The sequence below is a fragment of the Cupressus sempervirens genome, chromosome 1 (genome assembly GCF_028749045.1).
Source record: "Cupressus sempervirens isolate cs-2001-9-10 chromosome 1, ASM2874904v1, whole genome shotgun sequence".
Taxonomy (NCBI): domain Eukaryota; kingdom Viridiplantae; phylum Streptophyta; class Pinopsida; order Cupressales; family Cupressaceae; genus Cupressus; species Cupressus sempervirens.
In genome coordinates, this window is record NC_143118.1 from 159,763,170 (window position 1) to 159,907,348 (window position 144,179).

The 144,179-nt window shown below is 33.1% G+C and overlaps 1 pseudogene; it reads left to right on the top strand.

Annotated features, from left to right (window-relative positions):
* The first annotated feature begins 233 nt into the window (after window positions 1–233).
* On the top strand, window positions 234–93,165 carry LOC149576640 (putative inactive cysteine synthase 2 pseudogene; annotated as a pseudogene).
* The last annotated feature ends 51,014 nt before the right edge of the window (window positions 93,166–144,179 follow it).

The following is a 144,179-nucleotide window of genomic DNA, read 5'->3' on the forward strand; positions in this document are numbered from 1 at the left end:
GCAGCCATTGAGCAACTACCATCATTTAACTAGCAATGGGCACATACCCAATGATCATACTTACTATACCATAAATTTTTTTCTACAAAGAAGGTGATCTTAGTATTACTTTTAAGTTAGCATATTGTATGCTTGCTAGATATTGTGTTCCAGATGGAAAAACTTACGATGTGCTAGTGAAGAGGCTAAATAGGGAGGGGATGTCTCACCAAGCAATCTAGCTTATGAAAGAAATGGAAGCAAAGGGCTTCCTTCCCAGCTCCTTTAATAGTGCGAGAATCAGAAGTGTCAAGGACCATCGTACTCTTAAATTAGATCCTCAAGAAACCAGGGATTCTTTTGCCATTTCTGGTTTGGTATAGATAACTGTCCAATTCAAAGAGTATTTTTTTTTGATTGGTCACTAGAGCAATTAAATGAGATAGACTTCTGTTATATAGCCTCCTTTTGTTTCATTGAATTTCTTTTGCACAATGCATATTTGGACTGGTATCATGTTTCACAGTTTTAGTGACGATGATGATGGAGGCCATCCGAAGGAAATTCTCAAAGAAGTTGATGTTTGGAACTTGGATGTCAATCAAAGAAAAAAAAAAGTTCATTGAGAAGGTCTTCAAAGTGATTGAAGAAGACAATGATCAGTTCTTGACAAAATTGAGAGCTCACATAAGATAGAGTAGGGATGAAGATTCCAACAGTAGAAGTTCGGTTTGAAAATCTAATAGTAAATGCTGAGTGCCTCATTGGTGGGAGAGCACTTCCCACACTTGTTAACTCGGCCAAGAACTTCTTGGAGACCATGTTGGGCATGATTGGATTAGCATCGACTAAAAAGACAAAATTAACTATTTTGAAGGATGATAGCGGGATCATAAAGCCATTCAGAATTACCTTGTTATTAGGCTAGCCTGGATTTGGAAGGTCTACTCTACATTTAGCTTTGGTAGGAAGATTAAAAAAGGAGCTAAAGGCAAGTGGTTCCATCACTTACAATGGCCATTCACTGGACGGGTTTTTCCCTTCGAAGACATCTACTTACATAAGTCAAAATGATCTGCATGTAGGGGTGATGACTGTTAGAGAGACATAGAATTTCTTTGGAAAGTGTTAGGGTTTTGGTAGCAAATATTAAATGTTATACGAGCTAGATAAAAGAGAGAAAGAAGCTAGAATTGTACCAGATGCTGAAGTAGATATTTTCATGAAAGCAACATCTGTGGAAGATGTCAAGAGTAGCCTTCAAATAGATTATGCTCTGACAATTCTTGGTTTGGATATACGTGTAGATACAATATTAGGAGATGAAATGATTAGGGGATCGATAAGGATTGATTATTCAATCTTCTTATCAAAGTATGTAAGGTTAAGTTTCAGGTCATAAAGGTTAATTTTATTGAGGTTAATTAACCTCTCCAAAATTACATATTTTGGAGGTTGTTATTAACCATGAAGAGGTAGTTATTAACCTCTATGTCTATATGAGGGCTCTTTTGGGCTTTGTAAAGGAGACTTTTTGGACTTAAGAAAAAGGAATCACTATGCTAAAATTTTGATTAGAAGATGATATTTGGAAAGTATGCACAAATTTTTTCTTTGTAATCAAAAATTCCTCTTAGGTTCTTGGTGCAAGAAAATAAAGAAATGTGCAATTTGAGTTTCCCCCTTTAGAAATGTTGATCCTCTTTGCAGTAAGCATTCTCACGGTATTGTGCAGATGTTTATGAATCTTTGCATCAACATCTTGGTAGTAATAGTTCTTACGCATAGATCTTGATTGCTGTTATTAGCGATTTTATGTTAATTCATGAAAGCTATGAAGTCATGTGGTGCATTCGTCATCATGAAATTTCTCATCTTTTAAAGTTTGACTTGTTATTTATTTGAAAAACTTCAAAATTATATCATATGAGGGAGCTGCCCCTCTAAATGTAGAGGGAGGCCGCATACCAAGAGCCTATCCAACTGTTGTGAACGGTTTGCCACATACACTCCATTGGGCCAATTTTACAGTGAAAAATTTGTTTACCAATAGATTTTTGGTGACTCTAATAGGGAGACTAAATTAGAAAAGATTGACAGTCACCTGTAATGAAGCACGATGGTGCTACCACATGAGAACATTTTTCCAGTTCTCCAACCAAACCTTGGCTTCCAAAACACCCAGGAGGATATTGTTTAAGACTTGAACACTCTAGCCTAGAGGTGTAAATGAAGTGCACAACAATATCATCAAGTAAATCAAGTTCTTGAAGAAGAAGAAGAGTTTGGGGAAATCTTGCGAAGAGCTCCTATTGGTCACAACGTTGTAATCATTGAAAGAATAGTAGTTATCCGAAGAAGAAATAGGCAAAACCTTGATCAATCCAAAACCAAGTGAACAATTATCAATAACATGGTTGATAAAAGGTACCTTCCCTGGAATGAAGGTTGGTGACTCTATTTTAAAGATTGATTATTGATGACTCTATTTGAAGGCAACAATTTAGAATCATGGTTTGGTATAAGGGAAAAGTTGAAAGTGATAGTGATAGCAATAGTGAAGATGAATACTTTTCATATCCCAAGAAACACATTTCTGATGAGCCTCTGCAAGTTGAATTCTTGAAGAATTTCTATGGCGGCAGGAGGCTAGACCCTAAAATGGTTCATCCCCACTTACTTCAAGTTTTTCAAAAGATCGAAGAAGAGGATGGAAAAGATTATGGTTTTATTTTTCATGATCAAGAATCCTTCTTGGAAAAAGACTTAGCATATAAAGATAAAGAAGTCTTTGCTGAAAAATGTGCTTCATCTAAATTAGCAATGAGAAATACTAAAAATGTCTCTCATGCACATGTATCTTAGCAAAATCAGATTTTTATTGATCCTAAGCACGCAAGCTTCTTGAAGAGTTTCTATGGTGGATGAAAACTAGATCAAGGAGGGATTCATCCATTTTTGCTCCAGACTTTGCAAAAGATAGATGAAGAAGACAGTAAAGATAATCAATTTTTCTCTCATAGACCAAAATCATTTTCAGAAGGAAGTTCCACATGTGAGCACAAGGAAGAACTTGATAAGAAAAGTAATTCATGTCAATCGAAGATGGATAGTGGTGGTAAAAAAGGTGTCCCAATGCTTGCACCTATTACTCTTCAAAATCATACTTCCATTTATCTCAATCAGGTTGAATTTTTAAAAAGCTTCTATGACAATGCACGCCTAAATCCTAACAAAGTACATCCTTCTTTACTTCAAACGTTGCGAGAACTTGAGAAAGAAGACCCATGCAATAATTATTTTCTTGATAAAAGAACATCACTAGATCCAAATGTCTCATCTAAATCTTCATGCATGAAAGAAGACAAAGATTCTATGACTAATCAAGAAGATGGTTGAGATATGGTGCCTATAGAAGAAGAAGGGTCTAGTAATGTATCAAGGCATCATTGTGAAAATTGTCAAACCCAGGAAAAAGTATTCAATCATCTTGATCCTAATGGAAAAGAGAAAGAAATATCAAAGTCTCAAGAAACTATGCAACATATGATTGAAGACGAGTAAAATGTGGGTCTAGGTGAATTTCACACTACTTTCATTCCTACTTGGTGCCTCAATGCTTTAGATGACGACTTCCTATGTGGAGAAGATCTTCCCAATCATCCTTCCATGATCGTTGAAGATGATGAATCTATTGACAATACCAATACTTCAGATGTTATAACACAATCTGAAACTACTACCATTAACGGAGATAAGAGCACCAATGAACTTCTACAAATATATGCTTTCCCTGAGGAAATGGAAACGTTTACTTTTGATGAAATCAATGAACTTGTGATTAAAAGATTGGTTGATGAAAAAGATAAAAATAAGCTTCTAGGAGAAGAAGATGAACCAGATAGCCTTAATTCTTTATCATGCATGCCAACTTTCACATTCCATAAAAGATGTCTTGGACAAGAAATGATGATTCAAAAGGGAATAGTTATCATTGAATGTATTGAAGATGAGAGCTATATGGATATGATGACAAGTTCCTCTAATCCAATGGAATTGCAATTAAAAACCTATGGATCATTCAAAGATCAAAGAAATCCTCTTTTTGAGCCTTTTCATCAAATAGGAAATCCTATGCCAAAGAACTTCTATGAGAAGAATAAGTTAGTAGTGGATCACGTGGAGGAAATTGATGAAGGAATTTCTTATGATATATTTACTCCAAGCTTGTGCTTGAAATCATTAGATGGTAATTTCCTCTATGAAGAAAATGTTTACTTTAATCCTTTATTCTTAGCGGAAGGCATTTTTACTGATGATTCTCAAGTTGGTATTCAAAGACAAGGTTCAATGGTTATAACTCCTCAGGTTACTTCTCTCCACAAATTGTATGAAGGCAATCCAATATGAAGTTTTGTATCTTCTCGTCTTAAACATCAAAAGACCCTTCAGATGGGAAATTTTAATATTAATGGGATGAAAAATGAAGTTACGGCCCACATTGTTGAAGATGGTATCCATGTAACTCAGAAGTGCCTAAAAATTAAAGATGATCTTTTGGAAGATAAAGAATAAGAAATGGATCATGAGAAGATTCAATATAACATGGATGTGCATCCTAGCTGGAATAATTTTATAGAAGATTCAACCATGATCATGCCCATGGAAAATCAAGAGTCTCTAGTGTCAGAAACGAGTTCAAGACTTCATGATAATTAATCACTAGAAATTCAACTAGAGGGCTTGCCAAGTAGAGGGGAAGATCAAATATGCATTTAGAAACTTGAGAATCTTATATTTCAACTCTTTGAAAATGAAGTTATCAATTCCATGCCACAAGAAGCAGAGTTGATTTTGAAGTTTGAGATTTTTGGTGAAGTCTAGTTATTTGGATATGTTCTTTCATCCAGAGATGTGAGGCATGCTAGGAATCTCAAAGTTAGAATTCAAGGAGCACACTTATATTTGAACCCATGGAAGCTTAAGAATTTTCACATGTTGGTATGCCATGGTATTTATTTTTCCCATCCAGTGAATGCATTTGCATGATTATACCTTAAGTCATTGGAGGTAGGGAAACCTGCCTTGTATATAGCCTAATTAGGAGTTTTTGTTGTGTGTAGTTTTTCTTTTTAGTTGTCCCTTTTTTTGGTGTTAGTTCCCTCTTTTGAAAAGTGGTCCCTTAGGTGACTCTATATCCCCATGAATAAGGCACTATTCTAGTTATTCTAGATTCAAGCTTCATCCTTGTCAGTCCTTGTCTCCAGTTAGAGCCAGCTGTTACTCGGATGTCAAAATTGTCTCAATTTTTGATCTTGTTAATCCTATAGTTATTTTTGAAATATGCCTCATTTTAATGGTTGAAATGGTTATTTCATCTCTGAGTTTTTTTGAGAAGTTTTGCCCTTTAATATATCCGGTGCGCTCCCAACTCTGCCGAGCATTTTGAATTTTTAAAATCCAGCTTCTGAGCCCAAAATTATCGTAGGTTAATGGAGAGACCCAAAAATATGTATTTTCAATTTTATCATTAACCATTAACCTCTCAAAAGGTTAATGATAAATTTCAAATTACATGTTTTGGAGGAGGTTAATTAACCTCTCCAAAATTACGTATTCTCTCTGTCACTAGTAACCTCTCAAAAAGTTAATGATAAGTTTCAAATTATGTATTTTGGAAGAGGTTAATTAACCTCTCCAAAATTATGTATTCTCTCTCTCACCATTAACCTCTTAAAGAGAGGTTAATGTTTGAGTCCCAAATACGCATTTTTGAGATGGTTATTAACCTCTTGAATTTCTTGATGAAGGATTGGATATATGAATAGCTTGAAATCAATGATCATAAGAATTCATGTTTCTAGTAACACATTTGCTAAGATGTGGAGAGAGTTACAAGTGATTTGAAACAACAAGAATACCAACGCCCATGGATTGTATGACAGAGTTCCTCTTGACATTGCGTGGGATTCCAAGTTCATAGTGTGATTGTAGAAGAATTGTGTGGAATTACGAATAAGGCATGTGAACTGATTGAAAAAGTTCTCTAAGGAAGGAAATTAAGCACATGGAGAAAGTAATTCAAAGGGAAATCGATTCTACAGTTGTCTATAATCAAGTTCCAACCATGGTACATGATTTAACTCAATTAGTGAAACAGGTTTTTGAAAGGAAAGAGGACACTCGACTTTAGCCAACAATAATGTTTGATTGAAAGAGCTCATGAGTGTCAATGAACAAATTTTGAGCCGTTGCCTTCTCTTCATCACAAACTACTTTTACCAGTGTTGGAAATGACAATGAAGCCTCAACATCTTTTTCTACTAGCATTGTTATCTATGGTGGTCTTTCTAAATTCTCCTTTGATTTAGTGATCACTTATATTGATGACATTCTATCGGCTATTACTAATTAGAGCCTACGTTCTAAAATAGTGGACAGTGGTATGAAATTAAGAGATATGATGGAGACCTAAGAAAGTGTTAGATTTCATTTTCAATAAACCTCAAGCTCGAGAGCTTGAGAAATTGATCAAACAAAGGGATTGTCCACATAGGATTTTTGAAGGCTCTGTTGGGATAGGGAAAACTTCTCTTATTCGAGCTATGATAGCAAGACTATTTAAGAAAGATGATGGGTTTTGTTTGTAGCCGACTACTTAGTGTCCCTTTATATTGATTGTACATGAACTATTTGTCAAAATGTCTCATTGAGAAGTGATTCTTAGACTGATATAGTGATATGAAAAGAAAGATGATTGATTAGATTGTATACAGAGTATTTTAATTCATAAAGATGGCAGTTTTAGAAATGAGAAGCCCAAATAACAGAAAGTGGGGAATGCCAAGTTCAAGTATTTCTACAAGAATCAAGTCTAATGGAGATGTGACATGTGGAGGATGATGAAGCTGCATTGAAAATGGTAGCCATTGAGTAACTTCCATCATTTAACTAGCAATGGACACATACTTGATGATCATACTTACCATACTATATAATTTTTTTCTACAAAGAAGACGATCTCAGTTCTGCTTTTAAGTTAGCATATTGTATGCTTGCCAGGGATTGTGTTCTAGATAGAAAAACTTATGATGTGCTGGTGAAGAGGCTAAAAAGGGAGGGGATGTCTCACCAAGCAATGCAACTTATGAAAGAAATAGAAGCAAAGGGCTTCCTTCCTAGCTCCTTTAACAGTGCTAGAATTGAAAGTGTCAAGGACCATCGCACTCTTAAATTAGATCCTCAAGAAACTGGCGATTCTTCTACCATTTTTGGGTTGGTATAGATAACTATCCAATTCAAAGAGTTTTTTTTTTGATTAGTCACTAGAGCACTTAAATGAGATACAATTTTTTTGTATAGCCTCCTTTTGTTTCATTGATTTTCTTCTGCATAGTGCATATCTAGACTAGTATCACGTTTCAGAGTTTTAGTGATGATGATGATGAAGGCCATCTGAAGGAAATCCTCAAAGAAGTTGATGTTTGAAACTTGGATGCCAATCAAAGAAAAACAAAAGTTCATTGAGAAGGTCTTCAAAGTGATTGAAGGAGACAACGATCAGTTCTTGACAAAATTGAGAGCTCACATAAGGTAGAGTAGGGATGAAGATTCCAATAGTAGAAGTTTGGTTTGAAAATCTAACAGTAAATGCTGAGTGCCTCATTGGTGGGAGAGCACTTCCCACACTTGTTAACTTGGCCAAGAACTTCTTGGAGACCATGTTGGACACGATTGGATTAACATCGACTAAAAAGATAAAATTAACTATTTTGAAGGATGACAGCGAGATCATAAAGCCATCCAGACTTACCTTGTTATTAGGTTAGCCTAGATCTAGAAGGTCTACTCTACTTTTAGCTTTGGCAGGAAGATTCAACAAGGAGCTAAAGGCAAGTGGTTCCATCACTTACAATGGCTTGACTAGATGAGTTTTTCCCTTAGAAGATATTTTCTTACATAAGTCAAAATGATCTACATGTAGGGGTGATGACTGTTAGAGAGACATTGAATTTCTCTACAAAGTGTCAGGGTGTTGGTAGCAAATATGAAATGTTATACGAGCTGGATAAAAGAGAGAAAGAAGCTAGAATTGTACTAGATGCTGAAGTAGATCTTTTCATGAAAGAAACATCCGTGGAAGATGTCAATAGTAGCCTTCAAATAGATTATACTTTGAAGATTCTTGGTTTGGATATATGTGCAGATATAATATCAAGAGATGAAATGATTAGGGGATCGATAAGGATTGATTATTCAATCTTCTTATCAAAGTATGTAAGGTTAAGTTTCAAGTCATAAAGGTTAATTTTATTGAGGTTAACTAACCTCTCCAAAATTACATATTTTGGAGGTGGTTATTAACCACAAAGATGTATTTGTTAACCTCTATGTCTATATAAGGTCTCTTTTGGGCTTTGTAAAGGGGACTTTTTGGACTTTAGAAAAAGGGAGTGCTATGCTAAAATTTTGATTAGAAGATGATATTTGGAAAGTATGTACAATTTTTTTCTTTGTAATCAAAAATTCCTCTTAGGTTCTTGGTGCAAGAAAATAAAGGAATTTTCAATTTGAGTTCCCCCCTTTCGAATCTAAATTGTTAGAAATGTTGATTCTCTTTGCAGTGAGCATTCTCACGGTATTGTGCAAATGTTTATGAATCTTTGGGTCAACATCTTGCTAGGAATAGTTCTTAAGCATAGAGCTTGATTGCTATTATTAGCAATTTTATGTTAATTCATGAAAGCTATGAAGTCAAGTGGTGCATTCATCATCATGAGCTTTCTCATCTTTTAAAGTTTGATTTCATATTTATTCAAAAAACTTCAAAATTATATCATATGATGGAGTTGCCCCTCTAAACATAGAGGAAGGCTGCATACCAAGGGCCTATCCAACTGTTGTGAATGGTTTGCCACATACACTCCATTGGGCCAATTTTACAGTGACAAATCTATTTACCAATAGTGTTCATTCTTTCTTTCAATATTTTGCTTTATATTTTACTCAATATATAAGTATCATAATCTTTTCATTGCATTTATCACTATCACTCCATAGAACATATTAAATACTTCATATTTGCTATTGTGGTTCATATGATATAACTAAATTTTTCCCTTTTTTAATGTGATTGCACTTGTTAATGAATCCCTTATTTTAACTTTTGCATTTACGTCACCATATGTCTTGGTTTATATAGATACTATGTTTGTGTTTTGTTTCCAAGTCACACATCAATCTTTTCTATTAACATACATAATGTAGCTTTAGAACATGGTACCTTTTATTTACAGTTGTTGTAGTCTTTGACTTCAATAAAAAATTCATGCATTTTCCATATGATATTTAATTGCATCTATAGCTAGATATAAACACTTCTGCATATGTGACTTTCATTTTCTTTAGTCATGTAGAAGTTATCAATTTGCTTCCTATTATTACTGTTGTCATAGAGAGACACTTTAAATTCATCTATGATCGCAATATCCACATCCATATGATTTATCTTCTATCACTGTATCTCATTGCTACCCTATGTTTAATCATCATGTCGTCATACTTTGACATTTGATGATTCTCAATATGGATATCACATTTGATGCATTTTCTTTACATCCTTAACTTTGACATCAACTACAACATCTCATCACAACATTCTTTACAAAGTATTTTTGTATTAGTGCATTAACTTGTGGGTACTATCCCCACCAAGGTTTTCCCTTGGTGAGGGTTTCTTTAGTTAACAATCATGGTGTTATGAGTTCTAATGTGTTGAGTACTTTACATTTTAGTTTATTTACTTAAGCATGCATATGGTTAAGTGACATAATACATAATTGGATTAAAAGTGATCAAAAGCATGGGATATTGGGATATTTGATAGTGATGGAAAGGAATTTTGATGCAATACTTAAAGAGCTATAAAATGAAACTCGAGGGTGCACAAGACTATATCAAGAAGTTTAAAAACCATATTGAAGTTTCAAGGGTCAAAAGAAAAGAGTTAGTTGAAAGGGTCAAGGATCATTAAGCCAGACAATGAATTAGATGTTATTGCAAAAATCAAGAAGGAAAATCAAGCACTTAAACAAGGAATTGAAGTTAATTCACTTCAGTTGGTTAAGGTAAAAGATGAGAATAAATCTAGAAAGGACAAACTTGAGGTAGATCTGAAAGGTAAGGCTAGTGAATGCAAAGATCTAAGTAATAAACTTGCTAAGGTAAAATGTGGACTTGATGATTCAAAGCTTAAGTACAAGGGACTTGAGAAGTACACCAATATTGTGAAGGGTTAACTTTTTTGAATCTAAGTTACATCTTGACAAGTTATATTCAAGTATTGACAAATTTGATGAGCAACTAATGCAATAGAAGCCTAGGGGAGATATGACATGGATTGGATATATACAAAGAGAATGTTATAAGGAATCTAAAAGCACAATTGAAGAAGAATCTATGCAAGATCCAAATCAATTAACATATCAAAGGAACTTTAGGAGTAAAGAAAATCATTAAAAGGAAGATGTTATGCTTGTTACAGGTATGGGCACATGAAGAAGGATTGTAATAACACATATATTGAACCTTTTGCTAGATATTGTTTCAATTGTTGGCTTAATGGACATAAAATTGAATGCAACAAATCTAATCAACAATATAATGGAAGATAAAATGAGAGATCCAACATGACAACAAGAAGACCTTTGGGAATGAACAATGGTTTTACATACTACATATGTAATAAATTTGGACATATAACCAGAAATTATAGATTGCAAGTTAATCTAAATGGATCAAGGTATGGAAATTCAATTGTTACAAATTATAATTGCAATAATTTGGGTCATACAACTAGGTGTGACTGATTTAATGGATCTGTGAACAACATGAGAACACCAAATGTTAGAAGAAATAACTATGTTGGAAGAAGGAATAATAATGTTGGTATAACACAGTATGACAGTATTGATAAAACCTTTGAGAAAGAAGGAAATGTTGCTAACAACATGACATAGATAGAAAAATGTCCAAAAAATGTAAAGAATAAAGGGAAAGTAGTGCCAGGCATTGAATCCTCATCTTCAACCAAAATAGCTTTTATAGCTATAGGGGGAGCACTTCACCAGTAAATTACCAAACAAAAAATTTGAAAAATAAAGGCATGTAGAGTTATGATGAGGTATGCAAGGTACTCATAACTTTATATTTAAGTTCAAAAATATTAATATTAATGAAAGAAAAGGTTTCTAAGGGTTTAAATGTTGAATTGGAGTTTATTATCACCATTCAAGCTAGCAAAGATCATAGTGAGCTAGAGATAAGGATTTCAAAAGAATTTGTGAAGAATTTGTATCATCTTAAAATGGAAGCACTTTCATATTAAGAGTGTTTAGCCCTTTGAGTAAGTGGTCTAGGGTCATGTCCAACACCTTGAATGGGTCTTTAACTTGGATCTGACTTTTTCCCCTATTCTGCCCCTTTTCCACTTTCTTTTTGCGGTTTTTTGGCATTCTAGATTGAAATCCTGAGATTCTTGACTTTTGGGTCAAGGGTGACCTGTTAGGTCAAGGTTGACCTCAACCCTAATCTAGGTCAGTGTTGACCTCATCCTTGACCCAAGGCTCACATTTCAAGGTTCCATGATTTTTGGATGTTGGGTTTTAGAAAGAATTGTTTTCCCACTTCCAGGTCAGCTATTTCAGTCTCGAAAATGGTAAAATCTTAAATTACATTTAATCAAGGTCCATTTCTAGCGGTTAAGGTTAATTGAGATTTAATGCTCCCATGTTAGCCTTCTCTAGGAGTTTGTGCCCTTGATCTCTATACAAGGAAGCCTTCCTCTCTCATTTTATCTAACCATGATCATGTGCATCCATCTATTATGAAGTTTACACTCACAAGTTCTATGAAGTGAAGATATGCTATTTATCAAGTTCAAGCAAGCATCCATCTTCAAGCATTCAATTCATCAAGGAGATCCATTGGTAGCCATTGAAGGATTCAAGCTCTATGGAACCATCTTGTTGAAGATTCATCCATTTCCATTCAAGCCTTTTCCTAATCCAAGATCCATTCAAGATTGGTGTTGAAGATCTAAGACAATTGATTCGAGACATCTTACATTCATTTGGAGCATATCCATACTATGGATTCAAGGATTCAAATCCTCTACAAGGATTTCAACATAAGCAAGGTAAATAGTTCCATTTACTTTGTTTATTTATTTCAATTCAATTTCAAATTTAATTCCAAGTTGGGGTTTGACTAAGGCAAACCCCCCATCCAACAAGAAAAACCATTTCCCTTGTAGGTATAGGTGTGGAACTACAAATTAAAGTGCGAATTTAGATACTCTTTTTGTCAAACTTATGGGATTCACAAACATAAATTTTGTTTGAGAAATGCAGGTCAAGGTCAAGATTTTGAGGCACAGTTGTGCCTTGAGGTACAATTGTGCCCCGCTAACTGGGTCAAGGTTGACCTACCCTCATAAAAGAAAAAGATTTCTGGGTTTTGTAGAACTTGTAGTTTTGGTCTAATTTTGCAAAAATTGAGAGTTTTTGAGATTGTTTGATAGGAGTTTCCACTGAATTCTTTTTAGAGGTAAGTACCTTTTATTTCTTCATTTCAATATTATTCATCTAGATTTACTTTCCATATCATAAGAATCTATATGTATGTGTAAAATATGGGCTTAGGGTCTCTTTCATGTGCATTTTTCTAAATCCTATTCATCAATCATATTTTATCTTATACATTTTGGTGAATTTGACAAGCTTACCCTCTTTTCTTTTGTGGAATTAGATGCCCTATTGTATTTTTTTGTGTTAGATTTACTTTTATATTATTTTGTTGGTGTTAGACTTGTCTTTTATGTTAAATCTTGCATGCTAATTAGATTTCTTGCATTTATATTTCAAAAATACAAAAAAAATTACAAAATTTCTTTAAAAATACAAAAACATTTACATTTCTCTATGAAATTAGATGTCCTTACTGTGTTTGTGGTGTTTTATTTTCTTATAAATTTTATTTGAATGCATTTGGATATATCTAGATCTATTTTGTACAAATTTCTTTACTTTTTTTTTTATCATGTGCCACAAGTTATTTTCAAGTGTTTTCACATGCCTTATCAATAGGGATGATAATCCTCCTATTTGGGATAAACCTTGGGATTTGGATGTTGATTACTCTCTTCTTCATGAAGTCATTGTGAATGAATCTACTTTTTGGGATGAACCCTTGGATAAAGACATTGATTTATGCCCTCCTCACGAAGAAGCTTTGATGTAGGAGGGTGATTTATTAATGGATGACATATTCATGCATGATGATAACCCTTTTTCTAACACACACTCCCCTTACATAGACAATTTCGTGAACAAAGACAATATTATAGATGCTTTACCTCTATTTGAGATTCCTTCTAGTGATGAGGCATTAGCAGAGAATGATATGACTTCCCTTAATGCTCTCTCTCTCTCTCTCTCTCTCTCTTTCTCTCTGAGTGATGACCTTATAGAGAATCAAGATTCTACTTCATCTTCTCCTAGAATGTCTTCTTTTCTTCTTTCTTATGAATTTGTTTGTAGTGTTGAGACAACTAACATGGTTTATATAGAACCTTTGTTGATTCTCAAAGGTTGTCCTCACATTACTATAAAAGGTAAACCTATGGAATCTTTAGAGTCTTTCAGTGACCAAGATTCTATAACTTGCACATATCATACAAGGAGTAACCTTCAACCTAATCTAGTGGTTTCTACTTCTTTGCCACCTTCTCAATCCATTCTTCCTCCCCCACCCTGTCTTCCTAGCAAGGAGTATGATTTGATAATCCAATTGCAAAATACTCCTACTAGGATTTCTTTATGGGAGCTTCTTCAAACTTCACCTAAGCCTTGCAAAAATCTCTAGCAACTCTTTCCACTCCACCTCCCAATCAAGAGAACATCAATAAATTCTTACAATGCATGAATACTACCTCGAGTGTTCCTGACATTGTATTTACTCAAAAGGATTTGCCTTCTAAAGAAATCCAAAATCAATATGATGCTCATATGGTGGCTATTATTATCAATAAAAATATCATTCACAGGACCTTGATTGATAATGGATCTAAGCTTAATGTTTGTAGTATGAACATGTTCAAAGCAATTCAAGTTGATCTTTCAACTATTCAACCTGATAATGTTCCTATTCATGGCTTTGATAACATTTCTAAGAGTACTTTGGGAATCATTACCTTACCTATCAAAGTAGGTATGGTTATCCTGAATACACCAATTCATGTTATGCCTGGACCTCTCAATTATAATCTTCTTTTGGGTAGACCTTGGTTACATGAGATGCATGCTATCGCTTCCACCCTTCACCATAAAGTCAAGTTTAAAAATAACAACATGATGTATACACTTCATGTGGATGATGCACCAAATCCTTCTCTGAATATTCAAACTCACACTACTCCTATTTCTAATAGTAATCCTTCTTCTTCTAATGCTCTTCTTGATGATGATTGGGGAACCTTCCTACTTTTATTGTAGAGTATAAGGTTTTTGATCTTGAATTTATGAAGCCACAAAGAGAGTTTGAACAATAGGTTTTTACTTCCAAAGCTCTTTGTAACAAATTTGTCACTACTTCTATCCATAATGAAACTATCAAACCTACTAATGATAACATAATGACTAATGGAGTTCCATTGACTCCTTTTGATATGGCTTCTCATTATGGTCCTGGTTGTCATTTGCTAGTTAAACAAGGATTCACTGGTCAAGCATGTGGTAAGCATAAATAGGGAATTCAAATGCCCTTACAGAATGGGGGACATGAGCATTCTTATGGGTTTGGATTTAATCCTCAAGAACAAATCAATGTTAACAACATCTCAAATAAAACTTCAAAACATGATAAACCTATGAAGGATTTTGACCAAGAAGCTCTTTTGCCTAAACTCTTTCATTCTAAGATGATTACTAGACCTAAATGTAAAAAGAAATGTAGTCCATACTTGAAGACTCTTTTTTTTAATATCATAGATTTCATGATCATGCTACTAATAAATATCAAGCTTTGCATTATACATTTAGGAAGCTCATTGATGGTAACTTTATTTATATATCATGTGACAATGAGTTGTATTTTAATCCTGTTTTCTCTAAATAACATTTATTTTCCTATTATAGAGCTCCGCATTATGAAAATAATGTTAGCCTAATCCTTTGGGGATTGTTGTCTTGTATATTGTTGCAAGTGATGTAATAGGTCCCCTTCCATCTTTGTTCCTATGATTGGGGAGCAAGGATGTCATCTCATTCTTTTCTATCTTTCTAAGATTCACTTTTCCTTGGTTAAGCAGTATCTATCTATTATATGATATCCAATCATACATGAAAATTATGGTTTGCATTGAGGATCTCTGTCCTTGATCATAACCTATTTTGTTTTTTGACATTTGGTTTCCATGGTTTATGTATCTCTTACCTTGGAAACTAAATTGTGTGCTATCCCTCACAAGGGTTACTTTTTCTCTTCTTGCATGATATCTCTTTGCATTTGTCCCTTCCATGGTCTTATAGGAGCTATGAAATTCTTGGCTTGGACCGGATGTTGTCTGTGGATAGTTTCTTGATGTTGAACAAGGCTTTATCCTTGTTCTTTTCTTTCTTTAACATGTCAAACTAGTATGTATTTTTTCCATCTTAAGGAGAGGGGAATCTATAAACCCTCCCTTATTTTATATTATGTATTTTTTTTCAAACCTTTTGTTTTGCCACATGCTAAATCTCGGAAGGTAACACACATAAGTTGCTAAATCCTGAAGAGAGACACATTTTTAATTTTCAATATGCTAAATCCTCTTAAGTTAACACTCATAAGTTGCTAAATCCTAAAGAGACATGCATTTTTAATTTTCAAATATGTTAAAGCCTTGGAAGGTAACACACATAAGTTGCTAAATCTTGAAGAGCCATGCATTTTACAAATGTATTCTATGGTGATATGAAAATATGGATCCATGGGTACTTTATAAAAATTGTTAGAAGACACACTATATATATGCACAAAGTTTCTAGAAGGCACACAACTTCATGGGGTGACTATCAAGTTCTTTCTTGGTGGCCATCCTATGCTTTTTGTGGTTCACAGTGAGATACACACATCTTATTGGGTGAGCTAACCACTCCTCTCTCCCTCTTTTTTTTTTTTTCTAGTGATGTCTCTCTTATTGTAATCTTGGAGTTGACAAAGACTTGAGTCCCTAGGGGCTTAAGGATCTCTTTATACCTTTGATTTTAATAATATTATCTTTTCATTATGATCTACTTTACCAAGAGTTTGCATCGAGTCCATACTCTTGCTAAAGTGGGGGCTAAATGTATCATCTTAAAATGAAAGTACTTTCATATTAAGAGTGTTTAACCCTCAGAGCAAGTGGTTTGGGGTCATGTCAAACACCTTGAATGAGTCTTTGACTTGGATTTTGATTTTCTCCTATTCTACCCCCTTTTCCACTTTCTTTTTGCACTTTTCTGGCATTCTAGACTAAAATCTTGAGATTTTTGACTTTTGGGTCAAGGATGACCTCAGGATCAAGGATGACCTTTTAGGTCAAGGTAGACCTCAAACTTGACCTATGTCAAGGATGACCTTGACCTTGACCTAGGTCAGGGTTGACCTCATCCTTAACCTAAGGTTCAAATTTCAAGGTTCCATGATTTATGGATGTTAAGTTTTAGAAAGAGTTATTTTCTTGCTTCCAAGTCAGCTATTTTGGTTTCCAAAATGGTAAACTCTTAAATTGAATTTAATCTAGGTCCATTTCTAGGGGTTAAGGTCAATTGGGATTTAATGCTCCCATGTCAGCCTTCTCTAGGAGTTTGTGCCCTAGATCTTCACATTAGGAAACCTTCCTCTCTCATTTTATCTAACCATGATTTTGCGCATCCATCTATTATGAGTTTTATGCTCAAAAGTTATATGAAGTGAAGATATACTATTTATCAAGTTCAAGAAAGCATCCATCTTCAAGAATTCAGTTCATCACGGAGATCCATTAGCAACCATTGAAGGATTCAAGATCTACAAAGCCCTCTTGTTGAAGATTCATACATTTCCATTCAAGCCTCTTCCTAATCCAAGATCCATTCAAGATTGGTGTTGAAGATCTATGAAAATTGATTTGAGACATCTTATATTCATTTCTATATTCATTTGGAGCATATATGTACTTGTGGATTCAAGGATTCGAATCCTCTGCAAGGATTTCCACATAAGAAAGGTAAATAGTTTCATTTACTTTGTTTATTTATTTCAATTAAAATTTAAGGTTAATTGCAAACTGGTGTTTGACTAAGGAAAACCCCCCATCCAACAAACAAAACCATTTTTCTTGTAGGTATAGGTGTGGAACAATGGATTAAAGTGCAGATTTGGATACACTTTTTCATCGAACTTGTGGGATCCGCAAACAAAAATCTCATTGGAGTAGTGTAGGCCAAGGTCAACTTTTTGGGGCACATTTGTGCCCTACTAACTGGGTCAAGGTTGACCTACCCTCAAAAATGAAAAATACTTCTAGGTTTTGTAGAACTCACAGTTTCAGTTTATAAATGCGAAAATTGATAGTTTTTTAGATTGTTTGACAGTGTTTTCAACCCATTCTTTTTCAGAGCTAAGTACCTTATATTTCTTCATTTTAATATTAGTCATCTAGATTTACTTTCCATATCATAAGAATCTATATGTATGTGTAAAATTTGGTCTTAGGGTCTTTTTCATGTGGATTTTTCTAAACCCTATTCATCAACCATATTTTACCCTACACAAATTTGAAGGTTGTTTGAAGAAGCCTTAAATTTGATCAATTAAAATGTATATACACATTGTGATCATTTGGTTTGAAGCTTTTTCAATTAATTATTGGATTCACAAACCCTTGGAGGTGTATTGCATGTAGGGGAAATTAGAGGATACATACATTGCAAGTTTGAGATAATAGGAAATGAGGATATTAGGGAAGATCATAGCAAGATTTATAGAGATGATAAAACCCTAAAACTTGAGTTTGTACATTCTGAAAACCTAAACATATTGCAATTCATGGATTATGAAGAATTTAATGTACCATAGTGGAATATGATTGTCTTGAAAAGGATATAGGATAAGTTATTTTGGATAGGTGATTAATTAATTATGATAAACAAATAGTTAATTCACCTTGTTACAGAACTAGGCAATGTTGACATAGTTCTAGTGGCAATTAAGATGGTTGAGAAAGAGGTAGAGACAAAGAGAGTCACCAAATGGGATAAAAGAAAAATGACTTTTTTTGATACGAGACAAGATGATTTGAGGATAATTGTCAAAAATATAGGTATAAGATGCACTATAGCACAAGGCACAATTCATTATCAGTTGATGCAATTCAAACTACTGACAAAATGGTTGTAGACAGGGAACACTTTGATATTTGTGAGATTCTAAGGCTGGAACTACTTGAGAACTTAAAGAAGAATTAAACATGATAAGAATCATCCATTTAGGTTTGACTATCTGATATTGCACATATTCTTTCATATTATGCACAAGTTTCCTAATATAAAGCCACATGCATGGACTAGTGAGAAACCTACCATGACATTGATCATTGAGCATTATAAAATGTACTATAGAGGAGATGGACAAATGTACCAAGTTGCGGTGCCAAAAAGATGACACCTTTTTTTTTTTTTTTTTAAATTTCTAATAGTGTGCAACATGCTATGGCCTTGGATTAGGCTTGTGGAGCCCAAGCCATAGAGCGTTCACACTATTGAAAATTACATAAAACAAAAACTACCCCCCCTCTCTTCCCCCTTCCCTTCCCTCCCTCCCTCTCCCTCCCTCCCTTACTCCCTACCCCTCTCCCTCTCTCTCTCTCTCTCTCTCTCTCTCTCTCCACCCCCCCCCTCTCTCTCTCTCTCCACCCCCCCCCCCATCTCTCTCTCTCCCTACCCCAACCTCTCTCTTTTTTTTTTCATCCTATCCTATACTCTTTCCCTCATCCACTACTTCTCTCTCTCTCTCTCTCTCTCTCTCTCTCTCTCTCTCTCTCTCTCTCTCTCTCTCTCTCTCTCTCTCTCTCTCTCTCTCTCTCTCTCTCTCTCTCTCTCTCTGTGATGCAGGAGCATTGAGATTGGATTTTGGTGGAGTTATTCTTTTCATGGTTAGGAATGTGTTGGAGAAATATTGGGGAACCTTTCCTCATGAGTGCATAGAGATTGGAGTTATCGTGTTGAAGTTAGAGTTGTTTTACCTCATGGCTGGAGCTATATATTTTGGTTTCCCTAGGCTACTTGCAGGGGGTGTAACTAATTATAATTAATGAAAAAGATGATTATTCTTTGAGAAATTTAAGAGGGCCTAGATTAATACCTTTTTTTAAAGGCATAATTCCTTATTCATTATGAGTTGGGAGATATGACCATTCTCCTAGGGTATCAATTTCTTTTAGTTTACGCATCTAATTTTTGCACGTGACTTTTATGATGCATGTGAAGTTATACTTAAGGGATCAGCCTTTGCACACCTAGGGTCCTAAAGAGGACTTAAAATACTATCTTGAGTTAAGATTGTAGGTCTTAATTTAATCGAGGTTGTGTGGTATTGCAATTTTCCTCGGGTATCAATTTTTGACTAGTTTTCACATGAAACATGTGGAGTTTTCATCTTGTGTAGTTTCGTATGATGAAATGAGATCTTGTTAAGTTAGGAAGATGTTATTGGGTCATGTGTAGACCTAAATATAAATTTTCATTTATTTTTGTTCATATTTATTATATTTTTGGTTTACTCTTCCAAGGCAGACCTATAATGTAAATAAATGCTTGACTAGCCGACTTGTGGCTTAGTTGGCTATTTAAGGAGGACTTTAGTAGTGTCTTAAGAAATTAGAAGGAAATTCAGTTTAGTGTGGGAGTTGGAGAGAAAAAATTTGAGTTGGAATCTAGAATGGGAATTTGGAGAAGAGCTAGTGGCTGTGGTTTAGAAACAAGGAGATTACTTGGTGGCTTCCGAGCACAAGTTGAGATCTTGGACATTTCTACTAGATTGCTATTATGTTACAAATTTGGGCTAACTAGGAATTGAGTTGGATCTGGAGGGATCTTGAATAACTATTGTAATTGCTATTGTATTTGGCTAGAATCGAGAAGGTCTTATAGTCGAACATATTGATTGTAATTAGTTGTTTTATGAAAAAAGAGTTGTGAATTGGTATCAAATGTCGTGTTATTGTTTATTTTTTGATGTGTGGTTATTTGCTAGGGATAAGACATCTCCATTGGGGATTCTCCTACCTTGCACTATCACTTTGCATCCTATCTTGTACTCTTTCCCCCATCCCCCCCACCCCTCCCTCTCTCCCCCTATCCCTAACCCACCCTCTCCCATCCCCTACTCTATGCCCCTCTCTCTTTCTATGCATCTTATCCCATGTACTCTTTCAACCCCCATCCCCTATTCCCTATCAATCTCTTCCTCTCTATCTCCTATCCCCTACTATCTCTCTCTCTCTCTCTCTCACACACACACACACACACACACCTCACACACACACACACCTTCTCCCTCCCTCCCTCCCTCTTTCTCCCTCTCTCTCTCCCTCTCTCCCCCACTCCTCTCTCTCTATCCCACCCTCTCCCATCCCCTACTATATGTCCCTCTCTTTCTTTCTACGTATCATATCCCATGTACTCTTTGAACCCCCATCTCTCTCTCTCTCTCTCTCTCTCCCCCATCCTCTACTCTGTGTCCCTCTCTCACTTTCTATGCATCCTATCCCATGCACTCTTTGAACCCCCATCCCCTACTCCCTATAAATCTCTCCCTCTCTATCTCCTATCCCCTACTCCCTCTCTCTCTCTCTCACACACATACACACCCACCCTCTGCCTCTCCCTCCCTCCCTCTCTCTCTCTCTCTCTCTCTCTCTCTCTCCCTCTCTCTCTATACCACCCTCTCCCATCCCCTGCTCTATGTCCCTCTTTTTTTTTCTATGTATCCTATCCCATGTACTCTTTGAACTCCCATCCCCCTCTCTCTCTGACTCTCTCTACCCCATTCTCTCTCCCCCCCCCCCCCCCCCACCACCTCCCTCCCTCCCTCCCTCCCTTCCTATCCCTCTCCCACCCTCTCCCATCCCCTACTCTATGTTCCTCTCTCTCTCTCTCTCTCTCTCTCTCTCTCTCTCTCTCTTTCTATGCATCCTATTCCATGTATTCTTTGAACCCCTACTCCCTATCAATATCCACGTCTTTTATTCCCTACTCTCTCTCTCTTCTCTCCTCTCTCTCTCTCTCTCCATTGCTTACTCTACATCCCTCTCTTTCTTTCTATGCATTCTATCCCATGTACTCTTTGAACTCCCATCCCCTATTCCTTCTCTCTTCTATCCTATACCCTTTCCCTCATCCCCCCCTCTCTCTCAATTTCTTTAATCCTATCTTGTACTCTTTTCCCCCTCTCTCTCCTACTCTCTTTAGCTCTATTTTCATTTCTCTCACTCTCCTTCCTTTATCCCTCCCTTTCTCCCCAACCCATCCTCTCTTCCTTTGCATCCTATCCCATACTATTTTCCCCCATCCCCTACTCTCTCTCTCTCTCTCTCCCCCCCCCCCTCTCTCTAGATCTATCTCTATTTATATCTCTCCTCCCTTTCCCCCTTTCCATTTCTCTCTCTCTCTCTCTCTCTCTCTCTCTCTCCATCCTATACCATGCTCTTTCCCCATTCACTTTTCTCTATCTATCCTTCTCTCTCCATCCTCTCTCTCTCTCTCCATCCTATACCATGCTCTTTCCCCATTCACTTTTCTCTATCTATCCTTCTCTCTCCATCCTCTCTCTCTCTCTCTCTCTCTCTCTCTCTCTCTCTCTCTCTCTCTCTCTCTCTCTCTCTCTCTCCCTATTTCTCCCCTACTCTCTCCCTATCCTCTCTCTCTCTCTCTCTCTCTCTCTCTCTCTCTCTCTACAACATATCCCCTACTCTCTTCCCATCATCTACTCACTCTCTCTCACTCTCTATCCTTTCTCCCTCTCTCCCTCTCTCATTCCCTCTCTCATTCCTTCTCTCCCTATCCATCCTCTTTATTGAAATATAAGGTTTACAAAGTGCATGCACTCTATTTAAGCCTTGAATTTAAAAATTCTTTAAATAGTGTTCACACACTATAGTACGTATGCACTATTGTACACATGTGCTATTACACACATTAGATACCACCAAGCCTAAGACTTGGATTTTCCTTGGGGATCCAACCCAAAGGTTTGAAGGCTCTAAATTGCTCTGAGACATGTTTCCAACAAGCATACAAAAAATTCTTGATTTTTCTTCTATGCTCTCCTTCAAGTTTCCTTGTGGTTGAGTATCAATAAAATTAGGTTACATGATATTTTAGATCTTTGTGTTAGCTATATAACCATATAATTTATTTAGAATTCATATTATTTCAAGCCTTTCAACTGTAATTTCTTTTGAATGTATGTCCATTTTCTCACAAAAACCAACATGTACTAACTGGGGTCTAGATTTTAGCTCATTCATCAAATTTTGCATCAAGTGAGGTTTTTAGAAACTAGACTCCATTCTACACACTTTGAAAAAAAGAAGTTTTGATTTTGGATTTTTCAATGATTTCTTGGGGGAGCACACAAATATTTCACATTTTTGAGATATGTCCACTTACAAAATTCATTAAAAAAAATTCACATTATCAAATTACTTGAAAAATCTAGGATAAACTACATGGTGTTAGGTAACTTTTGACCAGAGTGATTAAAGAATTTGAAAAAAGTTAAAATTTAGGGGGCCCAGACTTTGTACTATGTTATGTTTTTTCTATAAAAACAATACCACTTTTTGTGGCTCCTTTTTTTGATAGCATAAAACTAAACCATTTTGAAAAAAAGAGTAGTTTAGAAATTAGATTCGAAGGGTTACTACTTTTGTTTTTGTCATATATTAAAATTTTGAGTGTAACTATCTTCAAATTCTTATAAAAGTTTTAAAATTGTTGATTTTAGAAGGAAAAAAGTGGTTAATTATACCCCCCTTTTGGCACCACAAATTTGTGCACTTACCCAAATATCATTTCAAACTTATTTGGAATGTTCAAGGGATTTTAGAGAGAGATGAAGTAAATATATATAATCTATAGGTATGTTGTTGAAAAGTATGCAAAAAACTATTTGTTTTATGGTAGAGGCCACAACTATCACTTGAATGGAGGTTTTTGAGCCTAGGGAAATATTTATTCATCCACTTGGCTATGAGTTAGAATAAAGAGTCTTAGAAAAATATGCAGAAGTGATTCTTGCATCAACTAGAGAAAAGGAAGCTAAAAGATGGAGCACTTGCAAAGTGTAATTCAATCAAGTTAGAGAAGATTTATGTAGAGAGACAAGAAAGAGAAGTGAAAAAAATTGTGAAAAGATATCAGAAAAGGAGGGAATAAGTAAAGAGGAATGGGACAAGATAAAGAAGAGAAATAAAGTTCCATATCAAGCTCAATTGGAGAAAACAAAATAAAAAAAGGTCAAGGACACAATTACAAAGACTATTGAGGTGCTAGATACACCTATCATTTAGATGATAGAAGTTGAGGTCACACCTCAACCTTGCCAAGCCACAAGGAGATCTACAAGGAATCATCCTACAATGGAGTTAGAGAAACTAGTTATATATACAAGCAACTACTATGTCTAAAAGGTAGAAGGAAAAGGCCCAAGGCCCAATCCATAAGAAGTCAAAGGCAACAAAGAAGAAATAGGTAGTTAAAGGTAAGAAGTTAGATACATATAAAAATGAACCTAAGGTTGCAATAAATCCTAAGTTTAAAAAGGTTGATGTTGAATAAGAGAGAAATAAGTGGAAGCTTGATATCAAGAAGATCACATCCAACAAAGAAAAGGAAGGAAATTTCAGTCAATCATAGAAATACTTCATAATTTATGGTGAAGAAGATCAAATAATTATTTGAAAATTCTTTTGTTAATAACTTATTGCAATATCAATAAGAATATGTTAGAGATTAAAGGATGTATTGAGAAGTTAAAAGTAAGGAAGAAACAAGCATTTTAGCAAGACAAGAAGATAAGAGAGGATATGCTATGTGAGCTACACATAATTATTGATTTTGAGGAAATGAGAAAAATATTAGACAAGACAAGACCTAAGATGAGAACAAAGATGAGATTGGTCAAGATTATGGAAGGACAATATGAAGAAATTGCAAATAAAATTGAGAAATCACCAATTGAAGTCCTATGTAAACCTAGTTCAAGTGTAGACAATGTCATCGAGCCTACAAAAAGATTAATTACTATCAACATAAGTGAGAAATTATATAAGCATATAAAGGCAAATGAGGATGTTAATTAGTTTTATAGCACTGTGAAATAACTATACTTCTATGTAACATGTATCCTAGGTACTCTTGATGTATCCCCTGAAGATAAGGAACATGATCAAGATACAATTATGAATAACATGATGAACACTAAAGACATTCAAGATATAATGAGAAAGGCTTTATATCAAGAAAAATAAATTAATGAAGATGAGGATATAGATGAGCATGAAAAGGATAAGGAACAAAGGCAAAAGAATGATATTGTTACTGAGTTAAAGATTAGATCTATGAAATTAAGGCAAACCTTCAATTATCATAGAAGATGTTGGTACACAAAGTATAAATCAATCAGTTTCCTATTAGAACATATGGAAATTTCCTTTAAAAAATCACAAACATATATGAGGTATACTTGTTTCAACTCTAATTACACCCACTTCATCACTACATTCATTTTTGAAAAGTTATCTTAGTTAGGTTATTTGAAGCTTGGTAAAGGAATATATGATTGAGAATGCACTAATGAGTGTATCAATGATAGCATTTTTTGAAGAAAAAAGATAAATCTAATAAGCATGCTAGAATATTGGAGTAAGAACCTAATAGGATGCATATTACATTGCCATCTCATAAGACACTTGGAGATAACAATATTGTAGATAAATTGACAAGTGGGATAGAGGATTTTGATGCACATTATACAACACTTGTAGAATCTTCCAAGGCAAGGGTAGAAAGAGATTTTGAAGCAATATAATTTCATAAGTTCTATACAAAATTTGATAATAATGTCCAAGTAACAGATGATTGCACCAAGGATATAAGAGGATGTTATTGGAAGTTTATTGGGAAGATGAGATACTAAGTGTTGTAATGTGGAGCCCAATCAGACTTATAGGTTTATTCAGCATGGTTTCCCCCCATATTATTTCTACAAGATGGGGTCAAGGGGCAACACCCTAGGTATGTTTTCTATCATATTATAGGGTAGGGTCAAGGAACAACACCCCTGTGGGGGTTTTAGGGGCAGCAATCCTGAAGATAAAAATGACCTTACTATTGCAAAGGGTGTCAACTATTATTTTTCTATTGAACAACTTATTCTAGCCCTAATTTTGTAAGTGTAAAAAGCTTATATAAAATGGATTAGGGTTAGGGATTTCATAATGTATGATGAGATTGTAGCTTCTTGCAACAATATTGAGATGTAAGGGATTGCAAATCATAATCACTGAATTATAATAATATTGGACTTGACGTTGGTGGACGTAGCCCAAGGATTGGGTGAACCAAATTAAATCCCTTTTTCTTGTGTTTTCTTATGTGCGCTTTACTATGCTCTAATATTGGTTATATTTTCATGTAACTATTATTTCCATCTATGGTTGATCCTAACACTAATAGGGGCTGAATATGGATCACTAAAAATTTTAATCTTCAAAATAACTTAGCTATATTCACCTCTAAATAAATCAAATATTATGAATAACATAAATTTAAACTTTGAAATGTTGAAATAAATCTAACTTTTCATCACATACATAAGCTTAAAGATAAACACATAACACAAAGAGTTTGGTTTCCCAAAAAGCCTCCAAGGTGAAGGTAAAACTAGGGTGGGGATTACACCCATAAATCTTCACTATTGTACTAACAAATTTTTCCTATTAGGGCTATAAATGTGATCACTTATAAAAATCTACCCTTTGAGGGGTCTACTCTATTAAGATCTTTACAATACTGTTAGGTCTACCTTGATTAAAGGATTTGAAACTTATAATAAAGTAAAAACTCTATTAAGGGATTTACTTAGGCCTATTAGAACCAATCTTTGAAGAGATTTACCTTGATTCACTTACAAAAATGTATTAGTACTTGATTCTTTAGTCTACACTAACAATGTTGATTGCGGATCTTCTCTTTCCAATCTCTAATATGATCTCCTATTTGATATAACCTTAATCTTCTCTTCACTACTTCACTCAATCGCTATACCCTGTTACTTCACATATTCTCTTATAGCTATAAAAAAACAATTCTTTTGCATTAACATTCACAAAACTTTGCATCCTTCTTTGCACATACATAATAGATTTTGAATCTTCCCTTGAATAGTGACTTATATAGTCTTCTAGAATAAGATCGATGATCTATATGTTTCCCATTTTTCCTCTTAATCTGATTGGTTTAATTTCCTTCATAGGGATCAATGATCCATGTTAAACCATGTAACAAACTTTATAAATAAATCTACAACAATTAAATGTCATTTGAATATGTCAGCTTAGTACAATTTATCTCAAAGTTTGTGCCATTCCATACATTCTTGTTCAACTGTGTTCCTCGTCACATGTTGTCTTTGATGCTTGGTCATAACTATTCTTCTTGACACTCAACCTCAACTAGCTCGAATCCTTCTATAGGACTTAACATTAATTCTTTCTGGCTTACTTGCCATTCATTGAACTTCAACTTGCATAGGGATACTCAGTGACCGTAGACTTGCTTGGCTCCTACAGAGCTCAACATCTACAAGATCATTTACAAGTCTAACAAATACGTGACATGTCCTATATAGAGTGAATCAGTTATAGTGATGACCAACCAACTCTATCTTCTACATGACTAAGTTTTTGATACTAATAGACAACAAAACTAAATAGATCAACATATGTGTGTAAAAAGGTGAATATGTTTACATAAAATGCAAAAGTTTAGTCAAGTATGTTGAATATGTCACCAAATGTATTAAAGAAGATGAATAAAACATAAATAAGCTAGTTGATGATTTTGAAAAGAAAAAGTCAATGTGGTAGACATAGGCAAAGAAGTGAGAAAATATTTTGATGCCATCAAGATTTTGCAAAAGAAAGGGACAAAATGTTGGGTAGGTTTGCACTATTGCGAAGTCTTTTGACCCCCAAAGATTGAAATGACACAGAAGGAACTAGAGCTATCAGAATCTTTTGAGAAAACTTATGAGATATTTAGGTCACCTAATTTTAATAGGAAGAAATTGCAGCATATGCTATCTCTGGCATCATACAAGTAATAGAAAACATGAAGAAAATTTGAGAACCAAAGTTTGAGACCACGAGGAGAAACTTTTTAAATGTCATGGGGTTTGTTTATATATGTTAGAAGAGATAAAATTTTGACTTATATATAGTTCACTCAACTTTTCCATTGATGTCAAAGGGGGAAGTCATATTAGTAAAAAATGTGCATGTATGCAGAAGAATAAGTATTGTACAAACTAAGGGGGAGCATAATATTATTTTGTATAATCGGGAATAAATATGGAATTTTGTGTTATGATAAAGTTTTTGGATAAGTCATAAAGTTTTGACAATTTTGATGTTTAATCAATTTTCCACAAGTGTTTCCATCAATGCAAAAGGGGGATATTGTTGTCAAGTTGGCAAGTATGAATACATAGCTATTGTCATTTAAAGAAACATTACATGAAGATAAGGTTGCATGGAATTATAGTTCAATTTGGGTTTTGGTTTATGAGAAAATTTCCTATGTATAAACCAAGAGTACAAAAAGTAGAAATACAATTCTAGTCACTGAGATTCAATAAAGTAATATATATAGCCACAATTTTGGATTAAAGTAATATAGAGTCTGCAGATGATAAAAGTATGTTTGTTGCTATTAAAGTTATAGTTGGCATATGTTTGTGATATAAAATGTGAAGTTGTATTATTATCATAGAGTAAAAATTATATGGAAAAGAATGAGTAATTTTTCCAAATAATTGAATTGCCCTATCAATTCAATTACTTGGTGGAAATGTAGGGAGGGCATCTTAGACGTTAAATCTCAGTTAGCATGTTTTGATAACATTTTTTCAATAAGTATTTACACATTTCATCATGAATATGTATGGAAGGCATTTTGTTCAAGTGAAGTATATCAATTTATGTTTATGTTATGCAAACTTTATTTATAATGGTATATTGATGTATTTATGGTTAAATGAGATCATATGTTGCATGAGCACAATCAGATGCAAGAAACACAAAAGGACTAATCAGACATTGAAGATACTGATACAATCAATTTTGGTATAGTATATATAACCCTTGTATAGATTATAATTCATTGTATGAGTAGTGAGATCAATTTTAATATATCTCCTAATAGGGTTGAGATCTAGAATAAGGTCTAGTCTTCTTGTTGAGGTTGATGAAAGCTCAACCCCATAGCTCCCAAGAATCACATGCATGCAAACACCTATTATAGAAAGAGAGAAGCAAAAGCTATGGAGGCTGAAATTCCTAGATCCACAAATGAGACATTCTTGATGAGCAATAAATAGAAATTGCTATAAGAAAAAGTGAATGAATGAAATAATTACAAAAAGAGATTGTGCTTATAAAGGAGATCAAAACCCTAATAGGTAAAACCTAGGTTGTATTATAATAATTAATAAAAGAATTAATTATTAGATGCCTAAAGTTTAGCTTAAGTGAACTATAGATAATAAGTGACTTAATAATTAAATCAATATGATTTAATTAATAAGAAAATACTTTATTACTCTAACAACTCCCCTTAAAATAAACTTAGGGAGTATCTAAAAACTTGGAAACTACTACTAAAAGTAAATTTGGGTCCTGGCAACAAAGTCTAATGAGATAACCAAGCACCAAATCTTTGAAAAGAGGAGAAATAAAGAAAATCACATGGGAAAAACCCTACTCCAAAAAGAGATGGAAATAAAGTTGAAAGGAACTAGTGAAGGACTGAAGAAGCCTCCAAACTAGCTAACATACTAGAAGATAGGAACAAAAGATGATCATGAAGAACACAACTGAAGCATGTAGAAGCTACAAAGCTCTCTCAAAAGCAATTGTTGATCTAAAGAACCTCCACTAAACTAGAACTTGACCAGGTAGAGAAGACTATAATCCACATGAAATCATGAGGAACACAAAGAAAGACAACTAAACTCGAAGATACAAATGACATGAAACACCAAATCTTAAAGAGTTGATTAATTAAACATGGAAGGTTGCATCCAAAGTAGGAATGAAAAGAAGAGTGTCTATATGGTAAGTGATTCATCACCAAAATTCATAGGTACCTTGTCATTACATCCACCTAGTATATAGGAACAAATAATTAATACATAGTTCACTCCATCAAACCAAGGAAGTATGAGAAATAATAGAAGAATGCCACCCCCTACCCCCCCTAATGCATAAAAGGGTGAGGTGACAGACAATTGGTAAAGTGGGCCAAAAGAACTACATTTCAAGGAACCATGATAAAGATGCACAAAAGAATACATATGTGCATACCAAGGTAATCATGAAACTAATGTCATGAAAGGGACACTCATTGAATAAAGAAAGATGAAAAACAAAAGAAAAACATCAACCCCCATGACACTTTAATTAGAGTAGTGAATGAACAATAAGGCACAAGATATGGTGAAACCCAATAATACAATAATTTGCATGAGTGTGATCAAATGACACTGCTCAAATTAGAAGGAAAAATAAGGCAAAACAACTAAAATAAAAATACAGATGCAATATGGAACTTTCTCTCAATGTGTTTGCAAGAATGCATACAAATGATGTCTAAATAGACCAAAAGACACATAAGGCTGATATTACAAATAATACAACCCATGAAAAATTATTTGAAGAAATGAAATTGATCCCTGGACCCAAAACAACCAAGATATCCACCAGAATGCAAAAATTCAAAAGACTAAATACAATGTGCCTCAAGTAGAATTTGGATAAACAACTATCATCATTGGAAAGAGATCCAAAAGAACTTTCAAATGATATAAAGAATTCCAAAATTGGAGATTAGATGCTCAAGATATGTCTCCTAGAGTGTAAAATAGAACCCCTAACTTTGATAGAAAAAACAACCATAAAAAAACACCAAAACTGAAAATAACTTCACAATTGGAATAGGCTCAAAACCATCTTTCCAATGATATGTCATTTGCAAAAAGTGGAGTACAAATGAGCAAGTAATGACTAAACAACTATAGGTAGGTCAAAAAAGAGAAGGAAGGGCGAACAAATCACTGCCTTAGAATCCAAGCCAAAAATCATTAATTTCCTCACCAAAGTGCCTCAATTTGCATGCCAAATATCCCAAATTTTGTACCAAAAAATCTTGATTTGTGTGCCAAAAAATCTCAAGGTGTGTGCAAAAAATCTTGATTTGCATACCAAAAAATCTTGACTTGTATGCTAAAAAATCTCAATTTCAATGGAAAAATTTACAAAATCATCGCCTTGGGAAATGTGCCCAATATGAGAGCAATTTTTTTCCTCAAATTCAAACTGTGTCCAAATTAGATAAATTTTATATGAAAATAAGAGTTTTTGGGTGCTCTGAGCTCAATGATGAGGTCTGTTTGGGCTCAAAGTGCACCAAAAAATGGTGACCCCCCTAGATTCGATATAAAAAAAACTCTAAAAAATGAAACCCTCTAAAAGAACAAATAGAGATTTGAAAGCCAAGCCAAAATTATGATAAATAGAATAGGGGCATAAAGATCTGGAGCTATGATACCATGTTGGTTCAACCCCATGGCTCCCAAGAATCACCTGCATGTAAACACCTATCACAGTAAAGAGAGAAGAAAAAGCTATGGAGGCTGGCAATTCCTAGATCTACAAATGAGACATTCTTGATGAGTAAAAAGAGGAATTGCTATAATCAAAAGTGAATGAATGAAATAATTATAAAGAGAGATCATCCTCATAAAGGAGATCAAAACCCTAACAGGTAAAACCTAGGTTGCATTATAATAATTAATTATTAGATGCCTGAAGTTTAGCTTAAGTAAACTAGAGATAATAAGTGACTTAATAATTAAATCAATATGATTTAATTAATAAGGAAATACTTTATTGCTCTAACACTTCTAAAAATAACTCATATACTAAACATATGTAATAGACACCTAACATGTTCAACACTCATTATAAAGTATTTTCATGTTAGTGCATTATCTTGAGGGTACCATCCCCACAAAGGTTTTCATTTGGCCAGGCTTTCCCTCATTAAAAATCATGGTGTTATGAGTTTTAATGTGTTGAGTGATTTATATTTTAGTTTATTTACTCAAACATGCATATAGTTAAGTGAAAACATCAAAATTTTTACCTCCTCTTTTGTTTCTTTGGAATCATCAATTGCCACAAATTTGACTTAACTCATCTTATTACCAATTAACTAAATATGATATTGTCTCAAATAAATTATCTTACCATACCAAGGGATTGTGTACCAAAATTTCTCAATTATCCTTAAATGCCATGCTCATATTTTCCCTCATGTGTAGGAATTGTTTCATAATTGGAATCAACTAATCTGCTAGAAGATGGATTGTGATCACCCAAAGGATCCATATGATTATTATCTGTATCAATCTTGTGCTTAATATCAAGAGTATACATGATTATCTTGCTTCTGTAATTCTCTTGTAAATCTTCTTGCAAACATGATGAAGCCTCATGTGAGTTGATCTTCAATGCTTTTTTCCCTCATGAACTAAGTGTGCATATTTATCGAATCCTCCACATATATTTTTGCATACCTTCATTGAATTGTGTTTTCTCTTATGTTGATGTTTTGAACTTTACAAATTTTCCTCTCTTTCTAGTATAAAAGTAGGTCGAAGTGGTTTATCAATCCTTTTGTTTGTTGTCCTAATAACAATATTAGATGTTTCTATAGTAGGATTATCTTGGCCAAATTCACTTATTTCATTGTCTAAATTCATTGGTTGTGGTTGTAGCCTTAAAGGATTACCAATCATAATTAGAAGTGATTAATTGCAACTTCATGGAAATATGCATAATTCACTACTATTGTTAAAATTTTTTTATAAGAAGGTCATTCAGTTCCATTTGTGGGTTGACATCTCTTCTTTCACTCATATTAGCTTATATGGGTTAATTTTAACACCTTTCTGCCCTGACCTACTTCTATTATGTTTGTGTGGTTCAGATCCTCTATATTGCATAAAACTACTTTATACTAACATGCATTGGATTTGGAGAAAAACAAAAACCATAATTTTAGAAATTTAATGTATATAATAGATGTGCAATTGAAAAATATAAGATGCAACTAAAAGTATTTGAAACACAAAAATTTTTTTTGGCATGTAATTAAAACCCTCAAAGGTTGGTAAGGTCAATGTACTTTGATACCACTAAAATAACTTGATCTAGGATGTTGTCTCAAATCTAATCTATATTTTCAATTTGCCATTTTTGCTTCATTTCACTTCAAAATTAAATGATAACTAAAAGTTTAACGGAAATAATACATTTTCAAGGAAGTAAGCAACTTCAAACAAAAATATGTTGATAATGATTGTCATATGAAACAGACATGAATGTTACATAAATTATATTATTATTACAATGCTAAAACATGCATAAGCTTTCCTCCAAAACCTATTTAAAGTAATGAAAATATACTCAATAATGAACCCAATATGAGTCTACCTCTCAAGTAGTACTGTGTTTCCATCCAACCTATGAGTATCCAAGGTTTTGCATCCCCAGATATGGTTGTTATTTCTCAAACCAACAATAGTGGAGAAATTATCAAGTAACACATCAATATTTCATAATATACTAAGATTCAAATTCCCCAATCAAACCTTTTATTTAAAACTCAGAGTCGAAAGCTATAAATATCCTTATTCTAGTTCTTTTATTTAGGAACTTAGACAAATAATAATATTTGTCCCACTTTTAATAATTCACACCATGGCCTAGGAAACACTTAGTCATACACTTAGCCCCTTTTTAATAATTGCTAATGAATAATTAAATTCATATTAGCAATAACTATAAATGTTTTGTCCTTTTATTTAATTAAACATGCAATCACCTTTATTAACTTAATTTTTATCCCACAAGGAGAATAGATAATAAGCTAGCACTAGCCTATATTTTTTTATTGACATGTTCAATAAAAAAGGAACATGTTACACTCTAGGGCCCAAAATTGGAAACTTAGACAAATATTTAGATAAGAATAGAGATTTTAAGGTGTAAAAAAAAGCTATTTATTATAGTAATATTGAACTAAATCAGACATATGGGACAAAATAGAGAATTTTTTTTTCTTCAACTATGTTCTTAGGATGTGACATAAAAGGTGTGTGTGGTTGTTCATTTTTTTCTTGAATCAATTCTTATTGATTTTTAAACAGTGCTACACACACACATATGGTTTAAAAAATTTATGTAGTTTTGTTTGAAAGTTGAATCATTTCCTTGATTAGCATCTCGTTCCCTCAATGGTTGTGAAGTACAATTGATTTCTACCATGTTCTTCATATGATAGTAAATGACCTAGCATAAGTATTAGAGGTACCACCTTTGAAAGTCACCTATAACTATTTTACCAAAAGACTACATCTAAAACCTTAAATTTTAGAAACTTTACTTTCAATGGATTGTAAAGGCATAAAATAATTTTTATTAAATACAATTTCTAAAATTTGATGTCTTTTGTACTTTTTTTGTTCTTTAAAGTGGAGGTGAGATGTGTAACATTTGTAAATAAATGCATGCCATAACCTTTATTAGAGTTTTAGCAGGTCTTCATCATGAATTCAATCTTGGAATCTAGTGCTCCTTATTATTTTAGGTCAAACTTTGATGTGAAGGTTCACATGGTGCATGCAAATATGGTTATACATATAAGGAGGCTAAAGAGTATTTTGCTACATTTTATCATAGAAATTGAACAATCCTTGTTTATAGGGCCAGGGTTGAGGATGGAACATGATTAATAACTTCAATCTCTCAAGTGTCGTAAAGAGATTAGATTTTATCATCATTGATCATGAAGTTTGGTGGTTGCCATTGATGCAAAGGAATTATGTAGAGTTAGATCCAATCAAAAAACCTTGATACTTATCCCAAACTAGAACTTAAAAAGGTTTTCAAATTCAATTCACTTTGGTGACAAAAAGTCATGCTTAGGCATTCAAATTCACAAAAAAACCTTGGAGACTAGTGGATAGCCTTGTTGGACATATTTTGACTCATCATAAAAAAAACTCAAATATGAAAACTTGACCATTTGAAACTATTGATAAAAAATTTTATTTCCAAAAGGTTTTTAGGGTCTGATTTGGCCACTACTACATAATGAGAACTAATAATTGCATCAAACAAACTCACCAACAAAATGGAAAGGAAGGTGAAAATTTTGAACCTCAAATCCACTAGTCTCCAATACCAAAAATTCTTAAATTTATCATAAAATTCAAATTCACAATCACATTAATAAGAAATCCCAAAAGTACATGGTAGTTGTAGGACTAGAGCCTCAAACCATTTCTTCCAAACACCATATCTCACTCTGGAGTAGGGGTGAAATGGAATTTACCACCTTAGCACATTTAAAAGGGTGAAGATAAAGATCCACCCTTTGATTATATTTGATTGATACAAAAGGAAGTATCAATGCATAAACCCAATACAAAAGGATAAATAACTCTGGTTTATTTCCTTCTCCACCTTAAGAGGGTTTAAGCAAGAAGATAAATAATGTAATGCTAAAATAGAAAGTATTAAAAATGGAAAAGGGGAAGATGATATATTTTATGAAATATAGACATGAAAAAATGTTGTCAGAAGAGCTCAAGAACTCTTGTAATCTAGAATTTAGGTCAAAAATTATATGACAAATGAAACCCAAAAAATGTTTGGTGATTATTCAAGGCCAAAGTGGATGATCAGGGGTGATCCAGTCAACCTTGCATGTTAAGGGTGGCCTAGTCAACCTTGCAAGAATGAGTGTGATGCTATCTATGATTTCATAGTTCTGTAGAAAGTTGAATAGGGTATACATATCAGCAACATGTTTGCCAATCCGAGATCTAAAACCTAAAAAATAAACGGATTTTTGTTTTTTTTTTTGTGGGGGGGGGGAGGGGTCTACTTTGGTCAAACTCTAGTTTAGGAATAAACCTTGAGTTGAAATAAAGATAGAATGTTAGCAAGTAGTAGTTATAGATCTAACATGACATAGTGTAAATATATGAATATGCTCTTGAATTTGGAATGTAATCAAGTATGTAGATGCAATATCCTTGAATCAAATTCAAGAACCCTAGGAAAAGGAATCAAAGTGAAACCAAAACCTTCATAAATGAGTGTCCTTTAAATTTACTTTATGAATATAAATGAATGTAGAAGATGGAATAAAGGGTCTTGAATGTATAAAGGAATATCTCGAATGTTGAAAATGCAATAGAAGGTTTAGCACAGTCTCCTTCAATGACTTGAATGCATGAATCTTTGATACTAAATGAAGAGATAATTTATATATTTTTATTTCTTGAAGAGTGCTTGAATGCTTGAGAACTTGAACACTTAAGAGCTTGAGTGTGATTTCTTGAACTTGTGAATGCCCTTGATCATAGAATTATTGGATGAGAAATAGAGCAAATGAGGGGGTTATAAAGGGCTTAGAATTGACTAATTCTTGCAATCCAACCTACCTAGGACTTATCTCCCTAAAACTAACTCAAAATTGGCACTAAAGAAAGGGACCCAAAATATGGCCCAAGAAGGGATGCATTGAATCCCTAATTGGCTTCATAGGGATGCATTATGTCATTTAAAATTAAGGTATAGAACCTCCAAGATCCCCTTAGGTCCCAAAATAGGTCCTAGATCCCATAAACTAGGGACAAAATTTGAGATATAGTTGTTATAATGCAGATAGGATATTTTGAGTGATTGGATGAAGGAAAGTGTTAGGATAAAACCATAGATAGAAATAAAAATTGCATACAAATATAAATAATATTAGAAAATAATAGATCGCATAGAAGAGAAAACAAGACATCAAGATTTAATGTGGTTCACCCAAACTCTAGGCAACTTCCACCAAACAACAAGTCTAATATTACTACAATCCAGTGACAACAACTTGATTACAATCTGTAATCCCTTACAACTCAATACCACTGCAAGAAGCAATTTTTGCATCACATACACTATGAATACCCCTAACCCTAAGCTCTTTTACACAAGTATTTTTACCACTTTATGGTTATAATTAATAATTACATGTTAGCCCAAAATCCTTATAACATAGGGCCCAATCATTTTTGTTGGGGTGATGCCCTAAGCCCCACAGAATTATGAAGTATGTATAGTACTTCCCTGATCAGTCACCACAAACTAATAATCTCCCACTTGGGGATTGATTACACTCCACACTAGAGAATAATCTCCCACTTGGAGACTAATCCTATAGCAATACTTCTATCACATGGGGCTCCCATTGGATCAAACCACCCTAGATTCTGTTGTTCTTTTATTCTTGTTCAATCTATCTTTTCTAGCTTTAATTTCCCATCATCCAAAACTTACCGAATGAAATGGTACCGTAACTATATGTGTTTTGTCTTTGAATGCAGAGTAGAATTATTTGCAAGATGAATGGCACTCTGACTATCTATAACAAATAATTATCCCTCTAAGGTTGTCCCAATTCTTCCAAGAAGAACTGAAGCCATATCATCTCCTTGGCTACCTCTATAGTAGCAACATACTCTACCTCTGTAGTGGATAAAGCATTCACCTTCTGTAACCTAGAAACCTAGCTCACTCCTACCCCACCAACAATAAATACATAACTTATAGTACTCTGCCTAGTATCAATATTTCCTACCAAGTTTGAGTCAACATGTCCCTATAAATTAGTAGTAGAGCCCCTAAAGAATTATGAAGTATGTACAATACTTCCCTGATTAGTCACCACAAACTAATAGAAAGGGAGGACTGAGATGAATAGATCCTACATTAATATTTACACCATAAAAATAGGAAGTTTAAAGAGGCTCTTTTAGGTCTTACCCTCATTTCACCTAGGAGAAAGGGGAGAAAGGAGGAGTGATGCAAATGAATGATGAACATTCCTTAAATGGTGCTAAATTATCATTAAAATGAGGTTTTTCTAATTTAAGATGGTATATTTATCCCCCACTTTCATGAAGTGTGGGTCAACCCACACTCATGGTGAAGTAGAGAAAAGAAGAGAGGAATCAGATGAATCAAAATGAGATAGAACATTACTAAGTAAAAGGGAATAAGCCACTAAGACCAAGGGTACTAACTCTATATACATGAATTGGGGTGCAAATAAATTTAAAAAAAAAAAGCTAAAAGGAAAAAACACAACAAGGGGTTAGTACCAAAATCAAACCCAAATTAACTAGTGAAAGAAACCTTAGCTGAAGAAATGTTTGACCCACTAATGTCATATTTGGAAAGCTATTACAACAACATAAATGATGAAATTGTTGGAGATATAAGAGGAGTAACTAAGAGGTGAGGGGTGAATTAGTTACCAAAAAAATAAATTCTAGATCCCTTAGATGTCAATGTAAATCAAAACCAAACTCTGCTAAAACTGAAAATATTGTTGTAACCTGGTAAGCATTGAATCACTTGGCATTTATTGTAACTTGGTAAGCACTAAAATATTACTTCTTTAGATGTTTAATGTAATCAACCATAATTAACTTAATTGCAACACATAAAGAAAATAACATGAACACATATGACACCAGGATTTAACATGGAAAACCAATTTGGGAAAAACCACCAATTGAAACTAGTTACTATTTTTCACTCTTGTGAAGTGAGCCCTATTAGGAGCCAACCCAATCAAAGGTTAAAAAACACACTGTTAGGTGTGACCCTGTTAAAGGATTTAATAACCCTATTAGGAGTGGCCTTGTTAGAGGTCTTTAGACACTTTAATCTAGAAATGTCACCTTGTTAGAGGATTTGGAAAATAACTGTTAAGCTAACTTTGTTAAGAGAATTGATACAAAACTACAATTATTAGAGAGTAACAATGGTATGACCTGATTTATAATTTCATATCTCTATTCTAACTTGAATACTTGATCCTCCTTGATTAGATAAAACTTTATAGCTCAATCAACTCAGGATACTCTGCTATCCTTCCAATTCGCTTCCTTGGTTTATCTTTTAAATCCCATGCTTCTCTATTTCAATCCCACAACTTGACCTTATGCTTATATCTTTTTCCTAGTCAATCAGCTTGAATACAATCACAAATATTTAAAATTCATCCCTTAAGTCATCTAGACTTAACAAATAAATTCATGAAACTAAATTTGTTGATTCAAGAAAATCCTTCGTTAGTTGACCCAACTCGATCAATACTAACTCAAAAAATACTTTATTTAGAGTTCCTTTGTTAACTGCATGAACTTGATTAATACTATATCTTGAATTGAATTCCTTTGGTAACCAAGTGAGATCGGTTAGCATTGATTCCATTCCTACTTCTCTTTGGTGTCTGCATGAACTTGATAGACTTTTTCTTCTTGCAAACTTCCTTTGGTGCCTAAGTGAAGCTTGAAACATACTATCTTTGAACTTGGTTTATGCTAGAATTATTGGTAGACATTGATTGGTAAAGACTTGATATTTTGTGTAAAATCAAAGACAATATACAATTGAACAATTTTTTTCAACAATCTCCTTCTTTGGAAATTTTTGGAAATACATGTCATAATACAATGAAATTTTTAGAGAAAAATAAAAGTAAGGATAATATCCTTAGTTTCATTCTAATTCTCATCCATGAGAACTCCCTCTATTAGTGTGAACTCCCTCTAACATCAATCTCCAATTATTGTGACTATAATATCAAACTCAAGTTCATTCTCCCTCTTTGACATCTCTAACATATACAAAAATACCTTTGATATATGATAGAAAAATCTTCTTCTATAAGACATAAAATTTCTTTGATGTATGACATAACTCTCCCTCTTTGACATCTCATGCCAAAGATAGCATTCAATGAAATTCTACATACTTGATATATTGATTCATATGTAATTTGCCCTTTATAATATTGCATCAAATTGACTAATCTTCAACATGATTAGTTGATGCACCACTAAAATTTGATTAGTGAGCTTCAGATAGGGGAATGACCCCTAGCTTACCTCTTAGATACAAAAATGCATCCTTAGGTAATGGCTTGGTGAATATGTCGACAATCTATTCTTTTGTATTCACATATTCCAAACTTACTTCCTTATCTTGCACCAATTCTCCTAAGAAATAACACTTAATTGCAATGTTCTTAGTTTTGATATGCATCATAGGAATCTTGGAAATGTTAATTGCATTGGTATTATCACATAAGACAAAAACTAGATCCTTAATATCTTCCTTCATACTTGTCAACAATTGTTTGAACCAAACAATATTTGAACAATTGATTGTTGCAACAACATATTTTACTTCTGCTGTTGATTGAGAGATACAGTTTTGCTTCTTGCTTATCCAAGATACTAGCCTCTTTTCAAGAAGGAATACTCCACCACTAGTGCTCTTCCTAGCATCAATGCTTCCTTCCCAAAAGTTTATCAATGAATGCTTTCAATTCAAAGTTGCCTCCTATCTTATACCATAAACCATAGTCTTTAGTACCCTTTAGATACCTCATGATACTTTTTATTGCCATTATATGATTTCCTTTTGGATTAGTAGAGAATCTTGCCACCATTCCAACTGCTAATGCTATATAGGTCTTGTATGCACCACATACTGGAGTTTTCCAATCATTGATCTATATGTAGCCCAATATACTTCTTTTGAATCATCATCTTTGAAAAGCTTATGTCCAGTAGACATAGCTGTTCCAATTAGTCTAAAATCATCCATTCCAAACTTCTTCAGTATCTCCTTGATGTATTTTGATTGAGTAATATAGATACCATCCTTATTCTATTGAATCTACAAGCCAACAAAGAATTTGATCTCTCCAAACATTGACATCTCAAATTCCTTACTCATTTCCTTAGAAAAAGATTTACACAAATAATCATTTCTAGTAAATAATGTATCCTCCATAAAGATTTTTTCCAACAAAATCTTCTTATCTAGTCCTTCTTTGATATATAGACTATTATTATCATTAGTTCTTTGAAAGCCAATCTTTATGAGATACTTGTGTAATCTCTCATACTAGGCTCTAGGGCATTGTTTGAGACCATACAAAGCCTTGTGAATTCTACAAACCATGTCCCTTTTCCTATGATCAATGAAACCTTTGGATTTCTCAATTTAGACTTCCTCTTCTAAGATTCCATTTAGGAATGTTGATTTTACATCTGTCTGATACACATTGAATCCTTTGTATGCTACATATGCAAGGAGTGTTCTAAAACCTTCAAGTCTAGCAATAAGAGAAAACATTTCTCCATAGTCAATAACTTTCTCTTGAGCATAGCCCTTGCAAACTAGCCTTGTCTTATTTCTTAAAAAATCTCCATTCTTATTCAACTTATATCTGAATACCCATTTTGTGCCAATTACATTCTTATCCCTGGGTCTAGGAACAAGAGTCCAAGCATTATTCCTTTCAATCTAATCAATTTCTTCATTCATATTTTCAATCTAACTTTCCTTCTCTAATGCATCTTTTATAGATCAAGGTTCAAATTCAGTAAGCAAACATGTACCTGTTAACTTGTTCCTTGTCATTGTACTAAATGACTAATCTCCAATGATTTTCTTGGTTGCATGATGCCTTCTGACATATCTAACAAGTCTGGGCTCCTTTTTTTTGAAATCACTAGGTTCATCATGATCTTCTATTTCATGCTCAATTCCCATTTTCTATGACTTGGTTCCATCAGACTGTGACTCTGTTTCCTTTTGCTAAAACTTGGGTCCTTTTCATGAGTTAGGTTGCAGTTGCTACAACTCGGGTTGAACTTTAGATTTTGGGGACTTGAGTAGTGAAGGCTATTGATTGCTACTTGCTTGAACATAGGAATAGTATCTAGCTCATACTAAACAAAGTTTTTATAGTCTTCAAGCTCTTTACTGCTTTGTTCTTCACTTGTTTTTGAAAAATCATCAATCTTCACATGTGCACTTTCTATAACTTTATGAGTAGATAGTTTCAGACATTTATATGCTTTTTTCTTATTAGAATATCCTAGAAGTATTCTTTCATTAGTTTTGATGTTAGATTTTCCTTTTCTAGACTCATTTAGAATATAACATTTACTGCCAAATACTTTGAAGTAACACACATTAGGTTTATAGCCATACCATATTTCAAAAGGTGTTTGATTTGAATCCTTAATCAACTAAACTCAATTTGTATGAACTATAGTGCTGATTGCTTCCTTCCAATGTTTGATAGCAATATTATTTTCTATCATAAGGGTTCTTGCACAATCCATGATTGACCTATTCCTTCTTACAACAATGTCATTTTGCTGAGGTGTGCTACGTGGAAACACTTGTCTTTTGATTTCTCTCTCATTGCATAATTCATTGAATTCATTAGAATTGAATTCTCCTCCTTTGTTTGATCTTAAACATTTTAGTTTCTTTCCTATTTCTTTCTCCACTCTATCCAAATACCATTTTAACTTTTGAAAATATTCTAATTTATCCTTCAAATACATAATAGTCATCATTCTTAAATAATCATCAACAAATAAAATAAAGTACTTATCTCTTATGTAGATTTATGTGCCAATAGGTCCACAAAGGTCTATATGGACCAACTCTAGCACTACTTCAGAATGATAGTTCTTACTTTTAAAACTTGTCTTGCCCATCTTACCAATTTGATAATTCTAGTACATGCCCATGTCAGGTTTTTTTATTACTGGACTGCCTCTAACCCTTTTGTTCTTGCTTATGTTTATAAGGTTTCCAAAATTCACATGACATAACCTCTTATGCCATAACCAACTTTCTTCTACTTAAGAAATGAAACATGAACTTCCATTAATATCTAGGTGGAATAGATTACCTTTTGTTTTCTTACCAGTCCCAACCATATTTACTTTTCCATCCAACATATTGGTCTTTCCATTCATGAATTCTACCTTGAATCCAATGTTATTCAATTGAACCACACTAAGTAGATTATGCTTTAGTCCTTGAACCCAATAAGAATTATCACATCTGAGATTATTAGTTAGTGAAATACAACCTTTACCTTTCACATAACATGGTTCATCATTGCCAAATCTAACACTTCCACCATCATAGTGTACTAAGTTCTCAAATTTATATTTTTCACTAGTCATATGGTGAGATAAACCACTATCAATAATCCATGTATCATTCTTACTAATATGTGAGATAAGTTCCATTTTATCATTCTCATCATTTGATTTATCTTTAATAACAATGTAGACCATTTTATCTTCTTCTTTACTACTTTCGGAATCTTTAGCAATGTGACAAGATTTATTACCTTTTCCCTTGTAGTATTTTTAGCTTTTGAAGTCCTTCTTGCCCTTGTACTTTTCATTCTTCTTTTATTCTTTTCCTTCTATGTTTGGACACCTTGTAGCAATGTGACCAACCTCTTCACAAGAAAAGTAGATCAAAGGAATTTTATCTTTGTACTTCCCTTTTCCCTTGGGAAAACTTCTTGCAAGTAATGCTTTAATGTCTTCAAGATCTTCATCAAAACTATCTCCATACTCTCTATCAAATTGCCTTTTAGATTTTGCAACTTTCTTCTTAAGTGATATCTTGGCTTGAAATGTAGACTCAATTTTGCTAGAGTTAGGAACATATTTATCATAGTTATCTAACTCAAATATTATCAACCCTCCCACTAGTGCATCCAATGATATATCATTCTTAGGATCACATATCATTTCTTGAATTTCTAAAAATTTAATTGCATATATGGGAAGAAGTGTTTTGAGAGCCTTGTTTACCACTATTTCATCATCTATCTTTCCCCTTGAAGCTCTTATTGGACACAGACTAGCTTTTATTCTTTTGCTATATTTTGCAATATTCTCATCTTCTTTCATCATCATTTGATCAAATTGACCTCTGATAATTTCAATGTTGCCTCTTCTTACATTATTACCTCCTCCAAAGATGGATTTTATCTTGATCCTTATCTCATACACATACCACAGTCTTTGACTTCATCAAATTTAACATAGTTGAGATTTGAAGCAATATCAATCATCATAATGTTTTGATTCTTCTTTTATATAATTTCTTCAACAACATGGTTATAGTAGGTGCCACATACTTGATGTCTAGGTACTTTAGGCCCAAGTCTCCAATGGTTTCCAAATGCAATCTCATGAGTTCTTGCCATGCTTGAAGATATCTTTGTTCAACTTAGGGATCTCCCTTTTATAAGACATCATGATCTTTAGCTTAGGTCCTTGAAACCTTCTCTAGAAGCACCAAAATATTTGATACCAATTTTTGGAAATATAAGAGGAGTAACTAAGAGGTGAGGGGTGAATCAATTACCACAAAAATAAATTTCAGATCCCTTAGATGGAAATGAAAATCAAAACCAAACTCTACTGAAATTGAAAATATCGTTGTGAAAATCAAAACCAAACTCTACTGAAACTGAAAATACTGTTGTAACTCGATAAGCATTGAATTAATCGACAAATACTAAGAATTGTTGTAACTTGGTAAGCACTAAAATATTACCTTTTAGATGTTTAATGTGATTAACCATAATTAACTTAGTTACAAAATAAAAAGAAAATAACATGAAAACATATGACACCAAAATTTAACGTGGAAACTCAATTTGGGAAAAACTACCAATTGTATTTAGTTACTATTTTTCACTCTTCTAAAGTGAGCCTTGTTAGGAGCTAATCCTATTTAAGGTTATAAAACACACTGTTAGATGTAACCCTATTAAATGATTTAATCACCCTATTAGGAGTTTCCTTGTTAGAGGTCTTTAGACACTTCAATCTAGAAATGTAACCTTGTTAGAGGATTTAGAAAATAGATGTTAAGATAACTCTATTAATATATTTGATACACTGCTATGATTATTAGAGAGTAACAATGATATGAATTGATTGTTGATACAACTATACTACTGATTTTAGATCTTTATTTTGGCTTGAATACTTGATCCTCCTTGATCAGATAAAAATTTGCAGCTCAGTCAACTTAGGATACTCTGCTATCCTTCCAATTTTATTCCTTGGTTTATCTTTTCAATCTCATGCTTCTCTATTTCAATCCCACAACTTGACCTTATAATTATATCTTTTTCCTACTCAAGTTAGCTTAAATACACTTACAAATATTCAAAATTCATCCCTTAAGTTGGCTAGACTTAACAAATAAATTCATCAAACTAAATATGTTGATTCAAGAAAATCCTTCATTAGACAACCCAACTTGGTCAATACTAACTTAGAAAAGACTTTCTTCAGAATTCCTTTGTTAACTAAGTGAACTCATTTAACATTACATCCGAAACTAAATTCCTTTGGTAATTGAGTGAGCTTAGTTAACAATGGTTCCTTGCCAACTTCTCTTTGGTGCTAGAGTGAACTCGGTAGACACTATCTTCCTACAAACTTCCTTTGGTTCCTAAGTGAAGCTTGACACATACTATCTCTAAAATTGGTTTACTCTAGAATTCTCAATAGACACTAACTGGTAAAAATCTGACATTTTGTGTAACATCAAAGACAATATACAATTGAACAATTATTTTCAATAGACATGAGGAATGCATGAAAAACATCCTTAATAACATTTATTTTGGATCCATCTCTACTAGAATGAAATAAAGAGAGAGAGAAAAGATATTACTCCATAGATTAGAGTGCCTACCCTTGTGTGAATTGCCAAAAGAGAGCTTACAAAAGATAGTGTTGAATGGTATAACAGGGCAGTAAACTGTTAGTTAACCCATCAAGGTTCCATCCATAGATCAATGTGCTTTTTATCACCATTACATGGTCATGTAAAAATGCATTTCCCATGTATGGGACTTATCATGTGCTTGAGTGTGTTACTAATAATGGGACTTAGAAAGTTCTTATGTGTTCCCCATATATAAGATTTAACACTTGTTTCTGGATGCATTGCCCATAAACAAAATTTCCAAAGTTTATCTGGGTTACTCATTATGATATTTAACATATATTTGTGTGTGTACAAAGGAGAGATGAAGTAACAATACATATATTTGAGATTAAATTAGAAAACATACCAAGAATCTAGGGATAAAGTACTCTCATCCATGCTCAAAATCTATATTTTCTACCCCATAAAAGAAAAACCTATGTACAAGGAGGGTGTATATATTCCCCCTCATTTTCTTGTATAGATACTAGACATGAGAAGAAAGATAAAGAGGATACACACTTCACACAATAAGGAGACATCCTTAAAGAAGAAATTTAGAATAATTTCATAGAGAAGATCCTTAAGTCTTACAATCTAAGAATATAGACAATCATGAAAATGATATATCACTTATAGGAAGAGGATCCTCAAAAGGGAGAAATCTTAATAACAAGACTTCCACCTAAGAGGATTTCTTTTTTAAGATAACATCTCTGAGAAGAGGGGGAAAAGAACAAGAATGCAACTATTCAACCCCATGTTTATACATGGAATATGGATCCTTAGATGAAAGATAACAATCTCCAAGAAAGGGAAAATTTACACAATATACATATATTTACATGATAAAGAAGAGGTAATGAATTTGGACATGCACTTCATGCAAAAGAGAGATTTCATAGCCAACATACAGTTCTTCTTAAAGGAAAGAACAATATCACATAATAAACAAGTTCCACTTAAGCTCAAAGAGATAAAGAATATAAAAAGATTCTTGCCCCCAAGTGTGAGACAAGAAGAATGAAATATATGGTTAATTACATAAAAAAAGAATGAAAGATATAAGGATGAATCATAAGAAAAAATTGATAGCCATGCACAAAATGAAAACACCCAATATCCAACAAGAATTAATATAAAGTCATGCTACACCATAGAGGAGATAAAAGAAAGAAACATCATAGGATAATAAATTCTAAACAACATAAGATGCTAGAGAATAATAGCACATATGAAGTAAACAAAAGATGATCATTAATGTTACAAATATAAGAGTAACTATGAGGGGAGGGGTGAATTAGTTGTAACTAAAATAAATCCCAGATCCCTTAGATGTTAGTACAAAAAAAGTTTGTGAAAACTTAACTCTGCTGATGCTCAAAAAACACACAGGAAAAAGTTGTAACTCAGTAAACTCTAAAATATCTCAGTAAATGCACAACATGAAAATCTTTAAGATATTATTTGTGATGAATATTACTTTAATTTAGTTGCAAACACATAAAATAAATAACATGAACACACTTGATACCAAGATTTAACATGGAAACCCAATTTGGGAAAAACCACCAATTGCAACTAATTACTGATTTCCACTCTTCTAAAGTGAGCCTTATTAGGAGCTAACCTTGTTAAAGGTTACAAAACACACTGTTAGGTGTGAGCCTATTAGAGGATTTAATCACCCTATTAGGAGTGGCCTTGTAGACATCTTTAGACAATTCAATAGAAATGCCACCTTATTAGAAGATTTACAAATAGTTGTTAAGCCAACTCTATTAAGAGATTTAGATCACTGCTACAATGTTTAGAGAGTAAAAATGAGATGACTTGATTCCTGATGCAACTAAATTGTTGATTAGAGATCTCAATTCTAGCTTGTATACTTGATCTTTCTTGATCGAATGTATCTTTGCATCTCAACAAGGATATTCTACTTATCCTTCTAATTTGCTTCCTCTTTGCATCATCAAATCTTCAATTCTTTTTTCTCTCACTCAATCTTCAAGTTGACCTTACATTTATATCTTTCATATATTTAAATCATCTTGAATAAAACTTAAAATAATCTTCTTAGTTAGCTAGAACCAACAAACAATTCAATTGAACTCAATATGCCAAAATAAGAAAATCCTTTGTTAGCTGACCCTACTCGGTATACACTAACTCTGAAATGATTTTTCCTATGTTAACCAAGTGAACTTTGTTAAAACTAAATATTCAAAAAATTCCTCTGGTAACTGAGTGAGTTCAATTAAGATTGGTTCCATCCAACATTTCATTCATTAATTGAGTGAGCTTGGTTAACACTCAACTTTCACAAACTTTCCTTGATGCCCGAGTGAACTTGGTAGAAATAGTCTTTTGAACTAGGCAAGCTCTAGAATGCTCAATAGACATAGGAAACTATCTTCAATTCTTGAGTGAGCTCAACATATACTAACTAGAATTGATATGGAATTTTGTATAACATCAAAGACAATACACAATTAATCAATTGTATTCAACAATCTCCCTCTTTGGTATTGATAGCAACACAACATGACATAGTGTAATGAAATTTTAGAGAAAGAATAAAGTAAGAAACATATCCTTAGTTTCATTTAGATTCTCATCCATGAGAACTTCCTGCATCAGTGTGAACTCCTTGTGCCTTCAATTTCTCCCTCTGTCAAAAAACTTCTATCTTCAACATCTTCTTCTGATAGCAAACTCTGTCTTTGATATCAGACCAAGTTCATTCTCCCTTATTGACATCTCTTTCTCTTTTTATTTATAAAATTTCTATGAGGTATGACAACAAACCTTTTCCTCTTTGAAATCTCATGCCAAATATAATATTTAGTGAATATCAATGTACCTTATGTACTGATTCATTTGCAATATGCCCTCTATCAATACTACACCAAGTAATTGATCTTCAACATGCTCTAGTTGATGCATCACTAAAATTTATTTAGTGAGCTTCAGATAGGGGAATGACTCCTAGCTTACCTCTTAGATATAGAAATGCATCCTTAGGTAATGGCTTGGTGAATATGTCTATAATTTGTTCTTTAGTATTTACATATTCCAATCTGACTTCATTAGCTTGTACCAATTCTCTCAAAAAATGATATTTTATAACAACGTGTTTTGTTTTAGTATGCATCACTAGATTCTTTGATATATTAATTGCACTGGTGTTATCACAGTATATAGCCACTAGATCCTTGATCTCTATGTTCATACATGCCAATAGTTGTTTGAACCAAACAATATTAGAACAATTGTCTTCTACTGCCACATATTTTGCCTTTGCTATGGATTGAGAAATACAATTTTGTTTCTTGCCCTTCCAAGACACTAGTCTTTTATTAAGAAATAATGCTCCACCATTGGTTCTCTTTTTGTTATTAATACTTCTTGCCCAATCAACATCTATGAGTAATTTTAAGTCCAAATTGCCTCCTATTTTGTAGCATAAACCATAGTCTTTAGTACCTTTCAAATATCTCATGATTCTTTTGATTTCCATCATGTGATTTTCTTTGGGATTTTTAAAAAATTTTGCCACCATACCAACTGCTTATGCAATATCAGGCTTTGTATGCACTACATACTGTAATTTTCCAATCATTGATCTATATTTGGTCTGATCTACCTCTTTGGAATCATAATCATTGGAAAGCTTATGTCTAGAAGACATAGGGGTTCCAACTGGTCTTGAGTCTTCCATTCAAAATTTCTTTAGTATATCCTTGATATATTTAGATTGAGTAATGTAGATACCATCTTTCTTCTACTAGATCTACAATCTAACAGATAATTTTATTTCTCCAAACATAGACATCTCAAATTCTTTACTAATTTATTCTAAAAATTCCTTGCACAAGTCATCATTTTTTGTGAATAAAGTGTCATCCACAAATATTTCTACCAATACAAAAGTCTTATCTAGTCCTTCTTTGATGTATAGACTACTGTTATCATTTGTTCTTTGAAAACTAATCTGTATCAAGTAGTTATGAAGTCTTTCATACCAAGATCTAAGAGCTTTCTTGAGACCATATAATGCTTTGTGTAATTTGCAGACCATATCTCTTTTGGTAGGATCTACAAAACCATCAAGTTGTTCTATGTAGGCTTCCTCATCAAGAATTCCATTCAAGAATGCATATTTTACATTCATTTGATAAAATTTAAATGCTTTGTGTGCTGCATATGATAGTAAAGTTCTAACACCTTCTAATCTTGCAACAAGAGAAAAAGTTTCACCATAATCAATACTTTCTTCTTGAAAATAAAATTTTCATACTAACCTTGCTTTGTTTGTGGAAACTTCTCCATCTTCATTTAGCTTATTTCTAAATACCAACTTTGTGCCAATTACATTTTTATCCTTAGGTCTAGGAACAAGAGTCCAAGTTTTGTTCTTCTCTATCTGTTCTATTTCTTCATTCATTAGTTCAATCCAACTTTCATTATCTAAAGCATCTTTAATATTTCTAGGTTCAAATTCAACAAGTAAACATGTACCTTTCAATTTTATTTTTGTCATTGTTCCATTTGATTTGTCTCCAATGATCTAGTCAGGTACATGACACCTTCTGAAATATCTTGGTAGCATAGGTACTTTAGATTTGGAGTTTGTTTCACTGATTTCTTCATGATCTTTTTTAATAGGCTTGGGTCCCACTATTTGTGACTCAGGTCCATTAGACTCAGTTTTCTCTAGCAATAGCTTGGTAGCTCCTGACTGTGACTTGAGTCTTTTAGACTATGACTCAAGTTGCACTGATTGCAACTCAATATTTTCTAGAGATTTTGGGGACTTAGAAGTTGAGGCCTCCTTTATTCTAGATAGATTTGGCAGGGTATCAGCTTCGTAGTAAAGAAATCTTTTGTAATCCTTAGGTTCTTTGTTGCTTTCTTCTTCACTCTTTTCTATAAACTCATAAATTCTCACATGTGCACTTTGTATGATTTTATGAGTAGATAAATTCAAACATTTGTATGCTTTACTTTTGTAGGAGTATCCTAGGAATATGCCTTCATCACCTTTGACATCAAATTTACCTTTCCTAGATTCTTTCAAAATATAACATTTGCTGCCAAATACTTTCAAGTAACTTACATTAGGTTTGTAGCCATACCATAGTTTATAAGGAGTATTATTTGAGTCTTTCTTCAACTATACTATGTTCAAGATATGCACTATAGTACTAATTGCTTCCTTCCATTATTTGATTGCAAGATTCTTTTCTATCATCAATGTTCTTGCACAATCCATGATGGATTTGTTCCTTCTTTCAGCTATACCATTATTCTAAGGAGTACCAAGGGTTGATACCTATCTCTTAATTCCTTTTTCAATGAAGAATTTATTGAATTCATTGGAAATGAATTCACCACCTCTATTTTATTTCAAACCTTTCAACTTCTTTCCAGTTTCTTTTTCTACTCTTGCTAGATACCATTTGAATTTTTCAAAAGCTTCATATTTTTCTTTTAGATACATTACACTTATCATTCTAGAATAGTCATCAACTAAAAGAATGAAAAAATTATCTCCACTATAACTTTCTAGTCCAATAGGTCCACGTAAGTCCATATGAACAAGCTCTAAGACTTCTTTAGAATGATAGTTCTTACTTTTGAAACTAGTCTTTCCCATCTTACCATTTGACAATTTTTGCATAGACCCATATTAGGTTTCCTCAAGCTAGGAATACCTCTTACTCTTTTGTTTTTTCTTATCTTAACTTGGTTATCAAAGTCCACATGACATAATCTTTTGTGCCATAACCATCTTTCTTCTACTCGAGCAATAAAACATGAACTTTCACTTAGATTTAGATCGAATAGATTACCTTTTGTTTGTTTGCTAGATCCAACTAAATTTCCTTTTCCATCTAGCAGTTTGGCCTTCCCATTCATAAATTCTACCTTGAATCCAATGTTATTCAATTGTTCCACACTCAATAGATTGTGCTTCAGTCCTTCAACTCAATAAGTATTGTCACATCTAAATTTATTGGTTAATGAGATACATCCTTTTCCCTTTATGCAACAAGGTTCATTATTTCCAAGTCTCACACTACCACCATCATAATGTTCCATGTGCTCAAAATTTGTTTTTTCTCTAGTCATATGATACAAGTAGCCACTATAGATAATCCATGTATCATTTTTGCTAACATGAGAGATAAGTGCTATTTTATCTCCTTCATCACCAGATTCATTTTTTACAACAATATATACCATTTCATCTTACTGTTATCAGAATCTTAAGCCATAAAAAAACATTTCTTACCTTTTTCCTTGTAGTCCTTGTAGTTTTTGAATTCTTTCTTTCCTTTGTACTTATTGCTTTTCTTTTCATCCTTGTCTTCTCTGTTTGGGCACCTTGCAGCAATGTGACCAACTTCTTCACAAGAGAAATAGATTAGAGGTATCTTACCTTTGTACTTTCCTCTACCTTTAGAATATTTCCTTGCAAGTAGGGCTTCAATGACTTCTAGATCACTTTTTAAAATATCTTCTTCTTCATCACTTTCAGATTGCCTTTGATTTGTTACCCCTTTTCTTGAGTGAAAGCTTGGCTTCAAATGCAGACTCAATACCTTTGGAACTAGGGACATAGTTATCATAGTTATCCAACTTAAAAGTCATCAATCTTCCAACTAGAGCATCCAAAGTTATTTTTCTATTTGGATCACATCTCATCTCTTAAATAATAGAAACTCTAATTTCATAGATAGGAAGAAGGGTTCTGAGTACCTTGCGTACAACTATTTTGTCATCAATGTCTCCTTCAAATGCTTTGATTGCACTCACACTTGCTTTGATTCTGTCAACATATTTTGCAATATTTTTATCTCATCTCCTCCATAGATGTCTTTTAGTTTGATCCACATATCATAAGTTGTAGTACAATTTTTGACTTCATCAAATTCAACATAATTAAGAGCAAAAGCAATGTTAATCATCATGATGTTATGATTTTTCTTTTCAACAATATCTTCAACTAATAATGTTCTAGAAGGAGTCTTGTATTCATTATCAATATACTTACAACTTGAATCACTGATAGTTTCCAAATGTAACCTTAGAAGTTGTCATGCCCGTAATTCTATGAGGTAAAAACAAAATTTTAATAAATAAATAAATAAATAAATAAATAAATAAATAAATAAATAAATATATATATATATATATATATATATATATATATATATATATATATATATATATATATATATATATATATATATATATATATATATATATATATATATATATATATAGAGTGATGGTAAGAGCACAATCAAACCAAGAAGTTAGTGGTAGTAAATTGTCCACTCAAAACTAGATTTCAAGTTCTACTCAGGGGTGGATGCTTGGTTACTAAGACTAATAGCAAGACTATGCGGGGTGTAAGGGTTGAGAACTCATAATATTTTGCACCCTATCTGATACACCCATATTATGTAAGGGAGGTCCAAAGATTGTGTCATTGTAGTAGCGGAAGTTCCAAGATTGAAACGAGAAGATGTTGGATCAATTATCTTTAAGTTTTCTAACTATGTTAAGTCGTTATATCATTTTATTTTATTTTGATTTAAAATTTATTTATTTTATTATTGTTATTATTATTTTTATTATTACTAATTTAGAACACCTATACTTCCATCCATTATACAATTTCCTTCCTATTGTTAACATTATTAATGTTTAATACTAAACTAAAGTCTACCATGCTTGTGGTAATGTCCGATTAACTATTAAATAAAATACTTTCATCATATCCTAACCATCTTAAACAAATAGTCTAACCTTTTAAATGTATCTATTACTTTCTTAAGATATCTATGATCCACATATATTGGAAATAAACAATGTTTAAGTAACACATCTATAGGCATACCTCTTAAATTTATCTAGTACACTATAATCCTTTTACAAATCCAAAGTATGCCATTACTATAACTTTCTTTCCAATGTATATGTTCATCAAAATGAAATTCAATTTACAATCCCTTGCTTATAACCTTTTAACAAAGATGGTACATCCCTAAACATTACCCAACCCATAATCATGTAACCCAAAATAACTAAAAAGCTAAGTATACAATTTCCTATAATCTAATAAAATAACACTTCATTAGTTTAACATAACCTTCTCCCCTTCTTGTGGTTAGTTATCTAAGATATCCTTTATCTTATTTTAATAGTTCTTATATTATCATTAATCCTATCCTATTTCTACTTCCTAGGACATAGCTTGGAAGACTCTTAAATTTACCTAAGTTTTTTTAATTACTTGATTTCCTTGCTGCACGTGCCATGTCTTCTTTTTTGAGGCATGAGTTGGGGGAGTACTTAATTATTCTTATTTCCTAAGCCTAGGACTAGGTGTCTATGAAGGAGAAAAGCATGCTTTTGAATAAAGGGAGTATGTAGAAGTCTTTGTTTGTTTTTTTAAACATTAAACCCTCCACCTACCTTCTTGCATGGTCACCCCATCTTTTCTCTTATTGCCCACAATTTGCTATGACATCATGGGATTTGGAGTGAAAGGGGGTCAATTTAATAGGCTGACATGCTAACAACACCCTAGGAGAAGGAGCCTTTATTAGTCCCTGCCTTATTTATAAGGCAGGGTTTTAATGTTTTCTTTTGCCCCCCCTGCCATTTCATTTTAGACTTTAGGTACCAAAAGACTAAAGTCATAAATCCAAGTATTTTTTAATTCATTTTTCCTACAAAATTTTTTTAATTGTGATTGGCTAGTTGCTAATTTCCTGGGGAGAAAATAGATTTTTGGAGATTGGAAATAGGTAAAAAAAGGCTGCCAAAACATTAAAAGCAATGCAGCGCTAGTACTCATATAAATGCAATTAATATCTTGTCAGAATATTTATAAAATTTTCTACATACTTTTGCCACATGTTGTTTGGTTCACACTCAACCTTTCAACTATCTTGTCTGCTGACCAAAGCTTTGTTTATCTTTATTTATTTTTCTGTTGTCTTCACGTGTTACGTTGGCTTGGATTGGACGGGAATATACTTCTGAGTTGTGTTTTTTGTATTGTGCCTCTTCAAAATTGATGATGTTCATTGTATATGTAAAATCCAAAATAGTTTAAAAGAAGGCACTGCAAGCTATTTGTAGCGAATGCACATGTTAGCTTATTTCCACTCTTTTAATGAACAACACTTACATAATGGTTTTTCTGTATTCAGTGTAATACAAATTAATAAAAGATGAACTTTCTTTAGTCATATTTTGCTTACCTTTACTGTTCTTTACCGACTGTAATAGGAAATGAATCTTCTCTGTCCCGGGTTGGATTTGATGATTTCGATTTTAAAAATATATAAATAATTTTTTGAGTTAAACAATATTTGTATTATTATTATTATTATTATTTCATATTATGCAGCTTTTCTAACTGTCAAGATACTCGGAGGTGAAGCTGCTGGGACTCAAACCCAGACTTGTGGGTATCAGAACACGATTTCCAAATTATTGACTTTTAATAGTTGGTGTCTTCAAAAGTGTTATATATTTTATTAGTTTTAAAATTAAATACCATTAAAACTAAACTGTTGAGAAACCAAGAATTATTAATAAAAAATTTACATTCCATTATACATGTTTGGCCTCTACCTATTTCATTTTCAATGCCAATTAATTTGAAAAATTCTAAATAATTTGATATAGCTAAATAAAAAAATATAATATTTTATATATAAATTAGTGTATTGAGGTTTAATAAATATCAAATGTATTTGATAAAATAAGTGCATTTGATGTTTGTTTATTATTATTATTATTAGTTGTATATGACCTTGTTGTCTTATGCAAAGAGATTTGAATTATTATTTTCTTTTGAATACAATAAACAAAGTTGTGGAGGCTTCATACAACTAATCAAGTTTTAATTATATTAGTATTATTAAAATTTTTCACTCTAAGGACAATTGTGTACCTTTAGTTGGCTTTATTGTGGTCACCAAAAAATAAAATTATTATTAGAATTAACTTTGGGAAGGTTGCATCAAACCCGTCACTAATAACTACAACCCCCACTATAACTCCAAAAGGCAGGGACTCCTGCTCGCAAAGAGCTCTTGTTTCACATAAAATTATGAATAGTTTAATTTGACTTTTAACAAATCATGTTTTCCCTTATGAATTGATAGGATGGGGTGGGTGAGGATGTGACTCCTCCCCATCCAAAATTTTGAAAGTTTTTTTTTTTTATAAATGCAAATTGTTTTTGGAGCTTGACAATACATAAATGCTCCTAGCTATTTTCTAAGAGAGATGCGAGTCAACATATATATGTTTATATTCAACTTGAGCTCCTATCATTTTTATGATTGGATATATGTTTATTTTAATATAAATAAGAGATTATGTCATCCTATTATTAATATTTAATTGTCTGTTCTGTGAGAGGATAATTTTTATTCGTTTCCCATACTTTTTCCAGAGAATAGAATTGCATCTATAGGCTTTTTGTGTTATTTTATTGTCTAAGTCATTTTTATGCAACCTTAGGATGATTTAGATTCAATTGACATTAATGTAACATTTTATTATTCATTAGGCTCTCTATTCTAATTTAGCAAGCTCACCATACCTTTTTTTTTTTTGCAATTTCAACAAACATTTATATAGATCTTATATAGATTCCAAGTTAACTTTTCCCATGATCCTCAATGTCATCTATATTGTATAGTTTATTCCATTTACATATCCATCAACTAACTATTACAACCGAATGAACATAAAATTGAACATTAATGTATTTAAACTAATCTTATAACAACTGAGCAAATAAGAATATCAAGGTGATAATATTCTGTTCAGTCTTAAAGAAATACCATGATAAAAAATTCATTTATTCAACACATACCATATTTAAGCAGTGATAAAACAACAACCAATATCAACATAATATCAAACACTCACAAGGTGGTGGAGACCATCTCTCAAAATACACAATGAAGAAACTCACAACAAGATATCTCAAAATCCTTCTAATTGGCAACTGCATGAGACCACTAGCAATACATCAAAATACAATAAATGTTCATTACAAGGCAGAGTTCACTTCTCCATTTCAACACCAACCAAAAAGGATTTCTCATCTATGCAATAATGAACTTCATGATCATCAAGCTCCCAATTCTTCAAATGATAATCTGCAAAAAAGAAAGACAAAATTGGAACCATGGAGGCTCACCTGCCAACCTAGGCCTCAAGGAGGCCACCCACCGAGCTTGAGGAAACAAGGCATAAATGGTTGCATTCTTCACATTCCCATGCTATGCATATACATAACAATAAGACAAGATTTAGCACAAGGCATCACAACACCTCCCATTCAAAGTTATGCACAAAGATTCAACAAATGAATCTAGAATAGGGTGAAGGTGGGCTCTCACCATTAGGAGGATTTAGATAGCTTCCATTCAAAAAATACACATCTTTTCAATATCAAAATGCCCTTTTGGGGCAACCAACATCTTCCCTTCTACATACCTCCTTATACCTCCCAAGATGCAAGTGAGCAAGATAATTCACATTCCATAGAACATATACAACCATCTCCACACAAGGGAGGATTCCTCAACTACATGTGTGAGCCCAACTAACCCCTTCACCCAAGCATCTCTTCCCTCCCAAGGGTGAGTGATGTCTCACACCCAATTCACAAAGCACATAACATGAAACAAGCAAGGTCAAAGAAAGATTCACACCACACTACTCACATGCAACACACCACAAAGACCTTTCACTCACAAATACACCACAATACACCAAAATTTCATCATGAAATGAAGAACACCATTTCTAATCTACATGAAAAATGAAGAACTTCATGGATCATGGTACCAACCTTCCTCCAAGCAAGGCAAGGAATAGTTGTAGTAGAGCTCCCTCCTCTTTCTTCAAACCCTATTAGTCTCTAAAGGTAGAGAGTGGCCAAGTGAGTTTCCCATTTATCCATACCTCTATATATATCCTTCTCATTTTCGGATTCAAGGAAGAATGTCATTTTCATGGGGTCTTCTAGGTCCACTAGACACCATAGAGGTCATTAATAGCTCCCTAACCTATAGTACTAACATGGGTAGGGTTAATTTTAATCACAACTTACCCTAAAGTTACTGTATGACCCTCCCAAAGCTAGGTAATTCAAATTTCAAATTCCCCAAGGTGATAACCTTGTCCTTTTACTAACCAAGGTAATAATCAAATTCCTCAATTGAGGCATTTATCATGGAATAAGGTGGTCACATGATCAATTGAAAAATAACATGTCATTTCACATAAGAAGCACAAGTGTCAAGTGACACACACAGAATACACTAAAATGTCACACATGATACGTTCAAAATCTACACATGAAAAACATACCACACACACATCTCACATTTATGAAATAAGCACATCACAACGAGGTTTACAAATCTTACAAAGATTCACCTTGGCAGAGTCATTTAACATGTGTCTATACCTTGTTTCCTCGTTAAATTTTCCATGGTTCCTCTTCTTGCACACTCAACTTAAACATCAGTAGCTCAATAAAATAATATAAAAAAAATACAGATAAATGAAAAATAATCTAATATCACATAATTTTCATAACATATACAATTAACTTCCATCTAATAATCCTCATAAAATATTCAAAACATTGAAATATCAAATATGTGTATCAACAATAATCTTTCTTAATATAACTCATTGTCATTCTGAATATTATCACAACTCTTTCTAACATAACAGTGAAACTCTAAGTCATCTTTAGTAAATCATGTAAACATATAAAATGAATCTTAACATATATGTCCTAAGTGAAAATCGCTAATGTGCAGACTAGTTAACTACTACCTTTCGATCAAGTTAGGTATAGTGACGTTCTGAGAAATATCCCTTTATCACATTATGAAGGGTTTGTGTAATTTTCTAGGGTTAACTCCTTAGACAGATAGAATGTTTCAATAATTATGCCATACTAATTTAGAACCAATTTCCAAACATATCCATATGTCTTATTGCCATCATAACCTATGCTCATAGTTGTTCTTAGTAGAATGAATGTTATTTTATCTTTCCTAATTGCCGAGTAGATCATCCCTTGTATCTTGTGGCCAAGTTCTTAGCTTGAACATTTTGAATCTCATTTTCATGTGGTATTATCTTATTGACCTATTGTTATTGGCTAGGGTATCCACATTATGATAATCCAAAATCTAAATCAATCTACAAAATAATCTCATAAATTATTATTAATAGAAAAAATGTCAATCATGACTTAATTTATCTCCTAATCACATTCATTCCTTAAGATTTATAATAGGTTATGAGTGTGGGCCTTACAGAAGTCCTTTCCATGCTGTGAAGTTTTCTCAATTCAACTTGGGAATCTCTCTTCTATAAGACATACTGATCTTTAGCTTTGGTCCTTAAAACCTTCTTTGCAAGAACCAAAAGCTCTGATACTAATTGTTGGAAATATAAGAGTAACTAAGAGGGGAAGGGTGAATTAGTTACCACTAAAATAAATCCCAAATCCTTTAGATGTCAGTACAAAACAACTCTATGAAAACTTAACTCAGCTAATGCTCGACAAACACACTAGAAAATTTTGTAACTTGGTAAACTCTGAAATGGCTCAATAAATGCATAGCATGAAAATATTTAAGATATTATCTGTGATTAATATTACTTAAATTATTTTTAAACACATAAAAGGAATAGAATGAACACACTTAACACCATGATTTAACATGGAAATCCAATTTGGAAAAAACCACCAATTGCAACTAGTTACTGATTTTCACTCTTCTAAAGTGAGCCTTGTTAGGAGTCAACCCTATTAATGGTTATGAAACACACTGTTAAGTGTGACCCTGTTAGAGGATTTAATCACCCTGCAAGGAGTGGCCTTGTTAGAGGTCTCTAGACAATTCAATAAAAATGCCACCTTGTTAGAGGATTTACAAATAGTTGTTAAGCCAATTCTGTTAAGAGATTTAGATACTACCATAATGGTTAGAGAGTAACAATGAGATGACCTAATTCCTGATGCAACTGAATTGCTAATTACAAATCTTGATTCTAGCTTGTATACTTGATTCTTCTTGATTGAATGTATCTTTGCATCTCAACAAGGATATTTTTCTTATCCTTCTAACTCACTTCCTCTTTGCATCATCAAATCTTCAATTCTTTTTTCTCTTATTTAATCTTCAACTTGACCTTACATTTATATCTTTCATATTGTCAAGTTGGCTTGAATACAACTTACAATAATCTTCTCAGTCAGCTAGAACCAATAGATAATTAAATTAAACTCAATATGACAAAATAAGAAAATCCTTCATTATCCAAACTTGCTCAGTAGAAATTAACTTAGAAACAATTTTTACTGTGTCAACCAAGTGAACTTGGTTAACACTACATATTCACAAAGTTCCTTTGGTAATTGAGTGAGCTCAATTAACATTGGTTCCATCCAATATTTCCTTCATTAACTGAGCGAGCTCGATTAACACTTAACTTTTACAAACTTTCCTTTGACACATGAGTGAACTAGGTAGACATAGTCTTGTGAACTAGGAAAGCTCTAGAATGCTTGAAAGACACATGAAACTATCTTCAATGCCCGAGTGAGCTCAACATACACTAATTGGAAATGATAGAAAATTTTGTGTGACATCAAAGACAATACACAACTAATCATTTGTATTCAACACATTAAATCATAAGCATTAAAATCCAAAATATGAAATGGTATTTGTTAGGAAAAAACCACTCTCATGCATGTAACAAAGAAATATATACATATAGTTAAGAATGTTTTGTAAAAAAACACACATCTATAGGGGTATTAAATAAAGAGATGAAAGGAGACCACATTATATCACCCACTTGTCATGAAAAGAACAACAAAGAGATAAAATATCCTTTAGAGAAAAAGAAAGAAAATCAATATAATCCCTAAATGATAGATTATTTATAATAAGGATGCACTAACAAGCATAAGACTGAGATCATAAAACAATAAATGCATGTAAGAGAGAACATAAAATTATAAGATAATGCAAATTTATAAAGGATATTAGATGCAATTGAAAAGAGAAGGACACATCATATCTTCCTAAGGTTTCAATTTATACTAGACATGCAATTTCGAGAAAACATAAGATTGGAAGAAAAGATCTCATCATATAAAAGGAAAACAAGTTGTAAAAGGGAGATAATGGATCCTATGATATAGATAAAAAGAGGAAATAAGACCCTTTCCTCCCAAGTGAAGAGAAAAGGGAAATGACTATTGTGTTACTCATGTAGAAGGACACTAAGTCCTCAAAGAAAAAATCAACAATGTCACAAACCTAGGGGAACATAATATAGATGTAGATGTATAAAGTAAAATGATCATGGAAGAGATATCATGCAACATTTAAATTCATATGAAATATAAAATAAGAGATGCATTGATAAACCTTATAAAAGGAAGATATCTAAGATGTAATTAAATGGAAATGTAAGGAGAAGGATCAATATGTGTATGTTCATAATCATTCAAAAATTCAAGAATGTATAATGTTGGTGTGAAATATGAAGTTTCCCAATATTGAAAAGTTGAGAAGCCACCTATAGAGTCAATATGAGTAGGATCCTTATGAACTAAGTTTCAATTGGTTAAAATAGGGCCATAATTATTATCATGTTCAATAATACCTAAAATTATTTGAGATATATCTTGAAAGGAAAAAGAAGAAGACTTAAGGTTGTGATCTTCTATTTCTAAGGCACTCTTAGGAAAAGGACAAATAAAACATATCAAGGCCTCATCTATAGAGGTAATATCAATGGAATGCATAGAAAGAGGTTGATCAATAGGAGCAATAATATGCTATCATAAGAAAGAGAGTAATCCATATCCTTATCTAAGGGTTCATACCAAATTGTATAATCATCCAAATAAGGAAGAAATATCTCATTAAAGGAGGAAAAATCATGAAAAAAAGAATTTTCATAAGGTAGAGAGTAGTCAATATTACTATCCAAGGGCTCATCCCAAATAGTAGCATTATCAAGGTTAAGAACATCATGAATCACTAAAGGTTGATCAACACCATCATTTTTCAAAAGACTACCCTTTGAAGGGGAATAAAAATCAATGCATGAAATTGAAAATATTGAACATCATTAATGAAAGTTGAAAACAAAGATAACAAGCCCATTGAAATGAAATACAATTACTATGAAAGAAACTAGATGTAATTTTTGTATATTAAAAATGCAAATATATGAAATGCAATCAATATGAGAAGAATGAAAAAAGAAATTTAAATAACACCAGTGCAAAAAAGTAGATCTAGATACACCAAAATTAAACCTAACTACAAAATCAAACAAAGTGCATAGGAAGTCAAGCTTGCCAAAATGTGTAATGAATGTTGAACACATAATACAAAGAATCTAACTGCAATAATAAAATTCTATAGGAATTCAAGTGCACCAGAATGTGTAACAAAGGTGAAAATATAATGAAATACAATAATCTAACTCAAATATCAAATAATAGATGTAAATGGGTTGGGTTGACCAAGATGTGTAGGTAAATACTCAATGCAATGAATCTAGCTCCAATAAGAAAAGTGCATAGAAAGTGAAGTTAACCAAAAATGTGTAGGGGTGAAATAGAATCAATCATCTTAACATGTTTGAGAGAGGGAAGACCAAGACCAACCCCTTTGATTAGATTTGATTGAAAAAGAAGGAAATATCAATACGCAAACCCAATACAAAAGAACAAATAACTCAGGTTTATTTCCCTCTCACCTCCACCTTAAGAGAGCTTAAGCAAGAAGATGGATAATGTAATGCTAAAATATTAAGTATGAAAAATAAAATAGTGGAAGATGATATGCCTACTGAAATACAAGCCTTAAAATGGGTTGTTGGACAAGCTCAAAAATTGCTATAATATGGAATTTAGGCCAAAAACTATGTGATAGATGAAACCCAAAAATTGTTTAGTGATCTGGGGCCAAATTGGATGACCAGGGGTGACCTAGTTGACCCTGTGTGTTAAGGGTGACCTAGTTGACCTTGCAAGAATGAATGTGACACTATTTTTCATTTTTCAATTCCATAAAAATTAAAAAAAAGGTATCCAAATCTGCAACCTATTTACTAATTTGAGATCTAAAACCTACAAAATAAAGGGATTTTTGTTTGTTGTTTGGGGGGGGGGGGGGGGGGGGGGGGCGTTCCTTGATCAAACCCCAGTTTAGGAATTAACCTTGATTAAAATAAAGATAGAATGCTAGGAAGTAGTCATGATAGATCTAACATGAAGAAATGAAAATCTATGAATTTGCTCTTGAATTTGGAATACAATAAATTATGTAGATGCAATAGCCTTTAATCAATTGCAAAAAATCTTGGGAAGGAAATCAAAGTGAAACCAAAACCTTTATGAATGGCTGTGCCTAAAATTTGCCTTATGAATGTAGATGAATGTAGAAGATATAGAAAAGGATCTTGAATGTATGAAGGGAGATCTTGAATGTTGAAAATTCAAGAGAAGATCTAGTATTCAATGGCTTAATGAATTCATCATTGATCTTTAATTAAGATATTTCTTGAATTTCTTGAATGCTTGAAGAGTGCTTGATTACTTGAGAACTTGAACACTTGAAAGCTTGAGCATGAGTGCTTGAAAATGTGAATGTCCTTGATCATAGAATGCTTGGATGAGGAATTTATAAAATGGAGGGGTTGATGAAGGACTTAGAATTGAATAACTCCAATAGGCTAATCAGAGTAAGAATTATCACCCCAAAAATACCTTGAACTCAGGACCTAAGAAATGGAACCAAAAATAAGGCACGAGTAGAAATTTATTGTGTCTCTATTTGTCCTGGTAGGGTTGTATTGCATCCTAGAATGGATGTACTATATCCATTTCAAATAGGATGTAGAACCCCTAAGATTCCCTTGAGTTTCCAAAATAGGCTTTGATCCCAAAAATTAGGCACAAAATTCAAGATATAGGTGTTACGATGTAGAGAAGATATTTTGAGTTATTGGACGAAGGAAAGGGAGGACCTAGGTGTTGGAAGTTTATTGGGAAAGCAAGATACTAGGGGGGGGGCGTATAAATCAGGATCTATAAAATTTTAACCTTTTAAACAATTATCAAAATGATATCTTTTGCTACTAACCATTATCTCAACAATATCACAAATTACACAAACATATACTACAATGCTGTATCAGATCTAATATACTAATCACAACCATAAAAATGAAAGTAAATGATCAACACATAAAAAAATAATTTGGTAATCCAGAAACTCTCCAAGGTGAAGGTAAAACTCGGGTGGGGATGACACCCGCAAGTATTCACTATTGTAGTAACAAAGTTTGCATGTTAGGGATATATTTTGATCACTTTTGATGATCTACCCTATGAGGGGTCTACCATGTTAAGAGCTTACAAGACATATTTAGTCTACCTTTATTAAAGGATTTAGAACTTAAAAAAAGTATGAACTCTATTATAAGATTCACATAGGCCTGTTAGGACCACTCTCTTAAGAGATTTACCCTAATTCACTTTGTTAAAATGTATTAGTTCCTAATCCTTTGATTATGACTTCCACTACTTGATCCTCTCTGATATGATATAACATTGTTCTAAACTTCACTACTTTTCTTGGTCTTCCATCTTTAAACTTTTCTTCAGGCATCCAATCCTTGCAAACACACATATACACTCACCATATTGATAATAGAGTTTAGATTCTCCTTATATAACCAACTAGAGAAGGTTCTAGATCAAGATAAATGATCTTGATTTCTCACTTTCTCCACTTAAAAATTCCATTTTTTTTATTGGTTAGACATCTTGCATAGGGATTAATGATCCATGCCAAAATGCATAATCATCTCCTTAAATTACTAGTCAAATCATTAAAACATACAATAAGTCAACCAAAAATGGTTACCTCAATATTTGTGCAATTCCAAAAAAAATGTCAAAATTGTTTCACTCAACACACGAAGCCTTTGATGCTTGGTCATGACTGATCTTCATATTTTTCCTTGGATTCTAAACACTCAACACTCACTGTATAACTCAACATGAACTGACTCTATGTTTCTCAGTGCAAACTGACTTCTATCTTACTTAGCATATTTAGGAGCACTCAGTGACCATAGACTTTCTTAGCCTTAACTAAAACATGAACACATCTAAATACATTGCTTGAAATTCAATAGATGGTTTAGTCATAGTGATGACCAACCAATTTTTCCAAATAGATGACTAAGTGTTTGACACTAACATACAATAAACTATAGGGATCAACAATCTCCCCTTTTGGCATTAGTGGGACAAAAACTTTGTCATGATTCAATATTATTTACTAAACTAAAAATATTACTCCCCCTTAGATTATGACTTGATCTTCATAAAAACTTCAATATGTACAAAATATATACATGACTTTAACATACTCTAACTTTAAAAATGAGTATCTACCTAAAAAATGTTAAAAATACCATACCTATATATTTCTTTAATCATATCATAATAATGAAACATTCCCCTTTTATGTTTTCATTAAAGTTTTAATTAAAATTTCCATTTACATGACATATTTCCCACTTTTTTTTTCACTTATGGCTACTAGGGAATAGTGATCAAACCATACTTATCTAAAAATGGTTTGTGAAGATGTAATTGTTGATCTCTCTAGTTTTTTTGTCTATTAGTGTCAAACACTTAGTCATATATAAGGAAGAGTTGTCTGATCATCACTATGACCAAGTTACTATATATAGGTTGAGTCATGTATTTGTAAAGACTTTTGAATAATATTGTATATGCTAAGCTCTATAGGAGTCGAGCAAGTCTTTATTCACTAAGTATTCCTATGCAAGCTGTGTTTAGTAAATGCCAAGAAAATAGAGCATATGGATGTCGAGTCATACAAAAGATGCCAAACTAGTTGAGGCCAAGTGTTAGCATGAAGAACAGTTATGATTGAGCACCATAGAAAGTATGTGCCAAGTAACACAATTTAAACAAGAATGTCTAAAATGACACAAAATTTGAGGTAAACCATTTTGAGCTGACATGTAAATAACATTTAATGATCATAGAGTTTGTTAAAGAGGTTTTTATGCATTTTGACCTGGATCATCAATCCCTATGAAGAAGGAACAACCAATCAAATGAAGAGATTAAAAAGGAAACATCTAGATCATTAATCTAATTCTAGAAGACTCTACAGAATCTTTATAAGGTGTTAGAATTCTTTAGAATAACTGGGGGGGGGGGGGGTGAATTAGTTATCCAAGGTCTAAATGCCCTAATAATACTTTTTCTCAAATTATAGTGAGCACATAAACTTTTCATCCATCCAAGCTTAAATCAATCATCTTAGCAAGTTACAACAAATCAACATGAAGGGATAAAACATGCAAGATCAACACATGACACAATGATTTTCGTGGAAACCTAATTTGGGAAAAACCACCAGTAACATGCTACTTAATTCTCACTCTTCTAAAGTGATGCCCTGTTAAAGGCTTACAACACACTGTTAAATGTGACCTTGTTAGAGGATTTCACCATACTATTAGGAATGGGCTTGGTCAAAGGACTTTAGAACATTCTCTTGGAATGTCACCTTGTTAAAGGATTTACAACATGGCTATTAAACCAACCTAAGTCCATAGGATTTAAACTAACTGTTAAAATTGCTAAAGAGTAACAATAATAGCTTTTTGATCTGATACAACTTACAACATATCTTGCAGATTTAGATCACACTTCAGTTCAATCCTTTGCTTGGCTTTTAATCACTTCAGCTCTGACAGCTTGTAATCTCAAGCTTCATCTCCTTGAGTCTTCTTACTCATCATACCAATGCAACCATATCTGTGGTCATCTATTGAAGTAGAGTAACTATGCTCTCTTACTCCTTAGCACCTCTTTCAACACTTTATGCTTTCATGCTTGATCTCCTCCTCTCTCTACTTTGTAGCTTTATGACTCCTTAAATAGAAATCTGGATTGCCTTACCTACTTGATTCTCCTTCTCCAACTTTAGGGTTTCAAATAGATTAGGTAGGATACAATGTATCCACCCCACATCTTGCTCTTATCTAGAGACTTCGTCTAAAGTCCATTTGTATTCTCCAAAAATGTTTTACATGGTGTTCTATGCCACCAGCTCATTACTCTTATCTTTTATTTGATTCACAAAATTCTACATAACAACTTTGTCAGATCAGATCTGGCAAATCTTCGATCTTTGAAATAATGCAGTAACTCGACATTATTGGTTTACTGATGCTCGACACCTTTTGTATTACTCGACACTTGAATCCTACTCAGCATCTAATCTTCACTCGGCACTTTCTATGTTACTCAGCACTTGAATCCTACTCGACATTTGATCTTTACTCGATGCTTTCTTGACTCGACACTTGTTTCTTGACTCGACACTTATTTCTTTACTCAGCACACATTTAAGTTGAACTTGCTCGGCTTCAACTAGAAATCTGTTCGTCACTAACTAGCTTGCTTGACTCTCTCTCTAATAAACTTAGTTAGGCTTTACAAATGACTTAGCTAAAACCTTACATCTTTGATGTGTTTTAGTCTTCCCAATCTCTGTGTCTTAGAGTATGTCATCAATACACTATTTCATCAATGGCTTAGCTGATCTTTGTACTTCATTGCAACATCATAGCTTCAACCTTTCTCTAGGTGTTCTAGTTACATCTTATTGATTGCCTCCTTCTTGTCAATCAACCAATTGATAGTATTTGGATCACTAAAGCAATTGTCATTCCTACAAGTAGCAAGTTTGACATCAATAACAAAACAATGATTGAGAACATTCTTTACCAGTTCCATTACTTTTTATGTATGATCTCTTCAATCATTTCCAGCAATCTCCCTCATGATCTTTTCAATCATTTCCAACAATCTCCCTCTTTGGCATTGATGGCAAACCAAACTGATCAATTCATCAACTTAGTTACCACCAAAATTATATAGGTTTTCTGCTTCTTTCTTGACTGCTGCATTCTTGCTACTGATCTCATATATCTCCCTCTTTCATATATATCTCCTTCTTGCTTTGTATTGATCAATTTTTGCATATATCTCCCTCTTTGACATAAATTCCAAAGATGTAGCATCTTTATCATGCAAAATATAAGCTTTGGCTTGATGTCTTCTCCCTTTGTCACCATGCTTTTGACTGATTTGGAGTTTTTGCTCTTGCTGTCATCCTCTGCATCATTCTTCTGATATTTCAATGATTTTTTCTTGTTGATGCAGGACAACTTCCTTGTTGCTTTACATTGCTTGAGTTAGGGGCATTACCCCCAACTTGCCTCTAAGATATTCATAAGCATTCTTGGGCAATGGTTTGGTGAAGATATCTGTAGTTTGTTCCTTTGTATGAATGTACTCCAATTTCACTTGTTTGTCTTCTACCAATTCTTTGACATAGTGATACTTGATTGCAATATGCTTGGTTTTTGCATGCATTACTGGATTCTTGGATATGTTTATAGCACTTGTATTATCACAATACAATATCATAGGTTTGGTTACCTCTTCTTTCATTCCTTTCAATAGATGTGTGAGCGACACAACATTTTTGCAATTGACTGCTGCTACCACATATTCTGATTCTATAGTGGACTGGGATGTGCATGTTTGTTTCTTGCTAGTCCAAGTAACTAGCCTTTTACCTAAAAATAATGCACCTCCACTTGTGCTTTTCCTATCATCAATGTTGCCTCCACAATCTGCATCTGTATATGCATTAAGCTCAAATTTATTATTCTTTTTGTAATATAAACCAAAGTTATCAGTTCCTTTAAGATACGTCATTATTCCTTTTACTGCTATGAGATGATTTTCTTTGAGATTAGCAAAGAATCTAGCCACTATTCCAATTGCTAATGCTATGTTTGGTCTGCTATGTACAACATATTGTCATTTTCCAATCATGGATCTGTACATTGTTTGATTGACTTCAACTGATACATCATTTTTGGATAGCTTATTTCCTGTTGCCATTGGTGTGCTGACTACTTTGGATTCCTCCAACCCAAATGTTTTAAGTATCTCTTTGACGTACTTTGATTGTGTCTCAAATATACCATGCTTTAGTTGGTGTACTTGTAATCCAACAAAAAATTTGATCTCTCCAAACATAGACATCTCAAACTCATGTTTCATTTTGTCAGCAAAGCCTTTGCAAAGCACTTCCTTTCCTCCAAAAACTATGTCATCCACAAAGATTTTAGATACAATAATATCCTTACTTTCTTTTGATTTGATGTACATGTTGCTATTATCATCAGTTCTTTCAAATCCTATTTGCACTAGATATTTGTGAAGTCTCTCATACCATGCTCTGGGTGCTTGTTTCAGACCATAGAGTGCTTTATGTAATTTATAAACCATATCCCTATTGTTCTCATCAACAAATCCCTTTGGTTGTTCAATATAGACTTCCTCTTCCAATATACCATTTTAAAAAGTAGACTTTACATCCATTTGATAGATTTTAAAACCTTTATATGCAGCATATGCAAGTAAAGTTCTTACTCCTTCCATTCTAGCAACAGGAGCAAATGTTTCCCCATAGTCTAATCCTTCTTCTTGAGCATAACCCTTGCATACTAGTCTAGCTTTTTTTTAAGTAATCTCGCCATTCTCATTTAGCTTGTTTCTGAATACCCACTTGGTGCCAATAACATTCTTGTCAACTAGTCTGGGAACCAAACTCTAGGTTTTGTTCTTCTTTATTTGATCAATCTCTTCTTCCATAGCTTTATACCAGTCATCATCTTGTAATGCACCATTTACTATCTTTGCTTCAAATTTTCTGATCAGACATGATTCATGTCTTAGTCTATACCTTGTCGTTGGTCTTGCATCTTTATCACCAATTATCTGTTCAGCAAGGTGATTCCTTTTTACATATTTGGACAATCTTGGTTCTGTCCTTGTTTCCATGTTTGATCTTTTAGATTTAGGGTCACTATGCACTGAGTTGTCAGGTTTTTCTTCATCTCTTTCATGTGTACTAACTTTAGGATCAGATTGTGCATTTTCTTCATTCTACAACTTGGCTTCTAAATGTAACTCAGCATTCACTGGTTGTGATTCGGCTGAAACTAAAATTTATTGTTGAATCCCAATTTGATTGACAACATCCTCGTCAACATGCATTCCTTCATAAGAATACACAAAGGTTATGTATTCATTCATTATCTTTGGTTCTTCAACTTGGACTTTTGTATGCATATCAAAGTTTACATTTGCACTTTTCACAATTTTGTTAGAGTTAGTATTCAAACACTTATATGCTTTACTTCTAGTGGAGTAACCAAGGAATATGCCTTCATCACTTTTTGCATCAAATTTTCCATTTCTAGCATCTTTAATGATAAAGCATTTGCAATCAAATACTTTGAAATGTTTTACATTGGGTGAGTGACCATACCATAATTCAAAAGGTGTTGTATTTGTACCTTTCTTGACTTGTACTTGGTTCAGTGTATGAACAACTACACTTACAACTTCTCTGCAATATTTTAAAGCAATATTCTTTTCCATCATTAATGTTTTGGCATAGTCAATCACAGATCTATTTCTTCTTTTGGCAATTCCATTCTATGGGGGAGTTCTAGGAGTTGACATTTGTCTCTTGATTCCTTTGTCATTACAGAATATCTCAAATTTATTTGATGTGAATTCACCACCTCTGTCTGATCTCAGGCATTTCAAACTCTTTCCTATTTCCTTTTCAACTCTAGCCACATACCACTTAAACATTTGAAAAGCATCAAATTTTTGCTTTAAGAACATAACAGTCATCATCCTAGAGTAGTCATCAACAAACAACATTATATATTTATCTCCTTTGTAGCTTTGTACTTCCATTGGATCACATAAGTCAGTATGGACTAACTCAAGTACTTCTTTAGATGTATAGTTTTTACTTTTGAAACTTTACTTTGTCATCTTTCCTAGCTGACATTGTTTTCACATAATATTGTCAGGCTTCTTCAATTTAGGTAAACCTCTGACTTTCTTTATTTTACTGATATTGACCAGATTGTCAAAGTTGACATGACATAGTCTTCTATGCCATAACCATTCATCATCAAATTTTGCAACAAAACAAGAAACATCATCCATATCAAGGTAAAACAAATTACTTCTTGTTTGATTTCCTTTTCCTATCAGTTTACCATCAGTATCATAGATTTTTGCATTTTTATTTCCAAATTCTACTTTGCATCCTACATTGCCTAACTGTGAGATACTCAGTAAATTGTAGTTTAATCCTTCAACATAGTATGCATTATCACATGAATTTTTCTCTGTAAGCTTAATGGAGCCTTTTCCTTTTATTTGGCATGGAGCATCATTACCAAATCTAACACTATTTCCATCATACTGTGTAAAGTTGACAAACTTACTTTTGTCTCCTATCATGTGATGTGAGCATCCACTATCTATGATCCATCTATCATTCTTTTTCATACATGTTACCAGTGCTGTAGGTTCTTCTTCATCAGATTGGTCCTTCCTGGCTACATAAACAACTTTATCATCATTATCATTAGAGTTCTCTTCAACAATATAACACTTCTTGCCTTTGTCTTTGTAATCTCTCTTATCATCTTCTCTTCTATATTTGTACTTGTTGCCTTCCTTGTAATCCTTTTTCTGTGTACATCTAGCAGCAATATTTCCTACTTTATTACAATTGAAACAAATGATAGGCATCTTACCTTTGAATTTCCATTTGCCTCGTTGAAATCTTCTAGCTAGTAATGCTTCCAATTGTTCCACATCTTCCTCATCAGTGCTACTGTCACTGGATACATGTTTCATTTTTATTCCTTTCTTTGATTTCACTTGTTCAACATCTTTTAGTGATAGCTTGGCCTTGAAAGAAGATTCAACATTCTCAGGTCTGTAGTTGTCAAAGTTAGATAACTCAAATGCAGTGAGTCTACCCACTATACCTTCAAAACTTAGATTATTTCCTGGTACACATCTTAGTCCTTCTATTGTTGATACTCTAATAACATAGATAGGGGGTAGGGTTCTTAAGAACTTACTATTAATAGTATCTTCATCCAATTGACCACTCAAACATCTTATTGCACTTACCACTTCCTTTATTCTACTGCCATACTAAGCAACATTCTCACTTTCCTCCATTTTCATATCATCAAACTTTCCTCTGAGGCTTTCTCTTTTTGCTCTTTGGAAATTCTAATCTCCTCCATAGATATCTGATAGGGCTTTCCACATTTTGAATGTAGTGTCACATCCTTTGATATCATCAAATTCAGCATAGTTGAGTGCTGAAGCAATCTTCAGCATTGTCTGATTGTGTTCCTATTTGTTTTTCAAATCTTCTATAGTAAGAGTACCAATTGGATCAACATGTTTAGTAACAATTGAATTTTGGGCATAATCTCCTATGGATCCAAGATGTAGCTTCATCAAACTTTTCCATGCAAAAAAGTTGTCTTTTTTGAGCTTGGGAACTTCTCTCTTAGACATTTTGATCTTTTTCTGCTTCTAGCCCCTTTAAACTAAGTCAACAACAAAGCTTTGATACCATTGTTAGAATTATTTACAATAACTAGAGGGCAGGGGGGAGGGGGGGGGGGGGGGAATCAGTTATCCAAGGTCTAAATGCCCTAATAATACTTTTTCTCAAATTATAGTGAGCACATAAACTTTTCATCCATCCAAGCTTAAATCAGTCATCTTAGCAAGTTACAACAAATCAACATGCAGGGATAAAACATACAAGATCAACACATGACACAATGATTTACGTGGAAACTCAATTTGGGAAAAACTACCAGTAACATGCTACTTAATTCTCACTCTTCTAAAGTGATGCCCTGTTAAAAGCCTGCCCTGTTAAAGGCTTGAAACACACTGTTAAATGTGACCTTGTTAGAGGATTTCACTATACTATTAGGAATGGGCCTGATCAAAGGACTTTAGAACATTCTCTTGGAATGTCACCTTGTTAAAGGATTTACAACATGGCTATTAAACCAACCTAAGTCCATAGGATTTAAACTAACTGTTACAATTGCTAAAGAGTAACAATAATAGCTTTTTGATCTGATACAACTTACAACATATCTTGCAAATTTTAGATCACACTTCAGTTCAATCCTTTTCTTAGCTTTTAATCACTTCAGCTCTAACAGCTTGTCATCTCAAGCTTTGTCTCCTTGAGTCTTCTTACTCATCATACCAATGCAACCATATCTGTGGTCATCTATTGAAGCAGAGTAACTATGCTCTCTTAATCCTTAGCACCTCTTTCAGCACTTTATGCTTTCATGCTTTACCTCCTCCTCTCTTTGCTTTGTAGCCTTCTGACTCCTTAAATAGAAATATGGATTGCCTAACCTGCTCGATTCTCCCTCTCCAACTTTTGGGTTTCAAATAGATTAGGTAGGATACAATGTATCCACCCCATATCTTGCTCTTATCTAAAGACTTTGTCTAAAGTCCAGTTGTATTCTCCAAAAATGTTTTACATGGTGTTCTGTGCCACCAACTCATTACTCTTATCTTCTATTTGATTCACAAAATTCTAGATAACAACCTTGTCGGCTCAGATCTAGTGAATCTTCGATCTTTGAAATAATGTAGCAACTTGGCATTATTGGTTTACTAGTGCTCGACACCTTCTATGTTACTCGACACTTGAATCCTACTCGGCATCTGATCTTCACTCGACACTTGAATCCTACTCAACATCTGATCTTCACTCGACACTTTCTTGACTCGACACTTGTTTCTTGACTTGGCACTTGTTTCTTTACTCGGCACACACTAAAGTTGAACTTGCTCAACTTCAACTAGGAATTTGTTTGTCGTTAACTAGCTTGCTCAGATCTCTCTCTAATAAACTTAGTTAGGCTTTACAAATGACTTAGCTAAAACCTTACATCTTTGATGTGTTTTAGTTTGTCCATTCTCTGTGTCTTAGAGTATGTCATCAATAAACTATTTCATCAATGGCTTAGCTGATCTTTGTACTTCATTGCAACATCATAGCTTCAACCTTTCTCTAGGTGTTCTAGTTACATCTTATTGATTGCCTCCTTCTTGTCAATAAACCAATTGATAGTATTTGGATCATTAAAGCAATTGTCATTCTTGCAAGTAGCAAGTTTGACATCAATGACAAAACAATGATTGAGAACATTCTTTACCAGTTCCATTACTTTTTATGTATGATCTCTTCAATCATTTCCAACAATCTCCTTCATGATCTTTTCAATCATTTCCAACATAAGTGTAGATCCAAACCCTTATTTGTTTATTGAGTGAAGTATTGTGAATCAGTATACAAAGGAGTTAGGTTTTGTATGCTTCAAGAAAAATTGTGAAGTAACCAAGTATTTTGTATTTTGTATTTTATGATGAATGAAATTTCTAATCAATGCAACTATATGAATTCCTATTTTAGCCAAATGTTTGAAAAGAAAATTAATAAGTTAGAATAACAAGAGATTACTAAAAGGGAAATTCCTAATGGACATAAGCCAAAGTAATAATACATCTACAAATTAAATTATCAAAAGGATCTGGTAGGAAACTAATGAAATTAGGATAAATGCTTCATCAACTCCACTGATACGCTTGTTGATGGGAACTTTAATAAAAAATTTTCTTTTCACATTCCATCAACTCATGAGGCCACATAAAGTGCATTCACATGAGAAAAAATACTATGTAATAACAAAAGATGATCATTTCTACAATTTTTGTCATAGTTGCAAAATTTGTTAACATAAGGCGAATACTAGAATTAAAAGATCTCACAATCATAACAATAATAAAGCCATTATCTCCATTATTATTCATGAACATGCATTCACAAAAATAACATACTCCAAAAATATTTACTAAGAATGAGAGCACCAATACATATATTAATGGATAAAAATATTGGCCTTTGAATACATATTATATCCATGTATTTAAAAGAAATCCTCTCCTCCTTTTCTGTTAGGAGTGAGAAGTCTTCTAATGTAACTCATCCTTAAAAACTAATAAAATAAAGCTATTTGGATACAAATTGACTCTCTAAATGGTGCATAGTAGGTATCCACCCTTGTTTATATCAATTCTTGTTGATGGATGTGATACATAGTTAGATCTATTTCAGAATTTGAAGTTTTTAGTTATGTTATGTATGATCTAGAATTGAAATGGATTATGTGGTGATTATAACTAAGTTGTTTAATAGGTTAAATTTTTGTGTGATACTAATTCAGCCCCACTCCAATAAACTTCTAAAAATTAGTATCAAATCTTTCTTCTATTGGAAGAATTCTAACCACTTGAGAGTTGAGATTTTAGAGATGGAGACTTAGAAATTGGGAAATATGATTGAGAATCAAATGATTGAAATCTAGATTATACTATAGAAACTTGATATAGAAAAAGAGGAACTAAAGAAGCCCTTAAAGAAAAGAAGAGAGATTTATATCTAGCAGAATGACATACTTTATCAAGAGATAGATACAAATGACTGCTTGACAATGAGAATTCTAGTGAAAGTGATGCAACAATAGTAGACCTACTAAAGAAGAGAAACACTCTGAATGAATAATTTATAGGATTGAAGAGAAAACATAAAATTGAATCTATAAGGTTATGTGAGGTGACTGAACAAAAGAAGAAAGTTGAAGAAGAAAAAGTTATGGATGATGAAGACAAAAGACAAATGGGTATTAAACTTGAAGAACGACCATCTAATGTGCAAAATCTTACAAGCACTCAATTATGCATGATGAATCAATTGCTACATAAAAATAAATAACTAAATAGAAAGGACACGAAGATTACAAATATGGAATCACAAAGTGACCAACTAAGGAATGAGTTAAAATGTGAAAGGAATTCTTGAAAAGGATGAACAAACCTAGTGAAGCTATAAGATATTTTGAAGAATTGATGATATTACTGAGGTCATCCAATGATACCTCTAGATTAGGACGTCTCAAGAATTACTCATATAATAAAGAAGGAGAATCATCCAAGAGTGGAGATCAAAGAAACAAAAAACCAAAAATAAACCTACATGCTATCATTGTGGTAAAATGGGATACACATAATTTTTTTGCAAAAATAAGATTGGTAAGAAAAACCCTGAACTTAAGTTTGTTGGTAATTGTTTTAATTGCAAGAAATAAGGTCATCAAGGACATGAAGGTAGATCAAAGGTTAGAAATACACCTATTACACCTAGATTTGAGGGACATTGTTACAATCGTCAAAAGTATGGACATATAGCACATGAATGCAGATCATTGGCAAAATCTATCTGGACAACCAAAAGGAAAGAAAATGCACCTAATAATGGTAAGACTTGCAGTTGGAATGACAATACATGTTATAGTTGTCATTATTGTGGAGAATATAATCATATTCTAGAAAATTGCATAAGAAAACATTTAAGAGGAAACTACAAGAAATTGTTAAATGGAAGCATAGTTTATTTGATTTGTCACGAGACTAGACATGTGAGCAAAAAATGTAGGACCTGAGCACCAAAACCAAATAATGAACACATCAAGGGAAAAGGTAAAGTAGATGCAGAAAAAAAAGAAGAAGGAGATGAACCAAACATGGAAGAAGGTAGAGGCTAGAAATAATGAAATGAGTAAAGCTAAGATCACCCAAACTAATGGAGAAGATGATCACACTACCTCAAACTAATCAAAAGGGTATGTAGGGAGTTGTATTTTCAAATGACTTATCTTATATCAATTCCCAATATGAATTGTGCCAAAGTTCATATTTTCATAAAATAAGATGCATTATAATAGATTTATGAAAAGAACCATGCAATGGAATTATTTACATTATTGGATGATGAGCATCAGTAATACCACCTGTGTTGACCAAGCACTATAACAAGGACTAAGTACTCACAATGACCAAACTAATGTGTTGATCAAGTTAGATGTTATTGTCTGAGTTATACTATGGATAGTAATGGTGATCGAGATAGATAGATTCCACCTAAGTACACATCATTTATGAGAGCCCTAATTTGAATGAATGAAGGTATATAAAAAAAATTTGAAAGAATTTTACACACCTTGCATTCATATTTCAAGAGACTGAGTGATTTAAGAAAATTGTAAAGTCATTCTAAGGTGATTAAAAGAAAATTTTTTATTGAAGAGTGATTGAGTGTTGATTATGAATTGTGTTGAGTTGTTTAGAAAGTAAAATTTTAAAACCCTAATGCAAAAATGGCATCTAGATCATCATTAGCTACAAAGAATCAAGGAGAAATGGTAAGCAATGTTCAATTGGTGAAGTGTGACACTTTTCCTCCACCTAAATACCATGTTATTCTTTAAATTGCTATGAAAGGAGATTCAATAGGAGCTTTATCATCAATTTCACCTAGGGTTATCATGATACATGATGTATGGAGTTGTTACATGTGTAAAATTAGTGAAGTAGGAGACTATGAAATTCATTCGGCATACAAGAAGTTATGTAATGAAGGAGTATTAAGGATGAGTTCAAGATTGTTGAGAAGAAATGGTTAATGCATACCCTAGATTTTTCAAGAAATTTCAAAATTGAACGGATCAAGGCTATGCTAAGCTAAATTCATGACATGGATTTATGGCTAGAGAATAGGCTAATCAAAATCACAAAGAAGATTATTCATGTTGTCTCAGGGTATCCAACATTTGATAAAAGGAAGAAAATGCAATGCAAGAGAAAAGATGCAATTCACCAAGGTTGAGTGGAATGGAAATCACATGCCCATCTCAAAAATCACTAAGCCATTAATTGATTTTGTAGTGAGAGTGATTGCACATAAATTTTACTATTCAAGCAAACTAAATAGTGTGCCATGTCTAGTAGTAGATCAGGCTTGGAATATTGTAATAAAAAACCACGAATATGATCTTGTTGAGCTCCAATAGTTGCAACTAGTTGAGAACCTCTTATTAATAAAAAAAAGTTATGAATTCAATGTGTAAGGTTGGATCACTGATAATGTCTATTTTCTTTTATGTTCAAATTTATTTTCCTATTGTTGTAAATATTGTGTGAAAATATTATGCTACTAGGTAGATAAGTGAGTATATTGAAAATTTGGGAGACATTTTTTAGAATGTGTTAGATGGATATTTTGATCTATTTAAACAAAAAATGAGGAGAAGAACAAGGATTCCTACATTCTTAGTTGAGAATTATTATAATGATGCATGTTTTCTAGTTGACACTGACCACACATATGTATAGGCAATTAAGCTAAGGATAAACTAGTTTAAACCATTTGGATATGAGATTGACATTGATGATGTAAGTGCAACAATTATTCCACTACTTACTAAAGAAATTGATGCACAGGTTGAGTCCTTTGACAAGTATGAAGAAGAAAAAATAAGAATAATAGTAGATATATAGATTTTGCTTCTATTGGCAAGAATGGGAAAAAATGATTGAAGACCTAGAAGGGAAACTAGGCACATAAAATGGAGGGAAAGGACCTTTTATGATCACACAAGGACTTGGAGAAGATCAAGAAAGTAATGGTGATGCAGAGAAAGATGAAGAGTGTGTAGAAAAAATAAAGTAAAGCCTTAGCACTCATCTCTTCACCAAAAAAGGAGGCCAAGATAATTAAAATCAAAGAGCCTAAGGTGAAGAAGACTATAAAGAAGGTAATATCTAAGCCCCTCTCTCCTCCTGCACCACTCAACCTAAGAACCAGAGAAAAAATAATAGCTAGTGTAGAGCCACCAGTCAAAAAGGTTGTTGCAAGTATTGTAAAACCAAGAGAAGGTTCTAGTGGCACAAGAGCAATAAAGAAAAAAATTTCACCCACCAAAGGTCAACTAGAGAGAAGAAATTTTAACATAGAAGGATGATGAAGAAGAAGATGTGGAGAAAATAGAATAAGATGAACTAGGTCACTACTAAGTTGTTGTACATACAAAGCCTAAAACTATTGACAAGGTATGTGACAAATTAGAAACTATGTAGGCTTATCAAACTTTAAATTCATAAAGTATGATACATTGAGTGCAACTTATAAGTTAAAAGTAGAAAAAACATGTTAGGCATGATGGATAAATTTAAGACTACACCTATGGAGATAGGAAATAATATTCCAAATGAATTGTATAGTAGAATTGATGTGAAATGGAAACATGCAATAAAGACTAAGAGATAGATAAGAGAAGGAGCATTAGCTACTATCATGCCTAAACTAACATCTAATCAAATAATTTTTTTTTGGAGAAGTATAGGAATAGATGTCTTCCTAAGTATAGAGAATTTACGGTTTTAAAACATAAAATTGAAGATGTTTTAATAAAATGAAGCATTGTAAATTTTTTTTTTGGATTAACATTTGATAAAGATACTAATAAGAATGGAAAAGGTAAGGGAGTTGAATAGGTAACTAAGAAATATGTATATAATGATCTTGATACATTGGAGGATGCCATTAGACAAAAGGTATGGGAGAGTGAAAACAATACTATAACTATTAAGGATGTTCATAGTGACATAGGTGTGTCAAGCTCACAAGGAAATGTATTGTTGGAAATATAGATTGGGGGGGGGGGGGGGGGGGGGGGGGGGGGTGGTGAATTAGTTACCATAGAAACAAATCCACAGATCCCTTAGATGTCTAATAAAACTAGTTATTGTTGTCACTTGGTAAACATACAGAAAAATGTTATAACTTGGTAGATGCAGTGTATGTTAACTTTAATAGATCTTAAAAATTCACAATGATTAACATACAACCATAAAAGAATTAACATGAACACATGAGACACCAAACTTAACGTGAAAACCCAATATAGGAAAAACCACCAAGTAACTAGCTACTGATTTTCACTCTTCTAAAGTGAGCCCTGTTAGGAGCCAACCTGGTTAAAGGTTACAAAACACACTATTAGGTGTGACCTTGTTAGAGGATTTGATCACCCTATTAGGAGTAGCCATGCAAAAGGTATTTAGAAAAATTCAATAGAACTGTCACCTTGTTAGAGGATTTACAAATGGTTGTTAGACCAACTTTGTTAAGAGATTTAGGAATTACTGCTAAAATGGTGAGAAAGTAACAATGAAATGACCTGAATGAGATGTAACCAAATCGCTGATACAGATCTCTATTATGCTTCACTAGATCCTTCCTAATCAAATAAATATTTGCTACTCCTCAAGGATATCCAACCATCCTTGAAAGTTTTCTCTCACTTTTCTCTTCAAACAATACACTTGCATACTCACTCATTATTCTTTAGAATTCTCAACTTGACCTTTCATATATACCTTTTAGATTAGCAAGTTGGCTCATTTACAACTTACAATTACCAATAATCATTACCTCAGTCAGCTAGAATTAATACTTCAAATAATTAAACTTTATTTCCCAAACTAAAAAAATCCTTCATTAGCCAACCTTGCTCGGTAAACACTGTTCCAGAAAATATTTCTTGTGTTAACCAATTGAAGCTTGGTTAACACTATGAATCCTACAAAATCATTTGAAGACTGAGTGAACTTGGTAAACACTAACTTTCCTTCATTAATCGTGTGAGCTCAGTTAACACTGACTTCTGCCATAAAATCCTTTGATGCTTGAGTGAGCTTGGTAGACACTGTTTCCACAAAGTGATTTCCAAGAATGCTCAGTAGACTCTAAAATTTTCTTTTCTAACTAACTAAGCTTGGTAAGCACTATTTGCCAATTGATATGACATTTGTGTAACATCAAAGACAACACACAATTAGATAATTATATTCAACAATCTCCCTCTTTGGCATTGATGGTAATAGAACATGTCATAGCACAATGAAATTTGAAAAAAAGTCTTTCTCTGACAGAAAAATTTCTTCCTCTTAGATTTTATGCCACAAACTTCTCTAATGCAGTAATATCTTTGTGTGAAGGAATTGCACAACTTCTTCTCAAAATAGTAAACTCTCCCACAAACAAATTTCAAAAAGATATGACAGTAAAATATCCCTCATTGACAACACATGCCAAAGACAACGCATACCAAATGAGTATCAATGTACCTTGAGTACTGATTCATATGTAATGTTCCCATGACTATGCTACATCAACTAATAGATCTTCAATTCCGTTCCTATTCATGCATTACTAAAACTTTATTTTAGTGAGTTTTAGATAGGGGAATGACCTCTAACTTACCTCTTTGATACAAGAATGCGTCCTTAGGTAATGGCTTGGTGAATATGTCAGCAATCTATCTTTTATATGGACATATTCCAATCTGATCTCCTTATCCTACACCAATTTTTTGACAAAGTGGTATTTTATTGCAATGTGCTTGGTTTTGGAATGCATCACTAGATTCTTTGATATGTTAATTGCACTTGTATTATCACAAAACATAACAACTGGTTCTTTGATCTCAACCTTTATGCCTTCCAATAACTATTTGAACCAAACAATATTAGAGTAGTTCATTGCTATTGCAACATATTCTACTTCTGTTATAGATTGGGATGTGCAATTTTACTTTTTGCTTGTCCAAGATACTAACCTTTTTCCAAGAAAGAATGCTCCATCACTTGTACTCTTTCTGTCATCAATTTTTCCTATCCAATCAGCATTAGTAAACACTTTTAAGTCCAAATTTTCTCCAAATTTATACCACAATCCATAATCTTCAGTGCCTTTCAAGTATCTCAAGATCCTCTTGATTACCATCATGTGATTTTCTCTAGATTTTGTTGAAAATCTTACCATTATACCAACTACAAGAGAAATATTAGGCCTTGTATGAAATACATACTATAATTTTCCAATCATTGATCTATATAAGGTCTGAGCTACCTCTTTTGAATCATCATCTTTGGTAAGCTTTAATCCAATACACATGGGAGTTCCAATTAGTTTTGAATCTTCCATAACAAACTTTTTGAGTATCTCCTTGATATATTTAGACTGAGTGATGTAGATACCATTCCCGCTCTATTAAATCTGAAGACCAACAAATAATTTAATCTCACCAAACATAGACATTTCAAATTCCTTGTTCATTTTCTCTAAAAAATCTTTGCATAGATCATCATTCCCTATAAAAAAAGTATCATCCACAAATATTTCTGCCAAAACAATCTTGTTATCTGGTCCTTCCTTGATGTACAAGCTACTGTTATCATTAGTTCTCTAGAAACCAATATGAATAAGAGAGTTATGCAATCTCTCATACCATGCTCTAGGGTCTTGTTTCAAACCATACAATGCTTTGTGTAATTTACAGACCATGCCCTTTTTGTCTAGATTAAAAAAATCTTTGGGTTGCTCAATGTAGACTTCTTCATCCAAAATACCATTGAGAAATGTTGATTTGACATCCATTTAATATACCTTAACCTTTATATGCTACATATGCCAGTAAGGTCCTGACACCTTCCAATCTTGCAATAGGAGAAAAAGTCTCTCCATAATCAATTCCTTCTTCTTGAGAATAGCCTTTACATACTAGTCTAGCTTTATTTCTTGGTACTTTACCATCTTCATTCAACTTATTCCTGAATACCCATTTAGTTCCCATCACATTTTTATCTTTAGGCCTAAGTACAAGAATCCATGTTTTATTCTTCTCAATTTTCTCTATCTTTTCATTCATAGCCCCAATCCAACTTTCATTTTCTAATGCATCTTTGACATTTCTAGGTTCAAAATTAGCAAGTAAACAAGTATCTTTTTGCTGACTTCTTGTCATAGTACCTTCTGATTTGTCTCCAATAATCTAATCTAGTGCATGACGTCTCTTGACATACTTGGTCAATATAGGTTCCTTTCCTTTTGAATGAATTGCATTTTCATCCTCTTGCACTTCAACTTTAGGTTCTGGCTACTTAGATTTGGTAGGCATTTTCTCAGTAGCATCAGAATGTAACTCAGGTTCCTACAACTCAATTTTAACTTCTTGCAACTCGATGAATGAGGAAGACTCAGGAGTAGAAGTCTCCTAATTGACAGATGTATTTGACACAATATCAGGTTCAATGAAAACAAATCTCCTATATTCTTCTCATTCCTTTTTGCTTTCTTCTTCAGTCTTTTCTGCAAAGTCATCAACTTTCACATGTGCACTTTCTATGATTTTGTGAGTAGATGAATTCAAACATCTATATGCCTTACTCTTACAAGAATATCCCAAAAATATACCTTCATCACCCTTCACATCAAATTTTCCTTTTCTAGATTCTTTCAAAATGTAACATTTACTTCCAAATACTTTCAAGTAACTTACATTGGGTTTATAGCCATACCATAACTCATAGGGGGTTTTGAATGAGTCCTTCTTTAGCTATACTTGGTTGAAGATAAGAACTGTAGTGCTAATAGCTTCCTTCTAGTATTTGATAGTAATGTTATTTTCAATCATTAGAGTCCTTATACAATCCATGATAGATTTGTTCCTCCTTTCAGCTATTCTATTCTACTCAAGAGTTCCAAGAGTTGATACCTATCTTTTGATTCCTCTTTCAATGCAAAAGTTATTGAATTCATTGGAAATGAACTCACCACCTCTGTATGATCTTAAGCATTTCAATCTTTTCTCTATTTCCTTCTCTACTCTAGCTAAATACAATTCAAACTTCTCAAATGCTTCTAAATTCTCTCTCAGATACATAACAATCATCATTATAGAGTAGTCATCAACAAAAAGAATGAAGAACTTTTCTCCAGTATAGCTCTCAATTCCAATAGGTCTACACAAATCATTATGCACAATTCCCAAAATATCTCCAGACTGATAGTTTTTACTTTTAAAGCTAGTCTTTCCCATCTTACCAATCTAACAATTTTTGCATAGACCAACATAAGGTTTCTTTATGCTAGGAATGCCTCTTACTTTCTTGAATTTTCTTATCTTTATCATTTTATCAAAATTCACATGACATAACCTTCTATGCTATAACCAACTTTCTTCAACTTGAGAAATAAAAAATGAGCACTTACCAAGTTCAAGATAAAACAAGTTACCTTTTGTTTGTATACTTGATCCAATAAGCTTTCCTTTGTCATCTAGCAGTCTTGCCTTTTCATGCATGAATTCCACCTTGAATCCAATATTGATTAGTTGTGCCACACTCAATAGATTATGTTTTAGTCCTTCAACCCAATATGCATTATCACATACAAGTTCTTTGGTTAATGAGATTTAGCCTCTTCCTTTTATGCAACAAGGTTCATTATTTCCAAACCTTACACTACCACCATCATAGTCTTCAAAATGTTCAAACTTGGTTTTTTCACCAGTCATATGATAAGAACAACCACTATCTATGATCCATGTATCATTTTTTCTCACATGAGAGATAAGTGCCATCTTATCTTCCTCATCATTATCAGATTCATCTTTCACAACAATGTAAACTATTTCATCCTCACTATTATCAAAATCCTTAGAGTCCTTAGCCATAAAACATGTTTTCTTACCTTTATCCTTGAATGATTTGAAATATTTCTTACCATTGCACTTATGACCTTTCTTCTCATCCTTTTTTTTCTTGTTTGGGCACTTGGCTCCAATATGATGAATTTCCTCACATGAAAAATAGATTAGGGGAACCTTACCTTTGTATTTTTCTTTGCCTCTAGAATATTTCCTTGCAAGTAGACCCTCAACAACCTCAAGATCACTATCAGAGCTTTCCTCTAATTCTTCTTCACTTTTTGACTGAGTTCCCTTTATTTTCTTGCCCTTTTCTTTGAGTGAAAGCTTGGCTTCAAATGTAGATTCAATGTTCTTGGAAGCTGGAACATACTTGTCATAGTTATCTAGCTCAAATGCAGTCAACCTTCCTACTATGGCATCCAAATTTATCTTATGATTTGCTTCACATCTTCTTTCTTGAATTGTAGATAGTCTAATTACATAAATGAGAAGCAATGTTCTAAGAACTTTACTTACAACTATTTCTTTCTTGATATCTCCTCTAGAAGCTTTGATTGCACTGACACTTGGTTCGACCATTTCAACATATTTGGCAATGTTTTCATCCTCTCTCATTCTCATCTAATCAAATTTTCCTCTTAGACTTTCTAATTTTTCTCTCCTCACATTGTCATCACCTCCATAGATATCCTTTAGCTTATTCCACATTTCAAATGCAATTTTGCAGTCCTTGATATCATCAGATTCTTCATAGCTTAGGGAAAATGTAATGTCTATCATCATGGTGTTATGAGTCTTCTTCTCAACAATTTCATTAATAGATAATGTACCATAAGGAGTTGTATATTCTTCATCAAGATATTTCAATCCTATATCACCACTGAAAGTTAGATGAAATCTCAGTAGTCCTTGCCATGCTGAAAAGTTATCCCTATTAAGCCTTGGAATTTCCCTCTTGTAAGACATCTTGATCTTTAGCTTAGGTCCTTGAAACCTTTCTTGTAAGAACCAAAAGCTCTAATACAAATTATTGGAAATATATATGGAGTAACTAAGAAGGGTGAATCAATTACCACAAAAAAATCCAAAGATCTCTTAGATGTCTGATAAAACTAATTACTACTATTACTTGGTAAACATACAAAAAAATGTTGTAACTTGGTAGATGCAGTGTATGTTAACTTTAATAGATCTTAAACATTCATAATGATTAACATGCAACCATAAATGAATTAACATGAACACATGAGACACCAAATTTAACATGGAAACCCAATATGAGAAAAACTACCAAGTAACTAGTTACTAATTTTTGCTCTTCTAAAGTGAGCCCTGTTAGGAGTCAACCTGGTTAAAGGTTACAAAATACACTGTTAGGTGTGACCTTGTTAGAGGATTTGATCACCCTATTAGGAGTGTCCTTGCAAAAGGTCCTTAGAAAAATTCAATAAAACTATCACCTTGTTAGAGGATTTACAAATGGTTGTTAGACCAACTTTGTTAAGAGATTTAGGAATCACTGCTACAATGGTGAGAAAGTAACAATGAAATGACCTGAATGAGATGCAACTAAATTGCTAATACAGATCTCTATTCTACTTCACTAGATCCTTCTTGATCAAATAAATATTTGCTACTCCTCAAGGATACCTGACCATCCTTCAAAGTTTTCTCACACTTTCCTCTTCAAAAAATACACTTGCATGCTCGCTCATTATTCTTTAGAATGTTCAACTTGACCTTTCATATATACCTTTCAGATTAGCAAGTCACCTCATTTACAACTTAAAATTACCAATAATCATTACCTCAATTGGATACAATCAATACTTCAAGTAATTAAACTTTATTTCCATAACTAACTGTTGGTGTAATTTTTTACAGTATAAAAAATTAGAATTGAGTCAAAATTGTAGCCCTCATTTTGAGAAATTTAAGCCCTATAAATGCTTTAAAATGCATATGTACCCAGTTGTACCTTTGAGGCCCCTAAGGTGTTTAATGTTTCTAACACCCTCCATTTAGTGTAATGCCCCGCTAAGGGATCCAAAGAATTTCACTAAGTTTGCCAAACAATTTTTTTTAAAAAACATGCAAGTAAAACCATTTACAACTTACGCATAGTAACGGAAGCATTAACATCAATTCAACTGAAAGTAAACATAACATACATAACAGATTACATTCTTTAAAGATCCCTTAACGTTGAATTACTTCTAATTATAACTTATTCATCTAACATCACATCCTTATGAAATAACAATGATACAATCAACATTTTTAAACCATATACAAGTGTTCTTTTTTTGTAATTACATTTTAGTTTAGCTCAATCATCCACTGTACATGTTACAAGGTATGAAAGGCTTAAAAGAATAAACATCCATATAAATAAAGTACATCATCATCCAATATTAATCTATGATGCAATTAAAGTAAATGAAACTACATGTCATACATGATACATCATCACAAAAAATATAAACATCCATTACAAGAGATAACCATATATCACAAACATAAATAACTAAGTGCATGGTTCCTCCCAACCATAAATAGCATCATTAGACCATCGTGGATCTTAGCCATCCCTCCATGCATAACATTCCAAAGCACCAAAGAGATCATCAGTATTATCATAGTAGGAATGCCAATCCTAAAACATCCTACTAACATGCAAAGTAATTTTTAGGATACCATCATCTAACATATGCAAATCATCAATATAAGAAACATATCAATAAATACATCCATCATAAGGTATATCATCTATCATAATGCTCCAAGAACAGAATCAAAATAAATACCAACCAATAAAGCATTAGCCACAGTGTCTCAGATGGATCTCAAATGATAAGAGTGGAAAATACACTATCACCTGACCGCGTGGAACCTAAGTGGTCCACTCCCACCGTGCTGAGGAGATAATCTCAAGTCCCAAACAAGCTATCAATTTACAAAGCATAAATTTTTATAAGTCCAAGAATCCTAGAAGTATACTACTCAAAGGTTCCAACACACACAAAATTGACATCTAATTCCCAGAGGCACACAATGACATGTAGGAAACCTACTATACAAGTGGGAAAGTGTCATCGCATTTATCATGTACAAGTTACCCTGACAGTTAGCTAAACTCCACGGGTCCATACTGATCTCATGCGACCACTAGTATCCTCTCATACTGACGAGGCATACTACGAAATGCATGGTCACAACCCTGCATTCTCACTACTCCCATCCTAGCCTGTACAAGCATTCAAGGCATGGGTGAGAACATCAAAAATTATCTTTTTAGGTTCATTTAATCCCCATTTAGTGTGTAAATGTTATCACTTATTAACCAAACTTACAATGAGTTACCTTGGCAACCACTTAGGGCCCTGGCCCCCATTGCAAGCCACTTCCCAATACTACAAGTAGATTACCTACCCTAAGCTCATGGAATCATAAATCACCATAGTCTTGTACAAGCGACTGTAAAAAAAATCCAAAAGATAATACATAAAAAAGAATCATCAAATATCCACAATATAAGCATCAAATATCCATAATAAGAATCATCAAATCTCCATGAGCATCTGAAAAAGTATCCATAGAAAATCATGACCACAATAGTTCTCTATTGGCAACTGAAGGCATCACTGATAATCATAAGTATCCATTGGTTCTCAATAACTAAAATATATCTCAAGATAAATCACAATATCCATTGGTTCTCAACAAAGCAACCAAGAATATCTCAAAATCATACTGATCGAAGATTCCAAAATGGTTGAGTTAAACATGTCACAACATGACATCTTCAAGAAATAAATTCACATTTCAGTCTCATCATGATGACTAGAAAATAATCCAAGGATAACTGATTGATGACTCAAAAATGAAGACTGATGAACAAATACAAACATTTCATAGAGCATACGATCACATAACCATGGTTGGGCTTATAAAGATCGAGACCAAATAAGATCAACATGCCAACACATCTCATAACCCCCGAGCCTCTGGTAACAACCTAGGACTGGTCAACACTAGTCAACCCAAAACCCAAAACAAGAAGCATATAGAATACACGATGCAAACACATGTTTTGATTTTGCTAAAATCTCATAGTTGAATCAAGTATAGGGGTTTCCAATTTTCTGTTTGCAAGTATACTTTCAAGTGTCTTAAGTTTCATCATTTGACCTACAAGTCAACCCATTTGTTCTCCGATAGCATTATCCTTCCATTATTAAGAATTACATTCTAAGAATAACTTAAAGATAAATATTCACTAAACCGATCATCATTGACCTTAATTAAATTGTTCTTAATATTTAACTAAGATCCATATTCTAATTAATTAACTCTCCTTTAATGTTACTTCAACTTTTGAGATAATCAAATGATCATTATTCATTTATAAAAGAATCAGTTATCAATCTTCGAATAAGAAGATTATAACTTTATTAAAATGATCAATTTAATTAATCAATTCTCATAGGTGCACAATCCATGACCTTTCAACATTCTAATAGTTCTCTATTAGAAACTTAATTAAGTATTACTAAAGTTTGAGTCTTTTAATTTAATCGTTATCATTGTTGACAACCATATAATATCTAAGGTCATAATACAAGTCATAAGACTTATCAACTTCAATATAGATAATCTACAATCTTGTTAAAAGAATTATATCAATTAAATCTCTATTACATAACTTAATTATTAATATCATAGTTATAATATCAACTCAATGAATATCAATTGATTAAAAATCAATTATACTTTAAATTCAAAACTTTAATCATTAAATAATCTTCACTAGATTAAATCTAATCAAACTATTTACACCATTATTTATTAATAGTTTGTTAGACCCAATAAACATTAATAAATAATAACTCATCAAAACTATCATTAATTGATCTTAAAGAAACCTTACAAACTTCATTGGTTAATATTTAACTAATTCTTAGCACGATTAAGGTGTACCATTAATCTATTTAATAATACAAATATATTAATAATTCAAATTGTTGCTATATTATAACAATGTTATAATGTAGCTATGACTCCTTGTCAATATAATAATTTTTATTTAAATCTAAATCCAATATTAATATCTCAACTAAATACCTCCTATGTTGGTTGATAAATAGATTAATTATACTTCTTCTACTATTAACTAATCTTAATTAAATTAGATTCAATTAGATTAGATAATAAACCATATAAAACTAATGCATATTGATAATATTCTAATAAAGGAAGATTGCAATAATATCTTTAATTCATTCCATGCTTTGATATATTATTTTTGTGAAGTTTAAGCATAAAGAACTCTTGGTTATGGAAAATGGAGAAATATCTGTCCTTGAATAAAATAGTCTCAGTACGACATCCATATCTCCCTAATGAACCGTTGGATCGGGTTGAAATTGAAATATGTTGGAGAGGGCCAAGTTGGCCACTTCTGACTAAAGCGATCGAATAAATTCAATCACAATAAAAAGTTATGAATGACTGAGTTTGGGTCTATCTAAGGGGCTGCGACAGGGCAGTTTGTGATGAATTAAGAATTTTCTCTTAAAATAATTGTTCTCTAAATTTAACCATTAATTTCTAAATAGGTTTGACTATAGATTTAGAAACCCTCTTCAAATCTATTTATCAATTTGATTCTAATTCGAACCCAAACCCGATAGATCTAATTCTTTCTCATTTGAAACTAAGGTTTTCTATTATTTTCTTCTCAACCAAATAGCATATCTAGATTCCAATTTCAAATTGTAGAAATATTCACAAGAGTATACAGACACATTTAATAGACATGATGAAGACAGGAAGAGAAATAGTGCAAACGAAATATGTGAATATCACGAGTGCACCTGGACACTGATGCTAATCCACCATACCTCAGAAATCCATAGAAAATTCCTTCCTTCTCCATCATCTGCGACTCCTCCAAGACCCAAGCCAACCGAAACCTCCAAGTGACTAGAAGTGCTAGAAGAAGCATAGAAGCAAGTAGAAAATATATGAGCATATGAATCTTCTCCAATACATGTAAGCTTTGAAGCTCCCATTTTAGCTAGAGGCTTGTAGCTTCCATTAAGCTTTCATTTAAGCTTCCATTAAGCTTGTCCAAACACACTAGGAGAGCCTCTATTTAAAGGCCTCTAAGATGCATCTAGAGTGTCTCTAGAAACAACTAGAAGATAAGCATGACAACCAAGCATGAGTCTTCTCCAACCTTTTAGATGAGTCTTAAGGTTGTAGACACCATGTGCTCAAATAAGGTGTTAACTTCTAAGTGTAGACAACTTGTGCATTCTTAGAGTACAAACCCTTGTGTTGTCTACATGACAACTTTCAAGAATTTGCCAACTCCTATGTGAGAAAATATTAAAATAATGCACATTAATTAATTTAATATTTACTTTTACTCTTTCCAATTTAATTAATTTATTTATTAAATCTCATGCACAAACTTTTATAATTCCACTTTTCAATCTTAATATATTTATATTTTAATCATGTGAGATTTAGAATCTTTTAATAATTTAAATATATATATTCCACTTTTAAATTTTATTTTCCAAAACTTTATTGCTAAAATATTTATTAGCTTTAATAATAATATTATTTAGTCATTTATTTAAAAATGAACTCCAAATATATTATTATTAAAATAAATATTGTCACATTCCAAATTTAAACTTTTAACTTTTATTTTCAAATTTAATTATTTTATTTAATTAATTAAATAAAATAAATATTAAAATACCATATTAATTTTCCATTTAATTAAACCATTAATTAAATCTTTTAATTAGGCTTAATTAATAGAAAATACATCAAAGACTCACAAAGGTAAAATATGAAAATCCATCATAGCCAAAATACATACAAAACCAAACCAAGGGTAAATATCACGAATTACGTCATCTGACGCATTCAAAGGGTACTCAACTCAGATTCTTGTCCTAATTTTCTAATTTGAACAAATGGCTTAAAGGGTTGGGATTTGGACTTGAGAATTTATCTCCCATCTCTTATCATTGAGATAATATGATAGGGTACGCTCATCCTGGCAATTTAGGGAAGTCGATACCCGGTACTTGCAACCTGCATAAAATCCATGCATGTACAAGCATAATATATACTAACTAAATAGGCAATGGCAGGAAGTGGTGCATTGTGTAGATCCTGAATAGCAGGTGACTATGACTCCCTTCCTTAACCACATTAGACACGCCATACAAAAGCAAACACACAAAGCAAACACGCACACCATACACATGCAAGTATGGGGTAAGTATCCATAAGAAAACACATATGATAATAAATTATCTTACTAATTATCATTAATAACTGAAAGAAAAGTAATGATCATCATCAATAATTGCGATCACTAAAAATAATCATCATACATACATGAAATGTAGAGTCTAAGTGTTCTCATCATATAATAAACTGAATCCATAGCACATTATTTGATAATCTCAAAAGAATGCTACTAACCAACAACATAAAACTAGCTTTAAAAGAGTTCAACAATGATAACAAAATGAAAACTAGGGGTAGGAACTACATTTAGTGCATTTAAGTGTTCCATGAAGTTAAATTGTCATTCTGAGTCATTCCGTGAAGTCCTGTTTTGAGCATTTGCCAAATTTGCATTTTACCGTAAGTGTCAAACAGTGATAGGAAGCTGTGTTTGCCATTGAATATCTCACACCCATAAATGTTTTGTGATTCACCACTTTGGGAGTGTCTAGTGTCCATATCTAAGAGACTAGGTTTTGAATCCCTCAAATTTACAATTTTCATGTTGATGCACATTGCACACATTTCTGGGAAGCCCTTTTTGACATACTATAATTTTGACCTAGTTGACCAAAATGCTAAAATTCCTTTTGTGTTGCATTGTAGACATCAGAGACTTGTTATGTTTCAAGTTTTAGCTCATGACGAATTTGTTTGATCAATTTTCAAACGCGATTCCAAACACTATTTCTATCTTTTTACTGGTGTCAGCAAATGTAGATTGTTTGGTACCCCTATTCATGACATCATAACTTGAGATCCGTGATTGCCTAGATCAAATGGATTGTACCACTATGCTTTTCTCTAAAAATACTCCAAGTGTGTTAGTTTGCAAGTCATAACGAATCCATCTACACACTTTTCCAAGTCAATTCCATTTGCAAAAAAAATATTTTTCTACCATTGTTTCCAGTCAGCAAATCCAAGTAGCCTACTTTGACTGATAGCCATTTGCACCCTATTATTTTTCATAACCCCAAATCATAGATTCATAATGTCCTTATGACAGAGAACCAACGCCTCAGTTTTCCTCTCCCCAAGTGTCAATTTGCCTAGTTTCTGAAGCCAATTCTGAACCCAATTTAGTGTTTTTTGACATGTTTTCTTGTAGGAAGTTCTGAAAGGTAAACTTTGATAGTGAATATCTGTTGACCTTGAATTTTTCATGAGATGAGATTTGACCTAGTACAAGTGTGCAAGATAGAGATTCAGTGGGTCAACTTTTAGAGCCTAATCAGGTGATTTGGTCAGTTTTTAAGGCCAGTCAATGAACCTCCTGGCACAAAGTTGACTAGTTGCAAAAAGAGATAAATTAAGTTTCAAATGATAGATTATTGATCAATTTTGATTCTAATCAATTTGAAATGATCAATAGATCAATTCAACATTTCAGGTGTTTGAAAACAATTTTTTTTTTAGTCGGACCCACTTTGGGGCCTGACTAATTCCATCAGGCAAAGTGATTCAAAGTATCTAAAGTGAATGCCTCTATGTTTAAAGTGGTATTGTTCAATAAAGGAATTAAATGGGGATGTATGTGGAAAGGTTCATCTTTTGATGGTAACTATGATGGAAGTGATTCCTACCTACAATGATCCTGAAAACTCTAAGCCGACAAAGAAGCATAATGGATATGGAGCTTGAGGAGTTTATTTTTATTTTCAAGGGTAGGCATGATCATCTTAGAGTAAAACCATCCTCATAATCTTAAAAAAAGCTTATTGGAAGGAAACCTATGGTGTATCTCAACCGTGTTGTAAAAGATAGTTTTGTTGCAAATATTGCTGCAAAGCTTGAAATCATGGAACCTTGCTCTAATGTGAAGGACAGAATAGACTACAGTATGATAGCTAATGCTGAAGCTAAAAGGGCCATTACTCCTGGTGTGACCACACTAATGGAGCCAACGAGTGGCAACATAGGGATTGGTTTGGCATTAATTGCTGTAGCTAAGGGATACAAACTTATTTTAACTATGCCAACATCTATGAGCCTGGAAAGATGAGTTCTACTACAGGTTTTTGGAGCAGATCTTGTTCTCACAAGAGTTTGCCAAGGGCATGAAGGGAGCTATCTAAAAAGCTAAGGAAATATTAAAGAAAAATCCAAATGCATATATGCTCCAACAATTTGACAATCCTGCAAACCCTAAGGTATATTATGAGACCACAAGTCCAAAAGTTTGAGCAGTCACAAAGGACAGGGTAGATAGGTGGTAGGCATTTTAGAGTGAGCCACAATTTTTAAGAAGGTTAGAGTAGCTCATGACACTAGAGGAGAAGATGATTGTATATACATCCACACACATTGAAAGAGGAGCTGCCATGGTTAGAGGAGCATGAGGCCGCAGTCAAATGAATGAACTCACACATTGAAAGTGAGCAAGCCATCTTCAAAGAACAGAGAGTGCCATGTTAAAATAGAGCCATGGTAGGAGAGCCAAGAGTGCCATGTAGGAAGGAATAGATCAGCATAATGAAAAAAAGTGGCAATCTCACACATCTTAGAAGTAGTAGCTGCTATATAAAAGGAGACAAAGCAACTAAATAAAAGGAGATTCATGCCAGTTTGGGGCAAGACACCATTTAGAAGCAGTTATGAGAAGTATATATTGGACACCATCCATATTCATGCTGCTCAGGCTGCCCTGGGAGGTGCTACTAGTAATTCACAATGGATTCAAGCTTTTTTGAGGGTTCATCTAAGGGATCACCCTATACTGGATAACAATGCATCAGATGGATGGATACCCAAAATAGAGCTCCACACTATGAAGGTCAAAGCCGAGTGAAGAAAAACTCGCATCAAATTGAAGAAATTTGCAAGCTCAACTTGCCAAAGTCATATGAGAAAAGGAAGACCACCATCCATGCATTAAGCAATAGAATAGGGAGCCAAGGGCAAAGAACTCAAAAAAGGACTGGCGGCAACATGAAGAATCATATATCCCACATTGCTTGTGGGAGCAGATTTTTATTGTTTAAATACAAATACTTACAACATGCTTTATGTCTTGAAGACCCATGACTTTTGGAAGTTGTGTGTAGCGTGTGGGGCTCGATGACATCAGTCGGGTCGACCAAGAAGGTATTTTAAATGAAAAATAAAAATTGATGACATGGCACCAAAAATTTAGATGCATTGAGATCTTGACACATGTCAAGATCTAATGATGGGTGCATGCCTGCAAAAGCAAAGTGCTCAAGGTTTAAATAATGCGGGCATGTGGAAATCCAACACGTGGCATGGGTATCGGCTAGCAATGATGCGACATAGATGAGCAGATCAACATCGAGGCATAGGATGGTGACACATGTCATAATCCAACAGCCAATGCACGCCTGCATTCCTGAGATGCTCATAGGTTAAAAAATACAAGCTTGTAGGTCCCCGCCTAGGTGATGATGTGGTGATTGAGCAGCTTAGGTGAGACTACCACGTGGTAGTTGGTCAAACATGGGTTGACCCAAATTGTAGGGTGGGGCCAAAAATTGAGGATATAAAAAATAATTTTTAAATTATTTTTTCAAAAGAATGATACGTGAAAGGTATTTTAAATTCAAAAGTTCATTTTCTAAAGTTTAGACTTCAGAATATTTTGAAATTTTTGAAATCTGAAGTTGCAGATTTGAGCTTTGTAACAGAAGGGCATTTTTCAAATTAAGATTTAATGGGTTTCTAGAAGGAAAATATAGCAATATTATATATCGCCAGAATCATGAGAAGATGAACTTTTTTATTATGGAATTCATTTTTTCATAGGTGCTCACTAGTTTAAATTATAGCCAGAAACATAAAATTTGGGGCCTTCTCAGTGGAATTGGTAAAAATTGAAAATCCAGTAAGAGGATCAGTAAAACTTGGTAAGAATGTAGTTGGAGTTCATTTTGCTGAGATTCACTTAGTAAAACTCAAATTTTACCAAGCATTTCATGAAGTTTCAAATATTTTGATGACTCAACAAGTTTTCATTATTTCAACAAAGATATTTGCAAATCAGTAATAGAAAAATGATGAAACCAAATCAGATCAAAATGGGACAAGGGAGAAAGAGGTTATCCAATTACAAAAGATTGAATTCCAAGTGGACAAATGTTAGGCATAGATTAGATCTGGGAATTCATCTTCTCCTATATCTTTCTATTTTTCTTTCATTGTAGAGGTTGGCAGTTTTCTTTAGGTAATACCAGTAGGGTTCCAGTTTTTCATTGTTAGACCATTCATGGTTCTAGTCTTTTGGAGAAAAATTTGCACACTACTGTGATACCAATTTATTTTTGGTTCTAGTTTTAATGCATTCCCAATACTGAGACACCATTTCTTTCAGTATATTCTCTCTTGTATGAATAGCATTAAGAAGGTTAATACAGACAGTTCAGATCTATTAGGTTGTTTCATGTTTTTCATTTCATGCATATGACTATATAATTTCAAGGAAATAATACAAAGAGTAGTAGATGATTGAGTTTCAGTTGAATCTTGTCTGCTTTATCAGTGATCTTCAATATTTTATAATCTTTGACATAGAGCTTAAGTTGTAGTTGCAGTCCCTTAAGGCTGTATGTTATTTTATTGTTTCCTGTAACTCAAAGGGTTATGTAAATGCTTTAGGGAAATCAACAGGGTTGTAAGTTTACTGATGGGGATATCATGTAAGAATGAGGTTCAAATTGAGCATAGGTGTCTATTTACAAGTTAAATAGATAGATTAGATATCTGAAGATACAAATATGTCTCAGATATTCATATGTATGTTTGCGATTCATGGATTTGCCCAATGGTTAAGGCACTGATCAGTTATAGGATCATTAGGTCTTATTGCTACATATGAGGGCTTTTCTAAAATCAACATTATTAATCAAATGTGTTTTACCCTTTTATGTTGAAGGACTTAAAGGATTAACCCTCACTCGACTTATGTGATTCACAAGTTTGCATTTAGCTACTCTATATCTATGTTATTGCATGAGTTATTAGGATATATGAGAGGTTTTCATCTGCAATAATTAGGTTCAAATTTATGTTTTAAATGCACTAGTATGATATCTCAGAACCTCAAGGTTAACCTGCCTAGGTCCTTCAGAGCCTGAAGTGAAGAAGGAGTTATGCCTTACAGTTGGCCTAGTGTCTAGAATGACATGTTGAAAATGGGAGCTAGTTGCCCCTAGATATGTCATATTCTCATTGGGATAATTGAAAACCATCCATCATTTTCAAACACCAGCACTAACAAAATCCTTCATTAGCTGACCCTACTTGGTAAACACTATTTGAGAAAAGATTTCATGTGTTAACCAACTAAAGCTCAATTAACACTGTGAATCCTATAAAATCCTTTGGAGACTGAGTGAACTTGGTAAACACTAACTTTCCTTCATTAACTATGTGAGCTGAGTTAACATTGATTTTTGCCACAAAATCCTTCGATGCCCAAGTGAGCTTGATAGACACTGTTACAATAGAGTAATTTCTAGGAATGCTCGGTGGGCTCTAAAATTTGCTTTGTTGACCAACTAAGCTCGATAAGCACTGTCTGCCAACTGATATGACATTTGTGTAACATCAAAGATAACACACAATTAGATAATTATATCCAACATGTATCCCCTATTCATTCCACCACACCTGATACTCCTATGATTTAGAAAATAAAGGACTATCCTAAGATAGGAGAAATACTAGTCCACATTTTTTTCTTTTAATGTACAAATCCAATAGATTGAGCAATAATTTCAACATGACTCATGGACTAGGAAATTGATAATAGATGTTAAGGAACTAGAAAAAGACAAGGAAAAAACCAAGGATTCATGTTGAGGTCTACTATTTCAATCTCTAGCACTGATGTACAAGTTAGACCGAGTGGTGAAACACCTTCACCTATTGTAGTTGTATCTGTGTCAAGTAGCAACACTCCTAAAAAGGGAAAAGGGAAGAAGAAAATAAGTTCTCAAAGTAAATTTGTTACCTTGGATAAATGCATTAAAGTGCCTGATTGGAATTTGAATAATCTCACACTTGAACAAATAGTAATCTTGTAATACATTTTGGCAAGGAAGTAAAGACAAGAGGAGATGAGAAGAGAGAAACAACAAAGACAAGAATTACATGATATTAAAGATATATTTTTTGATGCATTTGATATTTGGAACATTGATGAGTAGGCCCCTATCATCACTTAGTTAGTATAAATTTTTGAGAAAGTCAATACTGAGGATATAGAAACAAATAAAAATTTGGTGGCCTAGTTAGAGAAAAAGTTTGAGAAAAAGGTACTTGAGAAATTTTCTTCTATAATTTCATCAAGGAAGGTTGAACTATTGACACTTGTATAAGATTTGGAACAACTTATCAAGAAAATACAAGATCTCTATAATATTATTTGTGATGTTTACATATTCATAAATGAATTTCAAGCAAGAATTCAAAAGATTGAGGTTGATTTGAAAGCCTTAGGGTGCTCTATCTCTCAATTAGCTAAATCTAGTTCAATGCATTACAATAGGTTATTATTTTCACAAGGGAGGTTGGTTAAGCTAGACATAGAAGATAGTCAAATTAGGGCCAAAATTATCTCCATACAATACATGTTAATACCTCATTTGGAGGTCATGCAACGTGAATTAGCTTCAACAAAACTTTTAGTGAAATTAGATCATAATATTTCTACTACTAATAGCTTAATGGACTTAGTTGAAAATTTGGAGATTAAGACTCCAGTCTTGGAATTTGTCAAAACCACATGGGATCATGCTCTTTCCATGATTATACAAACTCATAAGCCATTCATTGATAAATATGGTTTGATTCCATCCTCCCAAGCCTGATAGAAAACATGAGTGACAAAATAAAGAGGGATAAGATAGTAGAAGATTGATTGAAAATGATCAACTTAGAGATATAGAGCTCAGATTGGCAATAGAAGCTAGTACAAAGGTATGGAAAGCTAAATAAAAATATTTGAGTCATACAATTTAATATATGTATTGTATATATGAGTATGTTCTACAAGTTTTGGAGTCCTATTTGACCGAGTCATATGCATAAGGGGAGTACTATCATTTTTGAATAATACTATAATGATGTACTCATGACAAAGTGTTTTTTCCACTAATGTTAAATGGGGAGATTGTTGATCTCTCTAGTTTTGTTGTCTATTAGTGTCAAACACTTAGTCATATATAACGAAGAGTTGGTTGGTCATCACTATGACTGAGTTACTCTATATAGGATGAGTCATTTATTTGTAAAGACTTGTAAATAATCTTGTATATGTTGAGCTGTATAAGAGCCATGCAAGTCTTTGGTCATTGAGTATTCCTATGCAAGTCAAGTTTAGTAAATATCAAGCAAATAGAGCATATGGATGCTGAGTCATACAAAAGGTGTTGAGCTAGTTGAGGCCATGTATCAGTAGGAAGAATAGCTATGACTGACCATCGAAGAATGTATGTTCTAAGTAACATAGTTTGAACAAGAATGTTTGAAATGGCACAAACTTTGAGGTAGACCATTTTGAGCTAACATGCAAATAACATTTAATGATCATATAGTTTGTTACAAAGGTTGTTATGTATTTTGATGTGGACCATCACATTGAAAATAATTAATCAATTGTATATTGTCTTTGATGTTACACAAAATGTCATATATTTTTTAGTTATTATCTATCAAGCTCACTTAGGCAATGAAGATAGTTTCCTATGTCTACCAAGAATTTTAGTGTTTACCAAGTTCAAAAGATAGTGTCTACCAAGTTCACTCGAGCACCAAAAATAAGTTTGTTGAAGTTAAGAGTTAACCGAGCTCACTCGATTAACAAAGGAAAATTGGCATGGAACCAATGTTAACTGAGCTCACTTGGTTACAAAATTTTTTTTACGAAGGTGTAGTGTTAATCAAGTTCACTTGGTTAATATAGGAAAATCATTTCAGAAGTTAGTGTCTATTGAGATGGGTTAACTAACAAAGGATTTTCTTCTTTTGGCATATTGAGTTTAATGGATTTGTTTTTTGGTTCTAGATGATTGAAGAGATGAAGTATTGTTGTTAGAAGTTGTATTAAAGTTGACTTGACAATGTATATGATATAAGGTCAAGTTGAGGATTGAATGTGTGAGAATGCATGGAATAGAAGAAGATGCTTAGAGGAAGAGAATTGGAAGGATAAGTAGAATATCCTTGTTGTGCTGCAAAGATTAATCTAATAAGGAAGGATCAAGTATTCAAGTTGGAATTGAGATCTAAAATCAACAATGCAAATGCATAAAAAATTAAGTCATTTTATTGTTACTCTCTAACTATTGTAGTAGTGAATCAAATCTGTTAATAGTGTTAGCCTACCGACTATTTGTAAATGCTCTGGCAAGGTGGCATTTCTAGATTGAAGTGTCTAAAGACCTCTAACAAGGCCACTCCTAATAGGGTGATTAAATCCTCTAACAAGATCACACCTAATAGTGTTTTTTCTAACCTTTAATAGGGTTGGCTCCTTATAGGGCTCACTTCAGAAGAGTGAAAAATAATAACTAGTCACAATTGGTGGTTTTCCCAAATTAGGTTTCCACATTAAATCTTGGTACCACTTGTGTTCACACTATTTATTTTATATGTATGTAACTAAATTAATTAAGATTAATCAATCTTAACATCTTAAGATTTCCATGTTCAATATTTACCAAGTTACAATTGGTATTACAATGATTTCTGAGTTACAACATATTGATAGTGTTGACTGAGTGCTTGTATGTTAACTGAGTGACAATAGTTTCATAATTTCATGTTTTGTATTGACATCTAAGGGATCTAGGATTTATTTTTGTAGTAACCAATTCATCCCTCCCATCTCAGTTACTCCTCTTATATTTTTAATATATCAGTCCCTATGAAGAAGGGACAACCAATTCGATGAAGAGACTAAAAAGGAAACATCTAAATCATTGATCTAATTCTAGAGGACTCTACAGATGTCTTTATAAGGGCAAATGCAAAACCTATTTTTTTATGAAGTGAAGTATTGTAAATCAATATGCAAAGGAGTTAGGTTTTGAAGGCTGCAAGAGAAATTGTGAAGTAACAGATTTTAGTGAGCGAGTGAAGTAGTGAAGAGAATATTAAATATATATCAGATACTGAAAACATAAGATCTTTAATTAGCATTAATAGTGTAGACTGGAGGATTGGGTACTAAATATTTTTGGCAAGTGAATTAGGGTAAATCTCTTAACAAAGTGGTCCTAACATACCTAAGTAAATCTTTTAATAGAACCCTTACTTCATTGTAAGTGTTAAATCATTTAATCAAGGTACACTTAATAGTCTTGTGAATCTCTTAATAGGGTAGATCATCAGAAGTGATCAAATTTGTAGCTGTAACATACAAACTTTGTTACTATAGTAGTGAATATTTGTGGGTGTCATCCCTACCCAATTTTTACCTTCACCTTGGAGGGTTTTTAGATAACTAAAATATTATGTGTTATGTGTTTACCTTTTCATGTTGATGGATGTGATACATAGTTAGATTTATTTCAGCATTTGAAGTTTTGAGTTATTTTATGTATGATCTAGACTTGAACTGGATTATGTGGTGATTACAACTAAGTTGTTTTGAACCTTAAAAGTTTTTGTGATACTAATTCACCATGTCTCTTAGTATCTCACTTTCTCAATAAAATTCCCACAATAGTACCATGGATAGTGCATGATCCCAAATATATCTGATTAATTTTAGCAGTTGAATCTTGATTTCTAGTGTGACAACTAGATCAATTAAATTGTCAATCATTGAGATAATTGGATCTCTATATGCTACCTACTTGGCTGATGTAATATCTCTCTATAGAATCTCTAAATGGGGTAACAACATTATCTAGATGGAGACAAGCTTAGCCCTTATTCTACCATCATTAGCCACTACCTCAGCTAGTCTTCCTTGGGAAAAAGTTAATTTATTAAAATTATTTGAACTACAAATTGTGTCCATGTTCAAATAATGTGTTGATACTTTAAAAAATAATTATTTTCTATCAATGAAATTTTGATTCTCCTTTGAAATAATTCAACATCCCACAAATGTTTATACGAAGAAAGAATGTTCTCTACAACATCTTCTACAATATTTATTAGATTTGGGGAGTTTAATTGCCTTGTTCTAATTTGAGTGGAGACCTTTTCAATGAATTTATTCTCAAATTTTATAGAACTCCATGCAATTAGAGTTTCTTTGGCATCTATATCATCATTATTTATCTTCTCAATAATATGAACCAATTGAGTTATAATAGGAGCATTCTCGTTATGGTTTTCCACATCAAATGCTTCAAGGAAAAATAGATTATCTATTGTAGCACTTGATTTTGATGTAGATCTCTCCTTATTTCTTCATGTTTTGTCCTTCTTGCTAACAAATATTGAATTTTTTTCATTTGTTCAAATGTCAAATTATTAGTGTCAAATTTGGCTATGACAATGACTTTTTCTAATGTCATTCAATTTCTAGGTGACCTTGCTTTCTTATTCAACAATTTCTTCTTTGGTGTGTTGATGCTTACTAATACTAGATAAAGTGAGTGTAATGAAATATCAACACTCCATCTTTGTGGCTCTTGTGCTCCACTAGCATCAATACTTGCTGAATTTGACTCCTTCTGAGTTACAATGACCTATTGTTTAGGTGTACCACTTATCTTAGCTTTAGATTATGTAGAAGATTCCACACTTGGTCATGTCTATGTTTCTTTATGTTTTTGACCTTGTTCCTCGGTCACTACATCACCTAGTTTCTCTATCTCCTTATTTCCCTCATTAAGAGGTCTTGAGACTGGTGTTATTCCTTCACCTATAGTAGTATTAACTACTTGAATTTTTTGCACATCATTTTGATCCTCTATGGTCTAATCAGCCTTAATAAGCTCTTCCTTTCTCTTCTCTTTAACTACAAATCCACTCTGTTCCATGGAATCTATGACTAAGGTCTCACATTGCATTCATTGCAATTGTTCATTGAAGTCAATAATAACAAAAGGTGTTGCATTTATTGATATAGTTACTTATTGCTTTGTTTCTTGTTGTCCACTCTTAGGATGTTCTTTAATTTTCACTATTAATGGATTGGATGTGCCAATCAGAGTGTCTTTAATATATTCTAGAGTTTGTTCTCTTTTTTATGACTTGGAAAACACTATCTTTTCTAGCTCAATTGACATTGGAGTCACATTAAGCAATGTATTGTCAAGAGTTGCATCCTCAATAGTGATTATCTCTCTCTATTTTCCCTTGCCTTGAGCCATTTTCTCCAATATCTCTACTAACTATTATGCATCATTATACATGCCCTTTGTATTTTCTAGTTCTATTTTCTCATCTTCCTTTTCCTCTTTCTTAGTTGGTGGCATTAATCCCCAAAAAACATTCCATACTAACTTGCTCTCTTAAACTACTTCCTCAATTTTATTTCTCAAAATTTTATATGCTCCAGTTTTTTGTACAAATTTATTTGCATAATCTTTTAAGGCTATAGACATATGAGTCTTTCCTAAATATGGCATCGTTTGGGCTAAAGTTATTTGCATTATTTGTCTTTCAGTAGACAATGCCCATTTCCACTTTGAATCCATTTTATGATACAATTCCTCTGGTAGTTCTTTGCCTAATTCTATAGGTGTATATTTAAAATTGATCATCATATCCAAAATTTCTTGCTCAACCCTTTCTTTGTCTCCTTTATCTAATGAATCATATTTTACACATTTAAAATTAGTAAGGCCTATTGAAATTCTAATGTCATCACATACCTTGTCAATATTTTGAGGAACTTGTCTAGGAACAATATGAAATTTATTCAAATCATCCAATTTTGTTCTTTCTCCTTCATCATCCTCTTCATCATTAGACTCATAGTCAAATTCTTCCTTGACCTCTTCTCTTCACCTTTCTCAGTGTCTTTTACATCTAGTTTCCTCTTCTTAGAATGATTTCCCTTTTATGGCCTAGTAATCTTCAGAGTTCCTTTTTTTGGCTCAACAGTTGCAAGAGATGATGCCTATGATCCATGTCTCTCCACTCTTCTTTGCATGGAATAGGGTGGTGTCACCACTTTCTTTAAACTCCTCTTTACCTTAGGATAAAAAATTATAGCCTTCTTGCCTTTTGGTTCCTAAGGCTTGAAAACCACTAACTGTTTTCCTTTAGAATTATCATCTTTGCTCTTATGGTCTTCCCCTTGTCCTTTAGTAATTTGAAAGGGTTCATCTCCAAGTTTTTATTCTAACTCTTGTATCATTTTATTTATTTTCACATCCATCTTTGGGACATTTTTCTACATCATCATCTTTCTCTTTGCAATTTCATATGTGTTGAATGGATTGACATGTTTCTCAATCTCCTCTGATTGCATATTTCATAAGCCTCAACCATGAAACCCTTAACATAACAACCTAAGCATAAGTGTAGTTGGTGTCCACCATAAAGCATATATGATCATAATAATGATCAATGACTAACTTATGAATTCTCATCCTATTTTTCATTTTTCTTTTGAACTCATCAAAATAACCATCCAAAATAATCTTGAAATTATCACCTAATTGCTCAATGTAACCATGAATTTGTTTGGTTACAGCCCTAGTCTTATCCGACATAATGTCTCTAATTGTAGGAAATGAATTTTGTACATAAAATAATATGCACAATATGAGTGTTCCAAACTTACATGAAGTATTCTTTTCTTTTCTTATGGCTCCTAGATTCTCTTCTAGTTGAATCAATTAGAACTCAACCAAGTCACAACTATGGTCCTTAATAATTTTGTAATGCAAATAAATAGTACACAAGACACACTATTCAATCAACTTGACTAATAGAATTTATGAGAAATCAATTTGACTGCAAACTTAATGACAAGATCATCAATTGCATCCACTAACATCCCTCAGCCATTTCATTTTTCCCTGGTAAGTTCTTCAATCATATTTTTGGCTTGGCCTAATAGAGTCTTCAATTGTTCTAGGGTAGGGTAACTAGTGACTTGATGGATGATCTATTTGGTGATCTTCATTGAACCATTTTCTAGCCACAACTTCATGTTGTGCATCCTTCCCAAAACTATCTTGATCCACTCAACCTTGAAGACCTTAGGAAAGTCTAGGGCATAGGTAAGCCCTTTCTCCGTAACTACTCTATTTTTTTCCCTTCTGAACTCCATTCTCACATAGCTTGTAAGGATTTCTCAATTCAAAATCTCCAATTTCTCTAATCTTGCACATGTAGAAAATTTGTAAATCATGGATCATTATAACTCATGGAGGGATAGATGAAAATGCTCTAGATGTGTCTCCATTCATCAGGATCTTAGTATAAGTCTTAAACTTTGGCACAGGGTATGCATCATTTCACACAATTTGGGCATTATTATCCTTCAATGCCTCCTTTCCACTTCCAAATGCAAAAGATGTGATTGCAAACTAGGGTTTTCAAACTTCAAAACAATTTAAAAAAGAAACCAAACTCAATTCAAATAAACTTCACAAACTTACAAGATTTCACCAATGACACACATTAGATCTCTACAAACTTTTCAAAAATCACTCTAGACTCGCCTTTCAATCACTCTAAAAACTCTAAATAACTAGATGAATAAAAATGAACAAAAAATTCCCTATATACCTTGAAACAATAAAAATACCCTTACATTTAATGTTCCATGATAGTTGTCTCAGCATCCATAAGACAAATCGACATTTGTAATTCATTCACTAGATCATTTGTCACACCAAATCAATCACAACTTTATTTTAATTTTCAATCACAACTTGGTCAACATAGGAGATTGATCAACCTTGTGACTTGATCATGACAGTCATTAATACTATGCTCTAACTTGATATATGTGTACTTTTCTTAGTTCATACTTTATAATTGTCCTAATGCATCTCATCTCCTATGGCTATAGAATTCAGATTATCACATATTAGGAACTGATGTATGATAAATCATTTAAAATATAATCTCTCATAAACCTTCTTTACTTAGTTTGAGGTAGTGTGATCACCCAATCCGTTGGATTGTGTAATCTCAACTTCACAACTAGTTTCACTATTGGCACCTTCATTCTTCTTTCTCCATGTTTGATTCATCTTATTTCTTGTTTGTTCTACATCAAATTTTCCTTTTCCTTTTTTTCTATTCATTTCTATGTATTGGTGCTTGGGTCTTGTAGTTTTTTTCACATGTCCAATCTTCTGACAACTATAACAAACTAAAATTTCATTCATCCAACTCTTGGATTTGCTTTTAAAAGTGTCCTAGTGAAATTTATTTCAACATGACCATACTCACCTAACATAGGGAAGGATGAAGGATAGCTAAGCCCAAAGGCACACCTAACTACCAAAGTCACCTACAAGAGTAAACACATTGGAAACACAACACAAAGAAGAACAACTAAAGGAGATAGAAGAGGAAAAAAAACTTTATAGATTCATCAAATCATCAACATACATGCCCAGTTGTAAGGCCTTCTAGGTTATGACCAACATTACAATTTAGACTTTAATGTTGATCTCCACATTTCAACTCTACTTCTACTCTTCCTTATCAAAATCTAATCATTAAACTCCAAAGTCCTCCCTAAGTCTCTACCTAAGACTTCCTTAAATACTTATGTTAGCCCTCATTTTCACTAGGTTTTTTGTCCAAATTGTGTTGTTAAATTTTTTCTAGATTATTGAGAAATTAGGATTAGTTGTAGCCTATTTTCATCCTCTAGTGAAATCCTCATTTTGATAATTATTGTCCATGCCAAGAACCTAGGATTTCTCTCATATTTTCATGAAAATACTTTAACCTAAGAAAACCTTTATTTTTAAGCCTATGCTCTTTTAAATTTTAAATTTTCAAATAACTCTAAAGTTGGCACTTTATGTTAATCATTTGTGATGAGATCTCATGGAATTTTAAGTGTACAAAACTATGACTCAATGAATAACCAAATTTTTACAAGGTTGTAGGAAATAAGTGTAACTATTAGTAAAATGGGGTGACCACACGATTAATGACTAAATAAATTTAGAATAGTTCATTTCCAACAACAAAGAATACACTGCAAAATGGAAAAAATATGTGAAATTCTATGGTCACTGGGTCATGATGATGAAATGTTAAGAGAGAAATGATTGTTAGAGGCCTCATTATAATTTTAAAAATTATGTCTTGTCAATAGTGCACAAAAGGTTTGAAGAGTTGGTTGTACATGTTATTTATTTGCACTTTTGCAGATTTTGAGATTACTTACACACATTGACACTAATAGACATAAATGCCTCTCTATTGCATTCTCTCCATTAATGAGTTGATATAATGGATTCTTGAGTTACAATATTTTGTATAAGTTTAGAGATAAGAGTTTGAGTGCCAAGAATTTGTAGAGTTTTTAAAGTATCCTTAGAGCCAGTACTGATAGAGATTGTTCCATTTTTTGTGTTGCTAGGATCATGACATAGGAAGAGGGAAAGATGATAGCTAAGGTTGATGTGTTAGAATCTTCACAAACCATAGAATAGGCAAAGCCAAAATTAGCGACTTTATATGCATAAGAGTGGGTTTATTTTCTCCCAGTGTGTTCTCATGCTCAAACTTTGAATGCCCATATTTTCAAAGATGTATACTCCTTCTGCAAGGATTCTATTGTACTTGAAACCAATGGAAATGAGTATTCTTGTATTTTAATTAGAATAGGTATGCTAAATCTCTAATCTACAACCCATGGATTAGAAACATGGAAAAGTTGATAATGCCAAAGGTGATAGTTGATGTTGATTTGGTCAAGGCACTAATCAAATCTTACAATTTGACAACCAAGGCCTTCCACATAAAGGATAACAATTTGACTCAACCTAGCAAAGGTTTCATCCCTATGCTAATACTATTTCTTACTATAATGATTTTTTCTTTCCAATCATGAATATGCTAATAGATATAAGTGAGAGAATACCTAGGGGAGTAAGGATGTTAATTAGACCATTTCCTTGCTCAAATGAGGATAAGGTACTTAGCCATGATTGGGCTAGTTTTTTTTAAGTTGAAATTTTATAAATTATAAGAGTATTTGGATGTCCTCAGCCTCTCCATGTATTACCTAGACATGTCCCTAAGAGATTAGGCCAATTAGAATTTTTCTAGCAATTACTAATGATGAATAAAGAGTATTTAGGCCCTACTATCAAGAAAGGCTCTTTTGTAGTGAGAAATACAAAGATAGGTGATTTTATGATAGGAAAGGATGCCATAGAGGAGATAGATTAGTGTTTGGTTGATTTTAAACTTCCCTTTGCCCCAACTAGAAAATATGATCCAAATGATTTGGTGAGGAATGATCTTAAAAAAATGATGAAGTACACTATTCCTAGCAGTAAGTCAATTTGGGAAGAAGATTGCATCATGAACTATTTGCAAATAGAGGTGTGTAGAGATAAGACTCAAAAATTGTGAAAGATAATGAATATAGAAGAAGCCATGAGAGTAATACACATATCATTCAAGGGTTTTAACCATAATGCACCATATGTTGATAGGTACAATAAATGCTTGGATAATTTTGATGAATTGATGACACAAGTGGCTACAAAGTTTAGAGATAGAGCACAACCCTAATCTCCTTAGTAGTAGGATGTTATAACTCTAGAGGTTGATGATGATCAACCAAAGAGCTCTTCATGGGCTAAAAGAAAGAAGAAGAAAAAGATGATCAAGATCCATCACAAGGTTAGGGAAAGGCATTACAAACTATACCTCAGGGACCAAAATTCTTTGATACCATCAGACATAATTTTTTAGTCAAACTAGCAAGTTAGCATGAAAAGATCTCCAATATGACTAAATTGTAGATTCAAATATTGGATGAAAGAATAATTTAGGTAGAGAAATTCACAAAGGATGAAAATTTATAAAGTTTGATGAATTTAATTCATTTCTTTATAAGGTGAAACAAAATGAACTTACCTTACAATTTCATCCTGGGGATTCAACTAAGAAAATTATAGAATTAGTTTAGAGGTTGTAGGATTATGATCGAAATAGTGAGAATATCATAGTTGAGGAAGCAAGAACATTAGTAATGAGAAGTGGAATGCTTCTTTTTCTTGGTTGAGAACTTAGTCCCTCTTTCATGTTAGACCACATCATAAAACAAGAAAGATCAAATTGTTTTGAAGAGACTAACATCTTTGGTGAGTTGTAGGGGTCTAGGTTTAACATAGAAAATAAGAAAATGGAAATATGGAACATGGATCTAGATGATAATAATTCAACTCTCATGGATCTAAAGGAGTCTCCCTAGGGAAATGTAATTTTTTGGAATGTCTCCACTGCATTCAGTGACCAAATCCACAATCTGGTGAATACAACATCATTAATGGGGAAGAGCAAGATGGATACAATGCAAGAGAAACTATACACAAATTATAGTATATCCATTGATGATAGACAAAAATATGAAGAGGAGTTGAAGAGGACTTCTATCCTAGAGAAGAAGATAGCTAACATGGAAGATGAGATAAGGAACCTAAGGGTTGTGGCTAGACCTATTATTGAGGTTAAGGACCATGAAGCTTAGATTGAAGCTAACATAGCACTTGTGGGAGAAGCCCAACATATGTATACTAATGAGTGGGATGGTGAAAAGGAAGTGGAAATTAAAACAATTTAGAATTTCCTTATGCAAAAAATTGGTGCTTTACAATTTGTTTCATAGATTGTACACAATAACTACATTAGCTTACAATGAGTTGAACACAAGTGCTCAGAGACATTGGATCTTCTATCCCCTCTATTCACAACTTGGGGGGCATATGCCCAATTTTTTGATAATTTGATCCCTTTGCTACCCTAGAAAAAGGAATTACCCAAGGTGTTAATCATTAATACTAGAAAAATGACAAATAGGGTAAGAGAGCTACATGGAATTTTCATAGGAAAAATGTAATTGATCAAAGGGAAAATGATTTTTTTTTGTGGTGATCCCAAATTTCATTCCTAGTATTTTAGATAGCAATGGAACTTTCAAGGAATGACATGAATGGAATTCTAATTTTGAAGATATTTTGAGACATCTAAGGTTTGTAGCCTATTGCAACAATGAGACAGATGTAAATGTTTTCTATGCTTTGATTGATTTTCTTTATAGAATAAAATTAGATATGTAAAAAGCCTCAGGAGAAGTAAAGGCTATTACTAATTCTAAGTGGAGTAAATTTATAGAAGAATTCAATGTAGTTAGGGATGCTATTTAGCTCAAGGTAGATATAGATGTGGCCATATTAGAAGTAATAAGAGACATTAAGGCTCCACCATCCTAGGAAGATGATTAGATAGAATCAACAAAAGGGCTGCTATGAGAGGATAGAAGGAGATGTAAGAAGATAAAAGAGTTAAGGTAAAGCCTTTTGCCATAAATGTTATCTACTTGTGCACCCACTTTCTTATCTACTTTCCAACTACAAAGGAATGAATTCCTCCTATTTTTGATTGATTAGTTTTTAACACCTACCCTCACATCTAAAGCTTGTTACAATCCTCTGTATAAGGATTCCCAAGATGTGGAGTAAGAGGTCCGTAGTCTATAGAATTTTCCTATTTTATGTCCTTTTACAGTCCATCCAAGTTTTTTGTAATTATATGAATGTAATCAATTTTGTATACTTGAGAATACAATGAACACCAAGTATCAATTGTCAAGTTCTTAGTTTTTTTTCAATTTTTACCACTATTGTATTTATTTTCAAAGGAAATCCTGCATATTTGTGTCTTCGAGTTTTGTCTCCTTCCTTATATATCTATGACCTTGAGATTGAAATGAACAAATTTCTTTTAGTTTAATTAAACTTAGATGAATTTTGTATCTCTTACTGATTTTTTTTAATTCAAAGAATTAAGTAATTGCTTTTTGTAAATGATAGGGTTTAGGATTTATGGGAAGGATATGGTAGGAATGAAATTCAGAGCTCACTATTGAAAAATTTAATTCCAAGTTGACTAAATAGGTTATAGTTGCTGAATTTGGCTCTATATAACAATGGATAAGGCATTGGTCACCTAATTTTAGTTTCAAGTTGATGATTCATATAGTGGCTAAACACAAAATTTAAACAATCAATTTACCATTTTATGTAATGAAGAACTATAATTGCTAGTCGTTACTTGTTTACAATATATTCTTAGTTATAGTTAGCTACCATGATCAGGAAGTTATTAGAAAATCATAGATAAATATTTACCACCTTCTACTATAAGGGATAGTTTTGAAGAGAAGATTAGCATAGAATCAATCATATCAATCCCTAAGGTTTTTCCACCTTGGCCCTATAGAGCCAAAAGTGAAGGGAGTCCTAGTGATTCTGTTGAAGTTGGTCCAGAGCTAGATTAACCTAGTTGAATATAGGTTTTAGCTATTCCTTGGGCTTGGCCTCTATCTTGTGTACCTTGGTATTAGGTTCAAAACAATCTAGTATGTTCCTTACCAAAAAAAAATTCCAACAAAATAGCAACTCTGCTGGGGACTTATGTAAAGAATATTATCATATCAACCAATGCTTTGTTTACAAAGTAAGCTTTCTATTACCTGGTGTGTAATATTGAACACTTATTAGTTTAACCCTATGTGTCAACTATATTTCTTAGGTTTTTTTTCATGTTATTATAGGCAATTTTAAATTATTTTCTCTTAGAAGGGTGGAAACTCAAGTCTAAGGTTTTGTATCTAGTGCTATAAATATATCAAATAATCCTAACCAATGGTAGATAAGAAGAAAAATACATGTGTTGTTACAAAGACCCACCCAAAAATACCATTATGCACAAAATTACATCCCGGGGGTAGAAAGAATCAAAATAAGAAGAAAGTGGACCCTAACCCTACACGGATCCCTAGGGGTAGTGTGTCAACCCATTCACAGTACTACCCTATCATAGAAAAGGAGTCACATTCAAAAAGTTTTGAGTCTGAGCATACTACACTATTGAGAGAAGCATTCACCACTCCATTTATATAAGAAAGGGTATATCATGATAAAAATGTCTCTTCTATAAGTGATATCCCTTTAGACTAAATTTGGTGAATAAAATGAACCACAGTTGGGTCTTTAGAGAAAATATGGTACCAGTTCTAGTCCTATACAAGGACCATATGGGGCTAACCTTATAGATATGGATGACCCAATATATTATGAGGCCACTACTATAGACCCTAAAGATTTATTCCTAGAACTAGTCCTTCTTAGGAAGAGGGTTGCAAAAGAAGAAGTTAAACACATTTGTTTGGAAAAAGAAAAATAAAAAATTACCTTGAATACTCTTATTGAAATAGATAACTTTCTTAGGAGAAAGGATTCTTTGCAAGAGAAAAAAAATCCTCTAAACAACACTAAGATGTTTTTGGAGATATAGAGGTTCTAAGATCCAAGGTCCAAAAGCAACAACACCTTCTTAAAGAGGAGGGACCTATTATTACACAAGTGCAATCCTATAGACCTATTGAATCTAGTTTTTTAGATCTAATTGTGAAACACCATGATAAGGGAAAGAAAAAAGTTATGGGAGTACACATCAATGAGCCCAAAGTGTTTCCTAGTAAGTCGACAAGCCTTATCATGTCTAAGTTGGACCTAGATCTAGAGAAGGCTAAGAAGGAAAGGGAAGACCTAGAAAAGGAACTTGAGAAAATAGAAAATGAAGCTCATGTGGCTAAAACTAAGAGAAAGATACAATTTATTAAAGCTAACTCTACTTTAGCATCTTTTCTTGGCCCATGTTCACAAGTTATACGATCTATTTCCACTTGTGGATCTAAAATGACTAACCATAATTTATCTTAGTTTTCCAACAAGCCATAACCATAACCTTGTTGTCCAACAAGCCCAACATTCACAAACCCCTATCTAAAGCTAGGCTGCTACGGAAAGCACATGTAATGATGATGTTTCTCAGAGAAGACTCAACTATCTAGAACAATATAAGAAAATTTCCTTCAAGGGTATTCCCAATTTTCCCCACCCTATCTCTAATGACCTAAGGGATAAGGTTGTCAAATTTTTGGGTAACAATGCCATAATCGGTGAGGAGCACTTGAGGAAATTCATTGACATTCTCAATGATTATGAAATGGAGCATGAATATGCAGTGATGAAGTTGTTTGTTCATTCACTAATAGAGGATGCAAGGGATTGGTTTAGAAGGCTTCTTGATAATATTATTAGTTCATGGAATGACTTGGAGAAGTTTTTCAAAGAACAATATGGTGATAGGACCAATACTAGTTTCATGTTGAATGAATTCAAAAATATTGAGAAAAGCACCAATAAGTCCACATTTGACTTTAATGTGAGATTTTATAAAGGAATGTATAAATTGTTCCATGTAATGAAACATGGCAAATATATGTGTCTCACAACTTATTTCAATACCTTTGATAGTAAGATGGCATATACCCTAAGAGATAAAAATCCAAGAACTTTGAGGGAGGCCTATAAAATGGCTATCAATATTGAAAATAAATGAAGGGCTTCTGGTAAGTTGGGAAGAAGAGATGACCCAAAGCTTTTTAGTCCAAAATCAAACAAGAAGGATGGTGAGAGGCCTAAAGTAGGTAAGAAACCTAAAGAAAATACTAAGGGGCAAGTTCTAAGCTTACTAAAGAATATGAATCCACTAACCTACCATGAAAACAAACAAAATGTTGGGGAGAAGGCCTCATTTAACAATAATTACAATAGACCACCTATGATGCAGAACTACCCTTATACTACACAATCAAAGGATGGGAAGCATATCCAAAATCCTACTAAAAGCAACAAGGATAAAGGTACACAAGTCCAATTATAGAAAAATGATGTGAGCATGTCTAATGATATGTTGTAGTGTATTGTATGTTAGTCCCCTCACTCCTCTGACTATTGTGGAGTTGCTCAATCATTTGCAACAAATCAATAGGCACAAAATGAAGAGGAAGAGAAAGAAGAAAATTATGAGGATGTGACTTGCAATATGGTAAACCTTTGTGACAATGTAAAGGAATTTGAGATTGATGTTGTGGACTAGAGAAATGTATATCAGATAAATCATGAATAGGTATTTTTAGATGATGAACACTAGGATGAGAACACCATTTGTAGTGTGTTTCTGGGGGTGGATCACATAAATTTGAGAAAACCATCTAAGGAAGAGATTGATAGAATTATTGCAAAGATGGTGGTTCAAATCCATAATACTTACAATTTGAGAAATCAGACTGTTAACAATGCTCTAGCTAAGCTAGCTGGTATTTTCATTAAGGACACTACTATTAACACAAATGATGAACATAAGAAGGACACTCATGAGACATCCAAGCTCAAGGATAACAAAAGCAAGAAGTGGGGGCCAAAGAAGAAGGTGTAGTTTTAAGGAGTTGAAACTATCAAGGCAAATGTGCAAAAGAAGAAATCAGATTCTAATATCTTCAATCCAAAGGAGGTTCCTATTGTTCAAAATACCTGTGGCCATAGGTATTTCTATTAGGCCTAACAATTATGATCAAATTGACATGATTTCAATGTTATCACAAATTACTATCAAAGTTCCTTTATCATAAATTTTTAGGATAGAGGAACACAAAAATAAGGATTTATCTTGGTTGGAGGGGATAGGAAATAATAATGTTCTCACACAAGAACCAACAGTCTTATCATCTAACACATAAATTAAAGTAAAAGAAAAAGAGGACAAGGGAGTCATATCCCAAATACCACAAATGTATTGGATAACTCCTCTATAGCTTATCTACAATATATTGATCCTTTTTCCTTAGTTTGGTTATAAATGGTAGAAATCTAAGGAACTGTACGATTGACTCTGTGCATCTAGCAATATTATGACTTTTAAGATTATAGAGGCCCTTGGTTTAGAAGTGGATATCAAGTAGGGTAGATGTAGAGCAATAGACTCTAACAAAGTACTTGTCATAGGTACTATTAGTGCCTTACCTTTTAAACTTGTTGCTTACCTTGATGAGGGGCTATTTATGACTATCATTGTGGTTGATATTCCTCCCCATTATGGAATGTTTCTCTTTAAGAAGTGGAGTGTTGTGATGGGAGACAGCTTGTAGTGTGACTTATCATATGCTAATTTCCATATAGGGGATAAGGCTATCAAAGTTGAAAGGGAACCAAGGGTGACATATATATATTTGAAGATAATATATATAAATTTATTACATGTTTTATGGATATTGAGGAAATAATGTTTTTAGAGAAGAACTTGTTACTAATGAAAATGATAAACTGCCCCCACTCATAGCCCAAGAAGTAACCAATTATGTAGAATCCCAAGATCTTTGGACCATGTTTTTTTATGGTGCCAAATCTAAAGAGGGCTTAGATGCTGGAGTTGTTTTTATATCTCTAGAAAAGAATACATTTAGGTATTCATTTACTTTAAACTTCTCATGCACAAATAACATTGTAAAATATGAGGCACTACTACTAGGATTAAAGGTGGTAGCTAGTTATATAATCAAAAGGTTGCATGTTATTGGTGACTCTAAATTGATTGTGTCTCAAGTCAAGGAGATGTATGCCTCTAAAAAAAAAAGGCTAAAATAGTATGGAAATTTTGTGTGGGATCAAATAGAATCATTTGATGCTTTTGGATTTTTTTGGAGGGATAGAAATAATAACAAGATGACTGATATATTGACTAATATAGCCATTAAGCTAGATGCCATGCCATTTTCTAGTGTGTTTGAAATTGAAGTACACAATAGGCCATCTATTCCTAAAAATGTGGAAAGTTTGAAATTTTTTGAAGATAATAAGGGTATCTTGAATTTCCCCCTTAATGAGGATAAATATAATGGCCAAGAAATGGACTACAATGATTTTTTAGAAACAACAGATGGAAAGGAGAAAATCTTTGGTCAATTGATCTTATAGTTAAAGACCAATAAGGTACTTAAGGGACTAGTTGTCTTATAAAATGTCATTGATAATCATGATAGAGTGCAATTAGAGGTCAAAAATTAGAATGCACAAGATCTTGAAGAAGTCAATTTAGGCACTAATGAAGCTCCCAAAAAGGTGTACATTGGAAAAATCGTATCCCTTGAAATTAGGAAATCTTTGATAGATTTATTGAGAAGGTTTAAACATGTTTTTGTATGGTCATATCATGACCTTAAATCTTATAGGAAAGATTTTTTCCAACATGTAATACCTCTCAAGGAAGATGTTAAACCTTTTAGACAAAAGCAAAAACCTATGAATCCCACTTTATCCCCTAAGATGCAAGAAGAACTCATAAAGCTTAGGGATAGTGGTATAATAAGGCTGATTAGACATTCGTCTTGGGTGTCTAATCTAGTATGAGTCAGAAAAAAGAATGGTGACATTAGGCTTCGTGTTGATTTCAAGGACCTAAACATTGGCTCATTGAAAGATAATTATGGATTGCCCAACATGGAAGACATGTTGCAGCAGGTCACTAATTCAAAATTGATATCAATGATGGATGGCTTCTTAGGATACAACAAGGTCCTTATTGATGAGAAGGAACAACTCAAGAAAACCTTTACTACTCCTTGGGGGACCTATGTGTATGTTAGAATGCCCTTTGGTCTAATCAATGTAGGGAAACATTTCAAAGGGCCATGGATGTAGCTTTTAATGAATATATTGACAAGTTTATGGTTGTATATCAGGATGACTTAAATGCATATTCAGAGAAGGTTTAAGACCATAGAAAATATTTAGAAAATATTTTTATCAAAGCTTTAGAATATGGAGTCTCTTTAAACCCAAAAAATGTACTTTTCAAGTGACAAAGGGAAAGTCATTGGGTCATAAAGTGTCCAAAGATGGAGTGAAGATTGACCCTGAGAGAGTAACACCATTTGACAAGGTACCAAAGCCCAATAATGTCAAGGGTATACAATCTTTCTTTGGACAAGTAAATTTCTTAAGGAGATTTGTGAAAAACTTTGCTAAGATTAAGAGACCAATTTCCAAAATGCTCAAGAAAGGAGCAACAATCATTTGGGAAGGTGATCCTACTATTGCTTTCCAAGAAATTAAGACTACTATTAAGAATGCACTAGTCCTTAGGACCCCATATTGTGGAAAGCCCATGCATATTTTTTCTTTTGCACTCTTTCCATGCTATTGTTGTTGTCTTACTACAAAAAAAATGATGAAGGCGCATTTTTTAGCAAGTCTCTTAGCCTATTGAATTTAAATATGAAATCACTAAAAAACAAGATTATTCTTTAGTCAAGGATATCAAGGCTTTTAGATGTTACTTGGTGGGTGTTGTTGTTGTTTATTTTGTACCAAGTGTAATAGTTAAGGATATCTTTTCTCAGCAAGAGGTGTCTGGTAGGAGGTGCAGATGGATCAACATAATAAAATAATTCAATATAGATATCCAAATCACCAAATTGGTAAGAGGTCAAGGATTAGCTAAGCTAATGGCTCAATCAAATTTTGATGCCAATCAAATAAATTTTGTAGATAAAGACATCAATTCTGATATATGTAATATGAATCAATGTGACTAGTATAAAGATATAATATACTACTTTCAACATATGCAGGCTCTACCTCACTTGATAGATAATCAAAAGAGAACTATAAATTACATTTAGTCAGATACATTATTGTTAATGGTATTCTATGGTGGAGAAATTTTGAAGGGATAATCTTGAAGTGCATTGATCAAACAAATTTGGAAAGAGTACTAAATGAGATGCATTTTGGAGTATATGGGGGCTATTATATGTAAAAGACTACTACCCACAAGATTATGAGAGAAATTTTTTGGTGGCCTAGCTTGTTTAAAGATGCACAACTCTTGGTTAGAAAATGTGAGCCTTGCCAGAGATTTGTAGGAAAATTAAAGATCTTTGAGAGCACTCCTTTGAAATAAATAAAAGTACAAGCACCCTTTCAAAAATGGAGGATGGATTTTATAGGTGAAATCTCAACCAAGTCATGTACTAGCTAGTCTTGGATTTTGGTGGCAACTAACTACCTCACAAAGTGGATAGAGGCTGTTCCCGTAAGAAATTCTACTAGTAATTTGGTAAATGATTTTATACTAAATAATATAATAACAAGGTTTGGGTGTCCAGAAAGAATTGTAACTGATAATTCCATGTGCTTTAGATTTGAAGAATTTATTAAATTCTATGATAACTATGGTATTACTAGGTCAACATCATCACCCTATCACCCACAAGGAAATGGACAAGCTGAGTCCATAAACAAGAGCTTTTTGAAATTCATAAAGAGGACTTTAGATGACAACAAGAAAACATGGGATTCAAAATTACTCTCTGCAGTGTAGGTTGACAGAGTGACAATGAAGAAGGTAATAGGTGTTTCACCTTTTGACCTTATATATGGAATCTAGGCTAGAATGCTTCAGAACAACCTTATAGGCCTATATAATTACATTAAAATGTATGATGAATATATCATTGATGATATGTAGGAGAGTATGGATGAATTAGTTTGGTTGACTAAAATAAGAAAGGAAGTCTCTACAAGAAATGTAAAGTTATAGTTATAGATAAAGAATTTGTATTACAGAAAGGTAGTGGAAAGAAAGTTAGAACAAGATGATCTTGTCCTGATGTGGAATGCATAGATGGAGGACTAAGGAAACCATGGAGAATTTTATCCTATATGGCTTGGCCCCTATCTAGTTGGTTCTACTTGGGGTGATGACTCATAACTCATCAAGGAATTATTAGGGATCTTTCTTGAATTGTTAGTTCATGGACAATTCTTGAAGAAATACTTCTATTAAAGGTATTTATTTTCCATGAACAATAGTTAAGGTAATCTCCTATGCATATGTCTATAGCCTCTATATATATGTGTATGTTTTTGTATAGTCTCAAAACTTTTTATTCTTCTTGTCTTGTTTGTGTTTTTCTTCTACCAAAAATTTTGTATTCTTGCATGGATATAGGTTATCCATCATCACCAGATAGAGCTACTATTAGCCCTCATTTTCACTAGGCTTTTTTTCCAAATTGTGTTGTTAAATTTTTCTAAATTATTAAGTAATTTGGGTTAGTTGTAGCCTATTTTCATCCTCTAGAAAAATCCTCATTTTGACAATTATTATCCATGCCAGGCACCTAGGGTTTCTCTAAGATTTTCATCAAAATACTTTAACCTAAGAAAACCCTTATTTTTAAGCTTGTGCTATTCAATATTTTAAAGTTTAAAATACCTCTAAAGTTGGAACTTTATATTAATTTTTGATGAGATATCATGTGATTTTAAGTGTGCGACCAAGTGACTAGGGTTAGTCACAAGGTCGAGGCTCTCTATCAAATTGCAACAGCCAATAGTGTGACTCAACAAAGTAAGTTTTTTCCCTTTGATCACTGAGTTGTGGTAGATAAGCATTTAATTTTTTCTCTAACCATGACTAAGTGAATCAATTGAGATGAAATTGATCTCATGGTCTCCTAAGTAAGATTGTTATGACAAGTTTTGGTAGCAAACAAGTGATTGCTTTGGTTGCATGGTTGGGCACTTGGCTAACAAAGGTCTATGGTTGACCGTGACTGGACAAAGATGCTTAAGATCTTATATATAGTATTTGATCATGGGTTTACATGAAGTTGAAAATAACCTTGGGTTTGAATCATGAAATCACTAAATGCTATGGGTCACAAGATTTCTAGAATTAAATGGAAACCATGGGTTAAGGTTACAAAGGTGCAACATGCCACTAGGTGAATTAAACCCGATGATATGGTAGTTCAGTGTCAAAGTGATGTGGCATAAATGTAGTTTATGATTTGGTCAAGGGTATTGACATGGATGGAAATCTAAAATATTTCAAGACTGTCAGATTGAAGAAGATCAAGGGTTTTCATTATGTCATTATAAGGAATTGCATGGTTTTTACCTAAGGCAGCATAACAATAGAAGGAAATGTGGCAAGTGGGGCCATTTTCAAGGGGATTGTTTGTTCATATGGTCATGTGGTAATGTTAAGTCTTTACTTTGACTAATACCAAATAACAGGGTTAAAGAAATGTTAAATTGCGTAGTTGCAATGTTAGATGGATAGTCAAAAAATTGAGTTACGACTCAATGATCATTGTTATGAAAGTGCATAAATTGCCTGTTTGCCCAGTTGCACCTTTAGAATGAATAAGAATTGCTAATACCATGACCATGTGATGCAGTTAAAATTAAAGTGGAATGTGGTGATTGTTTAATCATAGGAACAAAGGTCTAAAGTGAATAACAATGTGCAAACCTGCGAATCAATGACTAAGAAAATGTTTTTGTGGGGTTGCAAGAAATAAGTGTAACCATTAGTAAAATGGTGTGACCACATAATTAAAGATAAGTATAAGGTTAGACCCTATGAGCACTGGTTTGCATGGTTAGTCACCAACAACAAAGAATAGACTACAAAGTAGTGGAAATATGTGAAATACTATGGCCATCAAGTCATGATGATGAAGTGTTAAGAGAGAAATTATTGTTAGAGGCCTCATTATGATTTTAAAACTTATGTCTTGTCAACAATGCACAAAAGGTTTGAAGAGCTAGTTGTACATGTTCTTTCTTTGCACTTCTTCAAATTTTGAGATTTCTTACACACATTGACATTAAGAGACATAAATGCCCCTCTATTGAATTCCCTCCATTAATGAGTTGATATAATGGATTCTTGAATTACAATAATTTGCATAAGTTTAGAGATATGATTTTGAGCACCAAGAATTTGTAAGTTTTTATGTATCCTTAGAGCCAAAACTGATAGATATTGTTCCATTTTTTTAGTTGCTAGGATCATAGCATAAGAATATAGAAAGATGATAGCTTAGGTTGATGTGGAAGAATCTTCACAAACCATAGAACATGCAAAGTTGAAATTGGAAACTTTATGTGTAGAAGAGTGGATTTATTTTCTCCTAGGGCCTTCTCGTGCTCAAACTTTGAATGCCCATATTTTCAAAGATGTATACTCCTTCTGTAGGGATGCCATTGTACTTGAAACCAATGGAAATGAGTTATTCTAGTAATTTTACTAGAATAGGTATGTTAAATCACCAATCTAGAACCCATGGATCAAAAATATGGTAAACTTGATAGTGCTAGAGGTGATAGTTGATGTTGATTTGGTGAAGGCACTAAACAAGTCTTACAATTTGACAACCAAGGCCTTCGATAGAAAGGATATGAGTGGCATATGCAAATTTGATAGGGAAACCTTTCTTGAAGTTTTTGACCTAGGAGGAACTCTCACAAAGAAAATTGAGAAAGAAAGAATGAACAATACCTTTAAGAATTCCAAGAGTTTCTTTACTGGAACTATCATGAGGAGGCACATCCCAAATCAAAGAAAGAAAAGGGGGAATTTCCTAAGAAGGTAGGGGAACTAATGCCTTTGGAGTTATTCTACAAATATTTTAGATATACCATCTATGAGATTGAAAATGTGGTGGGAATTGATGGCACCATGAATGCCTTAGGTTACATATATATATCATGGCATTGGATATCCAGGATCCAACTCATAATGTCTGTTATGACTTAGTGGAATACATCATTGATAGGATGCATGAAGAAATTGAAGTGACTCAGAAGCAAGAAATGTGAAACTTTAGGTTTCTCCATTATTCATTATTTATGCACATTATCCTTTTCAAGAATATAGGGCATATTAGTCTAGACTTTATCAAGGCTACTGAGGAGAATGGAGAAAACCTACCTATGCAATTGTGGACTTGCTTCTAGAAAAGTTTTTATCGCTATGCTAATACTATTGCTTTCTATAATGATTTTTTCTTTTCAATCATGAATATGTTAATGAATATAAATGAGAGAATACCTCAAGGAGTAAGGATGTTAATTACACTATTTTCTTGCCCAAATGAGGATAAGGTACTTAGTTATGACTAGGAAAGTTTGTTTTTATTTGAAAAAATTTCAATTATAAGAGTATTTGGATGTCCCATGCCTCCCCGTGTATAACCTGAACATGTCCTTGAGACATTAGGCCAATTAGAATTTATCTAGCAATTACTAATGATGAATAAAGAGTATTTAGGCCCTATTGTCAAGAAAGGCTATTTTGTAGCCAAAAATACAAAGATAGATGATTTTTTGATAGGGAAGGATGCCATAGATAAGATTGATCATTATTTGGCTGATTTTAAACTTCCCTCTACCTTAGCTAGAACCTATGATCCAAATGATTTATTAAGGAATTATCTTTAAAAAATGAGGAAGTACGCTCTTCCTTGTAGTAAGTCAATTTGGGAAGAAGATTGCATCATGAACTATTTGCAAATAGAGGTGTGTAGAGATAAGACTTAGAAATGGACAAAGATAATGAAGATAGAAGAAGCCATTAGGGTAGCATACTTGAAATTCAAGGGTTTTCACCATGATGCATCATATCTTGATAGGTACAATAAATTCCTGGATAATTTTGATGAATCGATGACACAAGTGCTTATAGAGTTTAGTGATAGAGCAGAACCCCAGTTTCCTTGGTAGGAGGATGTGATAAATATAGAGGTTGAGGATTATCAACCAGAGAGCTCTTCATGGGCTAAAGGAAAGAAGAAGAAAATGGTGATTCAGATCCCTAACAAGGTCAGGGGAAAGGCATTGGAAATTATGCCTCAGATCAAAATTCTTTGATACCATCAGACATAATTTTTTAATCAAATAAGTAGGTGAGCATGAAAAGATCCCCAACATGACTAAATTGTAGATTAGCATTAGTAATGAGAAGTGGAATGCTTCTTTTTTTGGTTGGGAACTTAGTTCCTTTTTCATGTTAGATTAGATCAGAAAACAAGAAAGATTAGTCTCTTTTGAAGAGACTAACATCTCTAGTGAGCTACAAGGGTCTGTGTTTAACATAGATAGTATGACAATGGCAATATGGAGCATGGATCCAGATGATAATAAGCCAACTCTCATGGAGATAAAGGAGTCCCCTCAGGGAAATGTAATTTTTTAGAATGTCTCCATTGTATCCAGTGACCAAATCCACAATTTGATGAATACAACATCATTAATGGGGAAGATCAAGATGGATACATTGCAAGAGAAACTATACACAACTTATAGCATATCCATTGATGCTAGAAAAAAAATATGAAGAGGAGTTGAAGAGGACTTATGTCCTAGAGAAGAAGATAGCTAACATGGAAGATGAATAAGGAACCTAAGGGTTATGGCTAGTGTAGTGCCTCTTCCATTTGACTTCTTTAAATCATTCTGATGGATGCTACCTTGTTGATCTTTTGTTGTGTTGGATTATGATTGTGACCATGAGTGGTCTACACCATTGAGGTGTTTGGATTTATGTTTTTGTATCAGTTGCTCTATTTATGCTTTGACTAATTTATGAGATTATGATTTTATTTATGGTTCATTGAGGTTTGTGCCAGTGTTCACTAGGATCAATATGGTATCATGAGGTTGTTTCATAATTACCCTGAGATGTGTGTAGAGATTTCACTGTGTACTATTACCATGCTACTCTGGACTAGGTTCCTGTAGCAGTGGGTAGTCATGTTTATGACTGTGTTCGCTCATTTGTTTTAAGTTCCTTATTAATGTTGTTTAAAAAATTATTATTAAATGCTTAAGTAATTAGAATGGATTTTTCATGTTGGATTATTTGGTTATGTTTTGTGGACATTTACCTTGTTATATTTTTGATTAGAGAGATATTTGTTACTCATGTTATGTTTACATTGGAGAGGACCTAAGGGTCAGATGTTATACTTTGGTTTCAGTATCATAGATGTTAGACCACTATGTTGTTCAGTTGATCATATTGTATGATGATGCCATTTTGAGATGACAATGTGTTTTATGATGATATCTAGTTATCTGGTATTTGGACTTACTTCTGATTATGTTAGGTCATGGATTTAATGCTATGGTTATTTACTTCATTCCTGCATTGTTATGCTTTATGCGAATGTGAGTGATGTAAATAGATTATTTTAATATAATTATATAAATGGTTAAATTAGATGATTTAATGCATTTATTGCTTCGGCTATGTTATTATATGCAATTGCACTTGATCGTGTTGTTTAGTGTGCAAGATTTATATCCTTGGCAGTGGCACATGGACTTAGTGATTCAGCCATTCATATTTTACCAATGTCATCCTTGAATGGTCGACGTATCCTTATTTTAATTATTTAATTAAACCTTTCGGTGATTATTAAATTCGAACTCATTTACATTATGTGATTAGACTAGTAAGCATGTCTGTGCATTTAGAGTTTCACATTGTTGCAAAAGTTATTAAGGAGATTTATGTGTTTTTGAATTTTTGGGCCTTTTAATTGATTTATTTTAATTTCTGGCAGCTTTGCCATAGATGAATTCCTATTTCTAGGAATAGCCTATTTTTGTTTGGGTCAATTCAGGGTTTAACTAGTGGCTAGTTATTTGCCCTAATCGATTATTCACTTGAAAAGTGAATAAATATCCAAAAATGAATTTAATTCCTCACTTCTCACTTTTGAATTAGAAAGTTGGAGAGTAAAACCCAAAATCCTCTTCATGAGGATTTATTTTTTTGTTCGTTGTGGGAGCCATGGGCATGGGATCATCGCGAGGTTGGGCTCATTGGATCCAGCTCAGGGAAACCTTGGATTGCCACAAATTTTAGTTACTTCTGTGGGATATTTATTTTATGGTTCAGATTCCTATTTTTCCCTTTTGCCTTTGAGATAGGGCTTTAATTCCTATTTTATTGTTTCTACTCTATTTCTGCTTCTATTTTTGGTAGCCATTTGTTTGGAGGCTAAGAACTAGTGTTTCACTCTATTTCTGTATGTTAGTTCTACCCGGTTGGGCAGGTATGAACATTTCCCTATTTTTTAAGATGAGGATTTGGGTTTTTGGGCCATTATGTTGGCTATTTTTACATATGGTGTCCAATTCCTTTTATTTTTGAATTTTTGGGGTTTTTGAACCCAAAGGCCAAATGGGTTTTAATTTTGGAATTTTTCTAAAATTTGGGATTTTTACCTCATTTTGCATGCTGCCCTATTTTCTCAAGTTTTCTTGGCACAATGTGGGTCATGGACCTAGATGATCTATTTGGATATCAGTCAAACCACTGCTGCACTTTTATGTTGCATCCGTACTCTCGATGTTATGTTTGGTTGAGTGATTTTATACCTGGTGTTATTATTTCTTTTAGACCTTTGCTTTTGTTTCATGAGTGCTAGGATTCATGTAGAATCCATACTCTCGAATTGAGGCAGGTTGAGTAAGTTCATGATATTTGGTCTTGTTGCATCATTGGGATTCGTGTAGAATCCATACTCTTGGATTGAGGTCGGTTGAGCGATTTCATGATGTATGGTTTTATTGGCTTTGAGATTTGTGTAGAATCCATCCTTCCTATGGTGCTTTTAGTTGGGTGTTTTCTTTGCATTGTGTTCTCATTCTTGTCCTTGTGTTTTGATCTTTGTGATGGTGGTGCGCCACACACGAGTACGTGCACGTACATTTGTCGGGTGACTTGCGAGGCTCAATCTTTTGTGGTACTTTCGAAAGTTATGATCATTAGGGTTGGGATGGGAGTATGCATGCCCAGGGGCACTTGTTGTAGGATGAGCATGGGTAGGGTAGGGTAGCATATGGAGGGGGCTTCTATCTCGCAGCCTAGTGACCTCAGTCCCATAGGGTTGGCGGAGGATAGGAAGTTTTAAATAAGTGATAACTAAATAAAATGTGTGAATAGTAATAAAACTTAAGATAATAAAATGCTATGCCGAGCCATTCCATTGAGGGATGCTGAATCCACATGATCTGAGCTTGGGCTTTTTGATACCAAGAAACTCTCCATGATGTCAGTCCCTACTTAGTACCCTTTTGAGTGTCTGACCAGGACCTATACTCTTTGCATTGTCTTAGGTTCTTGGTTACAACCATCATACTATCTGGTGTGAGTGTTAGCCATGGATGTTTTTTTTTGTGTTTGTGGTTGGATCTTTATCTCCATCAGCATGGTGGGTGTGGACCTATGGGTGCCACGTGGTTGGCAGGCATAGCTACCTTCACCACTACTAGGGATCGGTGTACAGAGACAGTCTCTTATCCTAGTGCGACTGTTGCTAGATATTTTCACTTGATGCTTTTGGTTTCAGAGTATGCTTTCTTGTGATCTATGCTTTCATTGGAATGCTTGGATATCATGTTTAGATGATGTTAGTTTATTTGATGCATTTCCCATATTATGATGTTTAGCATATGTCTACAAGATATGAATTGTTGTATTGGATTATCTATTGTAGAATTATCTTATGCTTTACTACTAGCATGTTAGTTTTTCCTTATGCTTTTGGTTATTTGCATGTTTAGTAGTGATTTCCCTATTACAATAGTATTGATGATTTGATCGGTGGCTTGGGATGTTACACGCAGGGGATGGCTAGGACCCACAATGGTCTTATGATGCTATTGATGGTTGGGAGGAACCACATCCTTAATTTGGTTGTTGTGTTTTTGGGATATTATCTCTATTTATTGTGATGTTTCTTATGTTCACTGCAATGTTGCATTCAGTATATGTTCATTAGTATTATGGTTTAGATGGATAGATGTTCCTCTTCTATTGTTGATTATGCACTCGAGTGTTCGCTCCTTGATCTATGTGGATTCAAAACTCCCTAGTGTGGAGGTTTTGAACTCAATTTTAACTCTGTTTTTCCCCTTTTGTGTTTTCCTTAAGTGTTTTTGTGTTTCTATGGGCAACATTTTATCAGCATGGTGCGACATAAAAATGTATCACACGCCCATAGAAACTGTGTCGTATGATGCTGGAAAGTATCACACACCTCTTGGAGAAATGTCGTGCGATACTGGAAAGTATCGCACCTCCTTTGGAGAAATGTTGTATGATACCTTGAAAGTATCGCACACCCTTGAGAAAAGTATCGCTCAAACTCTGAAAGTGTCACCTTCCTTCTTTAGAAATGTTGTGCGATACTTTTTAGTGTTGTATTAAAGTATCGCACAGGTTTTGTAAAGACCTACATGGGCCGACAGTGGGAACTTTTTGATTCATCCGAACTTTTTGAGAGTTGTTTTGGATACCCTTTTCACTGTTCTTCGATGCTGTGTTGTTGCTTTTTGGATTCGGGTTGGTTTCTTTCCAATCCTTTTTGCATGTTTCTGTTGTAGTCCTTTGTGGTTTAAAATATATCTTATAAGTATAAGTTGACATACATTTAATTCCTTATACTTAAGATATATTTTAATATATATGACGAATCTTTTGAGATAGGTTTCAAACCTCTATAAGATAAAGATTCTAGGAAATTTTAGGGCTTTAGAAATCTAGACTTAGCCAATTTTTAGGGCTTTAGGATTTTAGGCTTACCCAAATTTTAGGTTTTTTCATTCTACCCCAACTTGGTGTTTTGTTGATGAGTGGTCATTTCTTGAGGCCTCATCTTTTGCGTGGTTGTTGTTAACTTTTGTTTGCGTGTGTCAATTTGGTAGTGGCATTCGGAGGTTTGTTGGTTGCCGAGATTGTGGTGAAGTCTTCCATTGTGATCTTTGTGATCCCTATATGATGTAGTCATGTGCATTAATACTTGTAAATTTTTTTTTTTGGCTTGTATTCCATCCTTGTTTCCAAGGATCTCCAGGCGGGGCATTACAGCTAGACCTATTACTAAATTGAAGGACCATGAAGTTTGGACTAAAGATGACATAATAGTTGTTAGAGAAGCCCAACATATGGATACTAATGAGTGGGATGGTGTAAAGGAAGTGGAAATTAAGAAAATTCAAAATTTCCTTATGTACAAAATTGGTGCTTTATAGGTTTTTTCATAGATTATACACAACAACTACATTAGTTTACAAGGAGCTGAATATAAGTCCTCAGAGGCATTAGATCGTCTATCCCCTCTATTCATAGTTTGGGGACCATATGCCCAATTTTTTGATAATTTGATCCCTCTACTACCCTAGAAAAATGGATTACCCAAGGTGGTAATCGTTAATAGTAGAAAATGACAAATAGGTTAAGAGAGCTACATGAAATTTTCATAGGAAAAATGCAACTGATCCAAGGGAAAATGAAAACAATTATTGTGGGGATCCCAAATTTCATTCCTAGTATTTTAGATAGTGATGAAACTTTCAAGGAATGACAAGAATGGTCTTCTTCTTTTGAATATATTTTGAGACATCTAAGGTTTGTAGCCTATTGCAACAATATGATAGATGTAAATGTTTTCTATGATTTGATTGACTTTCTTTTTATAATAGAATTAGATATGGGAAAAGTCTCAGGAGAAGTAAAGCCTATTAATGATTCTAAGTGGAATAAATGTATAGAATAATTGAATGTAGTTAGGGATGTTGTTTGGCCTAAGATAGACATAGATGTGTCCATATGGGAAGTAATAGGAGACATTAAGGCTCTACCATCCTAGGAAGATGATTAGATAGAATCATCAAAAGGGTTGCTATGAGAAGACATAAGAAGATGGAAGAAGACAAGAGGGTTAAGGTAAAGCCTTTTGCCATAAATGTTATCTAGTTTTGCACCCACTTTCCTATCTACTTTCCAACTACAAAGGAATTAATTAATATAATATTTTAGAGGTTTTGCCTCCTATTTTTGACCAATTAGTTTTTGACACCTACCCTCCCATCTAAAACTTGTTTCAATCCTCTATATAAGGATTCCCAAGATGTGGAGTAAGAGGTTGGTAGTATGTAGAACTTTCCTATTTTATGCCTTTCACAGTCTATCCAATTTTTTTTTAAAATTATATGATTGTAATCAATTTTATATACTTGAGAACATGGTGAATATGAGGTATCAGTTATCAAGTTTTGAGTTGTATTTCAAGTTTTATCAGTATTGCATTTATTTTCAAAGGAAATTAATACAAAAAAGGAAATCCTACATATTTGTGTCTTTGAGTTTTGTATCATTCCTTATATATCTGTGATCTTCATATTGAAATTAACAAGTTTCTTTCAGTTTAATTCAATTTAGATGAATTGTGTATCTCTTATTGATTATTGTTAATTCAAAGAATTAATTAATTTCTTTCTATAAGTGAAGGGGTTTAGGATTTATGGGGAGGATATGGTAAGAATGAAATTCAAAGCTCATTGTAGAAAAATTTAATTACAAGTTGATTAAATAGGTCCGAGTTGCTGATTTTGATTCTATATAACAATACATAAGACACTAGTCACTTAATTTTAGTTGCAAGTTGATGATTCATATAGTTTATGAAGAGATAAAATTTAAACAATCAATTTACCATTTTATGTAATGAAGAACTAGAATTTTTGGTCATTACTTATTTGGAATATCTTCTTAGTTATAGTTAGCTACTATGATTAGGAAGTTATTGGCAAATCATAGAGGAATATTCATCACCTTCTACTATAAGGAATATTTTTGAAGAGAAGAATATCATATAATTACTCATATCAATCCCTAAGGTTTTCTCACCTTGTCCCTATAGAGCCTAAAGTGAAGGGAATCCTAGTGATTTTGTTGAAGTTGGTCCAAAGCTAGGATTAACCCAATTGATATATGTTTTAGCTATTCATTAGTCTTGGTCTCTATATTATGTACCTTAGTATTAAGTTCAAAACAACCTAGTATGTTCCTTTCCAAAAAAAACTTCAAAAATTTTCATGGACACAAGTCGGCTTGTTACAAATTATTTCCTAAACAAACCCTTAAGTTAAATGCAAACCAAGCCACAAGTTGTCTCTCAACATATATTACATGCAACTATGAAATTAACTATGTGAGGTCAGCCCAAACTGGAATTGACATAGACAACTCGGCCAAAGAGGGACTAAGGAAAATAGTGGAACTTGACAATGCTCAACATGTACACGAACTCAACAATACTGGCACTCAACACCAATACAAAGTTGATAACCACAAAGAACTGGACATTAACTATAAACTTGACAGCAACTACAAACTCAACACATATAGAGAACTTGGTATGAACTGTGAACTCAACAACAACTATGAACTTGACACATATAGAGAACTTGACTATAATAGAGAACTCATCAAAGACTAAGAGCTTGGTAGCAAAAAGGAAAAGAAACATGCATAATAGAAATGCAACCCAGGATGCTCCTACATTAGACAATCAAGGTTGAAAGAAATGATTCTCCTAAGTCATGCAAGTGTTACAACCTAAGCTAAATCCAACTCAAATTGACAGATCCATGTAGCATCTTCAACTGGTTTATTCTTCCACTTCACCAAATACTCATAGTAGTCCTTTCCTCCTATACTTTTACCAACTCTCTAATTTAATACATGTTCAACCTCTTCAATTTTCTTCTTAGGATAATCATTTTATTTAGAAACTTCATCATCTAACTCATGATATTTATACAAATTAGAAACATTAAATATATGAGATATATCCATGTCATTAGGTAACTCAACTTCATAAGTTTTACCACTATCAAAATTTCTCAATATCTTACAAGGTCCAAACTTATTCATCTTCATCTTACTATATGTTCCACTAGGAAATTTACCTTCCTTCAAATGAACCATTACCTTACCACCAACTTTAGAAACATGACATCTTCTAGAATTGCCAGAATTCTCCTTATATTTTTTATTACTTTGTTCCAACCTCAATTTCACTTCCTTATGAAAAGAATCCATAAAATTGGAAAATTCTACCCCTACAACACTTCTTCTTTCTTCATTAGCAACATCCCTTAATTCAAATATCCCTCTAGGTTGCATTCCACTAATAATCTCAAAAGGTGTCTTCCCTATACTCCTATTCATAGAATTATTATATGCAAACTCAACTTGTGTCAATACCAACTCCCAATTATGTGGTTTGTCTCCAACTAAACATCTCAAAAAATTACCCAAAATTCTATTCAAAAACTCTATATATCCATCTTTTTGTGGATGGAATGTAGAACTAAACTTCAACTTAGTACACATCTTCCATAAAATCTTCCAAACGTAACCAACAAACTTACTGTCTCTATCAAAAATAATACTTCTTGGTAATCCATGCAATCCAACAATCTCTTCAAAGAAACATACTTGACATATGATGCCTACTTACAAGGTAATAAATGAGTCATCTTAGAAAATCTATCCATAACAATAAATATAGAATCATACCCCTTTGTTGTCTTAGGTAATCCAAGAACAAAATCCATACTGATGTCACTCCAAGGTTTCTCAGGAAGAAAATTAGCTGGATACAAACTAGTATTTTGACTTACTCATTTTGCAACTTGACAAGCTCCATCCTTACAAACTTTTGAACATCCTTATACATTTGCGGCCAATAATACTTATCCTTCAACAAACTTAATGCCTTATCAATTGCAAAATGTCCAGCTAATATGACACTATGCTTTTCCTTAATCAGATTAATTCTCATATCACTTCTAGGTACACTCAACTAAATCCCTTTGAAAAACATACCTTCTTAAATGTAATTCTCATCATTACTTACTCATGTGATCTAATATATTTGGTGCTTTGCACTATCTCCACACCTCATAAAAATTGGGGTCTATATCATAAGACTCCTTCATCTCGATCAACAAAGAACATCTTATGATCATTGCATTAGTAACTTGGTTAGTGACTCCAGTCTTATGCTTAATCACAAATGTGAAACTCTATAAGTAACCAAACCACTTCATATGTCTCTAATTCATTTTATATTGACTTCCCAAGTATTGTAAAACTTTATGATTAGTATTCAACACAAACTCCTTAGGAATAAAATAATGCCTCCACCTCTTCAAGTCTTGAACAATTGAATAAAACTCTTTATCATACACATAATACTATTGATCTTAGATTGGTTTTGACAAATGAGTGTCAACACACTTAATTTATTTACTTAGTTCATATTGAACAAGTAGTATATCCCGAGCACAAAATGTATATATTAGACCATGCCAAGTTCACAGTGAGTATCGAGCCACTAATGTATCGAGTCACTCAAGTGCTGAGAAAATAGTGTATGCTAAGTAACATAGGAGTTGAGTGAACAATAGATGTTGAGTGATATAGATGTCAACTCACAACAAAAAGATTAGTATATGTCGAATATCAAAGACTTTAGATGCTGAGTGACATAGTTTTGACATATTTGTTTGTAAAGGCACAAACAACTATGTAAACTATTTTTGAGCTGATTTAAAGGTAAATTAAAATATTTTGGAGATAAGGATGAATCTCAAGTTGAATTACCTATGAAATCACATGAAACCAATTAGAAAAAGGGAAGGATTAAGCGAAAAAATATATGAATCTTAGTTCTAGATTCATAACTAACCCTAAGTCACCAAAGTCTTCTTAAAGAGGGCAAACCCTAAAATCTCTATGAATGTTGAAGGAGAAAAGAGAAAAGTTTGCATGTGCAATAGAGCATTCATGGTGACTAAGAAGTTATGAAGTGATACAACATTGAAGAATAAGTTAGAGAAGAATAGAGGAAAGAAAGAGGACACAAAAAAGAGACATTTGATCAAGAAGGATCAAGAAGACAATTTTTTAGAGGTGATATATTATTAGGCAAGCAAGTGTTAATTGTAGGATCAAAGCTAAGACATTCTAATAGGTGATTTTAGTCAAAATCTCTTAACATAGTAGTCCTAATAGGCTCTATTGAAATCCCTTAATAGGGTGATTACTTAGTTGTAAGTTAAAGTCCTTTAGCAGGGCACACTTCTAACAAGGTGTTGAAATCCTTTAATAGGGTGAGACCTAACAGTCTTTGTAAGCCTTTAACAGGGCAGACCTTTCATAGGGTAGATCATGTTTCATGGTCAAAACATTGTAACCTTCACTAGATACACTTTATTACTGCACTAGTGAAGATTTTTGGGTATCATCCCCACCCCCTTTTTACCTTCTCATGGGAGGCTTTCTAGGTAATCATATCTAGTGTCATATGTGCATGATTGCTTATATGTTTTACATGTTTTAGATGTACATGCTTTATATATTATTTCAAGTTTACTCATTGAATGTATGAGATGGATGTGTGGTGAAAATTCTATGGGTCCAAGTTTAAACTATTGATTCCCCCCACCCCCCTCTCTTAGAATTTTACCTTTCCTATTGTAATTCCAAAAAATACTTCCTTCTAGCATCATTAAACTTCTCACTAAAGAAAGAAACAAGTTTACCTTATTGACTCAATACAACTCCTATTGCACTACCACTTGCATCACATTCAACTTGAAATACCTTATTAAAATCAACTGAAGTCAATATAGGTAAGTCAACAACCTTTTGTTTCAAAGTTTCAAAACTATTATCAGCTCCATGTATCCACTTGAAGTCATTTTTGTCTCCTCTCATTGTCTCAATCATAGCATTACAAATAGAACTAAAATTCTTTATAAACTTCCTGTAATAACTAGCCAAACCATGAAAATGATCTTACCTCACCCACATTCTTAGGTGTAGGCCATTCCAAAATTTCTTTAACCTTCTCAGGATCCATTCTCAAACCATCAACTAAAACTATAAATCCGAAATACATAATCTCCTCTTTCATAAAAGAAGTGATTGGTCTTGGAGAAGAGGATGCAAAATTTAAAGGGATAGTGGCTAAGGCTTGAAAACTAGGAGATTTATTGAAGGTCTTGGAAGCATAAGTTAAGATTTCCTTGGTGGTTTTCTTCCATAGTGAAGATTTGGGATAGTTGAGAGTAGTGTTTGGATCGGATCTTGTTGGGTATTACAAAATTGTTATTGTGATTGTTATTTGTATTTGGCCCTAACCTAGAAGGCCTTATAGCTAGGCATATTGCATGTAATCAGTTATATTATGAATAAATATGTCATGCCCAAATTTTACTAGGCAAGACACAACTACAAAGTTTTTTGTTTTTCTTTTGAAAGGTAACAACTAGGATGAAATATAGTGAATTGAACATTGCTATACTAAATTATAGAAGACTAAATGTTCAAGATACTTATTGGTTATGATTATAGGATTGAAACCTAGCCTCCATTCTTTAATCTAATTGAATCTTAATAGTGTAGTGGAGGTTTGAGTCTCACTTGTAGGTTGAATACACGTGAATCCGATAAATATTGTATGTTTCTATAAGGGTGGTGGAAGCATAACTTACTTGACTGAAAGGCCACATTCTCTATTTAATACACGTCTAGATTGTTAATGAGCTTCTATAGAACTATTAACTTACTTCCTAATTTTTTTATGCATGTATCTAAATTAAACATAAATATATCATTCCCACATAATTTCTCATTTTATGAGATTGAATTTTAGTTTGCTTAGGAGGAACTTTAATAAAATTGTATAAGTATTGAGTTAAATCACCTACTTAGGTATCTCTATGGACAACTCTTGATAGGTGAATAATTTGTAAAACTATTTGTTGATTGACACATAATTCTAAACTATGTCATGTATTCCATATCAAGGAAGCACAATTTTATTTAATTATGAATTCAATATATTAAATATATGCAAAATGAGCTGGTGAAATATTATTTATTATGTAATACATACCTTATATTTCAATAAATTTACTAAACATCCTAAACATTATTCAAATCACATTAGTTACTTACTAATATTACACTACTAAAATAAATCTAACTCTACTACTAACACACTCTTCAAGGTAAGAATACTTATCACTTTCTAAACCTAATTAACTAATCCCTAGATATTAACTTTATTACATTCTAAACTAACCCTTATAATTTTCCTCCTAACTACACTAAACAATTTCCTACTTTACTAACTTTTCCCTCACCACTACCCAAAACTGTATTAAGATTTAATCCTAAATGATATAATGTCTAATCCCTCAACTTACCCATACATCTTATTCTACTCCTTTTGGGCACATGAGTGGGGGGGTGTTTGGGGAGATGGGCCCATTTTTGGTGGCCTTGACAAAATTTGTGTTGGGGGTTTTCTTGCTTGTTTTTCTTTCACCAAGCTCTCCCCTTTACCACCTTTGTTAAAACCATGCACTTTTTGGAGGATAGTATCCCTCCCAATGTGTAAGGAGAGGGTGCAGGAGGGTGGTTAGCATTGATGGGAGTCCCTTACTCTTTCAATAGTTGTTGATTTAATTTTTTTCCTTCAAGATTTATGCCTTTGACTATGTTTTGGGTTTAGTGCAAAGTTGAGTGTGATGGCCACACCTTAGGACAAGTTTAGTTTTTTAGGATTTTTTTATTATCTTTTTTTTTTATTGTTGTCCTTTTTAACAAAGGTCTGCATTTCCTAAGAAATTTTACTAGATATTATGGATAATTAATTTATAACAAGTAAGGAAGTGTCACGTGTATATTAGGGTCTCCATCATTACTTGTCAGTATGATTAGTATGTCCTTGCTTTGTGGATTTGACTTAGTTTTGGATGTTTATATTATAAGGACTATATATAGGGAAGATTCCAAGGAGTATCCCTAAGAATAAAATATTGAACTGTAATTGGGAGGGGATTTATTTGCCTCTCCCATACAAATTCCAACAAGGAAATGAGCATGTATAGGTATGCTTCACTATGATTTTTATGCTTTTCTTCTTTCTTCTTATTGTAGGAGATTTATGATTGTGGGTTTAATTTGTTGGAATTACAATAGGAAAGGAAAACTCTAAGAAGGGGGAGGGGGGTGCATGAACCAGTGCTTTAAATTTGAACCCATAAAATCATTCACCATACATCCATCTCATATATTCAATAAGTAAACTAAAATACCATGTAAAGAATATACATCTAAAGTATGTAAACAAATAAGCATTCACACATATATGACACAAGATATGATTACATAGAAACCCTCCAATGAGAAGGTGAAACTAGGGTGGGGATGACACCCATAAATCTTCACTACTGCAATAATAAAGTGTATCTAATGGAGGTTATAATGTTTGATCATGAAACATGATCTACCCTGTGAGAGATGTGCCCTGTTAAAACCTTACAAAGATTGTTAGGTCTTACCCTGTTAAAGGATTTCAACACCCTATTAGAAGTGTGCTTGGTTAAAGGATTTCAACTTGAAATTAAGTAAGTACTTTGTTAGAGGATTTCAATATAGCCTGTTAGGACTACTCTGTTAAGAGATTTAAATGATTCACATATTAGAATGTCTCAACAATGATCATGTGATTAGTACTCTATTACTCGATGCCATGTCACCTCAATATTGATGTATACTTGATCCTTCTTGATCAGATGTCTCTCTATTGTTCATTTTTTCCTTCCTCTATTCTCCTTTAACTATTTCTAAAATACAATTCAGATCATAATACCTTGGTCACCATGAATGTCCTGTTTGTACATGCAAACTTTCCTTCTCTCTCCTTGATCATTCATTCATTACCTCATTAAAATTTTTAGGGTTTGTCCTCCTTAAAAATCCCTAGATGACTTAGGGTTAGGTATGAATCAATGGCTATGATTCATCCATATTGTCACTTAAACCTTCCCTTTACCTAATTGGAAACATGTAATACATAGGAATTCCCATTTAAGATTCATCCTTATCACCAAAATATCATAATTAAATCATTGAGTTAGATAAAAAATGGTTTACATAGTAGTTTGTGCCAATAAAAACAACTATGAAAAATTATGTTACTCAGCATCTAAAATCCCTGGTGCTCAACACTAACTATGACTTCAATGTTGTCACTTGACAACTGAATGACTTAACATGCATTGATTTCTTGGCTCCTGAATCACTCAACATTTACTATTTTCTTAACACATGAGTGACTTGACATATGAGTGAATTGGCACTCACTATTTACCCAGCATGCTCTTACTTATAAGTTGTGCTTGACATATGTTACTTTGTTTGGCATGAACTAAGTAAATGACTTAAGTTTGTAGACACTCACTTGTCAAAACCAATATGATATTAACAATCTCTCCCTTTGAAATGAGTGTCAAAAACACTTGGTCATACATTGATACTCTTATTCTTATGAGCATAACATAAATTTCTATTTAGCTTCTATACAAAATTTCAAAATATCAAAATTTTGCAACATGACTTATACCTCAAAATTTCATAACTCTCCCTAATTTGTTTGATCCATTCTGTATTGTACTCTTTGTCAAAATCTATCTCCTACTAAGTATATTTGCATCACCTGATACTCTTTCTTTTCCTCTTTCTCTTTCTCTACTATTCTTTCACTCCTTCTCTTACCCCCCATTCTCTTACTCCCCCTTTTTGACACTAAAGTCAATGGGTTATACACTAATAGTGTATTTTTCCAAAAAAGATTTGTGGACCTCAAGTATAATTTTAAGAGCTGCATCCCAATTATCAAAAATACCTCCAAAGACTTAATTTGGATGGCCAGCTCAACAAAAAGGTGGACTAATTTGTCTAATGTAGAAATATTGGGGTCTTTCTTCATAAGTTATTTTGCATAGCCTAGTTCCTTATGTAAAATTTCCATATGAGGAGTCAATGTCGATTGAATACTAATCAATTTAGCCCTTATGTTAGCTTCACTGACTTGTAATGATGCTAGCTGACTTTGGGATTGTAATAGGTTCCTAAAGTATTTCTCACTTTGATTTGGAAACTTGGGCAATGTTGCACCAGATGTTTGCATTTGGCTCTCCAAACTTAGGATGTGATTCCTTATCTCTTGTGTGAAGAGTGTAGGATTACATAGTTTTGTGTATAGAGAGAAAATGTTCTCTAGTACCTTCATCAAACCATCTATCTTAGTTGCCAATGCAACCTAAGTTAGTGTAATATCACTAGATATCTTCTCATTCACTTTATTTTGAAACTTCTTTTCAAACCATTCTAGGTCTATGTCACTTACTCTTTCCACTATATTGGTCAATTGTTCAATGATAGGCTTTGTTTCATTTAGAGTAGGTAGATTGAATGCATCTAAGAAAATTTATTTGATCTCAATTAAAGCTTTCTTCTACCTATGCTCCCTTTGAGTAGTTCTTGATGTTTCTTCTTTGCTAAGGCCTCTTGTAATATACCCATCTTCTCAATTTGTTATTACTACATAATCAAATTTTGGCAATAAAATCTCTTTATCTAGGCTAAAATCTCCATAAGTAATTACCTCTTATGCCTTAGATGAGCTAGTACTTAGCACTAAGAATTATAATGGTGTAGCATCCGTGCTTAGCTTTTGAAGAGTTTGACTAGAAGGAGTACCTGATTCTAGCAATGTCTCTAGTGCTTGGATTGCTTCTAGCTCCTTCAGTTTGGGTGCCAAACTTTTCTCTTCAAACTTGTCCTTTTCTACCTCTATGATCTTAGTTGCACCTTGATCTTATGCTGGAGGTGCAGGTACATCTACCTAACCTATTTGGTTTTGTGTCCCATCATTGATTGGTGTTTCCACCATGTCTTCTCCAACTTTCTCAACCTTGTTTATTTTAGCTTCTTGTGAAATTTCTGAGACTAGAATGCCTTCCATGAGTGTACTAATAGTGCAGCTTGCTATCTCCTTCCTTTGATATACAACAATAGATGGTGAAGATTGTATACTTTTGACTTGAGGAATGATCATAAGTGTTTCTTTTGTTTTCACTTCCTCCCCTATAATTATAGTCTCTAACTTTTGAAGTTCATCTATACTCACCAACACAGGGTTGTCACATAATTTTGTCCAGAGAGTAGACTGGACAAGTATCTTTTTCAAATCTTCCTCTATTAGGGGATTGATGTTCTGATTAGTAGTATCATAAAAATCCTTTAATATGATAGTTTTAGTGTTTATACTTGACACCTGTGGAGGGTTGGCACTCAACATTTGTGTATCTTGTACACTTTGTTCTATTTTTTGCTCTTCCTTGGTTGGTGCTTGGTCATCACTATTCATATAAATGCCTCTCTCAATTGTGCCATGTTCATTATCATCTTCTTCCTTTTCTCCTACCTCAATAGGTGTTTGATCATCTTCTTTTGATGTTTTTAGTCTGTATGTTAACTTACACATTTGTTTGGACTTATTTACAATATCCTCTATATTATTTATTAATATCCTAAATTCCCTATACTTAGGTACAAATCTTGCAACATATTTCTTAATGACTTTAGACCTTTTAGCCTTACTAAGTTTTGGCATAACTTGAGCAAGAGATGTCTCCCTAATTTTTCTTTTAGTGGTGAAACAATAATGCCATTTTTGCTCAACTCTATCATATAAGATTTTAGGAATGGAATTCATAAGCTCTAGAGGAGTCCTTTTGAATGTAGATAAATGGTTCTTCTCAATATTTACAAGGTTGTCAAACTCAATGTGAGAGAAACCTATCATATCAACATTATTTCTAACATTCTCACATAAATTATCTAGGTTTGAGGAAGGACTATGATTCACCACTTGGAACCATTTGTTGTCATCAAATTTAGTCTTCTCCTCGTCAAATTCATCCTGAGAAACATATTTTCTTCTTGGTCTATTTGATGCTCCACCTTCCTACTCTTTATGCTTGGCTACCTCTTTAGCCTTCTATGTAATGACTCTTGTACTAGCCCTTATGGTAGGTGTTGTTGGTTTTTACTGACTAGGTTTTATAATTTTCTTTATTTTGCTCACTACTTGAGTCTTTTTCTTTCTTTTCTTCTTGTCAATAGTAATAGGTGCTTCATTGACTTCTTCTTCCTTGGTACCCTCTATAGTATCTACTTCCTCTTCTTTCTGATCTTTACCCTATCCTTGTGTCAATGCTAGTGGTGCTTGAGCTAGTGTATCCTCTTCTTCTTCTTCGGTTCCTTCACCCAATTTTTATTTTATTTTCTTCACCAATTTGTTCTTCTTTCTTATCATTGAAGAAGACTTTAAATCAATAGTGATATTTGATTTGGCCAAGTCATAATTACCAAATTCTTTGGCTTCCTTATCCACTTCTTTTGCAAGTAATGTTGTGATTGTTGTAGAGGCCTCATCAACATTGATCTCACAACCTAATGGCCTTAGCCATCTCATCTTAGGAATTTTTGCTTGAACATATGTGTGATTAGTATCAACTAGGAAGAAAACATCATCATAATGTTTCTTCACTAGTGAGATTGGTATCCTTAGTCTTTTCTTCATGGTTTTCTTAAAATCTTCAAAATAACTAGTCATCATTGACTCAAAGTTATCACGTAATTTCTCAATAAATTCTCCTATTTGAACTGCAATTAATCTATTCACCTTCCAAGCAACCTTTCAAAATGTAGGAAATGTATTTTGCACATAGAAGAAAACACATACCAGAATAGATCCAAATTTACACTAAGCACTCTTGGTTCTCCTTATGGCTCCCAAATTCTCAATCAATTGTTGCAACTAGAACTCGGCAAGATCATAGGTATGATCTTTCTTCACAATTTTGTAACCCATATACACTACAATTCAAGGTACACTATTTAATATGATAGATTGATAAAACTTGTGTGTTATTACCCTCACTACAAAAGCTATCAAGGGATCTATGATAGTCTCAATAGTCATACCCCTTTTATTCCATATAGCCCTTGTGTTCTTTTCAATAACTTCCTTTGACTCACTTCTTATGGTCTTTGGCCAATCTAGGGTTGGATACCCTATTACCTTATGAAAAATTTCTTTGTGATTTTAACTACCCCATTTTCTAACCATACAAAGCTATCATGAATTCTTCTTAAGACAATCTTAATCCACTCTGTTTTCAAGACATTAGGGAAATCTAGGTCATGAATTAACCCTTTCTTCTTGACAATCTTGTATTCTTCCTTCAACTCTCCTTTTTCACATAGTTTCCCATATTCTTCTCCTATTTCCATGTCTCCAATGCTTCCAATTTTGTAAGTATAACAATTCTTGACATCTTGAATCATCAAGACTTGCAGTGGTATCATAGACAATGCACCAGAGGGATCTTTATTATAAGCTATATCTGGGATAGCCTTGAAAATAGGTTGTTTTATTTAATTGCTAATTAGCTGAACTTTCAAAACCTCTTTTCCCTCTACACTTTTCACTTTAGAAGAACTATACACCATTACATATATCTAGGATTTGTGAAATTTAAATTGCATAGCTTGATACATGGTAAATACCTTATAAATCATGTTTAAATGGTGTCAAACAATTGTTCAAATCTTTTGCAAATTCTTAGATCAAATTCTTTAGATTCCCTTTATCTCTCTGTTTTCTTCTTTGAATTCAAATGATGTTAAATGAGCAGAAATTGATCAAATAGACCTTAAAACATTACAGTTAATGCTAAGTGCTTACACAGTTGTAAGCTTAACATCAATTGATTTCTAGCTCACTCAGCATCCACATGTCTTTCCATATGATTGACAACTACTACAAGCTTGGCCTCAACTAACAAATTTTATTCACTTGGCATCAACTAAATTTTTTCTTGGCAACCATAGGAAACTTTTCATGCTCAACAGTAACATGAAAAACTGACAAAACTTAAAGATTTATCCTTGATTTCTAACAACATTTTGCATCTTTATTCATGCATATGTAATCTTTTCAAAACTAAATCCTTGGAACTAATGTATGGTATATCTTTTAAATATCAGTCCCACATACCTCTTGATTGCTTAGTTTGATGAGGTGTGATCACTTGACCCATTGGGTGAAGTGATCTCATCTACACTTGATGTGTTGTAATCGTTCTTTCTCTTCCATGTCTTGTTCATCTCATCTTTGATATTTTCAATATCTGCCTTGCCTTGGCCTTTGTTGAACTCACAACTTGGTGCCTTTGACCTTGTTGGACAATATCTACTAATGTGACTAGTCTTCAAACAACTAAAACATGTGGTTTGACTCAACCACCTTTTGTAATCACTTATGAAGTATGTTCTAATACATCTCTCAGGGACATGTCCATACTCTTGATAGTAGTGACAACTATACCTTGTATTATAATCCCAATCATAAGAGTTTCCATTGTTCTTTACCTTTGTTTTCTTGTTTGATAACCACTTGGGTTTGGATTTGCACTCAAAAGCTCTATGTCCATACTTCTGACAGTTATAACAGTATCCTTCAAATCATTGAGTATGCTTGGTCTTAGTTTTTCATTCATGTACCTAAGGGTCTTATTTGTTGCACTTATGGTAGTGATCCATGCTCTTCTATTTAACATTCTAATTTATAGTCTTGCTCCTACACACATTAGTAGTATGTTCTTTCTTACCAAAATTATGACAAGTAAGTTTGGAGTTCTTACCTTTGTTACTTCTCTCTTCATCACTTCTAGCTGATTATCCTTCTTTTGTACTAGTGTATCCCATTCTAGATGTATTATTGTTAGATCTAAGAGATCTCGTCAATTGTTCAAAGTACTTGATGGCTTCACTAGGTATATTGAAACTTTCAAAAAACTCCTTTTCCCTTTTTAGATCATTGGTCAATTTTTTATTCTACAACTTCAATGTTGTGATTTCAATATCTTTGGCATTTAGTTCATGATTTGCAATCATCATTTGACCCAAAGTTTATAATTGTATGTTAGCAACCCTAGTTACCTCTAATGATCTCTCTTCTAGTTTGTTGGTCAAAACTCTTTTGTCATTTTCAATCATGACTTTGTCTTCCATAGCTTTCTTTTTTTATTTGGTCACCTCACATAGTAATATGGCTTGAGATTCTTGCTCTCTCTTGAGATTTCTGAACTCTTTAGCTAGGGTTCTATTCTTTTTTATTAGATCTATAACTACTACATCAAATTCATTAGAGTTTCTATTTGTAAATAGCTTAGTAGTGTCCATCTCTTAGTATTGTGTGTCATTCTCCTCAATAGCAATTTCCTTCCTTCTTCTCAATGATTTTTTTAGATCTTCTCTTTCTTTATTCAACTGATGTAGAATGAATTGTATTTCAATCTCCTGATTCTCAATAACTTTTCCTAACTTGTAGACTTCAATTTTCAAGATCTTTCCTCAAACCTGCAAAGCCATTCTTTTAGAGAACAAAGCTCCAATACCAATTGTTGGAATTACAATAGGAAAGGTAAACTCTACGAGGGGCCAAGGAGGGGTGAATCAGTGCTTTAAAAATTAACCCATAAAATCATTCACCATACATCCATTTCATATATTCAATAAGTAAACTAAAATACCAAGTAAAGCATATACATCTAGAGTATGTAAACAACTAAGCAGTCACACATATGATTACCCAGAAACCCTCCTATGAGAAGGTAAAATTGGGGTGGGGATGACACCCACAAATCTTCACTACTACAATAATAAAGTATATCCAATGAAGGTCACAATGTTTGATCATGAAACATGATCTACCTTGTGAAAAGTATGCCCTTTTAAAACCTTATGAAGACTGTTAGGTCTTACCCTATTAAAGGATTGCAACACCCTATTAGATGTGTGCCTAGTTAAAGGACTTCAACTCACAATTAAGTAAGTACCTTGTTAGAGGATTTCAATATAGCTTGTTAGGACTACTCTGTTAAGAGATTTAACTGATTCATCTATTAAAATATCTTAGCAATGATCCTGCAGTTAGCACTTTTTTGCTTGATGTTAGATCACCTCTATATTGATGTATACCTTATCTTTCTTGATCAAATGTCTCTCTACCATTCACTATTTCCTTTCTTTATTCTCCTTAAAATGATTATGTAATAAAATTTAGATCATAATACCTTAGTCACCATGAATGTCCTATTTGCACATGCAAAATCTCCTTCTTTCTCCTTAATCATTCATTTATTGTCTCATTAAATTTTTTACAGTTTTCCCTCCTTAATCAAACCTAGGTGACTTAGGGTTAGGTATGAATCAATAGTTTTGATTCATCCATATTACCTCCTAAACCTTCCCTTTACTTGATTGGATACATGTATTACATAAGGATTCCCACTTAAGATCCATCCTTATCAACAAATATCATAATTCAATCCTTAAGTCAGCTCAAAAATGGTTTATATAGTAGTTTGTGCCAATACAAACAACTATGAAAAAATTGTGTTACTTGGCATCGGAAGTCCCTGGTGCTCAACACTAACTATGACTTCAATGTTGTCACTTGGTAACTAAATGACTCGACATGCACTACCTACTTGGCTCCTAAGTTACTTGACACATACTATCTGCTCAACACTTGAGTGACTCAACATGAGTAACTTGACACTCACTATTTACTTGGCATGCTCTTATTTATATGTTGTGCTTGATATATGTTACTTTGTTTAGCATGAACTAAGTAAATGACTTAAGTGTATAGATACTCATTTGTCAAAACCAATATGAGATTAACAATGATGTCTTATGTGACTTCCTTATTCTTCTAAATGGTATATCTTATGTTCCTCTAGTACATCCATTTGGTCTATATGATCATTAATATTTGCTAAAATCAAAATTTTAGCATGCAAGATGCAGTTTGCACAAAATCAATTATATGTTTCCGAATGATGGTAAAACTCCATATGGCATGGCTTATTATTGAAAACATATTGAATCATTTTCATGCATACATATGAACTATTGCATTACAAGAAATTTTTATTTCCATTGCAAAAAAATACAAAATAGGGAGCCTTACAATGAAATCACTCAAGTCTACATTGAATAATTATTACAATGATTCTCTCGCATGAAAATTTCACAAGGTTTAACTATTGATTGAATACGTGAACCTACATAAGGACAAGTAACTTAATCATGTGACTTCAATATGGATTCCTAAAAAATAGACATTCCTTTACATGAAATGTAAGGAAACATGCAACAAAGAATTTAACTACTTCCACATAACCCATAATAGATCTGAAATAAATATGCAATTAAAATCCACATGCAAGAGAATAGACAACATACCCACAAAAATTGTGACACATGATATACTCTGAGAAACCCTCATTGAGAAAAAAAAACCCAACCTCCAAAAGCATCCATCACCATGAATTATTTAGCAAAAACACCATTACAATACAACCATGGAAGCCTTCAAAGTCATAGCCACTACTAAGCAATCCATGTGAAAAATCATGAATCCACACATCCCATGCTATGCTTCCAACATTCACAAATACTCCCTTGGCTAACTTTTCAAGTCTTGTCCCACTTGACTCTTTCCTTTTTTTTCTTTCTATCTTCTCACATACAACAACTACCCTTATGGCTACTT